The 144,179-nt window shown below is 47.7% G+C and overlaps 2 protein-coding genes and 1 long non-coding RNA gene across 8 annotated transcripts; 1 reads left to right on the top strand and 2 right to left on the bottom strand.

The window, feature by feature from the left end:
• Positions 1-24,652: 24,652 nt before the first annotated feature.
• Positions 24,653-75,166, bottom strand: KCNC4 (potassium voltage-gated channel subfamily C member 4). 5 transcript variants are annotated; one of them, XM_059717105.1, is made up of 5 exons: positions 74,231-75,166; positions 72,881-74,090; positions 59,881-60,811; positions 56,494-56,679; positions 24,653-25,618 (listed from the first exon to the last, which is right to left on the bottom strand). In XM_059717105.1, the coding sequence occupies exons 2-5, from the start codon at positions 73,529-73,531 to the stop codon at positions 25,557-25,559; spliced, it is 1,830 nt and encodes a 609-aa protein (XP_059573088.1). In that variant the 5' UTR covers positions 73,532-74,090; positions 74,231-75,166; the 3' UTR covers positions 24,653-25,556. The 5 variants fall into 5 exon arrangements, with proteins under 5 accessions (XP_059573088.1, XP_019348111.1, XP_019348108.1 ...); XM_019492566.2 differs by having other exon boundaries at positions 24,653-27,957; positions 72,881-75,166; XM_019492563.2 differs by having other exon boundaries at positions 72,881-75,166.
• Positions 75,167-85,180: 10,014 nt separating this feature from the next.
• Positions 85,181-135,398, bottom strand: SLC6A17 (solute carrier family 6 member 17). Of its 2 annotated transcripts, none has more exons than XM_019492557.2 (12): positions 135,220-135,398; positions 119,263-119,680; positions 111,439-111,596; positions 109,626-109,752; positions 108,692-108,873; positions 106,860-106,970; positions 104,931-105,172; positions 103,525-103,717; positions 100,609-100,801; positions 96,353-96,512; positions 95,099-95,261; positions 85,181-94,137 (listed from the first exon to the last, which is right to left on the bottom strand). In XM_019492557.2, exons 2-12 carry the CDS (start codon positions 119,546-119,548, stop codon positions 93,769-93,771), a joined length of 2,184 nt encoding a protein of 727 aa, XP_019348102.1. In that variant the 5' UTR covers positions 119,549-119,680; positions 135,220-135,398; the 3' UTR covers positions 85,181-93,768. The 2 variants fall into 2 exon arrangements, with proteins under 2 accessions (XP_019348102.1, XP_014460923.1); XM_014605437.3 differs by lacking the exon at positions 135,220-135,398 and adding an exon at positions 132,619-132,836.
• On the top strand, positions 130,166-132,630 carry LOC132244715 (uncharacterized). Its single transcript, XR_009456452.1, has 4 exons — positions 130,166-130,320; positions 130,440-130,564; positions 131,036-131,112; positions 131,709-132,630. It is a non-coding gene; the product is annotated as an uncharacterized LOC132244715 (long non-coding RNA).
• Positions 135,399-144,179: the final 8,781 nt, after the last annotated feature.

The following is a 144,179-nucleotide window of genomic DNA, read 5'->3' as shown; positions in this document are numbered from 1 at the left end:
CAGTGCTCCAAGCCACTGTACCATCCTGCTTTGCCTGCTTGTTACTGGGAATGTTGCCTCCTCTCCTAAATTAATGCCAGCCATAAATGTTAGTACTATATTGCTTGCTTTCCCTTTAAAATCTGCACAGAAGCTAGTCAATAAAGCCAGATTTAGCATCAGGTGTGCTACACTCAGTAGCTCCATCCTCTCACATGATACAGTGCTGCTTGTGGTTTTTATGGTTTGTGAGCCTTTGGCTAACATGTCAGTGTTCATCTCCCAGACAAGTTTGAACGTATTTGCAGAGCAAGATATTATTACACCCTGAATCAAACACTTCACTGCTCTAAATACAGAACTCAGCTGCAGCTTTGCACCACAGTTTTGCAGAACAACCCTGTCCCAGGGACAGTATAAAGGAGCTCTACTCCAACTTGGGGAGTGCAAGGGATCTGACCCAGCTGCAATGCACCAGTATTAATAATAATGCCAATGTGTGTTACAGCAGCACCTAACCCCACTCAAGGGCTTGAGTCTCGCTGCGCTAGACACCTGATAGACAAACATTTATTTTGGGTTGCAGGATGACCTGGAAATCCTAGTCATGGACCTATCATGCCAGGTGCTGTGCAAACATAACATAAAGTCTCTATTTCAGGAAACTTGCAATGTAGAGGGTAGAAATCCAGGCCCCTTTGGAGTCGGTGGGAATTTCTGCTGTTAAATCTACCGGCACGTCAGGATTTCATCCTGAAGGAAAAACAGATGAGAGACAGCCAGGCTTCAAAGGAGAGGGCAAGCAGATCAGTAAATGGGACACAGAAGTCTTTCAGGCTTCCAAGATATTTTGAACCAGAATTTACTCAAAAATTCAATGGGGCAAGACTTACTCTTTCTAATTCTCATCATAGGAGTATGGAGGGTAGTGTTTAAATACATGCATGCTCAGCAAAGCATTTCAGCATAACTGTACAGGCTCCGCTGAACTGGGACATACTGCCATTGTCTGATTTGCAAAGATGATGGGTGGGACATAGATTCTAGCAGAAGAGCTGTCGCTTTAGCAAGAGACATAAGCAATGAACAGAGATGATGATGAGAAACAGGTTTAGGAGGAGGATATAGTGAGAGGGAGACATGCAGACATATTGTAGCTGTAGTCTGGGTCCCTTTCGGGGGCTGTCCCACCTTTTATTATTGTCTCCCTAGAACAGCCTTGTAGTCTTCTGTAGTGGGTATGGAGGACTAGAATTTTATGAACTTTTTCAACGTCTTCATCAGCGACTTGGATGAGGGGGCGAAAAGCACCTTGTTCAAATTCATGGATGACACTAAAATGTGGGGAGAAGGGGGCATGCTGGAGGAGAGGGACAGGCTGCAACTGGATCTAGACAGGTTACAGGGGTGGGCAGACGAGAACAGGATGGGATTCAATACTGACAAGTGCAAGGTGCTGCACCTGGGGAGGAGGAACCAGCAGCACACCTACAGGCTGGGGAACTCCCTTCTCGTCAGTGCAGAGGCAGAAAAGGATCTTGGAGTCATTATTGATGCCAAAATGAGCATGGGCCACCAATGTGGGGACACAGTCAGGAAGGCTAACCACACCTTGTCATGTATGCACAGATGAATCAAGAGCAGGTCCAAGGAGGTGATCCTCCTCCTCTATGTGACACTGGTCAGGCTGCAGTTGGAGAACTGCATCCAGTTCTGGGAGCCGCACTTCAGGAGGGATGTGGACAGCATCGAGAGGGACCAGAGGAGGGCCACCCGCATGATCAGGGGGCAGCAGGGCAGGCCCTACAAGCGGAGGCTATGGGACCTGAACCTGTTCAGCCTCCACAAAAGAAGGCGGAGAGGGGATCTGGTGGCTGTCTACAAACTGGCCAAGGGAGACCAGCAGGCATTGGGGGAGTCCCTGTTCCCCTGAGCACTACCGGGAGTAACGTGGAATAGCAGCCACAAGTTGACCATGAGTAGATTCAGGCTAGACATCAGGAGGCGCTACTTCACAGTCAGGGCGGCTAGGATCTGGAACCAACTTCCAAGAGAAGTGGTGCTCGCTCCTACTCTGGGGTCTTCAAAAGGAGGCTAGATAGACACCTTGCCGGGGTTGTTTGACCCCAGCATCCTTTCCTGCCCATGGCAGGGAGTAGGACTTAATGATCTGCTCAGGTCCCTTCCGACCCTACCTACTACTATGATCACTCCACCCAGGAGGCCAAAAAGATATGGAGTCTGAATTAATCACCTACATGTGTTAGAATATAATAACATGTCTTATACAAGTAAAAAGAAAAGAAGTTGTTCCCCACCCTGCCCCTTGCTTTGTTCAGAGCAGAAACCCATGGGTCCAATCCGCAGCATCTGCAAACAAGAAACAAAACAGCAATTCCCCAAAGGAAAAACCTTGCTCCTCCGAGAATTTTAGTACGTTACTGAAATATTAGTGTCAATAGATTTCTGGAGTGCTGCAATTTGTTTTTGCTGCAGGCTCTTCTGCAAATGCCATTTTCTGTGAGCAGAAAGCAAAGATGAAGAATAGTTCACCACAGGAAGAAATAAAAGGCTAATGATGTAGAGCACTGTGAGCAACAAGCAATGATAAGAGGCATTTCATTTATATGTGGGTTGCGGGGGAGGGGGTTACAGACTTAAACCCAAAGAAAATGGACCTTTGCTCTATGCTAAGCATAATGAGGCTGGGGTGGGCTTTTGGCAGGTACAGGCACATTGCCAGGGAAGGATGGTCCAGTGGAAAGAGTTGTAGCCTTGGATGTGGGAGTTCCAGCTTTAATCCAAACACAGACATCCTATATGACTTTGGGCAAGTCATGAGTGCCTAGAACCTAAGAAGACACCTCGTTGCCATTTATTTCAAGGGCAATAGCCACCAAAGGCCCATACATGTGTCAAAATAACATCCATGGTGCTCTTAGAGAGGGATGCTCCAAGTATGCCCCATCCACCCACATGGACTAAACCCAGAACGCATAGGTGAAGCTATAAGGATGGTGCCCATGACCCCATGGCTGCTCTTGAGACATCTGTCACCAGCGTGCTTCTGAGTGACTGTGAGGGGGGAGATAATGGCTTGACGGACATACTTCTGAGTTTGGCATGTGTAGGTGGGCGAGCGGGGTGTGCCCATGAGCTGGCGTTTCTGGCAGTGCTGGGGAGTGAGACACAGCATACACATGCCTTCAAGAATCTGGGCCCCAGTTCCCTATTATCTCCCTGGTGGGGTGGGGGGCAAGGAAACATTACCCCCCACAGGGAGATAATAGGGAACTGGGGCCCATGAGGATGCATGCAATAGAAATGATGAGACCCTTTGACTCCCCAGTACATAAAAGCAATTCTCAGCTCTGCTACAGTTTGACCTTGGGGAGTCCTTTGGCCTCCATATTTCTTAGTTCCTTTATTGGTAAAGTGGGAATAATGAATCCAATTGCTTTTGTAAGGGGCTTTCAAAGCTGTGATTGAGAAGAGCCAAGATTTTTTTTTTGCCTGTGTTTTACCCTCCAAATGCACTGTGCAGTTTACAAACCTGTAATGTGATATTTGGGCCAAATCCTCAACTGGACTAAACTGACATGCCTCCAGTGAAGATACATTACTAACTACAGCTGAAAAACAGGTTTACATCTCAATGTTCTGCTTTCAAATATGGCACATAGTCTTGTAAAAACACAAAAAAGCTTCTATATGTGCTTGGGAGAGATTCTGACCTGGTGGACATTGGCTAACTGCATTGACAACTGTAATGATTTTCACCATCTCAGCATCTGAGATTAAGCTACTTGCCCCAGAGAGCTGAGTGGTAGGGCAGGCTGACACCTTAGAGACCAACTGATTCAGTGGACACATCAACACACGCACTTTAACGAGCAGTAGCTGTTCTACTGCTCATTAAAGTGGTGCATAAAAACTGTGTTAATATGCTAATGCACAATAAATAGGCACATTAAGCAACACCTAAAAAGCGTGCAGTTGCACTACTGCACATTAGTGCAGCCTAATGCACATTTTTTTAGTACCTTATATTGGAGGTACTAAATGTAATGTGCATTAGGAAAAACTCATTCGTGCACATACAAGTGAGCAAATGTTTGCAGGCAATAACTTACTTCATCAGATGCCAGTGAGGTGGTAACACAAAGGGCCAATGGCATGCACCCCAACTCTCTCCCTTCTCTGCAGGTCCTTCCGTCACTGCCTTGCCTTGTGCTTTCTCCTTTTTCTTTTCAGACTTTGCATCTCTCTTTTTTTCTTATATCCATTTACCCTTTAGGCCTGGCTCTACTGACAGATGTCCCTGTGCTCAGAGGAGCAAACCAATGCAGTGACTCGCAAGTAATGTTTCCCAGCTGCATACAGAAAGTCCAGTCAACAAACCTGTGACTTCTGGTTCATTTACCTTTTGAATTCCATCCCCTCCACTGGCAGCCCTGATCTCAACCCTCTGAGTTCAGCTGAAAGAGTCCAGTGGACCTGGGCTTTAGATCAGGCTTTTTATTTTGTTGTTATTTCAGCTTCACTTTGTCCACTGTTTGGATTCACATTCCTGTATTTGACATATTTTAACCCGTTCATCTTGTAAAGCCTTACCTGGTTTAGATGACCGGGTGGATGGTTAACTCTCCACTCTGAAAATGGACTGGAAGACTTGGCTGGGATAGGAGGGGATACAGCTGCTATCCTAAATACATCAACAAGGTGGCCACCAAGGAAAGGAAGAAATGGCTATTTAAGCTAAAGGACAATTTTGGCACAGGAACAAGTAGTGTGAGCTGGTGAGGAATAGGTGTAGACTGGAAGTTAGAAAAAGGTGCTTGACTACTACAATAGCCTGCCATTACAACAGTGAGAAATGAGCCAGCCCACACAGCTAACTGCTCTACCAGGGTAATTATCATCTAACAAAGGGGTATAGGATGGGGTTTCCATGATAGGAGGGGATGAGAACCAGAGACCCAGGAGATCCTGTTCAATCCTATGTTCCTAGCAGTACCACCTCTCTTCCCACACACCTATCAAAGCCATTATGTTTTCATAGCAGTAATTTGCCATGGTCAAACAGGCTTTTAGCCTGTATCCCCACTGAGTCATCTAAAGACATTTCCACCCCTTCCCCTTCACTTAGTGCTGTCACCACAATCCCAACAGAAACTGGTTCAGGGAAGAATTATCCTGCTACCCTACCAGGAAGGTTTTATGGTTAAAAGCATTAAATGGGAATACCAGAGAGCTGCATGCCACTTGTGCTTCTAACACAGACTCCCTTTGTGACGTTGGCCAAATTACATAGGCCTTTATCCTCTGAGGTATTTATATACCTGGAAGGATTTGGTGTCTTGCTTCTGTTCTTGCGCTGTAAGGTGGGAATGATGGTCCTTCCTTTTTCTTGTCTATGTAGGCCATGAACTCTTGGGGGCCTGGATCATCTCTCTAGGCTAGTGTTCATGTATAGCACCTGGCGCAAAAGGCATTGGATGGACTGATCCTATCCATAACACCCCTTTGTGGCCTGCCATGACATCAGTCACACTGCCTTGGTTTCCCCAGGGATCTATCGTTGCTCCAATATTACATAATTGCTCCAGTAGTCAGTGCAAATCATCCTTGAGGGGAGGTGATCTGCCAGAACCAAGCTGGGACTAACTACCCTTAGGGGCCAGCCAGCTATGAGGCTTCCCCGGTCTCACTTGATACCTTCAGGTGCTATATATCTGAAGCAATAACAAATCTGGGAAGGCTGGTGATTGCTCCAGCCTTGACCGCTGTCTCTCAGCATAGCAGGGCATTTTACAGAGTAGCCTGACAGGCTGACCACAGCCGTGCTTTATGAGCAAGATCTTCCAAGTGTTTCAGACAGTTTCCACTTAGAGCCTTCATGAGGGAGGCATTTGTGCCAAAGACATTGCAGTTGGTTTCAGAGTGTCCTAACCCAAGTCTGAGAGGCTGGTCAAGGGAGCTGACAAAATCATTAGGCGTTTATAAGCCTGACAGGCTAAAACTGCTTCTATGGTGCCAATTCTGCTCTTTAAATCACACATTGGCATTTATTTCCTTATCTTGGCAATGTCAATAAACCCACTGCAATCATTTCTTTCAGTGACAGGTTGCCCATTTTAGGGAGATATAATGCTGCATTTGGTTAACTGCTTCCTCCTGCAGGGTCAGATTCCTGTCTCACTTGTGCTGGAGTAAGTCAGGTGGAAGCAATGGGGTCAGATCTGGAGTGAGGGAGAGAAGAGCTGAACCCAGAACCCCCTTATTTGGCTTAAATCATGTTGTCATTGAATGGTTCCTGGATGCTGAATTTACTGGGAATAAATTATGTTCAGAGCAGTGTGAAGCTAAAAAACCCAACCAAGTCAACACATTTGAAACTCATCCGAATTGGTGTTTTGGGCTAGAGGGTGTGTGGGGATGGGGGGTGGAGGGGAGATAATTTTTCATCCTGGTACCCAAGAGATTTTCATAATCAATTACACTCATTCATGAGATTTTAATTTATCTCATAGCTGATTTGTACATGTTGGTAGACATCCCAGGTGATGCCTGTGGGTTGTGTGTGCTGCTCACCTCTTTGCACATGCTAACAGAGTGATGCTCTGATCACTTCCGTGCTCCTGTATGCTAAAGGAGCATGAGCCATATGTAACATGCATCAAAAACCTTTGTTTTCAGGCTGCCTTTATAAAGAGGTTCTAAGTTGATTTTCAATGGTCTATACCTGGAGCATGGTAAAATTTGTCCACCCCACTCTGATTCTTGGCACAAGCTTCCAAAGCAGAAATAAAATCACTTTTTGCCCAAAGAGAAATCTTCCACATAGGGATGCACAAGATGATACCTGGAACTGCAGCTTATTGAAGCAGTCCTCTGGTTCCCCAAAGCCAGGATAGACCTAATTAACCGCATCCAAAGTCAGCTGGATAAATTACAAGTGCATCCCACGTGTGTCCTTTTGGTAATGCCATTGGGTCTACATAGGTAGCATAGGTAGGTAGCAGTAATACAGTAAGCCCATCACCTAGGCATGATTCCCTCGAGATAGTTTCACATCAGAGAGAAATGTGTACAGAAATGTAGATGGGCACCTCCATTCCATGGTACTACCTGAACGTGAAGGAGCAAACCAGGCAGTCTTCTGCACTATATAACTGGCTTGTGTGGGACCCACAGCTTCCCTAAAGGGCCAATACTTTTTTTTATGTCAATAATTAACATTTATTCCAAAACAGATCCTCATTAGCTATCTTCTCTACTTTGAAATCCACTGGGATAACATGGACTTGCCAGTGGGCCATGGACCACATTTCAGGAATCATAATGCTAGGTTCATAATATGAGCTTTAGACAGTATGAACCTTTACTTTTTATGGATGGTTAAGCCTCTAGGCTATTGTTGGAGGAGCTAACTGATGTGATCACTTATATCAGGGACGGGCAATTATTTTGAGTGGAGGGCCGCTTACTGAGTTTTGGCAAGCCATCGAGGGCCGCATGACAGGCAGCCAGATAAATATTAATTTTCTAAACTTGGCATCTGGCCCATGGGCTGCATTTTGCCCACCCCTGACTTACATGCTGCCCCTGTTTAGCTGGTGATCAAAGGTAATGAGGAAGGATCCTTCCTTAAAAGTCAGTACTGAGTGGCATCTCACTTTGACATAAAAAATAAGTGGGATTTGGATTGTGAGCGGGGCATTAGAGCTCCACAGTATATTTTGCTCCAGTTTAGCTTAGAAAATCATACCAGCTATAAGGAATCTGAGAGTACAGGAGCCTAAGAGGATGGTTGCACTGTGATCTGGGGGCATGACTGCAGCTTGTAGGAACTTACTTGAGCCAGCTTTAAACTAGCTAGCTTGCATATTGCTAGCTGTGCAGCCATAGCAGCACAGTGTTCAGTCCTGGCTGGCTACCCAGATAGTTACCCAGGGTCCTAGGCAGGCTTTTCCTGCCTATGCTAACCCTGTGATGCCGAAAGATGTGCTACTGTTGGAGCCCAAGCTAGCTGTACCAATCATACCACTGCCTGCAAGGCAAAGATAGCCTACCTTACTTCACACCTTACTTATCACCTGTGAAGTTGGCCCTATGCACCCAGTACTCTCTAATTTAGCGGTTTCATATAATGATTCATTATGCATGACTTCAGTATGATAAGTGTATTTAGAAAAGCCCTCCTGTGTGGGCTTTCAGACTGCACTGGTACAGCTACGTGCAAGTTCCAAGCTGCAGTCATGTTCTGCATTGTACCGTAGCTCCCTTGGGAATTGCATTATAAACTGCCTGGCACAAGCAATGGGTTCTGCCATGGTTTAAAGAGACAGGCTGATGTAAATGAGGCTGTCACAACTGAAAGCAAGGAATTGTGTTTCATTAAAAGCAGTATGCTTTTTGCTTCTCAGTTCCTGTTATATTACTGCTGCATGGTTGAGCAGACATTGCATGACAAGGTAGGAAGGGGAACCTGACTGGAGAGGAAGCTGTGTGCATACTCATAGCTTAACATGGGATCTTGTTGGATCTCATAAGACAAACCCACAGTGTTATGCTTGCCTGAGAGAAATGCTAGTTTAGACAGTTATGTTACAGTTGTGCCACGTGGCCCAGTCTGGATTGAAACCTCATTGTGCTGGGTGCTGTACACAGAGCGAGAACTGAGTATAGTCCAGTTCAGAATAGGTCACTTGGCTTCTCAGCGTTTTATGTCAAACAAAGCTGTGCTAAACACTTCCCAATGCTCTTGTGGTCATTAAAAAGATTCCCAATTAACTCATTCAAATGGGACGACTCATCCCCTGCCAAACGGAGCTAGTGTTTTGGCTGCATTCTGCACTCTGCAGCACTCCTTGAAAGCTGCCACCTTATATTCCGGAGATGGCCACGTTTCAGCGATGGGCAAAATGATCTTTGTACAGCATGTCAGTGCTTCAGGGCTGTCTGGATGAAAGAGATTATATAAATGTCAGTCATTATCATTATTCATGGCAAGAACTAATTCTTTTTCTTTAAACATTCAGAGCAGATGCAGTCCCAGGGAAAAAAAGAGGTGCGATGAGCTGGAAAATATTGGAAATTGCAACATTTCATCAACAGTCCACTCAACAGTGGGCTTGTCACTACCAACTTCCTGCTTTAGTCACTTTCACCGAAGTCAATAGACCTGCACTGATTGGCCGTGAAAGAGAAAACGTATCTGTGAGCAAGGATTGGTCCTCATGCCGAATTTCTATCCAAAAGAGACTTCGCCATCCTTGCACGTATTAAGGAACTGGGAGGCTTATGCTATTCAATTCTTTTTACACTGTAGGATTTGGACAACCTGTGCTTTGATAGCACACCCTGTTCCAATAGCCCATGTACAATGGAAAAGCCTGAGGAGCAAGCTGCTGGGCCTGGGTGGTTGGGAGGGGACATGGAGAACGCCGAGAAAACCTACTGAATTAACTCCTCTAGTGCTAGGAGTGGCTTGCAAGTGCCAGAGACACCCAGCTTCCTTTGGATTCATCTGATATCTTTTATTAGACCAACTCAAATAGTTGGAAAAAATCTGTTTAGCAAGCTTTTGGGTTTAAATACCCTTCGTTGGGCTAAGGAATCATCTGCGGCTGGTGTGTGCTCTTCCTGGATGGAGTCCCATGTATGAATAGTCTATGTCTTTAAACCAGGGGTGGACAAAATGCAGCCCGGGGGCCAGATGTGACCCACCAGGCCATTCTATGCAGCCCACGGGGCCCCTAAAAAAATTTAAAAAATTAATATTTATCTGCCCTGGGCTGCCTGCCATGCGGCCCGTGATGGCTTGCTAAAACTCAGTAAGCGGCCCTGTGCTCAAAATAATTGCCCACCCCTGCCTTAGATCAACACAGCTACAACCTATACCCTAGCTTGCTTTGGGGATTTTGCATCAGATGTTGGCACCAGATTGTTCCTGTCTCAGACATTTTGCTTCCAGGCCTTCAAGCTCACCTTACTGAGGGCTGATTTGATTTTGTCTGCAACCAGTGACGAGGGGAGAAACATCAAAAGGGGAAAGAGGGAGAGGAAGTGATCGGGCCTCTCTAGGAAAGCACTCAGAATTTCACCGTATGCCTTTCAACAGCCTTTCCTCGGGGGTCCTCAGACTAATCGTCCTAATTTTTGTTTTTCCTCGTGCATCCCAGATGCAGGCTTTATTGACGACATGTGCCTTCTGGAGATGAACTCTGTGACATTCGCCAAGCTCCTTGCGTTTCTATTGGACCATCTTTCTACCTGTGCGGCTGCTTTCTGACAGGAAGTTCTGTTGCCCTGGAGCTGGGTCGCCATGGCAACGTGCATTTTTCAGACACTCAATGGAAAACGCTGGCTCGGAGAAGCTTGTGCTGGAATACTGATTCACCCCCAGCGTCTGTAACACTGACTGCATTTTAATACCTTTCAGCTACCCGGTAAGCTAAAAATACACGGCGCTCAATCTCCTCCCAAACTTGAGTAAGCATCTTAAAGCAACACTTTGCTGCTGGGGCTCAGAAATTCCATGAATCAGCTAAAATTAGGGCACTGGCAGAACTTTTGAGGTAATGCAAATCCTCATCGTGCAGTACAGAGGAGGGCTTTTTGTTAGGCATAGGAAGATGGGACAGGAGCCTGTGGTGCGGGGGATGGAGTGGGGTGCAAGAAGGTGAACTAGGGTCCTTTACAGGGATGGATGAACATGCACTGAAGAGTGTCTGCATCATTTTGGGAGGACACCATGCATTCAGACCACCTGTATTCATGTCCTGGCCCCATCACACTGTCCTTAGGACAGGGGTGGGCAAAATGCGGCCCATGGGCTGGATGCAGCCCACCGGACCATTCTACGTGGCCCGCAGAGCCCCTAAAAAACTTAGAAAATTAATATTTATCTGGCTGCCTGTCATGCAGCCCTCAGTGGCTTGCCAAAATTCAGTAAGCAGCCTTCTGCCCAAAATAATTGCCCGCCCCTGCCTTGGGAAGTCACTTGCCTCTCTAGGCCTCTGGTTCTCAATGTGTAAAATCAAGATAAAACTATTTCCCTCCGTTGCTGAGCTGCTGGGAAGATCAGATGCTAATTACTGCATATTAATCATGGGTGCTGCAGTGCTTGGGCAGACAAAGGGAGGAGGTAGGATCTTGTGTGGTAAGGCAGAGGTATCAAGCTGAAATTGGTTAGCAGGCTGTATTTCCTGCCAACATCCAGGGCGTGGGTTATCTGGTCCACAGAGCATCTCGCCACAGGCTGCCAAAGCCATTGGGTTGGCACAGTCAGCATGCAGTGGTTTAGCACCATGGCCACATCCAGCTGGTGGGCCCTGTTTGACACCCCTGCTCTAAGGGACATCCTGTGGTCATGATGGTCACACTGGTTCCTTGCTGCTAATGCAATGTGGCTATGCTGAGTACATTTCCTTCAGCAGGGCTGTTTTCACTCCTTACCCTTATGCACTCAGAGTCAGTGTATGGAAAACACCATCCCTTTGCTTCTCCTTGAAAGGAAATGTAAAAGGGGCCTCATGACATCTGGCAAAGAATTGCAGTCCCAAGCGACCAGCTGAACAAGTCTCCGCCCTATCTGGCAGGATCCATTCATAGTTCTTTGGAGCACTAGTCCGTGGTGCCAGTTCCCCAGACCCCCAGGTGGGAAGTAATCTGTAAGACAATTTTTACTTCTTTCTAGACCTTTTTATCTTCAAGAAACCCTCTATAAATGTTACCATTTAGCAGTTTGCTGGTTGAAAACCACCGAGCTGGAATCTAGCTGGTACCAGGTGAGCAGGATGGGGCAGAACTTCACCTCACCATGCCCTGCCTTTTCTATCGTCTGCCCCCTCCTCACCCCTGATTTGCACCCTATTGGGGAAGTACAGCCCCTGCTGCTACCCATTTCCACCTGTACACTTGTGAGCACAGCACAGTAGGATGCTGGAGTATGTGGTGGGAGGAGGACTGATTGCTTACCTCCTGGCACAGGGGCCAGATACCGTGGCATCCTTGGAAGGCTGTCGCAAATCGCTGTACTAGGACCATGCAGAATGAAAGTTCCTGAAGCCTAGAAGATCCTTCCATCACCACCGATGAGCTCTCACAGGTCTGACCCCACAATTTCCACTGACTGCAATTGCCATTGAAAGAACTAAGCACCTGAAAGAAGACCTCAGTGCTCAAGCTTTTACAGAGAAAGGTGTAGAGATTCCCTCCAGCTGGAAATGGTACATCTGAGCAGTTTGAGCAGGGCCAGACACGGGCAGGTGGCCACCTGGGGCCCGGACAGAAAGGGGGCCTGAAAACGGTAATAATAATTATTATTATTATTATCTCTGGGGAAGGGAGGGCTGATACTAAAAGTTCACCCGTGGCCACCAGGAGTCTAGGTACAGTGTCGAGTGTGAGCAGTTCCCATTCTTCCAGGGTTACCAACCACCTGCTGAGCTGCCTTGCCACATGCCACTGACTGGGTTAATGCCCAATGTGTCTGCTCCATTTCTGTGCCATCAGGATTACATCTATTTAGACGAAGACACTGGAAATGTAGGAGAGTTAGGGTCAGGGTGGCTCAGAGGCCTAGACATGGGAGATGGGGGTTTTAGCTCGTGCTCAGTATCTCAGACACAGTGCACTTCATGTGTGACCAAAATCATTCCCACCTGAAGGCTCCTTCCTATGAAAATGAATAATGCTTTGTCGTTCAGTTGAAGAGCTAGCAGTACTCAATGGGCATTAATTAAGCCTCACAGCTCCCCTGCTCTTCCTACAATGCATTACATTACCTTATCTAGTTTTGCAGTGCCAGAACTATAATAAACAGCAAGAGAGTGTTGTTTATAGGCCTGTTGATTATACAATTTATTATTTTTCAATTGTCTTGGTACTTAAACAGTCCTGGTTTCCAGGGTACCTGAATAACCCTCACTCTTTATTGAATTTTTCCCGGCATCCCCATGTTTTGTAAGCATCATTTTATAGATGGGCACCGAGGCACAGAGAAGGTAAGTGATGCAAACAAGACCACATGGAAAAACTGTGGCAGAGGAAGAATTGAACCCATGCCTCAAAATGCCCAGGACTGTGTGATTACCAGTGGGCTTTCCCTCCTCTGAAGGGGGAATGAAAATTGCAGGGGTTTTAAGGACCCACAGCTCCCAGTCTGTTTGACTGGAACCACAGGTCCTTTCCACAGTCGTGTCTCGTGTGTCTGATGATGGGCATCGGGGTGATTTAAGAGATTCACCCAGAATTACACACTTCTCAAATTTGTCATACAGGGGAATTCTCTTCCTCTGGGAAAGTCCAGCTAGTCCATATTTCTTTTCATCCCAGATTTGAACAAAGAGGCAAGATGTCCAAATTGCCTGCAAATTAAAGATTTTGAAAAATTGCTGGGGTGAGGGCATATTACATGAAAATTTGATTTTTTTCCCTGTGGAAAATACACACGTTCATAGAGAAAAAAAACTTAGTCAAAAGCCCAATTCCCCACTAAAGCTGTGTTAACAAAACATTTTCAACCAGCCCTGTTGAAGACGTCTAGAGCAGGAGGAAGTAAAGTGAGTGCTGAGATTACTATGACTTCCTTCTCTGCAAGGATAGGGTGAAACGTCCACTCCCACTCATAGGGAGTCCTGACCTGGTAAGGAAAGTTGGGTTCCTTCCCCCAGGTCTATGAGAGGAGCAGGTAGAGGAGCAGTCTTCCCTATGCCTCTGAAACAAATTCCCCCACATTTTTATTCTGGCCCTGTTCTCAGCTGGTTTGTCACCTTTAATTTCTACGAGTCTATGCAAAAGTAATGAGGAAAAGGGCCATTTTAAGCCATTTTCCTGTTTTTCTAACAGTTTCACCCTGGTGACAGGAAGATAAAAGCAAAATGTTCCATCAACTCTGTGTAACAAGGGAAGTCAAATAAAGCTGTGTGAGGCTTGGTCAGAAATCACTGTGAATTCCATTCCTTGATTGTAAAGCAAATCCACTCTGGGTTTGATTTATTTATTAGCTTGCATCACATTGAATTATAGGGAACTGGACATAATCAGCAATCCATCCTGTGCCAAAACTTCACTCCAGGCTCCATTAAAGTAAAAGCCTGAAGTGTCACAGAGCGGGAATAGATGTGCAGGGAACAGCCAGCCAGGAGACCTGGAGACCATGGCTGAGTTAAACTGCCAAGACGTCTAGAGGGACACCGTGGCTCTGCAGAGGGATTGCAAATGCCGACTGAAGGACGGCGTTAAGCACATTTGGGAGCAAAGCTGCAGCTAGCCGAGTTCTTCATGATTGAGAATAGTCCCTAGATAATCAGTCCTTGTTGACTTAAGCCATTGGTGTATTAACACCATAGGGAGCCTCTTGTGCAGAGAAGCAAAGTCACTGTACCAGGGTAATCTGCAGTGGGGCAAGGCTCAGTTTAAAGCAGCTAACCCAGCTTGCACTCAGAGTAGGCATTGGTAGACAGTCACGGATGGCTGTAATAGGGAGCAAAACTCCGGCCTCCACTAACTCGAAGCTAATGGCCAACTGCTTCAGATAGTCCAAGGCATGAAGAAGATGGAGTGCGGGAAGGAGAGTGGATTGGAGAGACAAACAGTGTCATTGTCTTAAAGAAAGAAAAGGAAAGGGCTTTCCCTTCTCTGCAAGGGATTCTGGGGAAGGAAGCCCTCTGTAAATCCCTGGACTGAAATAAAATGTTGATATTTTGAGTTTGCTAAATATCTGCTGGTGAAACCGTGCAGCCACACCCTGCCTGAGTCCCCAGACGGATGTTGCTATTCCCTAACCAGTTTCACCGAGCACTTTTGGGATGTTTGCTTCATATAAGTGGAGCTTGGTGCCAGCTGGTCACTTAGATCACATAGGATTTTTCCTCCTTTGCAATTATTGTATGTTTATGTCACATTTATTTGATGATAACCCGTGCTTATGATCTATTGATTATCTCATTATTTGTGATGCAGGATTGGAGTTACCGAATGGGAGCAGGACCCGATTGTGCTGGGCTCTCCCCGGCTGCTGTCAAAGATCTCGGGATGATACATGCCATCCATTTCATCCGGCCAATATTTGATTGGCTCCTAACCTTTCAGGAAGTCTGCACTGCCAGGCTAGTTCATTTGAACACTCTCCCTCTGCTTCAAATCCCTTAAATGAAGGATGCCTGCTTCAATCAGCCCTTTCAAAGGCAGGATTTGAACAGCAGCCTCGTTAAAATGTGTCTGACGGGCTGCAGGCAGCTCTCTGTACTCCAGGGTGGGCAAAGAACAGCTTGTAACAGGCCCTCACCACTTTCCTTTCATGTAACAATGAATGGAAAAATAACAAGCGGCTCATGCATCACATGCATTTGGAAGAAGGGTGGGTGGGTGATCAGTAGCCACACACCTCAGTCTCAGTGGGGAGAATCTGCAACTCTAGGGTCATATGCAGCAAAACTCCAGTGTAGGGGGTGAACCAACCACATGGTTTTAAGTGCTAGAGGTCCCACAGCCATCCCAGGTGATAGGAAAGTGGGCGCACCCTTTGAATACCTTTCATCAGCTTTGTGCTGCTGCTGCTGCTACCTTCAAGGGAGCCAGTGCAGAGACAGCTTTCAGTGATTCCCTTTGCACCCAACCTGGGCTGTATCTGCCCCTTGGGCAGAGAATTCTGTATATGTGGGCTTTCATAAATTTGCAATAGCCACTGCCTTCTCGATAAAATTACAGGACCTCATTAATTCACAAAGAAGAAGGTTGCCATCACCCCAATTATTATTAATTAGCTGTATTGCCAGGGTAGGCAAGGGCTTTAATTTTAGCTTGGCCCATAGTAGTAGGGGAAGTACAAAACATGAAACAAGGGAGACAGTTCCTCTCCCAACTAGCTCCAAGCACAGTCCATTGCTTTCATTTGACTGTACTAATCATTAAGATCTAGCCCGGCACATTTCAGGCAGGAAACTTAGCACACTTCATAGAGGTTCATAACATCTTTATTTTACAGGCAGGGAAACTGAGACACAGGTGAAGAGCGGTCCAAGGCCAGGGAGCAAACCACCTGCAGAGAATCCAGTGTTCCAGACTCACACTAATTTAACCACTAACCAACATTGCCATCTCCCTCTCTCCTATGGCACTGAATTCGCTTGAAACAATCATTCTGATCTGGCCAGGGAGGAGAACTCTAAAGCTCAGCTCAGGGAAGCGGACGTCCAGCTTGGATCTGGAACGCTTGGCAGGAGCCTTCCCCTAGAGCTTGCGCATGATTTGTTTTGTCATCGGACCTTTGCCTCGTCTGCTTTGTTTCACCCGTCTGTCTGGATTCAGCTTGCGTTGCAGTGCTGGGCAACACGCAGGCTGATGGTGGGCAGCACATTGCACATGAGTCTGTAGTGCAAAACTACAGCAAATTAGGCAGCAAAGGTCTCCCTACTCCGTTATCCCAGCACAAGAAGGGAAGGACATTCCTGCTTGGGTGCAGCTGTCCCCACAATAATGCAGTTCACTCTGGGCATCTCCTCACCCATAAGATAATGAGAAATCGGAGGCAGTTCAGAAACTGGTGCCCCTGTTGCAGTTTGCTGCTCTATTCCAACACTTAAAGCTACTTCCCTAGATTAAAACTAATGCAGGCAGCAGTCTAGCTCCACAGCACAAGATAATCCTTAGCAGCCCCCTATTTGGCAGCCTGATTTTTGACTTATTAAAATCCTCTCATTGCATCTTCCTGCTAAATCACCTCCCCCAGCCCAGGGCTGTTGTGACCAGGGTTTCCATTTGGGGGTTAATGCATTCTCTTGCTCTCTTCCCTTGCCTTTCACACACTGTCTGTTCCCTCCTCTCCCCTACTGTGCACCATTCAGGTTTCACTGTCATCCCGCCTGTATTGTCTCCCGCTTTCATTTGTCCTGCTTTCAGAATGAGATAAACCATTGCTGAGTGCTCCCCTGGAGGGGAGAGGAGGCGGCCCTCTCCTTTTTTATATATTTAAGGAAAGAGAATGGGGCCTAATAGGACTCAGAAACCTGTTCTGGACTCACCCTTCCCCCACCATCACCTGCGAGACATGCTTGAGCTGAGAAAATCTGTCCAACAGGAAAAGTCTTGCCAAAAGAGACTCGATTCCAAGGGCCTTGTTGTGAAGAACAGGAGCGGAGACTGGTGAACACACACACAGTGCCTTAAACAAACTGGAGAGTCATTAATAACCTTCCCCCTGCCAAGAAACTGGAGTTCAGGGTGCTCCTGTACAACGACGTTTTTCCGTCCCTGTGTTCCTCTGGATTGAAAGGGTTTAACTCCCCCCACTCAAAGAGTAGAAATTATGCTCTCTGGCAGGACCTGCGGGAGAAATCTGGGGCCTGATACATCCTGGTAGGGGGGCACCCCACCTTCCATTTTGGAAACAGGAAATAAAGAGTGATTTGATTTAGGGGGCAACTTTGAGCTCGGGGACCCAACTGCGCTCCTATTTCTTCTCTGGACCTTGGTCAAATGGAACATGTGAACACAAGAAGAAAAAACAAAGATCAAAATCAAAACCCAGACAAGTCACAATTCAGCTCTCGTGCTTAAAGCTGGCAGCCAGGACTCTGGGGCTCCAGTCCCAGGTTTGTCACTGCTCTACTGACTTACTGTGATAGCCACAGGAGGCTAGGTTTTCAAGTGCTCATCAGCCTTCACAACTGAGGCTGGATCCTCAAAGCAGCTCAGCGCCCAGTATCATTCATAATGACACTTCCAATCGTGTTCTCCTGGAAGACACGTCTCAGTGCGCAAGATGCCCATGGCAGGCCACCTTCTTTGGAAAAGATGGCGCTTAACCGCTCTATGCCTCAGTTTCCCTTTCTGCACAGTGAAGATAATGACCTGCCTCCAGGAGGCGCTGTGACAACCAACTAATTAATATCTGCAAAGTGCTCCGAGACCCATGGGTACATGGCTCAACAGAAGTGCCAAATAGTACTGATCATTAGCACTGAGCAGGGCAGGTAGCCAGTTGCATTCTTCCCAGAAGGGGACATTGCTGTGATTTACAAGCTGTTCCTACCCCATGTGTGTTATATTTATTTCTAATTTGATAAGAGTCCCCCCAGCCCTCCCCACAGACCCATCCCTCACCTGCCATCTAACCTTGCTACTTGGCTGGAACAACTATACCTCTGTACCCCCTTGATCAGATCAGATCAGAAAGGGTGAAGTCCCTCTAGGGAGAGTAACCTGGCTCTTGAGTGCTCCAAGGACTCCATAGCAACTCTGAGCAACTGCAACAGCAGCTCTATTATAGCAACTGTCTTTAAACAGCTACTTCAGGATTAATGTAACTCCTGGCTCAGCCCGTGGAAGGCATCTCAGCCTTGTGAGCAAACAGCAGCCTGCCCGGTGCAAGAGCAGAGGAGCTCCCTTGTAGCAACCAGCATCCCTCATCTCATCTCTTGATTTTAATTACCCACCTCCTTTGCCCTGCTGATGTCTCTTGTTCACACACCAGGTGCCATCACTGAGCCAACAGGCAAGTGGTGATGCACAGCGGGCTTGTGATATGACTTTGTCCTGCTCGTAACATGAAGGCAATAATAAACAGATCAGCCTAGGAAACAATGAGGTGCGGCTGCTAAAGGAGCAGGTAGGAAGCCTGGATTCCCTCCTCTAAGACCTGCAGGGGAAGGAGGGCAAGTCACATAGAGCCAATGTCATTCTTTGTTACAGCTGGGTGAACCGGGAGTGACTCCAGAGGCATCAGGAGAGTTAGCCCCTCCATTGGGAATGGCTGTGATTAAGAACAGAAGGAAGGTCTCTGGGCCTGTCCTTCACCTAGGGGAAGGCAATTATGACAGCTCCACCTCTTTCTGAGACTTACTCTGCCCTCCTTAAAACAAGGACAGTGGTTATGACACACTGCACTGCAGGGTCTTCCATACAAAGGCGCTATGAATGTTATGTCTTGCAAGGGGAGGCAGAGTTTCCTAGTGAGTAGGACATTAGCTGGGGCTCAGGAGACCTGGGTTCTGTTTTGGGAAAATAATAGGCCGGCAAAACAAACCAAGCTCTGACATGCATCCAATAATGCACCTCAAGCAAAACCAGGGACATCATCCTCCTGCTTTACTCAGCCTTAGTGAGGCCACAGCTGGAGTACTGCATCCAGTTTTGGGCCCCCACACTTCAGAAGGGATGTGGGTATAAGCTCGAGAGATTCCAGAGGAGAGCCACCCATATGATCAAAGGCCAAGAGAGCAAGCCTTACGAAGAGAGATTGAGGGACACGGGACTCTTCAGCCTGACAAAGAGAAGGCTCAGGGGGGACTTGGTGGTGGCCTATAAGTATATAAAGGGGGTGCACCAGGATCTGGGAGAACAGTTGTTCACCAGGGCTCCCCAAGGGATAACTAGGTCTAATGGCCACAAACTTCTAAAAGGCCGATTCAGACTCAACATAAGGAAAAATTTCTTTATAGTCCGAGTGTCCAAGGTCTGGAACAGATTGACCACAGAGGTGGTGCAAGCACCTACTATGGACTCTTTCAAAAGGCAGTTGGATGCCGTCTTGCTGGGATCATTTGATCCTTGCAGACTTCCTGCCTCTGGCAGGGGGGCTGGACTTGCTGATCTCACGAGGTCCCTTCTAGCCCCTAATGCCTAATGCCTATAAAATCTTCCATCCAGGAAGAGCACACACCAACTGCTGAAGCTTCCTTAGCCTGACAAAGGGTTTTTGAACCCGAAAGCTTGCTTAATAACTATTCTCCAACCATTTGGGTTGGTCTAATAAAAGACATCAAATTCACCCAAGGAACCTTGTCTGCCTATGTCCTTAGACCAACACGGCTACAACCTAAACCCTATGAAATCTATTTAACTCTTCCACAGAACTGCCATGTGACTTGGGAAAGTCATTTCATTGCTCTGTGTCTCAGTTTCCCTACCTGTAAAACAGGCATAATGAAACCACCCCATCCATTGTCATGCTACTTTTAAAGAGCTTGAAGCTCTGTGGAGGAAAGCGCCACATAACGAGTGGAAATTGCGGTCTTTTCCAGAGGGTGGCATTTGTGGTGAAGATATCTGTGACCTTTTAGCTGATCCTCTGGTATTTAGGCACCCAGCTTCTATCATTGCAGTGCAGTTTTGGTGCGTAATTCTCTTGGACTCCTTAGAAAGTCTCAGGCATGGTGGACACTTTCCTTCAAGGAAGCTCTGAGGCCTCCCAACCCTTACACCATCCCAGGCTTCTATTGAAACCCGGCCTTGTTCTGCTATGAGCTGCTGTAGATTATAATACACCAGAATGATATTCCCTTCACAGGTAAGAGGTGGACTTAGCCAACCAGTACATTTAGGTCTGTTTGCTTTCTCTTAAGGGCACAAAAATAATGTGCAAAGGCTCAGAAAAAAGCAAAGGACACTTCCAGCAGAGCTCACCTTCCTGCCATTGAAGCCCTTTCAGAGCCTGCTGGTTCCCACAGTGCTCTGTTTAGACCAAGTGCTTGCAGCCACAGGCACAACTGCCTGGCCAGTGCCATGCATCCGGCAGCAGTGGCACATGATGCATGTGCAGTGGCTGGGAGGTGTGCTGCTGCTGGGGGAAGATGTCACCTCCTTTTTTTTTCCAATTGACATGTATTAAGAATCTATTTAAACACTGCAGGAAAGCGGCAGGGGATGGGACCCAGGTTTTGTGAGTGGAGGGGAGGCAACCCCTAGCTTCATTCCCGTGCTCTGCCTCCAGGCACTGCCCAAGGCTCATGCCCATGATCATACTACCACAGGGAGCTCATCTGTTATGGAGGATAAATTTACAAGGGGCCTCTTAGAAAGGGTCCTGGTTCACAACAGTTGCCTGTTTCCATCTGTGGCATCTTCTGCTGTTTGACACAGACATCTTACCTAGAGTCTGCCCCTGCAGCTATTAAGGATACAGCTCCATGGGATCAACTGGTGAAAGCCCACAGCTGGCTCTGATTCCTGGAACCAAAAAAGGCCACCAGCTGCAGCGATCATTATTTTGGATTCTTTGGCAGGACCCTCAAAAGGCTTCAGGGCAATTGGAAGCTCTGGTGCCTCTGCTAGGAGGAGCTGAGCACTTTTAATGTCTGATGTGCTGCTTAACTCTCCTAGGATTGATGCATTATAGGCTGGGATTTTCCTACAGTCCTAGAAGAGTTCAGCACATCAAACATTAGAAGTGCTCAACTCCTTTAGGCATCTCGCCAGATCCCAGCCTTCTGCTCTTCACTGCAATGACAACCTCCCTAATAGGAACCAGAATGGAGAAACAAGAAAGGGGCCTTTCTCTTCAGTACATTTGCTGTCTGGAATGTGGAGACAGAAAGGGACAGAGAAAAGGGTGAGCGGGAGGGAGGGGAGAAAGTAAATGAGAAAGAAAACGCAAGGGAAATGGGATATCATATTTCCTTTCCCAGGCTGGCATCTGATAATAGCTGCTTTCTCTTTATACTTGCTTTTCCCTGTCCCCCTAATTCAATCTCTTTCTCTTGCTTTCTTTGCTTTCATCATCTGTACTGTGTCTCCGTCGCTCTGCTGCCTGCTTTCAGGATGTAGGATTTTTTGGGAGCAGACAAAGCCATTTGGGCTCCCTTAGAGGCTGTTACCTCTTCTCATCCTCTGCTTAGCAGTTCTGGATGAGTCTTACAGAATCATGGGACTACAGGACTGGAAGGGCTCTCAAGGGTCATTTCATCCAAGCCCCTGTATGAATGCAGGAATGCTTCATTTTGTACATTTTCCTCTATGCTGGTCGGGCTGCCTTTGAAAAACCCATTTCAATCATTTGCTGATCTCATGTTTCAGCAGCCATCTGCCCAAACCCATTTTCAGTCCTGGGGACTGTGTGTATATGGGCGTGTTGTGTATAGGGGCACATAAGCAAATTGTGTGCGAGCAGCTGGATGCAGACGTGTGTGCAGCGTCGTCGGGCATATTTATGTATGTGCAGGTGTCACAAGTGGGCAGGACACCCTGCAGAGTGCCATTTGGCAACCAGGATTTCCTGCTTTGGCCAAGACACTGCAAAAGATCTGTTTTCTCTGCACCAATCCCCAAATAGCCGGTCTCCTCCCACCTCCCCGAGCTGGCACGTCCGCCTACCGCTTTGAGAGCTCTATTTTGGGGCTGGCTGGAAATATAAGATGATGGGCACCTTGGAGAGGCGTGTTTACCAACAGAAAACTAAAGCTGGTTAATATTTCTCCAGTGCTTGATTTTTGGGGTGAAGACGCAACTTTTCCTCCAAAGTTTGAACTATGATGAAAAAACAGGACGACTGTTCCTGAGTTTCTCCTCATTTTCTCGCCGAAATTTTCACAAGACACTTCAGCGACAGGCTGAATAATGAACAGGTTTCAATGATACAGTAAAACGCACTGGCTGAGTGTGGCTGAGTAGCTGACACTGCTCCTTAAGGACAGGCAGAGTAGATAATGAACCTACTACTGCTGCCTGCCAGTGGAGATCTTCTGTGGCAGAAGGTTTCTTATCCTCTCTTATCACACGAATTAGTAGCCAAGACCCTTGAAGTCTCTGCTCCACTCATCTTACTTGTTGAGTCCTTCCTCATGCTTCACATGAGGTGCAGACACATTGCACATTTACACTGGAGTTGTTTACCCCATAATTCACTCCCCAGTAAATTTTAGACTCTATGGAAAGGGGCAGATCCATGGCCAGCTCTCATAAACCAGCTGCCTGTAGTAGATGCTATTTCAGAGCCTGGCCAGGAGGTTATTCAGAGGTTCAGCAGGTTATTCAGCCTGGCTATTTCAGAGCCTGGCCAGGAGGTGGGACTAGAGCTGATGTGCACTGAATGAGTGTGTCATAAACAGTAGAGGCCATACCATGCCATTAATTTTCACACATCGATTCTGTGTGGATGGCTGCACCCAGATGACTAGCAAAATGTATCTTATCTGTAAGGATCCTGGTGATTCCAGGGTTGAAGAAATTCAAGGAATTTGCTTCTGACCAAAAAATTCATGAGGCCCTTCAAGAATTACATCATAGGTGCCTCTGGAGTGAATTTGAGCTTGGTGGTGGACCCAGGACACATACATGGAGTGATCTTCTCTACTAGAGGTTTACTCCTGGTTTCCTCAGAAGTACCTTTGCCCTGGAAAATAGCATCTTTCTACAATAAACACTGTACGTTGTGTCCACACAATGCCTCCAGAGTACACTGAGAACGCACTGGAGCAAACTTGCCCCGTGTCCACACCCGCAGTCCTGCAGTGGCCTTGACTGCTCTGCAGCAAATGGATGTGACTTGATTATCCGCAACATCTCAACCAGGGTTTGCTTCCCTGGGCCCATCAGGGGTTTTGATCCCACTATCCCGTGGCTGCTTCAGGAGAGTGGGACTGCGGAGTCCTTGGACTCACCCTGCAGTGCAGTCAGTCACTCAGTGTCACAGTCATCCTGCGTCACCAAAGATCAGGTGCCCTGATTCATTTGAGCAGTGACTCTGATCAGCTTTCAGCCCCAGACAATGAAACCGCTCCACATTGATCCGAGAACGAAACTGCGGCAGTGCTGGAATCAGGCCGTGATGTTTAAATATCATTACGAACTTAGCAATACATTCAATATCATTACAAACCCAGCAGTGCAGCTTTCAGCCAACCCCGCTTGCAAATGGCTTTATTCCATCTGAGTGGGAAATAGATAGTTTCTCCCAATGCCTTGGAGAAAGGTTTTATCTTTAATTGATGCTTGGCCATCAGCCACAAAAAGCATTGATCATTCTGTATTTTATACTGCTTTCTTTTCAGTCTCATGGAAGGCCGTTCTCACAGGAAGATTCCCATGGGCTGAAACCCTCTCATTCTCTTTCTGGTCACTGTTGTATTTGCCCGTAAGTCATAAACCAGACTCTTTGTCCCCAATGTGTGTTTTCTCTGCCATGATTTCCACCAGATATTTCCTGTGAGCTTAACTGGAGACCCATCAAACACATGGCAACAGTGATCAGACAATGAGCAATGAACAAGTAGGGTTCCCTCACGCCTTGCAGTTGCATTGGCTTTCCTGCTGAACTCCACCTTTAAGCTGCAGAATTAGGCTGAAAGACTCCCTAAACTATCCTATAAAAGTAGTACAGGCCACATCTACGGCTGGTGCAAATCCACCGGGATCCTTTGCCTTCAGTGAATCTTCACCAGTTAACAACCACCTTTATGACTGCACAAAAGCCGATCGAAAGTGTCAGCCCACTCCACCCCAAACTAGCGCTGTCCTCTTCCTGCAGGCACAGCTCAGAGCATGAACAACCCCATGCCCCTGAAAAGATGTCTTTTAAAGGCCATGTTGCTAGCCGTTTCATGGCTGGTCAGTTGAGAAGAAGCATCCAGTGCTTACTGCACAATCCAGTTGCGATCACGTGGGGAAATTCCCGTCGAATGATATGTCCAAACTGTAAATGTTTCAGTGAAGCTTTTCCCAGCCTGTCTCACCAAAAGTGCTGAGGACCCCAAAGGCCCCACTCCTGAGACCCTGGCCTCAGAGTCCAGGGGACTTTAGCACAAAATTTAGATCCTACAGCAGGCTTAAGACCCAGGAAGGCCCTTATTTATATGGGCCCCTGACAGCCACTGTTTGGAGCAGTGGGCTTGGCAGGTAACCAGATACAAGGCACTGTGTTTTGCACAAAGGAGAAGCAGAGACAGGATCAGGTACAAGAGCTGCATTTCAGCTCTCAGGTCTCTTTATTAGGACTCTAGTACTGCTTGACAGGTAGACGCATGCGCACAGGACATAATGGGGTTGGTATTGCCTTGGTCACAGAGAAATGTAACAGCATTAAAAAGAAACTGGCCAGTCTAGGCCAGTGGGTCCACCCCATCTCTGCTATTGCACTCATCCATTAGCTATTCTAGTATTGCTTCTCCTTTCCGCACACCTCAGGAGCAGTTATCCAATGGCTTTAACCCTCCCAAAACAGTCCCATGAGCAGTCTCATCCAGAAGAGGAATCTGTACAGTGGAGAAGGGTGTAGCAAACATCATGGAGTTTAAAAAAAATAGTCCACAGCTACTGTTTGGCGGATGAACACAGTCGGAGCACTGATGGAGCCTGCAGGCGAGTGTCTTTGATGAGCATCTGGCGCCCAGCGGTGGTCATCTGCGATGGGATCCAGGCGCCGTCTAAGTTACTACAGCAGAATGACAGCAATCACGGCGGCCAACAGGGCAGTCAACAAGTTAAAAGGGGGAGGGGGGTTGTTACTGGAACAGTACAGCACAGGTGTCCATAATGGCATTGGCAATGTGAGGGATCATGGTACACATCAGACAGACTATTGTACAACACATGCACAACAAGTTGGGTTACAGCACGGAGAGTGACTCCCCCCTCCCACCCCTCTGCCCTGTGTACATTTACAACAGGAAATAGTCTGAGCAAATCCCAGCTTCCATGAGAGTCACGGGGGGTTCAAGAGTCCTGCAAAAACAAGGATTTTCAGTCTTTCACAGCGAAAGAGCCTTGCCAGTGGCTTCAGGACAGGCAAACATGCCCTGCTAAAGTTTCTTTGCTCTCTCTGTCTCTCTGCCTGTCGTCACAGGACCAAAGCCTTATGAGAAGGTGACAACCTCAGCTTGGGGATAATTAGAAGAGAGGACATCTTTGCAGCTCTCTGTGTTTAAAGGATACAGGAATTAAACACACCATTGCACAGCTTTTCCTTTCCGCATTTCCAACTCATGGTTATTATTGTTGAAATGAATAAAGAGAGCAAGAGAATGAGAGCCATGGGCTGGTGGATGCAGGCACTGAGAGGCTTCCAAGGGGAAAAGCAAGGACCATTTGCTCAACTTTCTAAAGGCAGGAGAACATTGAAACCACCCGGACAAAATATGCGGTAGTTTGAGTTTGGACGAGTCAGAGAAAGACGAGGGATAAAGGAAATGCTGACACCACCCTGACTGACTATTCCTGGGGTTGAATATGGGACTGTTGTCCCCAGGGCTCTGTAGAGTATCGCCACCCTTGTTGAGCACCATGGTAGGTCCAAGGAGTAAGCTACCAGTGAGCACTGATCTATTACCTTGGCTGAGACTCTAGTATGGAAATGGTTGAATACTGTGACCATGTGTTACAGTAAAAATACACTTGAGGAACCCTTCAGGATTGCATGAGGCAGAAAACCATCACCCTTTGCAGACCCACAGCATCCTCTCCTTGGCCAAGGAAGGCTGAGGCTGGGTAGGTTACCACACCAGCAAAGAGCCTGCAGGGACCATGCCTTGTAGCTGTGCATCCTCTGGAGCTCATTCCATGTTTGTACTGACACCTCTCTGCTTCAGCTGAGCTAGGCTCAGATCCCAGATGCCCATGCATTCACAGCAGTCTGAATGAAGCTTCTGGGGATGGTAAATACTAGCTGGCAATCCCTGGGGTCCATTACCCAGCAAGTTACATGCAGGGAAGCAACATGAGGCTTGAGGAGGGAACTGCTATTGATTGCAGTCAGGATATCCAACAAAGGCAGAAGATCCCCCAGGGAACAAAGGCTATTCAAGGACCGTGTATATATAATCCCAGCTAACACCCTGAACAAAATAACTAAGGATATTAGGTGACCATATAAGTCTTGTTCTTCCCAGCATGCGTGAGAAAGCACAGCCCAATCAGCACTAATGGTGCAGTACATTTTGGAATCACCCCAGTCACCTCATTGCTATAAATTAGTATTATTATTATTTGGCCAGATGGCCAAAGGATGTGGGGATGTGCTTACTTTTAAGCATAGGGTCAGGGGGATATTAGGCCAGTGCAAAGCATGTAACTGGCAGGGGCCTGAGTTGATCAGGGATCACCACCCCACCCCACCACCCACTGAATTAGCAGCTATGAAACTGCCTGATTTCATGTCTGCTGTTACTGTGATTATCTGGTAAAGAATAGGGAGGGGTCTGATATGAAATCTTTGCATAGGGCCTTCAAGAGGGAAACCCTGCCCTATAAAAGTGTAAGGGCCCTACTGAAGTCAAGGAGACCAAGCAGGTACTTGAGGTTGAGCACATACTTATGAACAGGAATTTGCAAAGGCAGATGGGATGCCCAGGAAAAATACTGGATCCACAGGCCATGCCCTCTGTTTCCCAGCCATCTAGAGAAGCATTTTCTTTATCACAGTGGTGGGATACAACATTGCAGACATTCACAGGATTCTCAGGAGTTGTTTGGGTTCAATAAAGAAGTCTCCGTACAAATTCTGAGTCTGGGTCTCAGGGTGGGGGGTGGGTTTGGGACATTTGGACGTGGCTTTTCATGTATGCAGTTCAAGGACATCATATTGTTGGCTCAAAATAGGTACTTTATAGGAACCGTGCTCCGAAGGAGACATGAATGAGATGTATGAATGTAAAGCAGGTTTAGAACTGCTGCCACGGAGCCACCCACTGACTTGGCTTTGGTGACAACTGCTTGAATGTGGCATTCCAGTGCGCTCAGATGAACAGGTATTCAGGACCTTTCCTGAGCTGCAGCTGTGTGCAATGTCACGCGCAGCCGCCGGGCATCCACCTTTCCCATACTAATCAGTGTCCATCTGATGACAATATTGCTTCCTCTGGGTTGCATGCTAGGAATGCGTGAGATGAAACACCCTTTGGTTATCACTGCCAGAAGAACAGCTGTAGTGGAAAACGGGGAGTGTAACCCCTGCTAACTCAGATCCCGCGCAGCAGAGCGGTCTCTGCTTGTGGAGAGGAGAAGGTAATGTTCAGCCAGTGGTGTCTCCATTTCCAATAGAGGCCTTTCAGAAAGGAAACATGTCCAATCCAGTCTAGCCTAGGACTCAGGACACCTGGGTTCAGCTCTCTGCTTCACCATAGACTCCCTGGGTGACCTTGGCAAGTCACTTTGACCTAGATCCTCAAAATTATTTAGGCAAAGGGAATCACTTGCCTAAAGCGGAGTTAGGTGCGTAATTTTTTGGAGTATGTTGGCCTTAATTCCTCTGTTTCCCATCTGGAAAAAAAATGGGGATAATACCAGCTTGGTGTTGGGAGATGCACGGATTGAATTTTATTAGTAGATGTAATTTTATTAGTAGATACTACAGTAATAGCAGTACCATAAATAGCTAGGTAGGGTCCCATGCAACTACCTGTCAAGGGGGGTATTCTTTAGATAGCAGCACTGTGAAGCTAATCCATCCACGGACATCCTAGGCTCGGTCTACTTGGTGCTGCACTACATTCACATCTACAGGCTTTCTGACTCATAATGCATTTGCATGCTCTGTTACTCAAAGGCATCTATGTGGTATTGAGTAGATTCCCCGCTCCATCCCCCCTCTTACAACTGAACAGCTTTGGAGAGGATGGAAACTGCAGCTGGCTTTCTTGGGCCTCTTGGTGAAGCCGGTTTCTTTTTTAAGTTTCAGGTTGACCAATATTTCTGACATAAAAAAGATCGTTTTCAGTCTCCAAGACTGCGGGGGTGGGAACAGCTTGCAGATTAGCAGGGGCAGGCTGCCATGCATTTGGCTCTGTTGCATGTCCCCCCTGGGCTCAGCACATGGAAAACGAGGTGCCCAGAGGCAGGACAGGATGCTCTAGACCCGGGGTGACTGCATCATACATGGGAAGGTCAGTGCTAAAGCAGAGCCTCATCTCTGAGCACGGAGAATGGTCCAAGTGTCTGCTGAGCTTTTCTCCACTGGCTGATGGAGGGATGAAGGGATCTCAGGGGACGGTTATGCTGAAAGGTACTAATGGCTGCTACCATGCGAGTCTTTAGTCTAAAGACTCACATTTACCCACTGACCTTGCTATAGTCAAGGGGTCTGAGACATAAGAGAGAGAGCAATTAAGATCCTTCACATGGCAGAGGATGCTACAGGCAATAGAAAGCTGCCCAAGGTGCTTCGCAGGGCAGAGCCAAGCTGTGTGAGTTGATGGGTTTCCCTGACTGCACATGCAGGCCCTTGGCTTTGTGCCTGTGTTAGGGTATGGAAAAACAACAACACTGCCATGAAATGAGAGAGAATGAGGTTTTTGGGCAGAACTGCTCACACAGAGTAGGGCTCTGTCTTCTTATCCCATGGCAAAGGGAAACTAGCTCAAGGTAGCTCGGCCCTAAAGGAAGCGGGGTTAAATTGCACAAGTACCTGGGAGCTGAGCCACATAGTCCAGTGACTAGAGTGCTGCCCTGGGACTGGAGATTTCAGATTTATGACTGCTCTGTGCCTCAGTTTTTCCATCTGGAAAATGGGAGTGATGATACCAACCTCCTTTATAAAAAGCTTTGAGATCTACCAATACAAAGAGCCAAACAAGGACAAGGTGGTGGTATTGTTATTGGAAAGCTGTCCTCTGTTGTGAGCGCTTAAATCTGATATGATATGATACAAAAAATTATTCCCTTGCTTATAGGTACTTGATGACTATGCTCCGAAATGTTATTACATGCCCTGCTGGGAAGCAACGGGCCAGCTCAAATGTACCACGGTCAAGAGTGAGTTCTACTGGCTTCTCTGTGAAGGGAGATAAATGTCCCTGGGGAAGATCAGCTCTCGTGCACTATATATCTCCAGTTTATCTTCCCCCCTCTTTTTGCTGTTCCTCAGGACAAGATTCACTTGAGATGGCAGTTGTGGGAAATTAAAGCACCTGGGAAGGAATAAGACATTCAGGACAGGAATGCCTGCTGTGTAACGTGTTCAATTAGGGCAGCACTGAAATGAAAGCAGGTTTGGGGGATGAGAAAAAGAGGAAAATCAGGAGGGTGACATTGCTCCTGAATCAGTCCTGGATAAGCCATCTGCAATGACCAGACCCATGCCCCTCTACATCTAAAAGCATGCAGTGCTATTACTTGAGCTAAATCACCAGCCCCATGCACTTACAGACAGGGTCACTCATAAATCGACTTCCGTGGTCTGGCTGCTGGAAAGGGGACAAAGACAAGTTTAGCTGGCACAGTATACCCTGCTCTTCCCCCAGAAGTCACCTCCACTCGGACAGGAAGCTGGATCTTCAGCTGTATCACTTGAGCTATGCCGTGTGCTGGAAGCAACGGTAGGCTCTTATGCTTTATATCAGGAATGTCAAACCTGTTGGGCCCCACAGGCTGCATCCAGCCCCCGGGGCTTCTCATGGGTTGGACAACTTGTGAACAGCGGTAGCATGAATCCCCTGTTTCAGCACAGCTCCATAATCCAGGAAGTTAACACTGCTGCCACTTGCTCCCCAACCTTTTCCCTTGCCCCATGGAAACTAAAAACCCCAATTTCAGTGGTGAATAAGGAGGGAGAGGAGGCAAACAGCATTCATTCCTTGGGTGCTGTAGCTATACTGAAACAGAGGGGGTCAACGTTGCTGCCACAGGAGCACTGGCAGCCACAGCAACAAGCCCTGAGGACTCAACCTGGCTCATGGAAGTGGACGGCTCAGTCTGTGAAAAGCCCTGTGGCCAAATAAGCCATGTGTGTGGGCCAGAGTTGCATGTGTTTCACACCTGTGTTTTATGCAGATTAGCTATTAGAAGGGGCAGAACACACTTAGCTAGCGAGTTACACATTGGTTATGGGTGACCACGAGCGAATAAAACATTGTGGTTATTCCTGTAGCTCCTTGCTGCAGTGCGACTAAGACAACTGCCCTCTTAGCCAATATACCAGGGCCTGTGGGGCACATTCATAACTAAAGCATGGGCTTTTACAGCAAAAAAAGAGGCAAGCACCTGCAACAGGGGAGTATAACTGCTCTTCTCCTTTGCAGAGGATGCGCAGAAGGGAATCCAAAGCGCCCACTCGCCACTGGGTTACACGATCTTGCGGTAAGGCGGTCTGCAGCCTGATTCTGGGTTATGTAAAAAAAAGCAAGCTCAAACTGCCTTCTTTACACTGCGCTCACTGGGCCTGTTCCCCCTGACACAACAGGGGTGTCATGTCCAGTGGAAGACACCAATCTACAATCTTTAGCAATTTTCTTTGGAGGCCGGCGACTGTCTTACTACAGGTGTCTGCAGTGCCTGGCACAGCTGGGCCCTGAGCAATCTGCTGCTGTAACAGAAGCACCCTGTTTGCAGTGCCCTGTCTGTAATACATCATAATAACAAGCCATGATATAGGGATGAGTTGTGCAAGCTTACCACCCACACGCCCTGCCAACACACCTCTATCCTGACCCGCCGTATGCCCTGCTATTCCAGTCCTGGACTCCCACAGACAGCGCTGCTGATGCTCCTCCCTCCTTGACCTGTAGCATCTCCTGCATTTTTAGCTCATTGCACCCACACAGCTATACCGCTGTTCTTCAGCCCAGATTTACAATTCCCACTGCCAGGCCTCACGGAGGACTGCCCACGCAATGCCCTGCTAAATCCAATCCCAGAGCTCTCTCGTGGTCAGCAAGAGAGAGGACTGCTTGGCTATGGGAGCTTTCTGGACAAACTTCATGAAAATCTAAGCATGCAGCTCTACCAACTAGAGTGGCAGGTTTAAAATTTCCTCCCAAACAGAAATTCCCACCTTTCAAAATGTGTTTTTATGCTACATATGGAGAAAACATTAACATCGTTTTTAAAAATCCCCATAAAACAGGTATTGAAAAAAATAATTTAAAAGTTTCATTTCATATTTCAGCCTTGAATTTTATGTCATGACTTTTTTTCCATTTTAGACTGCTTTAATTGAATTCCTGTTATGTTAGTAGTATCTTCACATTATGCACAACTTCTACTGATATATTACTGTATGGCTTATTAGTTGGACTATTCTATTATTTTATTCTAAAATCATTAAGGACAGGTACTACTTAGTACTGATTAAATGCTATCATCTTCTTTGTTAGAGCAAAGTGTCTCCTGGTTTGGCTGTTATGAAATAGTCTGACAAGGCTCAACTTGACAGAATTATGCACTGCTACTGCCATACTAGAAAATAATGTAATAATGAGCAAAATACTAGAGAAGTAACATGAAATGAAAGAAAATTTTAAATTTTAAAATAATGATTTCCCCAAATTACATTTTTTTTTCATTCAAGTTCTTTTCTGTGGGAAACTGAGTTGAGATCAGTATAATTTCATGAAAAAAAATCCGATTCCATCAAAACCTTTCTGATGGGCTCTCAACCAGACGTCCCAAAGACAAAGCCTAGTGCCTTAATAACCCACATTGCTCTAGCTCTTTGTCACTGAATTAATTTATGTTGACTGGCACTCCTGGTCACAGCAGAAACTTGAAGGCTGTGCCAGCATTGGGTTTCCCAACTGAAAGCCTCTCAGACAAGCAGCACAATAAAGACAGCTCTATTTAACAAGGCATGGGAGCAGGGAGTGGAGATTGGGTTCAAGCCCCAGTTTGGGCATTGCTGTACACTTTGCTTTCTGCACCGGTTGAGATCCCTTAAACTCTCTGTGCATCAGCTTCTCCTTTCTGCAAAATGAAATTCCCACCTGTGATAAGAAATCTGAGGGCTGCAGATGAAAAGTGATATGTATGCTGGAAAAAGCCCCACCGAATTCATCACTCCACAGATGGTAAGGCCAGAAGGGACCATGATGGCTATCTTGTTCGACAACCTGAAGAACACAGACCATAGCACTCAGTCAGTGATTCCTTCAGCCTGCCCATAATTTCTGGTGACCTTATTGTTTAGAAAGAGGCCCATTCTTGATTAAAGCGCTGCATGTGGATAGAAACAATAGGGCTTTCCAAGAGATCCTTTCTATAGGTTTTGTCACCAGCTTACAGACTATTACAGCAGAGGGAAAGCAGCTTAGAACACAGTTAAAGGATCAATAGAAAAAGATCTCCATCTTTAAGTGAGTGATCTTTAAAGACCTTTAACTTTACTGCCTGGTGGCTAGGTAACTGACTCTGAGAAAGGACCCAGAGAGTATTAATGGATGGAACTGAGTCAGCATGGGGACCAGTGGCATCCCTCAGGGTTCAGTATTTGGACCAGTGCTTTTCAACATGTTCATCAATGATTTGGATTTGGGTGTTAAAAGACTATGTTCATGGACGACACCAAATTACAGAGGAGTGCAGTCATGTTTGAGCACAGGCTGGGGATACAGGCTGACCTGGACAGGCTGGCAAGGTGGGTGGATCAAAACCTGATGATGTTTAACACACAGAAATGTAAAGTGCTCCATCTGGGGAGAAATAATCCACAACACACTTACAGGCTTAGCAGTGCTACACTTGCCAGCACCACAACTAAATGAGACCTGGGGGGGGATCATGATGGACCACAGAATGAACATGAGCCACCAATGTGATGCCATAGCTGGCAGAGTGAAGAAAACACTGGCTTGCATTTACAGATGCATCTCAAGCAAGACTAAGGATGTCATCCTCCTGCTCCACTCAGCCTTGGTGAGACCGCAGCTGGAGTAGTGCATCCAGTTCAGGGCGCTGCACTTCAGGAAGGACATGGAGAAGCTCGAGAGAGTCCAAAGGAGGGCCACACATGTGATTAGAGGTCTGGAGAGCAGGTCATACAAAGAGAGGCTGAAAGACTTGGGACTGTTCAGTCTGGAGAAGAGAAGACTCAGAGGGGACTTGGTGGCAGCACATCAGGGCTTGGGGGAGCATCTGTTCACCAAAGCACCCCAGGGGAAGACAAGAAACTATGGACACAAGCTGCTTGAAGATCACTTCAGATTGGACACAAGGAGAAACTTCTTTATGATTCGAGTGCCGAGGGTCTGGAAGAAACTCCCTCCAGAGGTGGTACAATCACCTACCCTGGAGATCTTTAAAAAACAACTTAACTCCCACCTTGCTGGGGCCATTTGACCCCAGCAGTCTTTCCTGCCTAAGTGCAGGGGTGCTGGACCTGATGAGGTCCCTTCCAGCCTCTAACATCCAAGAATCTATGACTCTTAATGCTGTAATAGGGCCACCTGTGGTCCTCACTAGAAGGAAGGGAACAAAGGGAAAGCCCCAACAGTGAAGGGCAGAAATGCTTCTTCCAGAGAAGGCTGAACCCAGAAACCAGATGCTACAGGACAGTCACACTGGATAAGAACCAAGCTGAGACCCAGGTGGTTGGAAGAAAGGCTGGAGAAGGACTGTAAAATGGGGCCTAAAGAAAGGCTGGTGCTGGGAGAGCCCAGCAGATACTGTGCAGAGATAATGGGCTGTGGAGGAAGACCTGAGAAGTTTGACAACAAACCCAAGGGATGTTATTAAGAAGCCACAGGCGGCTGCGTGGAAATGGATCCAGAGGCAGCATGGTCGAGAAAGGTGCAACACAAGGCTCACCTTCCTCCAATGCTCCTCTCACTAAACTACCATAAAGCTGAGTCAGCTGGGGAAGCTGGGAGACAAACACCTGGTTTGTGCATGGACCGTGAAGACTGCACCACACCTGAAAAAGGGAGCACTGGTGAACAGTCACAGATGCCCACTGGAGCCAAGGGGATCTAATAGTGACCTTAACATTAATGCTTCGTATGTGCTTTCATGAGTCAAGGCCTCCCTGGCCTGGAGCCATGCGTTGTGGTCAGCTATCTTAGCTCCCTCACAAGGCTGTAATTCTTGCAGTATCTGAATACTAACAGTCTTTAATATTTTTATCCTAGCAACACCCTCATGGTGTAGGGCAGTACTATTATTTCCATTTTACAGAGAGAGAAATGAGGCACAGCAAGGCTAAGGGTCAGATGGTGAAAGTTATCTGGGCCCTTTACTCAATACCAAAATCTGTGAGAGTTGGGAATCTAAATACCTTGAAGGGTCTGGACCTGAGTGACTTGCCCAAGACCACCTTGGAAATCTGTGCTGGAACATAAACTTGAACCCAGCTCCCCTTAGGCCTGTGTTAGCAAAACAGTGATAGTTTCTGACAAGTGGTCTGCAATTTGCATCATGTCCCCCTGTCTCTTCCTTTCAATTAAAAATGTGATTATATGAGTCCATAGTGATCTATAAGACCTTTGAGTGTGGACAGTGGTCTACTGGTCCAAAATATTTGGGACTTGCTCCCCTAAACAATTTATTCACCTGCAAAAGAGCTATGTCTACTTGTCTGGGTCTACCGCAGGGGTGGACAAAATGCGGCCCGTGGGCCAGATGCCATTCTATCCAGACTGCGGGGCCCCTAAAAAATTTAGAAAATTAATATTTATCTGCCCCGGGCTGCCTGTCATGCGGCCCTCGATGTCTTGCCAAAACTCAATAAGCGGCCCTCCACACAAAATAATTGCCCATCCTGGTCTAATGTGTTTCTAAGAAAAAACTGAAGGACATCACCAGAGCTTGTAAGGCACTTTGTGACCCTCATGAGTCCCCATGCTGGGCAGATGCAGCTGGGACTGCATATGGAGGGTGTTGCTCTGGAGAGGGTCTCTGACCAGTACCTTGGAAATAAAACTGATCTCAGAGCAAGCTGACACGGGAGTGAAGTTAATGATTTAAATGCCCAGCCAAAATGGGTGGGGAGGTCCTCTATCTAAACCTGGCTAAGAGGGACAGTAACTTGTGACACCAGGGGTATAAAGTGTCCAGACTTCTGAAAGGATGCTAGCATTTGTTCTGGGTAGCAATATTAATTCTTTTCTGAATAGCAAAAGGACCAACCTTGTATCAGGAAAGTTCTTCCTGGCAAAGCAAAAAGCTGCTGTTCGGAGTATCACATATCACCAGTGAACACAATCCACAGCCCTTTTGTGGATAAATACTTTCCATTGTTCTTCAGTGCAGCAAAGAACATACCAATCAGCTCTCTTAATGTATAGGGGCACTGCTAGGCTTTTAACTCCCACAGCTTCCTTTAACTCCAAAGCCATTTTTGCATCTAAGACCTGACGTCAAGATCCCCTAGGGATTTAGCTTTGAAAACAACTTCCACTGTCTCCAAGACATTTACAGAACTAAAAAGAAATTACAACAAAAAACTTTGCTTAAGACACCACAGGTGAGCAAAGACAAACAGCCTCTGGAGAACTGGAGACACAAAGCTATGGGGAGAAGTGGACACGCCAGAGGGCAGGGAACAGCTGCAGGCAGACCTGGATAGGCTGGACAAGTGGGCAAAAAACAACAGGATGCAGTTCAACAAGGAGAAATGCAAAGTGCTGCACCTAGGGACGAAAAATGTCCAGCACACCTACAGCCTAGGGAATGACCTGCTGGGTGGCACAGAGGTGGAAAGGGATCTTGGAGTCCTAGTGGACTCCAAGATGAACATGAGTCGGCAGTGTGACGAAGCCATCAGAAAAGCCAATGGCACTTTATCGTGCATCAGCAGATGCATGACGAATAGGTCCAGGGAGGTGATACTTCCCCTCTATCGGGCGTTGGTCAGACCGCAGTTGGAGTACTGCGTGCAATTCTGGGCGCCACACTTCAAGAAGGATGCGGATAACCTGGAGAGGGTACAGCGAAGGGCAACTCGTATGGTCAAGGGCCTGCAGACCAAGCCCTATGAGGAGAGACTAGAGAAACTGGACCTTTTCAGCCTCCGCAAGAGAAGGTTGAGAGGCGACCTTGTGGCTGCCTTTAAGTTCATCACGGGGGCACAGAAGGGAATTGGTGAGGATTTATTCACCAAGGCGCCCCCGGGGGTTACAAGAAACAATGGCCACAAGCTAGTAGAGAGCAGATTTAGACTGGACATTAGGAAGAACTTCTTCACAGTTCGAGTGGCCAAGGTCTGGAACGGGCTCCCAAGGGAGGTGGTGCTCTCCCCTACCCTGGGGGTCTTCAAAAGGAGGTAAGCCGAGTATCTAGCTGGGGTCATCTAGACCCAGCACTCTTTCCTGCTTATGCAGGGGGTCGGACTTGATGATCTATTGAGGTCCCTTCCGACCCTAACATCTATGAATCTATGAATCTATGAACTGTTGTCATCCTTTCCAGTGCGGCAATGACTTGGTTGGGACCTCACTGTGCGAGGCCCTGGCCACACTTGACACAGTCCCTGCCCCAGTCCAAATAGGCAAAGTAGAATTATTAACATTAATTATTTTGATTTGTTTGATTAATTGTTATTGATCGTTTTGCAGATGGGAAAGTGAGGCCAGTCTTCTACTTAAACTTAGCCTAACATTAGCAATTTGCTGCTCTAGCACAGTGATCCTAATATGCTGCTCTCATAGCACGGGACCCTCTATGTCATACCTCTTCTACTCTGTGAGGGCCAGATCCTCACCCAGGAAAGGCAGGGGTGAAGTTAAAAGAGTGTTTTGGCTTGTGTGAGTAGGAACAAATGATCTTTCCTGTGGCTGATATGCATTGAATGCTTTGGCGACTGCCTGCTGGAACTCAAGGGACTCTCCTATGGGGGCTGGACTAGGAAGGGGAATCCTTCCCCTGGAGAACTAAAGGAATCTCATGGCTTTCCAAGCTTCCAGCTCCCCCTAAGTGCCGGAGAAGAATCTCCCAGATCCTAGGACATAGGAAGGACACTTGCTCCAAGGCCAGTGATGTTGCAAGACGCGCTCGAGCAAGCCCAGAGCTTCTAGTCCGTGGCTGGATCCAGCCCTTGCAACAAGGAAGTAGACATCCTAGAACACATCACTGACAGTAACTCTCTAACCAGATGTCACACAATCTCAGTGAGAGTCTGAAAGTGCATGATGTTATAGGATACAGCTATTTCCTTGTGCCCTCCCCCATGCAGCTCAGCGGTGCGTCCCCCCCCCCCCCGACCTGAAAGACCTGACGTCACAGCACACGCTTCCAGTGACTAGAGGGGGTGCTAATCTCTCTTAGATGCAACTTCTGCTTTCTCTGAGAAGCACTTTCCTCATTTCGGCTACCAGGACACGTGCATAGTTTTGATTGGGCAGGCCCCACACACTTCCTGGTGTGGTTTAGGTATGTGTGGCAGATACCATGTTCCCAGTGGGGACTGAATGCTGGTGTTTGCCCCAGGCCCCAGCCCCTTGAGCTAAAGGAACAGCTCTCCCTGTCAGCAGCCTCCTACCCTCCTATGCAATCCATCCACTAAAGTGGGGTCATAAACCCCAGCCCACCATGTGGTCCCACAGTAGAGACTCACCACTTGCCACCAAAAGGGAGAAAAAGGAAATGCCTTCTCTTCCTTCCAAGAAGCCTTTTTCCCTTGCTCTGCTGAATATCATTACCCCGGTTTCCAGCCCTGAGAATCTAACTTTAATCTTTCAGACACTCTGCTTTGAAGGTTTTGCTGCCTAGATATGGGACATGACAACTCACGGACCCATTTTTCTCTTCCCTTTTATTTTACTTTAGCAACTCTGACAACTTCTAGCGCTGAAGGAATTAACATACCCAGAGCAACAATCAGCCTCCTCCTTTCTGCTGTCGCTAAATTGTGTACTTTGGGCAAACTCAGTTTTACATTCCCTTATATGTCCTGCACCAGTGCTGCTAATTTAGATCAGCCACGTTCCTTTGGGACACTGCTGACTTGAAGCGATCTACAAATTGTTTTGCACTTGGATTACAATGCCAAGGAACTTATAATGATAAGGAAGCTGAACTTTTTGGAAAATCTGGAGCTGATGGTGGATACTGAACACTTAAAAATCAGGTCCAAAACTCTAACTGCAAATCCTGGTTTAGCACGGTGTCCCTGTCAGCAATGTGGGAATGGGTCCATGCAATTAGGCATAAATCAAAAGCTCCAGGGCTTTGGAAAGGTTCAGCTCTGCATCTAAACTTCACATCTGACTTATTCCAAATCGAAGCACTGCATCTGTATGTCTATGGCCTCAATGATTGTGCTGGTGGTGGTGGCAGTGGCAGCTGCTGGGATTGCCATGCAGTAGCTGCTATCTTTTGTCTCCCTCCCAACTCAGCACCTGGGGGCTGGTGCCCAGATTGTCCCCTGCCTCCTTAACTACACAGAACAGCCTGCAAGCGAAAGGCTGTGTATTTGTAATCTGTGTTGTGAGGGTTAGACAATAAGCGCAGTGCATGAATTTCATTCTGCACCATGCGAGTTCCCATCAGATTGACACATTCTTCAGAGGCTCTAGATCAGGGCCTCTCAGAGTCTGTCACTGAGCTTATTTGATGGCAGTTCCCATTCATCTCACTCAGACTCTGATTTCCATACCCCTCTGACCCCTGTCATTCCTCCAGGCATAAAGTAAGACTTCAGTTTGAGGAGGGCAGGACTACTTGTTAAACTCCAAGCCAGGGCTCATGGCTGGCTGTGTTACTGCCAATGCAGTTAATGGATAAAGTTTACTTTGGCCCCCTCATGCAGGTAAAGCATGGATTAGACTTCAAAGAGGAGCTGTCTGAGAATGCAGGGGTCATTTTACAGACAGAGAGATAATTTTATGGGTTGGGCACAGGGCTGGGACTTGGCAAATGTGGCTTCTGTCCTCTCTTCTCCCATGCCTTGCCTGTAAGCCCACAGGCAGAGCACTTCAAATTCTCCTGCCTTAGTTCCTCACCAATAAACCAGGCTGCTTCTATTTTTTGCTCTGTTTAGATTAGCCCTTTAGAGAGGGGACTCACTCATGCTCTGTAACCTGCCTAAGCCAGCAAAAGTCTGATCTCCTTTAAGATCTTCAGGGGCTGTTGTAAAACCCAGGCCTGGGCTGCAATTAAAAACTATAAGACAAGCCAAGTAAAGGCTCATGATAGCAAAGCCAAGAAATGGCTAAGTGGCCCAGGGACTTTGAGACTGAAAGCTGCTGGAAACGGTGCTGGAACAAGGAGGGCTTGAGGCTCCTATCCCAAAAGGGACTCTTCGCAGGAGCTGGGAAGAACATCTCCTGAGACAGCAGAGGGATTTCAATCACTCCTAGCTGAGAAGTAGTGAACAAAGGAAAGCAGGTGCATGAGGAAATCTGGACCACAGCAGGTTCCTAAAGTGCAGCCCATGAGCTGAGCCCCTTTGATGAAGCCTGCCACCCAGGACAACCCTTTGGAATTGGCTCTCCAGGGCCAAAACATTGGTGGTCTCAGATTCTTGGCAGCTCCTCAAAATCTAAGACCAGAACTATGCATTTGTGTGGCCACTCTTAGCTTCAAGGGAGAGCAGTGCTTTGGGTGTATGGCAAAGGAAGAACTTCTTAGATGCAAGCAATATTTCACCTATTCATGAGCAATCTCCTAAGGCTCCCATTGCTGAGGCAGTCCCTACACACAGGATCATGTCATAACAGTGGTTCAATTTAGTATGGAAGTCTGGTTATTTTGAACGTCAGCTTCCTTGGGGATCAGAGTCAGATGGAAAAAATCCCTTGATCATGTCCGTACCAGTGATTTGCAGCCAGGGTGCCATGGCACACTGGGGTGCCTTCAAATCCTTGCAAAGGTGCGGTGGAGTGCCACACACAACATGAGCACAGTTAGATGTGCAAACATGATTCACAAGATAAACCCAGAGATTTCAAAGAAAAATCCACAGTGTTAAAAACATTCTGCCCTGCTGTGGTCTGTCTGAGTTTTGCAGCAGAAAAATTGCTCTAATATAGGTCTGTAGCCAAAAAAAACCAAGTGAAAGCTAAGAGCTGGTATGGTCCAAGAAGTGCCTTAAGTCTAACAATGTTGAAAACAACTGCTCTACATATTTTAAGTTACCTACAGTATTTGGACATCCTCATCTGAATTCATTGAATAGGCTGTGAGAATCCCAGCCCCTGGGATGGCTCTGAAAGCCTCAGTTCAGAGGGACTTTGCTCCGGAGTCACTCTTGCTTTCACAGGTTGTTATTACTCTTAAACTAGTTGGGTTTCATGTTATGGTTAGAAACTGGGCCCGGGTCTAACTTGGCAGCCTTCATTTTCTGTCTCTGACAAGGCATAAAGGGGTTCTAGGTCTAGCCTAGCGTGTTCGCTGAAGATCCGTGGTAGCTGTGTGTCCAGAGTAAACCGATCAGAAGTTGTACTTCTATTTAGTATTCTGGAAGTGCCTGTCTCTTCCTGCCTTAAGCTGCTGTTAACATTAAATTGTGCCTGTTAAACAGCTGCTGAGCTCTGCTGTCAACGAGGCTGCACATCAGCAGGAGACGAAAACAACCCTGTATAAATGGCTTGAGAAAAAGCGATCCATCCAAAAGGAGCCCACACGAACACTGCAAGCAGCTGACTGCCCCATAAGGGCATCAGGAGGTAGCATGATAAATCAGTATATTAAGGCTGGGTAGAGAACTTCTTCTTTGTTAGGACTGCATCCCCTGTGCTGGCTGACTGTCCAGTGCCTTAAAGGCACTGGCACTGATGGTGGGTTTTATTATTTTATTTTGGGTTGCGGCGGGGGGGGGGGGGGGTGGAGGGCGGTGTTGTCATTTAGATCTGTTACCGAGGCTTTTTACTGGCAGTGCTGGGGAAACCTAGCAAAGGCTGTTTCTGAGCAGAACAATTATTTTCTTGCTCAGCTGATCTCTAGGTCTTTCTATTTTCTCAGAAATAGAGCAGAGCTGCTACTAACAATACTCTGCCTGGCTCTTTTCTAAGGCTCTCCAAGTGCTTTATAGGCATTAAAGAGCCACAACATCCATGTGAGATACAGAAGTATCATGCTCCCTAGTTTACAGAGAGGAAAATGGATGCACCAAATGGTGAAGCAACTTGCCCACTGAAGGTGGTGATAACGATGGCATTTAATACCACTGGGAACAAAGAGGCATTTTTGCTTCCAGTGCCCCCTGAGCTGACACACCAGTAACCTGGAGATCTGGGGAGGATTTGGAGCACCTATTGTTGAAGACCACAAAGGTGCTTTGAGCTCTCTCTTTTGGATCAGTTATAGGGACGAATATATATGGAGTGGTGATGGAAGATGGCTTTACTGAAGGCATCAACTCATTCATTATCTTAACATGAAAGACCTTGCCAAGATAGTCCCTGCCCCAAAGAGTTTGCAATTTAAAGACAGACAGAGGTGAAAATGACTTGCATTAGGACAGGAGCAGACCAGTGGCTAAGCTGAATCTAGACCACAACTACATTGCACACCCCCTCCTCACTATTCCTGCACTCAACCTTGCTATCACTTGCCTTGTACTGTAGACTATACCCCTTTGCTGCCTCTCACATGGTGAGGATGAACCCCTAGCAGTGTGCAGGGGTTGTGCTCTGTGCTCAGCCTCCTGAAGGCTCAGATCAAGTGTAATATGTATGTCTGTGCATAGTGTTTTAGCATGGACTGAAGATGTGTATGGAGACTCTGCCTCATAGTACATGCATGGATAAAGTGTATGCTGTGTATAGTAACAGTTTGTGTGCTAATATGTGTAACGTATGCCTGATAATACATATGATGTGTATATACAGCTGTACGTCCAGTGGATGTCTGTGGGTTTGTATTTAGTGAAGATCAATACCCTGAATACATAATCTCTAGTAGTGCTGAACATTTCTAGCTCAGCCCCAGATGGGGGTGAACCTAACTTACTGTATGCATCAGAGTTTCAGTAACATTCACTTGGTATTGATCTCTACACGTGAAACTGGAGTAATTACTTTGGATACATAACCCACCTCTGCTAGAGTTTCCTCTTTGAATTTTGTAGGAATATTCTTATCCCAACTGACCTCCCTGGGATCCTTTTGGTTTCCAGGCTTCAGTTGCAGGGCAACTTGCACCCAATTAAGGATGAGTGGCCAATCTCTTGCTCCTCCCAGGCAGCTCAGATGACTGGCAATAAGCAAGGGAGGTCTTGTATTCCTAAAGCACAGGGTCATCTCCAGCTTGGGCTGGTAGTGTGCACAGAAATCCTGATCATCTGGGGCTGTACCCCGACTTGTGTTAAATGATGAGCCTGTGGGATCATTCCAGTCCAACCTACAGGTGTCCGGGTCACTCCTTCCCCTACACAAACGTCTCCTGGAAAAGGGGTGGGGGAAGGAAATGCAGCAGATTCCTATACCGTTCAATGCTTTCTTTCCACTAAGATTCCAGTATCTTACTCTCTAATGCTGGTTTCTGTTGTTTCAGAAGTAGGAGCATTGGCATATTAGTCATGCTTTATACCAAGTTGCATAATGCCAATTCTAAAAATTGCAGAGCACAGCTACATGTCAGGTCTAATACGCATTAGAGGAAACATGAGACGCTTTGCTGGTAAGAAGTGTCATGGTCCATGGAGGGTTTTCTGTGCCAGGCAGAGCAACAGGTTTTAGGGTTTGCTGGAATCGGTTTCCTGCCCTAACTGATTAGCGGCCTGGAAGGAAAAGAACAGAATCTGTCTGGACCTGGAGAGGCATCCAGCATAGGGTCAAGTCACTGCCCTTGAGCTCCTCAAACCCAAGGTCCTGCTTCGAGGAGAGATCCAGAGACCTCTCTCCCTGGCTGCTCCACACACTTGCCATGTGACCTTGAGCAAAACCTTTGATCCAAAGATTTTAAGGCAAGGCCAATGAACTGCAGCCACTGACCCTTGCAGTAACCCCACAACTGGTGGTTAGGTCAAAACAGCTGGTAGGAAGAGACATCTTATTCCACATGAAGATATCAGGTGATGGAAAATCCACCGCAGAACCCTGTTCTAAGTCATCCAACAGCTCTGCTGAGGCACCTTTTGTCCTCCTTGCCTCAATTTCCCTATCTGCAATGCCTGACCTGTTTGCTAGAAGGACTGAGAGGCTAAGATCATTAATGTCTGTGACAAGCTTGGCTCTCCAAGGATAACTAACAATAGAGAAGGGCAGGGGTATTATTACTGCTATGAGCTGTAGCTTTTTCTCTTTTCCCTCCACTAAATCAGTTGCACTTAACCTGTTTGTTCTGTGACTCACAAACCTGTTGAATTACCAGAATTGTTAGGTCAATGAATACACTTAATTATAGAAATTAGATGAGTGCACAGTTATAGAATCAATACATGACAAACATGTTTGATGTAAATGGCAGATGAGTCACTGGCATGGCACAGAGTTCATGGCACTGATAGCTGAAACCAATGAATAATGCAGGGCTTTTCTGCACCCCTCCCCCCCCTCGGATAATTTGGAAGCAGGAAAGGGTTAAAAAAAATTGTTCCTTGTCAGAAGTGTTTATTTGGCACTTCACAGCCCTGACATAAATCTGTCAGTGACCTGAAGCCTATAAGAAGGAGCTGAGCACTTCACAGAGCTGGCAGCACAAATCTCAGCTTTCTTTTCTTCTGCTTCTTTTCTTAATGATCTGCAGACAAGCTAGGGAGGGGGAAGGCTTGGAGCGGGGGGAGCCCAGACTTGTCTAGTCTCTGCCTTGTGCTAACTAGGGCTCCTTAAAAAAAAAAACAGCAAGTTTTCTTTCTCCTGAAATAAAAAGGGAGTGTTTTCTCTTTGCTCCTGTGATCTTGTTAAACTTGCTAGGGAAAATCAGGCCAGCCACTTAACACTTTGCTTTCACACACAGATCACAAAGCACTTTACTGAGGAAGGTCGCTAGCCCTGTTCCTTTTCTATGGATGGGGAAACGAGGCAAAAGGCAGAGCAATGAGCTGCCTGAGTGTACTACCCAGCTGCATAACACAGCTAAGAATAGAAACCCCCTCTCTTCACTTCCAGGCCAATCCCCCTTGGACTGAAATGTGTTAAAAAATACGGCAGCCCTTAAGAGCTGGATTGTGTCACTTTAACTGAAGCTGAGCATCCTCTTACCGCTCAAATAGTCCCCTTGGAGCAGTATCCCATGCTGTGATTTGCTAGTGATGCAGGCAATTGGATTGCCTCCTGCAACACACCCAGTGCTTTTCTTAAGACCAATAAAGGGACAAATTCTCACCCACAGCTGATCTGACCTCCCTCAGGCTGACTGGCCTCTTATTCCACCAGTATACTTCTGAAGTCGGTAGGTCTTATGTAAAGTGTGTGCAAGGGATCAGAATATGGCCCTGTTATGGCTGACCGGGAACAACTGTTAAGCAATAAGCAACTGCAAGCAGGTGTGCTCTTGGAGACGCAATGCCCTTGTGGTACGTGGCCCTGTGGCTGGCTGGAAAACAGCCATCTCACTTCAATTAAAACAGTTTTCTTTGGCGTTGGTGATGAATGAAAATGAAACCGATCCCAAATTTTCATGCAAAGTCACTCAAGAAATGAAGTACAAAGGAGGTAAAAATGATTTCTTTTAGCTTTTCTAACCCTGCTGCAGCTGCAGTCATTTGATGCCAGCAGTCTTTCCTGCCCAAGTGCAGGGGGGCTGGACTAGATCTGTAAGGTCCTTTCCAGCCCCTACCAACTATGAAACTATGAAAGCCAGCGGTCTCTTTCCCCACAACAGCTACTTGCTTGGTGCTCAAGGCATTCCCTGTAGATGCAAAAAACTCAAGTTCAGCTTCCTCCTCTACTTCATTCAGAGGAGGGCTTGGCCTGGGTTCTACTTATACCCAATCTGAGTGACCACACTTGGTGAGCTGGAGGCTATTCCGGGGTAAAGGTGCTCTCTTTCTCGCTTTGATCAGGAATCCCACCCTGGGCCTGTGAGATCTTCCTAGGGATAAATCCATCAACACTAAACCATCTCAGTTAAAAGTGCCAGTTTCCCTGGATTGGCATTTTCCAGTGGAAAATGTTTCATCAAGGAACTCACAAACCAGCAAGCAGAAAGGGGCTGCCTCTATGAAGACATACACTTCCACCTTACAACCAACAACCCTAAACCACCTTCATACTTGGGACTCTTCTGACCTCCTTCTTCCACAGTACTAGTCTCCTTCCCCTACACTTTCTAAGGACACTCTCTTCTTACCAAAACCTCCTGCCCGCTATGCTCCATATGTATTCCATTGGTCTGACTTTGCCCAAAACCCTGCAATGAACCGTAAGATCTTTTTTTTCACTTGGATGATGTCCCTGGTGTCAAAAAGGAGACATAGACAGAGAGATGAAGACTGGCTGAGTCAGACAGCTGCAATCACCAGAATAGGGGGGAATGGGAATTTATTCAACCATGCCCCCCATAAAGTCATGATAACCGAAAAAACCGAGAAGATTTTGAGTAAGATCCTGACCCAGAGATGTGTATATACACTAGGGCTGTGCGAAACGGCACCGTTCCATTTTGACTTGGGTTTTGAGGTTTTGACGGAACAGCGTTTTGTTTCGAATTTAATTTCAATTTGAAACAGCTGTTCCGTTTTGCTTCATTAGCTATAACAGGGACATTTTGCCCATTAGCTATAATGGGGAAGCTTAAAAAAGCCTCTCTCATCTGACAGGCAGATTGGGGCTGCAAGCCCCCAATCTGCCTGCCAGATGAGGGAGGGAAGTCGGTGCTGCCGCCTGGGACTGGGGAAGGGAACTGAACCCGATCGCTCAGTTCCCCTCCCCAGAGCTAGATCAGGCTGGGGATGGGAACTCAGCCCAGCTGGGCTGAGTTCCCATCCCTGTGCTAAGATCGGGCTGGGGAGGGGAACTGGGCGATCTGGCTCAGTTCCTCTCCCCAGCCTGAGTGCAGCACTTGGGAGGGGAACTTAGCCCAGGCTTAGTTCCCTTCCCCTGCGCTGTGATCGGCTTCCCACAGCCAGGCAGCAGGAGACAGAGAGAGCCAGGGCTGCACTCCGACTGCTGCTGGGAGCGCAGCCCTGGTTCTCCCGAGTCTCCACCACCTCGCTGCTGGCTGCTTTGAAACTCAAAACGTTTCGAAACTTTCAAAACTCTTCGACTAGTCTCGTTTTGTTTCAAGGCTGTTTCAAAGCTCTTCGTTTTGATTCAATGTTGCTGTTTCAAGCTCAAAAGGAGTCAAAACAGTGTTGAAACAAAACAGCCAGTGAAATTTTGCACAGCCCTAACATACACTGGGTGGCAGACAGGAGTGATCACTGCCCAGAGACCTTAATGTGGGCAGTAAAATAGATGGCCAACACTGGAAAAGGCATTCAAGGAGAGAAGATCAGATCCCACTTCTGACTGTTGGGGATGTTCTCCAATTTGACTCTCCTCTCCTGGGAATCACTGGTCAAATATTACTGCAATTGGGGGTGTCTCAGAGGATATGAAGAGATGGAGTGTGATTTGAGTAGAGAGAGATCAGGGTAGATCTTGCTATACCAGCTGTGTTGTTCAGATCCCTGGATTTCTCATGGACTTTGTAAGAAAACTGGATGGAGGTGAGGTGAGAGGCAACTACGCCTAGGAGAGTCAGGAGTCATGAAACTGAGACCTACAGAAACCTTCTAGCTGAGCATCATCAAGGTTTTACACCATCCTGAATATGGATGCCTGGAGATCACAGTCCACATCTACCTAGCAATATTTAGCTCTGAAAACAAGTCCATGTGCATGCATAACACTCCAGATAATAATGATAGTCACTTCAGGAAAGTCTTTTCGCTGCTGGAAAGAGAGCAGTGGAAGAGACTTCAAATAAAAAGCAAGCAAATTCTAAAGACAGCTTTGCTTCAACCATGTTCCCTAACCTTTTATCTGGATTTCTGCAGATGGGCCTTTCTACCACAGCGTGAACGTGAAAGCTCTTTTTGACGTCAAGCACTCACTAACAAAAAATGTAGAGTGGAATATATTCAGTTGTAAATATGAGTTGCTTTGGTTATACACACACACATCATCCAGTCGGGGCATGGACAAAATGCTATGTGATTCATGCAAGCAACCAACATTTTCCTGATTCTTTGGAGTCTGAATAATGAATTGTTTTACTCTTAGGGGGAATTATTTTTTGTCTTACAAATTACTCTGAATAATAAATGAAGCTGGGGATTTTTTGTGGACTGCAAACAAACAGGGAAAGAAGGAAGCCCCATTCAACAAACAGATGATTTGCAATGAATTATTCCCTTAGCTCTAGTTTTAAAGCTGCTCTACTAGAACTGGCCTCTAGTGATAATACCTGCATGCATCAGGTAGAAACAGTCAAAAATGCCAAATGTTTCTATGGGAAATTTATAAAATGTCATCAAACCCTGACAATACATTCCTTATGAATGTTTCTTTTTCTTTTTTTTTCCAGTGAAACACCAAAGTGTGATGTGGGGGAAAAAAATCAGGTTTTGACAACCAATTTTTTTGTATTGAAAACTGAAACATATTGATCAAGCTGAAACGTTTGTGTCAAAAAAATCTGTAGTTCTTTAGGGAAAAAGGTTACCGGGACAAGATTCATTTAAAGACACTTCCAGCTTCCACTAAAGCCTCATCTCTCCTAGGGAAAATTCAACACTGGTACAGCAACCACAGCAGTAGCAATATTGGAGGCTATAGCATGAGTCTGTCTACCCCGACATTAATGGTGAATTACAAGTCCAGGTTTGCTGTAGTAGAGACAATCCAAGATAAAGCAAGCTTCTCTGCTTAAAATAAATGCACTCTCATCCACGATAAGGCAAAAATGTCCCTTGCTAAAGTGCAGGGCTTTGAATCGCTCTGCATTCCCTTTCCAAAGACAATATGTCATTTTCAAGAGGACTGCACTGGGGTGATCCCTTGAAAATAGAAATGCTTTTGCTGTTTCCTGGAGAGCTTCCAGGAAAAAAAAAAGCATATGTGGGGGAAGGGGTCGGCTCTTTGACAGCAAAAAAACAAACTGATAGATGGTCAGTTTGATGGTGCCAAGTGCGCCATATGAAAGCACCACTGCCTCTGGCTGAGGGTTAATGGTGCATCTCTAGGTCCCATTTAGGCTCAAAGAAACTTATTCCCAGCTTACGTAAACCTGCTGTGACTTCAGTGGACTCCTGGTTTCCAGGGGAGGAGGTAAAAGCAGAATCAGGACTAGAGTAGAGAAAAGTGGCTTTTTTGTTGTTGAGTTTGCAATCTGAGTTTGCCAGGAGAGAGGTCCCTAAGGCAGGTTGAACTATTGCAGCAAGTCATTTATTCAACAGATATGGCCCTTTCTTCCATGACAAGTTGTCCGTGAACAGGTTGTGCATTTTATTGATTTAATCTTAAAATATTTGTGAAGGGGCCAACAATTTCAAAGATCATGGGCAATCAGCTTCAGAAACATCACACAGCGCTTCAAACAAAAGTTACCTAAAATTAGCAGCTCTTTTTTGAAAATAGGGGCTGTAGACTTCTATCATGATGATTCAACTAACAGTTTGTATGAACAGATTGTAACCTGTGGATGGCCTGCTACTTAGGACTCTATTTATTTCCAATGACTGATCACTTGGGTTACTGCGAAGAACCCCTTTCTCTTTGCAAATCATTCTAAAAAAAATATTATTATTTATAGATTGATTGCATCAAAAAGGAAATCTATCTGGCAATATTCACGATACTTATAAGACATTCATAATTTTAGGGCTGTGTGTGACTCTGAGATGATCACCTTTGGCCTTGTGCACATTGTAAGTTAGATAATTTCACCCAGTCTTTCCTGTCCCAGCAACTCGGGGTGCCTATACACATGCTCCAGGGTAGGGGTGTGTTTTAATTAAGGTGGCTCTCAGGAGCCACCTTAATTAAAATGCCACACCATCTCAAGTATTCAGGACCCCATGTTTCAAAACAGCTGCGGGGGCACTTTAACTACAGCCCCTTCGATGAGCTTTAGATAAAGTGCCCCCGCCACTATTTTGAAACACAGGACACTGAATAAATGCTGGAGCGTTGTAATTAGATTAATCGAGTCTGCTCTAATGCATCCTAATCAGAACATGGCAGAGCACGTGTATAGACAGACACCTTTGGTGTTTGTGAATAAAAGCCTATCAGGAGGCTTCATTTCCAAGGAGGTGCATGAAGACATCTCAACTCTTTTCACTCAACTCTAGAGAGCATCTTTGCTTTCTACTAAAGCCATTGAAGTCACCTGATCTCAAGCTACGGCTTGGACGTAACGTAGAAGTAAAGCTGCAAAAGCATTGGAGGATTCTTTTATACCGATTGCCATCGGTGTTGTTAGTTAGTAAGAGTGGTTTCCCAGCAACCCATATAGGTGCTAACTGAGGTCACCCTAATTGGTTTAAAAATGGGTTTGTTGCCAAGGAGCTGTGTGGAGGCATTTTATAAACAGAGAGACTGGGGGCAGCACGCACCTCAGTGGTCTCTTCCCATGGGAATTAGCATCATAGCAACACAGAAGATCCACCTGCAAGTACTTATTGCATCCTGGTGTCCATGTATTGAACCGTGATGATGGATGCGTCATCACACAGACATGCACTTGTATTGGGCAACACAAGGATGGAGGGTTGCATTAGCTCATGCACTCAAGATCCCATTGGCCAGTTACGTCCATACATGTATACTCATGCAAAAAATGCATATATAATCACTACACCCACATGGCAACCAATATTAACTCGTGCACGCAGATTGTACACATTTCAGGTAAACACGCAGAAATGTTTGCAGGCTTCTGATATGCTCCGTTAGCTCAAGCCTGCACGCTCGCCAACACGTGTAACGTTCTCATCCACATGAGCATCTGTATATACACACCAACACACCCACTCCTGCATTCCCCACACACACATTCACTTAGATGTACTAAGAGAAGAAAATTCTCTGCTGCTTGACTCACTGAGCTGAGGAAAAAAGGACAACAGAACTAAATTGGAGTCTCTTGTTAGCTATCAGGGCAGAGCTCCAAACTGACAGCTCAGTGCTAGCCTCAAGGACCCAAGGAGACATGGTCTGCAGGGTCCATGACATTGCCAGACCCCCACAACCGACTGCCGTGCATCTGGAGTTAATTTTACCCAGTACATAGTAGGGGTGTCAAAGGGTAGGGGGTTACATTCTACCCATAATCTAGTCACTGGAAAATTCCTGTGGATCCACTTGAAGAATTACAGTGTATCCTACCATACCGCCCTCAATTTGATATTTGTGAATTCAGCAGAGGAGCCTTAGTCAGACTTTCAGGAAAAAAGATAAACTTAATGATATTACAAACTAAAGGAGAGGGATATAATTGGGAGACAACTCTATTATATCACTGCTCAGAGCCCTTGCTTCTAACCAATTGCCCATAGCTAGTTCTCTCCAACTAACGTGGTTACTTAAGAAGCCTTACACCCAACGACCTGCCTGGAAGGACTTCTAGACTTCCCAAGAGGACAGTTCCTCCACAATTGCCGATTTGAATCAGCAATACACTCTCAGAGTACACGATAAGGTATGCGTGCATGCCAAAATTGATGTGCAATCACAAGCATTGATGTGCAGGCACATACTTTGGGGGGGAGAAGAGCAAGTCCCCAGTTGTGCGGATGAGATGGTTTCATCCACCTCATCTATATGGGCAAGGAAGGCAGGTCATGCCATGAGACAAGCAAAGAGACCCTCCTTTCTGTTAGGGTGGGCTCAGTACAGATGAGCTTTGCATTGTAGAAAGGAGATTGCTGTAGAGGCTGGGAAGCTGGTTGCAGGGGTTCATGGGAAGAAGAACTATGTTCTCCTAGTTGCCTGAAATAAACCATACCGTGCCTGAATCATTTCTCCCCGTATCTGGACCAAAACATGTCTAATGCCAGTATGTGCATTATACTTCCAAGCAGAACCCAATCTCCCCGATTTCCTCAGCTTGTAACAACACAAGTACCTGTCCCAGAAGCTGACAGATGGCTGTCAGTGAACTGGGCTGAGAACCAAAGCAATCTCAATCTGAAGCACTGCCAGCATGTCCAGTACCAGTACAGACAGCCTCAACAGGAGATTAATTCAGTCTGTTTTCCAAATAGCTGAGCTGCCATAGCTGATTGAGGGACTTTGCTCTGCACCTACGATCATCCAAAGTCAGAAGGTCTTAGTCATGATGGGACATACAAAGCATCCTGCTAGGCATATCTAGCCCTGTCTTTCTCTGCTCCCACCTGGAGGACCCACTTTAAATAACAATGCATGAAACAAAGGCTGCAGTGAATAGGAACAGTCACTAATCTCCAAGCTAAATGTATGTCATAAAGTATGATGAGAAACATCCATCTTGATCCCCTGAAGCTATGCCTTCACTGCAAGTGTAAGCCATGTTGTGACCTGGGTTTAGTTTTCCACTATCCCATCACCCACCAGCAATGCCTCTGACCTGGGTATGGAGGAGCTTTAAGCGAGTCTAGTTTATTGATCTTTGGATATGGGGCAGAGCCCCAGTTCTGCTTGAACTCATACTGAAACCTGCTTGCTTTGCAGTGAGGGTGCAAGACAAATCACCTAAGTGTGGACAGGCCTCCAATAACCTTCCCACAATTCCACTGCAAGGTCTCCCTTAATTGATCCTAAACTGTCTGAGCACAGGATATGCCCCAACACCCATTCACAAGTGCTGAAACAGGGAGGACACAAAAATGCAAGTAGGACCTTGCACTCCCCATGTGAGGCTGACCTAGATACTCAGACCCAAGCTTTACTTATTCAGGTTAACTGTGCAGTGAAGATATATTCTGAGATGTATCGGTTTGCTACCTTGCAGAATGAAGAAAGCAGGGTTTTTTTCCAAATGGGTGTGTAAAGAGGTGCTGTGCCTTCCTTTACCCAGCTGCAGGTACTCAGCAGCTAATAGTCTGCCTGGCTGGGAGACTGGGAGCTGGCTGGGGCTGATACTAGCTAATGAAAGAAGAGCCATAAAGAGGGTTTAAAAACTCCAGGAGGAGGGGGAAGCCCAGAATTAAAGCAATTCCTCCTATACTGCCTGAAGGAAGGTGATGGGTCTTGCCTTGGGTTGGTTTGTTATGGCTGTGAAGCCTGTTCAAGAGGAATAAAAACTGTTTGGAAAGTCTGAACACAAAACTGACTGGCCTAGCTAAGGATGCTGGATGAGGCACTTGCTCACAGGGTGTCTTCACCAGTTCCCAAGCCATCAGCTATCCTGCTCCAGCTGAACTGACCAGAAGGGTCAGATGTCTTGTTGGAGATTTGAAAAATGCAGGATTTGAGGTCTGCATATAGCACTACACTGTGATAAAGTCAGGTAGGACCAGACTAGGGCTGTACTTGACTGGGGGGATCTCCAGGAAACAGTGATTCAGAAGGGTGGGTGCTCTTTGCATGGATCTGGTTGTGAATCAGTGTCCCAACATGATGGATAGGAGAGGTGAAGCTAATGAGGTTCTGTTTTTTGATCAGCTGTTAAAAAGATGCCCTGACTGCCAAAGATGCCCTGACAACATGAAGTCATTGGCAATCTCATAGAGCTTTTCTCCAAAGGAGGGAGCCCAGCCCTCTGGGGCCCAGCTAATGTGGATAATAATTACACTCTTTCTAACTCCATCTCCCTATGGCTCCTGCTACATATTGTAAATACCTTCTATGTTTTGGAACAGGCTTGTAACATCACTTAGACTGTAAGCATGCCAGGTCCTACCCTGGGGGTGTCTGCATTTCAGTTTAGGGTCAAGCTTGAGTCATTCATGTGTGCATCTAAACTATAAAGTGTGCAAACAGGACCATCTACATGAATCAATAATCAAAATAAGCATTTTTCATAAAAATGGGGCTGGAAGGGACTTCAGGAGGTCATCTGGTCTAGCCCCCCTTTTCAAGACAGAATCATCACTAATTTGCACCATCGCAGACAAAGCATCTAACCTGTACTTAAAAACTTCTAATACCAGAGGCTCCATAACTGCTTGAGATAATCTGTTCTGGGGTTTAACCACTCTGAAAGGTAAAGTGGGCTTTGTAGTATCTAACCCAAATCTCCAAATCTGTTTTCTTGGAATTTAAGCCATTACTTCTCAGTCTGCCTCTTGGGGACTCAGGAAACAACTGATCAGCACCCTCTTGAGAATAAACCCCTTTGTATTTGAAGATTGTCATCAAATCCCTCTTCAGTCTGGTCTTCCCCAGACTGACTCATCCTAGTTTCTCCAATACATGCCAATTGTGGACATGGCTAAAACCAGCTTTTTAACTTCATGTCCTGTAAACTTAAACTTCTTCTTGCCTTCCCCAACTAGTCAGGAAGTCGAAGAGCTATAGTGCTTGGTGCAATTTGCTCATTGCATTCTCATCCTTCACACCCTGTAGGATCTCAGGTGTGCTCTAGCTCCAGACCCCATTATTTTGTCCTTGCTTATCCTGTTCTGCTCCTGACCTCAGGCCTGGACTATGAATACAGATATCTTATTGGATTAGAAATGTGACTCTGACAGCTGGGTTTTTCCCCTTTTGTCATAGCCTCAACCACTGATCTAGATCCCCTGCAATCTCAGGTACTTGGCTAGGCCCACACTCCACAAGAATGCCTATAGCCTTCTTACAATTGTATTATGCTTACAATTTGAGCAGCAAGAGCTTAACTGAAGGGCCTGGGTTTATATACTCAGCTCAGCTGGCTCTACAGCCAATCAGCTCAGTGCTTGCAGCTGGTGCAGCTCTGGGACCAGGTGGCCATGCTTAGAGGGAAGATGGTCTTCCAACAGCAACCTCGCATTGAAAAAAGGGTTTGTTTGACCAAAGTAAAAATTTGGCAAAAATTGTTTATTTTCATGCAAAAAAGCTGGAAACTTTTCTTTGCAGAAATATTTACTGCACTCGTCCCCCTCAAAGGCTTAATTAAATGAAGACTTTTCACTTGTTTCTCAAGATGAATTGTTGAAATTTTTAAGGCTTTGGATTTGCCAAACACATTCTTGGAAAACTGAAAATATTTTTAGTTTTGGGGGGTTTTTAACCAGAAAAATGTTTTAAAAAAATAGCTGGAAGTTTTTTAGTAAGTTTTTTCAGTTTTGAAAATTCCTTGCAAAACAAAAGTGACATTTTTCTACCAGTGCCAAAAACTATTAAAATATTCCAATCAAGTGTCTCTGAGTTTCTAATCACCTCCTCCCCTTATTGATGCCCAGAAGTACCACACATTATAAATCTGATCTCCCTTATCATCCGCCAGTGTCCTAACTGACCCGAGACCTGGCCCAAAGTGCAGTGAAACCAATGTAAAGGCTCATTGACTTCTGTGGTTTTTAATCTTCACATTAGGGAAGAACAATTGAAGGGTCTTTCATAGACCCTTTCCAATGCCAGTCTCTGCTAGACGTGCTGGAGGGATCTGGTTGCTACTACCACAATGATTGGCTGACAGCTTTGCCTAGTGTCTCTTATTAGCATGGGTTTAGCAGTAGGGATGATGGTAAAGTAAATTTAAAGCAAGTCAGGGGTCCCTGCACTGCAAGGGACTGGCCTCAGTATACTTGCACTGCATTTACCACTGGTTGGGCAGCGCTGTTCCCAAGCCCCCAGAGCTCAATCAGCCTCAGCGAGGGCAGATGATTCTTCCTTGTCCTAAGAGATCACAGATACAAGACTCTTGCTGCTGAGTTAGCCCTTCAGACTATAAGAGAAACGGGCACTTGGGAAGCAGCTCACAGCTCCCCACCCCTGGACACATCGCAGTGCTGGCTTGACCCCATCTTTACTGCTGTGAGAGATGCTCGTGTGACAGTCACTTCGTTAGCTGGCACCAAGGACTGAGCTGTGACCCTCTGGAGTTGAAAGCAGGAATCTTTTCTGCTTGAGCTAATGTGTCAGGACTCCTAGCTGAAAGCTATACCAAACTCATCTGCTCTCTGGACCTGGCACAGAGGTGGATGCACAATACACAATGGCCCTGACAAGTGGGATACATGAGAATAAGCAGAGCTGTTAGGCCTTGAAATTACATGTTACCAAGAAGGCAGGAGCAGTCCAGCTCTCGGCTACAGCATTTTACTGTGCAAGATGGAGAGGGGAGATTAAACTATGGTGCCTCAGTTTGAGATTTAAAGACTTAAGCTGTTGTTTAGAGCTTCTGAGCTCACAACCCAGTGAAAGAAAACACAGCCAGAAGAGAAGCCTGTTTATGTGGCTCATGAGATAGGAAAGAGAAACTTCCCCATTTGATTCATTTTCCCAGTTCTCAGTTAAGCTCTTTGCAGAATGTGGTTATAAAACAGCAACATACCACGTGCTAGTCTAATGGACCAGAGGAGAAAGGGCCCCAGGTAAAACCAATGGACGTACAATAGTCAGACTGGTTCAGCTAACTGGACCTAAAACTCACTTTATTAGCTCCTTAGCTGGTGCAGTATGGAAAGACATAATTAGGTTCAGCTGGAAAAGGCCTGGTGGATTTTGGTGGAAATTTAAAACCTAGGATGTGAAGTATGGGAAGACTAAAAGGGAATTCCAGTAAGTATAGAAAGCCAAGTATAGAAAGAGGTGGAACAGGGGAAAAGAAAAGTGCAGTGTTGGCAGAGGGATGGATAGAAGAAGTGAAAGAACAAAAGCCATACAGGACAATGAAAAGAAAGAGGTCTCCGACAGATGTAAGGCACATCTGGAGGCATTGGATAAACACAGTGCCAGGACAGCACACATCTGTAGAGCAAGATTAAAAGATGAGGCTTAGAAGGCCAAAAGCTCATGGCCACATGGCATCTTATGGACAGACTTTGGCATTCATTACTGAACAGCTGTACACATGTGATGGGTAGGTTGTTTCGCCTCAGCAGCACAGTGCGTGCATGATGTACCATAGCTACAGGCATGGGGCTTCAGGGACAGCACTGGCAGGAGAAGGGCAGGGAATGCACGGTCCGCAGGAAAGACGCATTTTTCTTTTCTTCAAAAGGGGCCACAATGAGGAGAACCAACGGGAAAGCAGCTGGAAATGGCCCCCCCATGGAAAATCAACCTCATGCATCTGTACTTGTTCCTCTGTCCTCCCCCTTCCCTGCCTGGGCTCTCTCTCCAGTTACCAAGTGCCCCTAGGCCTCACCCATACCTTTCCGGATGCCACCATCAGCTGCACAGGAGAAGTCCCCCGCAGTCAGCAAAAAGCATGTAGCCGCTTTCTTGTTCTTGTCTCTGGTGCTGGAGCGTCTCATGGGCTTTTTCTCCTCGTTGGATGGTGACAGGGGCTGCTCTTCATCTGACAGCACCACATTGGCATCGCCGTTCTGCTTGGAGTCTTCAGAGGCAGGGCCAAGGGGGAGAAAAATTAAGAAAAATATTAATTCTCCACGGAAACTGCTGCGATGGGGGCTCTTGCCACTGGCTATAAGAAAGCCTTGCAGATGGCTGCCCACTAGATACAGAAATGTTCCCCTGAACATTGCCCAAACTGGTATCCCCCAGCCCTGACCTGAGGGGACCAGGCTAAAGGGAGAGAGAGGAACTGAGCCATGTCTGCGGTCAATGGGATTGATGGCCTATTCCCCAGGCAATTCCATTCTCTGCTATCTCCAAACGGACTGGAGGGGTTTTGTTCAGGACTGATCAAAAGGTCAGTCCTTGATCAGCTCCAAGGGTTAATCTAAATTACAGTGGGGATCAAACTACCACCTGCAGAATTGGGAACGTCAGCCAGCTCCTTTGCATATGCCCCAGGCTGCACCCAGCAGACTTTTACTGAGGACTGGGTCTGAGTCTCACAAAGCTTCAGTCCAAAAGTAAATGTTTGCAAGCATGTAGAAATAAGGGAGTTAAAAGGAAACACGTGCAGCTCTGCCAAGGTTCTCAAATATCACTGTAGTGCATGTAAACACAGGCAAATAGAAGAGGCAGCAGGCAGGCACTACCACACACCCATCAGCAAACACAAGCAGGGCCAGATCCTGAGATGGCATCGCTCACTGAAGCTGAAAACCTGACTGGGATGACCGCTGAGAAGCTGTGTGAATTCAGGGCTGGTGCAAGACAGGTGCATCATAGATAGCTGCCATCAGACCAGTTTCCATCATGCTGTATGTCCAACCACGAACTGAATGGCATCAACACTTGGGCCAAAGGAAGTTCAGTCACTGTGGCCCATTCCGTCTTTGGCTTCTCTGCTGAAACTGCCAGCACAGAGGCCACCTAATTGCAATTAAATTTGCTGTTTAGCAATGCGGACACATACCCACTCAGACCTGGGCAGAGACCCAGCAGGCTCATGTCATCTAGGTCCCACCAGCCTGCTCTTGTGCTCATATACTGCCTCTTTCACCCACTGCTGAGCTAGACAGATTGGAAGCAGTGGCCTTGGTGAAAGGGGTCCCACTGCCAAGGCTCCAGTCTAAGCTGGAGGCTGAGCTCTTGATATGATCTGAATGCATTTCCTTTTGGCATTCAGAACTGGAGACTACCATCCCAGCCTGGACTCTCAGCTCCTGCAAATTGGCGATGCTCCTTCAGGGCCAATGTTGTTGCTTTTCTTGACACCAGCTGAGGATAGCTCCCCTCTTTTTGGCAGCTCTGTGAGAGCCACTATTGGGTGGGAAGGATGCTGTCTAGCAGGAACATTTGGTGGCTTTTTTTTCCTGGAGAAACAAAGGAATCTGAATTTCTTCTCTGCCACGAGCAGTGTTTCCCCATGGAGGGCCCAGAACACCTTTCTCTGCCAGTCAGCACCTGCAGCAAGAAACCCCAGAGACGCACAAAGCCTTGGGAAGCAGCTACACGTAGCTTCACTGCTGAAAAGCACCGGCACCGAGAGGCCGTACAGATCAGAAGCAAGCTGCAGCTCGTTCCCTTTGATGGCAGACTGTGCTCTGGAGACACCGCATGAGAAATTGCTTCTTCTGACTCTATAAAACATGCCACCAGGGCTGACCAGTGACCGTGGTGCCATGGTTCAGATTGCCCCTGGCTCCTCAACAGTGCAGCTTCCATGTGGCCCAATGAGGCTAGAGATCCCAGCAAGGATACCCAGCTGGCTTAGTAAAGTACAGACATGAGGTCAGTGGAACGAGCCCAAACTAGTCGTGTAAATGGAGCACAGTGGAACAATCAAGCTGGGATAAATTAGCTACCAGGAGACAGACTCAAGGCTTGGACTGGCCAGTTACTCAGGCACCTTGCAGGCCGTGCCAGCTGCAAAAATGCCAGCATACCATATGGTAGCAGTTCAAATACTGGAATACAACGTATGCTAGAAGCTGATCTTCTCAGGCTAGCTACTAGCAGCATGTGGGGCACACTCAAAGGGGACCTCAGGAGATGATCTAGTCCAACCCTCTACACTGGCCGAGACTCAACAGATGTTTGCTTAACACCTGGAGTGAAGGAGATTCCACAACCTCCCCATGGCTGTTCCACTGTTTTACTCCCCTACATTAGACAGGTTTTCCTAATACCAACATAAGCCTCTTGCTGCAGAATAAACTGATTTACTTGCGTCTTTCTTTCAGTAGTGATGGAGAAGACTTGACCAACATCCCCTTTAAACCAGGCTGTTGGGTTCTGGGAGGCTGTTTTCATGGTCTCCCATCCCCACCCAGTCTTCTTTTCTCTACAACCAGTAAAGTTACTCCTGATTTACAGCATAAGAAACAATAGGAGATCATGACCTGATGCAGTCATTCGTGATTTACACAAGTGCTCACGAGAAGGGACTCTGACCCAATGGAGTTACTCCTGACCTAGACCAGGTTGGGACAGGAATATGGCCTGACAGTTACTTCTCATTTACACATGGGGGAGTAAAAGGACCCCTCATCCCATTGTGGTTACTCCCGATTTACAGGTATGAGTGGGAGGAGCATCAGATCCAGGAGGATCCTACCTAATTCATGTGGAGGAGAGAGAGGGAGGGGAAGATGTCCCAATGACAGTGCTCCTGATTGCTACCAGGTGAATAACAGGGGAAGGTCAAGTAGACTTAGCCTTGATCTTTATCTCTGTCAGAGCAGAATTAGGCCCATGCAGCTCAGTCCCTACCTGCTTCTCATAATGCTGAAATCACCTGAGCCTCTGGCCACTTGGGCACAAATTGATCCAGCACAGAGCAATCAGGCTGCCTCTGGCCCTTCTTGCAACAGGATCTCACTGAAGTGGTAGCATGAGGGCCATATTCTGCTCTTACTTTTACTAGGCTGAATCTGCAGGAGCTCCCTTGGAACCGTGACCATCAAATATAGCATTGGGAGCAGAATCCATCCCAGAGCTATTGTAAGGCACTAGATGGTACTTTCTCCTAGCTTGGAAGTGTTTAAAAGGAGATTAGACAAGCACCTGGCTGGGGTCACTTGACCCCAGCGCTCTTTCCTGCCCCAGAGCAGGGGGTCGGACTCAGTGATCTAATTGGTCCCTTCCAACCCTAGAAATCTATGAAACCTGGATTGGATGTACGTACCTGTCACCTGTTCCCTCCCCCTTCAGGCTTTATGTATCTTGGGGGTTTGCATCTCACCTGCTCGTTTCCTCTCTGCCACCTCCTCTGTTGCCAGGGGGCAAGTGTCACTCTGTGTGCTGCTGCGGGGCGAGTTATCCTCAGACTTGCAGTAGGCGGGGGAATCCAGTGGGGCTGGACGGGGTATATGCTTTTTCTTCTTCTTTGGGAGCTTTTGCTTGGCCATAGCCAGTGAGTAATACATTCCAAAGTTATTAACGATGACGGGCACTGGCATGGCAATAGTGAGCACCCCAGCGAGCGCGCACAGTGCCCCCACCACCATGCCTGACCAGGTCTTGGGGTACATGTCACCATATCCCAGCGTTGTCATGGTGACGACTGCCCACCAGAACCCAATGGGGATGTTCTTAAAGTGCGTATCACCTCCTCTGGGGTCCGATGACTTGGCCCCAATCCTCTCGGCATAGTAGATCATGGTAGCGAAGATCAAGACACCTAGGGCCAGGAAGATGATGAGCAGCAGGAACTCGTTGGTACTAGCCCGGAGTGTGTGGCCTAGCACCCGAAGCCCCACAAAGTGTCGCGTCAACTTGAAGATCCTAAGGATCCGGACGAAACGGACCACCCTCAGGAAGCCCAGCACGTCCCTTGCAGCTTTGGAGGACAGGCCGCTGAGGCCTACCTCCAGATAGAAGGGCAAGATGGCCACAAAATCAATGATGTTGAGTAGGTTCTTGATGAAGACCAGCTTATCTGGGCAGCAAATAATGCGTACCAGGAACTCCAGGGTGAACCACAGGACACAGACTCCCTCAATGTAGGTCAAGATGGGCTCCGTCTCCACCTTGCGTGTCAGCAGGATTGTAGTGGTATTGCCAACCACCAGTGTTTCAGTCACGTTGACGTCTATGTTAAAGGCCTCATGTGTCTCCAGGCAGAAGGTCGTAATGGAAACCAGGATGAAGAAAAGTGAGGCAAAGGCAACTACCTGAAGGAGGAAATTAATTCAGTGGTTAGGAGGATGTCGCAAGTGGGATGGAGAGGACTTGGGTGTAATGATGGTAGGAACTTTGCAGTGGAAAACAAAGGTACGAGAGTATTATATGGGGGTGAGGGGGTCAAGAAAAGGCAATGCATGCACAGATTAAGAAATTAAGTACGCAAGGATAACTACCTATCCATGCATATAGTTTAAATTACACATTAAGTAAAGAGATTAATGTGAATTAAAAGAGCTTAGCGTTCTTTCTAATGCATGTATTGCAGATATCAAAATGGGGTCAAGAAAGGGAAATTGGATTCCCTTCCCACTCGTATAAATCTGAGGAAAGATGCCTGCTGTGTTCAGACCTGGGGGATCAGATGCAGCTCCACAATGTTCTTTCTGCCCCATATGCCCCACATTGAAGACCCCCACATCCCTTGGGGTCTTCAAGAGGAGGTTGGATATGCATCTAGCTGGGGTCATCTAGACCCAGCACTCTTTCCTGCCTATGCAGGGGGTTGGACTCGATGATCTATTGAGGACCCTTCCGACCCTAACATCTATGAATCTATGAATCTATGTTTTATAAACATGCACACACCTCATCTTCTCCAGCTACCCCGTCAAAGTAGAAGAGTGATGCTTTTTCTGCAAGAGGTCATTGGCAAAGAGAAGATTCCCAAGAAACATTTAGGGCAGCTTCTATTCCTCCTGGTGGGTGTATTAGTGATCTTAGGATCCTAAATATGATCCTCTTTCACCCAGCTCGAGTCCCTGAAATGCAGTTAATGCAACAGGTGCATGTGTCCTCTTCCTCCTCCTCGCTACTTTTTTGTGGTTCAGCATTAAGGGTAAGATGAGGGTTTATTATGAAAGCAAGCGGCTTAATGATTTTTCAGGTACTTGAACAGGGCAGGATAGAATCACACTTAGGTGCCTAAATCCATTTTGATCCTAATATGTGGAACATATTGTGGCCCTTAGAGAACTAACTCTACCTGTCAGTGGTGTCCTGCCTACTTGTCACGGTGCCTACTTTGATAAACGTTCTCAAAATAAAAATGACTGCTGTCTGTGGGGGCAGATAGCTTGGCTCTGAGCTACACAAGGTACTAAACCACGGTGGCAAAGCTCAAGACCTCCAAGGCCAAAAAGATATTACTACAGGGTCTGTCCCTGCAAACCAGACTGGGCACCTGTTGGGAGCTCTTAGTCCTTTTCCTGAGGAATAGGCTTCCGTATAGCACGGCCAGCATTCCCCGGCCCTGCTAGCAGCTGAACTGGCCATGGAGCCCATACTCTACTCCCAGCCCCAAAGATGAAGGGACCATTTAAGGTCAAAAGTAAGGCAGAGACACAGATGCCTGGGGGAAGCTTACAGTGAGATTGGATGTGATATAATCTTTGCAAGGAGGCCTAGTTCTCCCTAACTTTCCACCAGCTACTTCAAATATCAAGGAAGAACCTAGTCCCGCACCTAGGACCCTGCACTGGAAATACCCTGGGTTAGTTTGTGCCTCTGTTTTTCTCCTATGTGTTATTCATGTTAGTTCCAAGGAGAAATTAATATTCATGTTATCATTAATAGGTCAACCAGATAAATTGCAAAGGGTGATGGCATGGTGAGATAACTAGTCCTTACCCAAAGGCTGCCCAAGCACTTAGTGGTCATGCTGAGTTATAATTAGGAGAACCTTGGCTTGTCCTTTGCTAGGACAACGGGCAAGATCCTTAGCTGGTATCAACTGTGGCAGCTCCACTGAAGTCAGAGTCCATGGGCCCAGCCCTCCAGTAGATTCAGAAGGACTCAGCTCCCACCGTGGAGGCTGACATTTCTGAAGAGCTCAGCTACCACCAGCTCTCATTTCGACCCCCTCAAAAAAAAACCAAACAGACCTTATGAAGAGAGGCTGAGAGCCACAGGGCTCTTCAGCCTGGAAAAGCGCAGGCTCAGGGGTGATCTGGTGGCCACCTATAAGTTTATCAGGGGTGCTCACCAGGATCTAGGGGAATGTCTGTTCACCAGAGCACCCCAAGGGAGGACAAGGTCGAACAGTCACATACTCCTCCATGACCGTTTCAGGCTGGACATAAGGAAGAATTTCTTTACTGTCCAAGCCCCCAACATCTGGAATAGCCTGCCGCCGGAGGTGATTCAAGCACCTACTTTGAACACCTTCAAGAGACATTTGGATGTTTATTTTGTTGGGATCCTATGACCCCTGTTGACTTCCTGCCCCTGGAGCAGGGGGCTGGACTCAATGATCTTTCAAGATCCCTTTCCAGCCCTCATGTCTATGAAATGCATGCAACCACCCCTCCACTAAGAGCAAAGAGGACTGCTAGATCCAGTTTTACTGGAAATTCTGGTCATAGCCTCAAGGTGCTTGAACTGGAGCTGCTAATAACTGAAAGCCCACACAAGCCTTAGCCTCTTCTATCGGGCATTGGTTCAAATCCAGCCTCAGCACTGAAGCTCCAGTGGAACCAACTGACCCCAGGCCAATAGAGAATCAGGTACCTAAGATAACTGATGCTATCTAATAAAATCTAAATCTGAAGCTGTCTAATAAAAATACCTAGCACTTTTCATCAGTTGATCTCAAAGCATTTCATTATCATTAACCCCATTTAGAGATGGGAAAACTGAGACACAAGTGAAGAGGACTGAGACACACCTCTCCTGCACCACAGTCTGTGTGCCAGGGAGAAGGCCATGCATGTAACAAACTTCCTAGGAACATCTGTCCAAATCACACCTGGCAACCTCAGTGAAAAGAAGAGGTGCCGAGTAGTTCTAGACAAGGCGAGAGAGAGTTTCAAGCATGTAAATGAGCATGGCCTCACTAAATCTAAAATAGCTCTATTGAGCTTTGTATATTTTCACCCACTGAGGCCTCTCCACAGTCCCTGCCCTCTACCCAGCCCCAGAAAAGTTCAGTGGACTATGTGCCAGGAAGCTTACCCTACTCACACCGCAGCTGCTCTGGGGAGAGATGTTGGACTTTGGTTTCCAGGGCCATCGATACAGAATATTTACAAGCGCTACAATGCAGCATGGCTGCAGGGTGTATCAGATTGCAGCAGCTGCTGGAATTATGATGGAGTTTATGAAAATGGCTGTAGCAACAGTTCTGTGCAAGTGTCCATTATGAATTCAGGCTGGTATAACAGCATCAATTAAAAAAGCCTTGGTTTGCAATTCATGCAAATGCTACGTCTCTTGCCAGAGCTGATAGCGGTGCCATTCGCTTCTTCAGATTTAAAGGTTTCTGATATAGAGACATTCTTTTTTGCTTCCCCACAAGGTTTGTAATTCTAGCGGAAGGACTTGCTGAGATCTGTCAGACCCTATCTCGAAAGGGAGACCACGCTGGGGAGTCTCAGGTGGTAGCAATCAGATTATACTGAGGATCAGTCTAGCCTGACCTTATATCCAGGCGTGCACACAAAAGGTGCATGAAGAGACTGCCCCCTCTTAACATCTGCACCACCAGCTCTGAGCAAGATGATGAGGTGGAAATGGATGAGAATGGCAGAGGCAATGCATCAATTAGCAGAGCGGAGCTGATGCTGGGACTAGGGCATTAATTCACTAATTGTATATGCCCACAGCAGATACCTTCCCTTAGATGCTCCTGGTTTATGAGTCATGGCTTCAGCTATCCTTTGGATAACAAGCCCTGTTCAACATCAGGTCCATAGGAGGAACTTGGCTTTCATCTCTAATCCTTGCTCATTAGATACCAACATTTAACCCTTTAGTTGCTAGGTTCAAAGGCTTTGCACAGCACCCTAGCTAAGACGGCAGCTAAGACCTGCTTCACCTTGGATACAAGCAACTGAAAAGGGGCCCAATATAACATGGAAATCAAATGCTCTGTAGCAGAAATAATTTGTTTGGGTTTTTTTTTTTCTCTTAGTTACACACTCAGGCCTCATTCCTGCCAGGATGAGCTTGTGGAGAGTCCATTATGCAGAGAATCTGTTTCCAAGAGCGCCAGTAAGAGCCCCCAAACAGAAAAGCTGCTACCTGGAAAGCTTTCCTGTATCTTCTCCTGTCTCCTCTATAAAAAGCTCAGGCAAGCCTTTAGCTTTCCAGGATCTGATATTCTTAATATACCACAAGCAGGACTCTGTTCCCACTGGAGTTAATGGCAAAACTTCTGCTAATCACAGCAGAAACAGGATCAGACCCTGTGAGTATTCACTGCCTTCTGGTCAAGGGAACCGGTCCAGTTTTGTGGTTGGATCTTCTCTTGCTTTTCTGAACTATCTTTATTGCCTCAGACAGTAGCATTGCTAGACAGTCAAAAATTACAGGCCAGATCCTCAGCTGGAATGAATCAGCCTTGATTACAATGAAGCCGTCCTGAGTCACACCGGCAGAAGGGTTGGCCATAAACATCAAGCACTTAGTCCTGTGGATGGCTGCGAAAACCTGCAGCCAGACTCCAGGAACCCCATTCTGGGCTCATCAAGGCAAAGGCAGTGATTTCTTCTTGGCTGTCTTGTGTGGCACTGTGGATGCATCCCCACAAGCAGGAATATAGCTGTGCCACTGCTAGTTGGCACGTGGCAAGTTGCCCCAGGTGGGGCAGGCAAGACTGGGGCCAGCACCTAGGCTGTCCCTGAGCTCCTGGGGACTTTCTGGGGCTCCAGCAGCAGTGATCTAGGCATGCAGAGCCTGGCCAGCAGTTGGACTGTCCTCTGGCTAGCCAGGCTCCAGTGGTGGCAGCGTGCACCACCCCACTTTTTTCTGGTACAGGTGTTGTTTTTTTAATGCCGGGATCTTCTGGTGTCAAAACCCCCGCATTGCACTGCAAATTAGCAGTGTGGCAAATGCTTGCATGTGCAGCACATGCTGTTTGTGGTGCCACAGATAGGTCTGTAGCACCGCAAACTGCAGGTGCACACTCGTCTGGACGTGCCCTGTGTGGCCAGCGATCTGAACCATTGAAAGGGCAAGATCCTGTCCTACAGCACACTGAAGGAGAAGAGGATGGAAGGAATGTGCCAGCTAAAGACGGGTAGCTCTCATTCTGATCTTACTTCCCTTCAATGTAATTATATTGAGCTACACCCTCAGTTGTGAAAATTCACCTCGCGCTTCTGAAGTAAATGGCCAACTCACGTTGAGAGCCGACCCATAATTATTGACTTCGAAAGGAATGACTCCAGTAGTGTAGCAGTATAACTTAGATCAGAACCAGGCACAGAAGAGTCAAGGGTCAAAAAGAAAGAATGAGAGGAAAGGAAGGTTAAGAACGAAACAGAGAAGACCCCAATTTTGCACTCTTGCATCGGCATATATTTGGAATAACTGCTTACACAATGGCACTAGGCTGGCTTAAGGACCAGTGCAGCTGAGATCTGAATCAGCTGCAGCAGATAACCATCATCTAAAAATAGAAGGGTTAGATCCCCAGCTGATGGGAATCAACACAGGTCTATTGAAGTCAACCCAGCTGCTCCAATTTTACATCAGCTCATGCTCCCATCTTAAATCTTTACCTTGTAGCTGACCTTTGTGGAGCAGCAAGTCAAAGCATTTTTTAAAGGGCTCCTTTTTTTAGCCTGGTGTTTAAAAGGAATTAGGCTGAGCAAAGAGAGGTCACTCCATGGGAGAATCCAGACAGCAAAATATCACATCAGAAGGTCAAGGTTCAAGGCTGAAACTCTTAAAAGTGGCTCTTGGAATTCAGCATTCAGTTCCCATTGACTACCGTAGTACAGAGAAGCTCGTTGCCTGCAAACAGCCTGAAATAGTGGCTCCAGGCAACATGCTCTGCCTTGTTCCCATTGCTGGGATGTTCTGTCGGATGCCCAGCCATGGCAATTGCAGCGTCAACAGTTTTAGCTACTTTACTGCTGACTGAAGTGGGGGCAGCACATGGGAAGATGTGTCCAGTGTGCTGCGAGTCACTCATGATGGTGTCACAATTGCCTAGTACTTGGACTTGGGAGAGATTCCCACCAGTTATGATCTCCAGGAGGAGCCTGGTGGAGCCCAGAAGGACTTCAAAGCCTCCCCAGAGGGCCTGCCAGGGCACACGAGGTTGCATTTGGAACATCTGCATTTTGAAGAACAGCTTCCTGGCTTTGCAAAGCAGGTGGAGCTTATTTTGTGGGTGGAGGTTGGAAATGTTGTCCTGCCTTTTTACCTCTAACTTTGTCCCTACCTAGACTACAAAGCTAGAAACAGTGCCTGCTGTCCTCAAATTACACCCAGCTCAGGGTCAAGACCTCGGCATAAAATAGTTCCCCCAGGGAAACTGCAGAAGCCTCATTGGGGACTGGCTTCCAAATGCAGTAGGGAACAATTTTGCATCAATGCCGGGGGAGCTGGACTCCACGGATGAGCTCTTGGGTCTCTGATACTGCGGACACTGATGCTGTCAATACCCCACAGGGGAGAGAGGTTAAATACCTGGGGGAACCTTGTAAGCAGATGCTGATCCACATGCTATGCTCCAGGGGGGCACAGAGAATGAAATGCTCATAAAAATAACCCCAACCCACAAGCGCAGAGCAGAGCAACATTGCAGCCACCGTAACAAGCGGAGCAGCTCTGAACTATGATTCAGTTGGACGGCACAAGTCTCCTTCCTCCAGAAGGGGTTCTGCTAGGCCTCTCAAATCCCCAAGCTGGGGTAAAATTGCTGCATGCTGTTTGTGTACTCCAGCAATTTGGCCAGATTAATTTCCATCAGGCCTTCTCGCTGCTAGGCTAATGCAGAGATAATGCAGAGCATCTAACAGAAGGTTAAGTACCAAGGGGCTAGGCTGCTGTCTTATCTCCATCTCGAGGGAAGCAGCCTGCTCTCTCACTCTCTTTCTCTCACTAGCACTTTGTCTTTCCCTTGCTTTGTCTGTTAAAAATATTAGACCTAGGTAAAGAAAATGGAAGAATCTGGAGACAAGCGGTTTAGAGATTGGTGGAGTGGCATAAGCATGTGAGATCAAGTCATACTGCAATGACAGAAATAAGGCTCTCAGTCTCTCCTCCAGGGGCTTAGGTGTTTATAGACATGCTCCAGGAGTTGTGGGGTGGGGGAGTGCTTTAATAAAAGCACACAGAGCATCATGTGTATCAGTGTCCCTGCACTGAAAAATGTTGGGGGGGCACTTTAACTAAAGCTTGTCGATGAGCTTTAGTTAAAGCAGCCCCACTACCATTTTTCAGCTCAGGGACACTGATACACATGACACTGGAGTCTGCTGGTACGTGGGAATGATGGTACGTCAGAGCAGCCTCACTGCACGTCTATAGATGGGCAAGGACACTGTAAGGACTCTTTTCCAGATAAAAGTGTGAGGGGATATTGGTACACTATACGATCACAGCTATGTAGACACATGCAAAGGCTTAACTCCTGGGATGTTTTTTGTGATACCACTGCACAGCTAATTGCTCTCAGCTAGGCCATTCAATTGCTGATCCATGATAGCTGCTTCTGTCCATGCCAGGCCAGGCTGGGTTTGAATAGTGATTGAAATGGAGGGTAAGAAAGCTTGTAGCACCTGCTTGGAAACCCACCATGGGTCTGTTTGTTGTGGTGCCCTCTGGATCAAACCCTTAGAAACTCTTGCCAGTCCCCTGGCAATCCCTATGGAGAGTGCCTGTTGCTCCTAAACAAGTCTCTCTCTGAAAGGTCCTAGTAGAAAGAAGTTCATAGGATAATGGCTGGAGAAAGCTGTCTGGGTCTTCACATGCCAGCACTGACACTGCAGAACAGCTGTGACTTTGCTCAGAAGATCTCCTCTTCCCTCCTTATCACATCGTTGTGATCTGAAGGGACTTTACCTTCCACAGCTAGATGCAAAAAGGTCTCTAGTGTGAAACTTCCTTAGCCCGATGAAGGGTTTTCGAACCCGAAAGCTTGCTTAATAATTGTTTTCCAACTATTTAAGTTGGTCTAATAAAAGATATCAGATTCACCCAAAGAACCTTGTCTGTCTAGTGTGAATGGGCTTGAACGTCCTCTCATTTGCACTGATTTTACAGGATAGGAAGTGAAGTAACTTCTAACAGACACCAGGTGAGGGAAAGAACAAAGTAACCCAACAAGGAGATTTCTGGAGGGAGCGAAGAGAGAATCAGAAGCCTTTCTCTGTCTTCTCGTAACACTTAATATTTGCCTTACAGATTCCATAACAGTGACTTTATTTCAAATATCATCACATGCCTCTCTCCAGCCCTGGACCTGGGCAGTACACCTATACAACTATGGGAAAACGATGGGCTCTGACTGCTTCTTTGGAACCAGCCTGGAAAATTACCAAGCACTGTTTTATTTTGGCTCACTGAAAACATCCAGAAAGAAACAGCTGATGGAAAAGAAAGGATCTGTGCTTCCCAATGATCTAAACTGAGCTGACTTGAACACTGACATCAACAGAGGCAGCTGGTGGCAAGGCAGATATGAATTCCACTTATTGGTGTGTTTTAACACAAATCTGAAGGATCATTTTTTGCAGCTGATCCTAAATTACTGGTCACATCTATGAATGAAATCTGATCAACTTGACATGCAAAACACGGGCGAGAGGGGCTGAAATAAGGCAGCCAACACATGTTCCCAGCCGTACAGCAGCATAAGACAATGCAGCAACTGGCCTAGTAACCCAAGCTACAGTCTAACAAGTGGGAAACTGTGCCACGCAAAACAGAGACAGACAAAACGACGGCACCCTATGGCAATAGCTCTGTGCTTTGTAGCAACAGACTGACACAAGGAAGCAAGAGTACCACAGTCAGGCAGGGAGACAGGAGGCAGCAGCCGGCTCTCAAGACAAGAAAATCAGCTTGGATGGTGCGACTGGCAAAACTGGTGTAGGCAACAGGCCTGTAGCTAAGCAACAGACCCCTTTTAATCAGCTCCATTCTCCCCATCCCACCTCAACCTATTTAGTTTTGTTTTACTTTGGTCAGAACCACCTATTTCTGAGACGCGGAGTGTCAGGATGCGGCAGCTGCCGTCTGAGGGCCCTAGGTCAAGGGGGATCCCTTATTCAAGCTATACTTGCTAGTGCCCAAATTTTAGTCACTCATTCACTCCCTGGGCTCTCCCCCAGCACCAGAGTGTTGCAATACAAGGATATTCCCCAAGAAGGACGTTCATTTGTACTTTCACCAAGTGCATAAACACTCCTCTAGCCAGCAGTTTCTCAGGCTATAAACACAGGGCTGGATTCTTAATAGGTGTAAGACATCACAGCATCACTGACTTCATAACACTGATTTACACTGCCCCGAGATCAGCTTCCTCATTGGAGAAGGACCTGTACGAGCTAGAGATGTGACAGCATCGAAACCCTGAGTTCAAATGCCCCCAAGTTCCCGTGAAACTGCAGCTGCAGTGGTTTATACCGGGTGAGGATATAGCCTCTATCCCACCGATTGCCCCATGCCTGGGCCACCCCACATCAGCCTTCTCCCAACAGACTGTGGGGTCAAGAGAGCAGGTCACTGACCTAGGAATCTATAAGAAATGTCCATGTTGTGTCACCCAAAGTAAATGGCGTCACACCTCTGTACCTCAGTTTCCCCAGCTGTAAAAGTGTCATGTGTTATCCTAAATTTTTGCAAAACCCTTTGAAACCTCCTCCTGGAAAGTGTTGAGAGGCAAAGATCATTAGAGCTGTAGTGCGATACAGCTAAATGTTTCCGTGCCAATGCTAACTAAAGCCTTAATGTTATAGGAGAGAAGGAAGCATTTGCAAACCACTTGCTCAATTCCAACTGCTCTTTCACCTCTAAGCTGCAGCAGCTCCGCGTCTGCTCCTCTAGAGACAGACCTGGAGTTCCTGAACTGGGGGGAGTAATTCCAAGAGACAGCAAGCACAGTGCCAAAAAAACCCCAATTGGATTGTTTTCTGTTTCTGTCCTAATCTCTCCAAGATTTCTCAAGAGCAGAGATCCCTCAGAGATGAGAAAGTGGTTTGCTTACATCTTCAGAATCTGTTTCCTTGGAAAAGCTTTCACTCCCTAAATATCTATCCTGTGTATCTGTTGGGCTTCTCTTTAGTTGAAAGGAAACTTTCTAGGTGCAATCTCCTCCTCCTCCCACTCTCTGGGCTTGGGTGCGATTCCTGCCAAGAGCAGGATTGGCCTTGGAAGCTGTTTTAATGACCGTTCCCTTTTACACCTCAAAAACCTCAAAAGCCATTTTTTTAGATCCCCAGTGGTTCTTCCAATATTTTTGAGCTGGGTGTGAATGGCTGCATGAAGGGGAATGGATGAGTCTGCATGGGCAGAGATGGATACATGTGGTGGCATGTGCCTGTTTACAGGAATCAGTGAGTGGAGTTTTGTAGATAAAAATGGAATAAGACTATATATAAAAAGATGAGTATGCAAAGGTGTGTAGGTGTAAAGGTGTATGAATAGGATTGGGTCAGAACATATTGTGTCTACATCTGTGCTACTGGGGATGGCTTTGGATGGGTGGGAGTGTTTAATATGGACTCAAGAGGGGGTGTGTTGATATGTATGGATGGGAAGTGTACACTGTGACAATGTGCGTTAATCCATTTGCAAGGGGGGTGTATGTTATGTGTTAACCAATATGTAGGAACTGAAAAGTAAGTTATCTGGATATGTGCTAATGATTTCAGGTGTTAGAGTGTTAATGTATGCAGATAGACGTTGCATATATGTCTATTTTAATGCACATGGATGGGGGGGTGTTGTATATGCGTTGATGTACATACATTGGGCATGTGTTGTGAATATTGATATGTATGGACAGGTGTGTGTGTTGTGTGTGAATGTTTCTGACTGTGCACATATGTTGGAAGGATGAATGTGCACAGATAAAAGAGCGCATGTGTTGTCTCTGTGTTAATGTGCACAGATGAATTGCATAGGTTGTGTACATGTTTATTGTGTTCTCGTGACTCACCAGATGCTTAATTGTGCACGGCCGTGGACACGCACAGCTTAAAGGGAACCTTGCTGGTGAGGTGTGCGTGTTGGGTGCTTATCAATCTGTATGGATGGGTATGTGCAATGTGTGTTGGTGGGATGCTAATATGTGTATAAAAAAAGGGATATACTGGTGTGTATTCAAGTGCTTGGATGGGCATGTGCATTGCATGCGTGTGTTAATGGTACAGATGTAGACATGTGCACATTGTGTGTTAATATGTACAGATGAGGAAGTTTATGTTGCGGATGTTTGTGTATGGGTATATACTGTGTTTTTTAATATGTGCAGGTGGGAGTGGGTGTGTGTTTGTATGGGAATGATGTGTGTATATCTGTATATTCGTGTGCATGGAAGTGAGAGAGGCAGAGAGAGAGAGGTGGGGATGTGTGTGGTGGTTGTGCACGTCTTTGTCAGCGTGTGCTTGTGCATGTACATGAGCAGCACACACTCCAGTCCTGTACTCCCTGCTATAAGACTGTGACATTAAACATTGTCTTCGGTGTGTAGATACACAAAGAGCAGCAAGAGGAACTAAATAATCCAGCTGCCTCTGGAGCTTTTTGAAACTCTGCCAGGACTCTGGGCAGACAAGGACTGTCCCTGACATTGTCTGGGATGTGTGCTGGCTGGGGGGGAGAGAAAAAGGGGATGCTGGCAGGGCAAGAGGTCTTGAAAGCTCTGAGACTGAAGCCACCAATGCATACCCGTGCCCCACAGAAACCCACCCTGGGTACAGGAGGTGGGGTGGAGCAGAGGAAGTACGAGGGAGCAGGCTGGGGAGAGCGAAACAAAACTTATTCTTCTCAAGGGGGTAAGTGTGTGGAGGGTGCGAGGGACTCAAAACATCCTGATGGGGGAAATGAACAGGTAGAGTAAATTCTTCCCAAGCACAGGGGGGAAATGAAGGAGGGGAACTGATACAACCCAAGAGGGGAAATGAATGGGGAAGCAGTGCATCCCACAGAGAGGAGGTGCAAGGGGGTAGATCCAATGCATCCCATGGTGGGGAGCCAAAGAGGAACCAGTGGATCCATAGCAGAGTCAATGAATGGAGGGGGGGGACCAGTGCCTGCGCATGACCCTGCAGCTGCTCCAGTCCCTCCCCTTCCCCACCCAGGGGGGTCATTCGCAAACTCACCCTTGCCGCTCGGGATGAGTAGGGGTCTTCGAAGAGCGCCCACATCTTGGGCTGCCAACTGCGACAGCATCCTCCCCCTCCTGCAGCTCCAGCAGCCCCTGGTGGCCTGTCATCCATGCCCAGGCGCTGGAGGGTCATGTCCCTGCCCCCTTCCTCCTCAGGCTCCTCTCCCCCTGCTCCTCCCCCAGGCTCAGGGCTCTCAAAGATGTCCAGTGCCTCCTCAGCATCCCGGTGCTGGCGGTAGGTCATCCAGCAGCAGGGCTCTACGTCGGTCTCGTCGATGCCCCAGTAGGTCAGCTCCTCCTCAAAGAGGGGCCCGCAGATGTCAGCAGGACAGTGCAGCTTGCCCGTGCGGTAGTAGTTGAGCACGTAGGAGAAGATGCCAGGGTGGCGGTCAAAGAAGAACTCGTTGCTCTTGCCATCAAAGTCAAAGTTGCTCTGGGCATCGGGGTCAGCCAGCCATGCCAGACGGGTGCCGGGCAGGGTGCGCAGGGTGCTCTTGTAAGTCTCATGCCTGGTCCCCCCTACATTGATGGTGATTTTGTCCGACTCTTCCCCCTTGCCCATCTCCTCCTTCAGGCATGTTTTGGAGGGTGGTTTGTTCCCAGACTTACGCCCACGGTACGATGAAACACACACTGAGCTGATCATAGATTTAGGTGGACGGGAGATGCCCTCTAAACACCCTTCCTCTGGCAAGGAGCTGGGAGGGAAGAGAGGTGGGGGAGAGCCAGGGGGGAGCTCAGATTTCTCTCTCCCCAACCTCAGATGGCTCTGCCCGGTTCTTGCCTCATCGAGCCTTCTCGGCAAGAGGGGGCTGCTGGGCACAGGTGGTTGCTTCAGAGGGAGATGGCAAAGGAAGGCGATCAGATCTAAAGACCCAAGTCCCCTGCTCCAAATCCACCAAGCAGCAACAAGTAAATCCGCACTGGGAAGAGAGCAGAGCAGCGACGGAGGGTTGTGCCACTGCTACACAGCCGGGAAACTAATAGCAAAGGCACTTTGATCTCTTCATTAAGGGAACAAAAATCTGTGTGTATCTCATTGAGGGAAGATGATTCACAAAACAAAATCTTGGGAACAAAAACTAAATACTTTTTCTCCTGCTGCTGCTGCTGCTGAAGTATCTGCCTCCCCCCTTGGCTTGTGTCAGTGGCACACACACAAAAAAATCACAGACTCTTTCCAAAGTAGATTTGAGAGCTTCACCCTGGTTCAAAATAAATTTTAAAGTTTGAAAGAACCCGAAGGGAAATGATTCACATCTACACCACAAGACGAGCCCTCTTTACTTACACACACGCGCGCACACGCACACCACACCACCCCCCCACCCCCAGTTTTCGATACCTGGTCTTGTCTATATTTAGAGTGTTTGTTTCCTTGTGTTATATTTCCCTCCACGAAATAACAAGGACTAAACCGCTTTCATGCACTGGCTCCTGCCTGTAAGAGAGATCCTTGCTTATTCCGCTGATCTGAGAAGTAGAGTAGAAAGCGCATCACCAGTTGCTCCTGACCAAGGCAAAGGTGGCGTCCCCAGAATCAGGAGGGACTGGTTTTGGTTTCCTCTATGGCACCTTCATCTGCTTTCAGACACTCCATAGGATCCGCTTCCCATCCAAGACCACCAGACCCATGGGGACACTGGCTTTATTTTGAGAAAGTAACGCACAACTCAGAAAGGATGGATAGATTTTCCTCTCCAGGTGAGCTTCTGACCCAAGGTGGGCCCTTGGGAAACTGTAGGGTCTCTGCGCGGTGTCAGTTTTAGGTCGAGGAGATGTATGCACACTTGTCAGCAGACTTGCCCCCTCTCTCTGCCTCTCCTGTCTGATCCAGGGTTGGGTTTCAGCACCAAGCCGATCTCAGTAGCATGAATGGGTGGGATCTACAGGCTGGCTGTGTATCAGTCGCTGGCAGCTCACGATCACTTTTTGCATCGGCAGCACGGAGTGGGGGTACAAACAGAGCTAGGTGGCAGCTCAGGGGCTGGTGCAGCTCTCTCAAACCCCAAGTATCTTCTTGCATCACCCGGCAGGTGCTGGCTCCTGGCTTCGCAGGCTGGGGGCACAGAGATCTGTTGCTTCTTTGCTTCTCTCTTTCTCTCTCTCCACCTTCCCAGGCAGGGATCCAGCAAGGGAGGGGTTCTCAGAAGGCAAGTGTGCGTGTGTGTCTGTGCGCTCCGGGGATGGGGGGACAGCTCAGAGAAGCAGAGGGCTGCTCCAGGGGGAGGGCAGAGGCACATCCATATGTTGGGGCTGCTTGGGAAGCGCCTTTTGCCGTTTGTTGCTTTTACATTCGGCTCCTGGCTTTCCAGTGAGTGGTAGCTCAGCCCCTCTCTTTTCTCCTCGCTGAACTGATTAACCCTTCCAGTGCTGCATTGCAGCACAGCTTGCTTTGTGCCTCGATGTTTATATGTATTTGTCAATCCATCCGTTCCCTGTCAACCTAGCCATCCCCACCTCACCCTCCTCTCTCCAGCCCCATCTGCCTATCCCCATAAGCATCTGGCTAACATGGCATCATCCATGAGCTGCACCCTAATGCCATTTGAGGCTCTCTAAGCACCCATTCAAGAAACATTTGGATGCTTATCTTGCTGGGACCCTTTGACCCTAGCTGACTTCCTGCCCCTGGGGCAGGGGGCTGGACTTGATGATCTTCAAGGTCCCTTCCAGCCTTAACATCTATGAAATCTTTACTAGCAGCGCTTCAAGCCTTGGTCCAGAGAGATGTAGCAACAGAAGTCTCTCTGTTTCACTGCTGGTAAATGCAGCCGAGAGATCTGGAATGACCTGGCTGGGGATAGGGAGCCAGTTGCTTGCAGAGCCATGAATACAGCCTACACTATTGTACTTAGTCCTCGGCTCTACCCACAGCTCTGTCTCGCAGGCAGATTAAGAGCTAGTTACCATCTGGGCTAGATCCTCAAGTGGGATCCACATCACTCCATAAGGGTCTGGGATAATATAGTCAGCTATCTCAGAGGACATATCCTCTCCATCTGTTCTCCCTGATGCACTAGCCTGCCCTGGAGAGCTAGCGTGGAATGAGACTGTCCGAGTCTGTTCACTCCTGCACACCTCCTTCCCTTCCTGAGCACAGTATTTATGGGGTTTTATGGACCAGCCCCCCTTCCACAGCATCTGTCAAGGATCCATAATGTGCACAGAAAGTTCAAGGAGCTTTCCGATGGTGCCTGGGCTAAGCATCTGCTAGAACCCAAGGACAGGATAACCGATGGTCCCATAAAGCAGGGTCCATCTAGTAGTGAGCTCTCACCTCTGAAACTGCTCCTTCCTGGAAACAGCTGTGCTGCTTGATGTCACATGCCTTGGATGAGCCCTCAAGCAAGCTCCCATTGGGTGGTTTGTAGTGACTGCCCAGGTAGAAGACTTCAGACATTTTGGGAAAGAGAAGAGGGGACAAAAATCATTTCCAAGGCCAATGCCCTGTGTACTGGAGTTCAGTGTCAGCTGCCTGGTGCACCTAGGCTGGCCCATTCCACAGGACCTTGGGTGCTCAAGCCACATGCAGTGCCAACATTGTGGACTGAACAGGCCAGCGCAAGGAGGTCACTCCTTCCCCATCCAAAACTCAGGGGAGAGAGCCAACGGGAGCCTTTCCCTAAGCTCAGTGGGGTTGGGATCAGGCCTACTTCTGTCACAGTAGAAGTCCAGAGAAAGGCTCTCATGGCTCTTCTCTCTTGGACTGGAGGAGGGATGGGGAGGTAGGGGTAGGGCGAAGGACCAACTCAGGTGGTGGCTTCAGCTTCAGGGTTCCTTGCTTTAGTCCCTGCTGCCAATCCAGCCAGGGGTTTGTCATGCAGCTGAGAAGGAAAGCAATTAGGCTCCCTCCTGCTGCAGCCACTGCAGCTCCCTGGAGTCCATTCAGTGGCATCCACAGCGGTGACTTCAGCCCCAGGTACACATCTCCACAAGTGCTTAGAGCTGCAGACAGATGCTACTAGTTCTTTTGCCCTGGCCATTCTCTCCACCCCATCATTAACTGCTTCTTGCATGGGGTGAATGGGCTTCTGCAGTCTCTTTTTGCATATCCAAGGAGTGATGGGTGTAATTTGGCCCTTTGATGTGACAGAAATATGCTCCGTTACTTTTATGCTTGATCCACAGTTAAAGTACTAAACCCAGCACCCTTCCCCTACAGTAGCTTGGGCACTGGACTTTAGGGGTCAGATCCACAGTGGGTATAAATCAGCACCATTCTACCAAATGTAGGTAAGCCAGATGATCTAAATTGGAGATTTGGCCCTTGACTTCTTAGACCAGGGAAATTGTTATAAAAAAAAGGAAACTCTACTGCTTCTCTGCATGATAAATCTATCATAATAGACCAAATCCTGCCTTCCTTAATGTGAGTCTGGCCAGAATTAAGTAGCAATGAAGGCTGTGGGGATGTGACCCAATGCTCAGATTTTACATTTATATAGTGCCTTTCATCCCCAGAGACCTTTATGTACTGAGCAAAGCATATCCTTCTAGCATCACTACAGTGCAGCCACCTCTGGGGTGGAGAGTAAAGTGCCCAACTAGATAAACGACTCCCATGTGGAGAGAAAAGAAACTTTTAGCCGATGATACCAGTGCAAATCTGTACACTGTCCAAGAAGGCCATCAGACCCTTAATGTGTCAATGCAGAAAGATGGGACCCTGGTGCATAAGGCCTTCTCAGAGAGAGACCCATGTCTGCAGGGAGCTCAATTTATCTCCAGCAGGAGGCTGAAGAAAAGCATTTTATTCCTTTTTCAGTTGAGAAGAAGTAAAGCTGAGGTCTGGACCACTTGGCCATTAAAGGTTTCTTAGAGCAGAAGGCATATTCTCATCCCAGCATCCTTGCTAAGTGCCAAACAACACATTTACAGTCTTCAGACCTCCATCTCTTGGGCAAGTTCAGCAAGATGTATTAGTGCTCCTTCCTGAACAGAGGGAGACTGTTGCAGAGTGCTCCAAAATGGAAAGCCACTAGTTAGTACTTTTCCATGCACTCTTGCAAGTTCCTGCTCACAGCCTACAAGCAGCTATAGTCCATGAAGGCATGCTCTACCATTAGTTTTGTGCTGCATCTTCTATTCAGGTGATCTGTTGCAAACCAGACTTGATTCTGGGGGCAAAAGCATTGGGCTCAGCTCCCCGACGGTTGAGCCTGAGTGCCGCTTGTGATGGTCTCTGTACCAGGACTTCCATATACACTACGACTGAACAAGTTGCACCAAGCAACTGCCCGTGTTCCTGATCACAGACGTCTCCTTTAGGACTCTGACCCGCAGAGAAGCGCGGATGGTGATGTGGTTGTAACGCCTGGTCCCTAGGTTGTTGTTGTTGTGGTGACAGTGCCATCTTGTGGATCCTTCCAGGATTTTAGTAGTAATCTAGAGTCGTGAAAATGGACAGAGACTGGGGTTTTCCCAAGCCAGACACCGAATCTGGTTCCATCCATTGCATTGCTGATGCAATTGTTCGATAAAATTATCTCACAAAAAGCAGAGATCCTTCCTTGAGGGCACTGACCTTAAACTTGAGAAGTCTGGATATCCCAGATTTGGGAAACCCTTTTCCACTAGCCTCCTGCAAACCTTCAGCTAGTCACCTTCCCCTCTGTGCCTCAGTTTCCTTGCAGGTAAAGTGGGGGTCGTAATGCCAATCTCCTGTGTAAACCGCATGGAGATCTGCAGCCAAATTAAACTACTTGAGAGTTAGGGATTATTGCTGGTAGCAGCATCTAGTACATGCCAGGTCCTTTCCAGACAGACCAGTCAGTGCAGGAGCATTTTGAACTATGGAGAACATTTCCTCTTCAGCCTTCCCTTCATCGCTTGAATTGGGCTTTCTGTAGGGCTTATGGGTGCCCTCCTGGAACTGCTCTGTCACTTCTTTCGATTCACACATTCTGGCTGTGCATAAAAAGTTCACTTTCAAAGAACCATGAAAGTGTTGGCATAGGCTTTTGCCTCAAAGGATGCCCCCCGCCCGAGGATCGCTTGTGTGCCTGCTATTCGAGGAGCAAAAAGAAACACAGACCGCAGACAGAAAACCAAAACTCCCCTTCAGGGATGCTGATGATGACCTTTGCTTCCCATGAGATGGGAGATGGCTGCTGGGACTGCTCATGGCCAGATTTGGGATCAGGACAGAGTTTCCCTTCCAGGTTAGACTGGCAAGGGCTGGCTTGGATTTTTTTTCCCCCTCTTACCCCTTCCTCTGTAGCATGAGTTTGTTTCCTAGGTTCCTCTGAGCATATTTTACCCTTATACATCCCCTACTCTTGCAGTGGTCAGGCAACATCAGTGCCTGCACCTCCTATGCTGTCTACCTGCTAGGGGACTTGCTGGCTATGCTCTGTGACAGAGGCTAGAATGGACAATCTCACAAACTCTTTTAGCAAAAAAAGTTTTGGAGTTGTTTTTTTTTTTTGTTTCTTGGCAATGGGAGGCTTCTTTGACGCCTACATTCCTGCGAGAGCCTGCTCTGACAGGCTCTACTGTTGAACCTTGGGGGTTTGGCCTGGACTGACAAGGGTAATGCTCAGAGAATAAATGCTTTACTCTAAGCTAACAACCCCCCAAGCCCTAAATACCTAGCGTCACTGCCCCGAGGAGTGCAAAAAAAAATAAAGTCACAAGGCAGGCTGCAAAAAGCATGCGATTGACTTAAAAATATAAATTCCAGACTTCTTGTGGTTCCTTTTGGGACTTGAGGCTTTGTTTTTTTAATGAAAGCAGAGAATCATGCAATTCCCCAGAGCTGACTCTTTCTCTACCAACAGGCTAGATCCTCAGCTGCTGGATCAAATAGCACAGGTCTAATGAGGTCAGTGGAGAACTGTCAATCAACCCCAAGCAAGGTGCCATCATGACATCCAAACCCTTGGTGATGCTTAAACAGCACCATACCTAGACTCCTGGCAGCCCCGGGCAAACTTTTATTATTGGGTCCCCCTTCGCCAGAGATAATGATAATAATAATTGGACAATAGAGAAAATTTTTCAGGCCCCCTTTCTGACCAGGCCCTGGGTCACCACTTTTTTCCTGTACTGTGTCTCAAACCCTCAACTCTGACATCCACATTTTGCAAAGGGTTGAATGGAAAGTCCAGATCCAAACCCCACAGGGGCTCTAAAATCCAAGCATATGTCCAAAGTCAAGTGGCTCTTGTGACAGTAGTCACCGATCTGAATGGATACCAACTCCCGTCAGCCTTGGGTGCCCCAACCCATATCAGTTGGCTGGGGCAGAGTCCACCCATAACAGCACCCCTTTAAAATAGCCCAGTAAAGGAATGGAACAGGAGCATGGCTTTATTGTCTGCCTTACAGAGGTCCCACTTCAGTGAAACACTGTTGGGCAAACCCAGAGGAAGAGGCTATGAAGAATTTCCCACTTAACTAGACAGCGTGGAGCAAAAAGAAGAGCCACGCACAGGGAATAGACCCCAGATCTCCTCCATGCCAGGCATGGATGGAAGAAGGGGAAGAAAAGAGATGGGGAGGTGAAGGACATGAAGGGGTGATGGGAAGGAGATGAGTGAAGTGTGAACTGTGGAGGGGGAGCCTGGATGAGAGGTGTAGAGGCAGGGGTGATGGCAGAGGAGACAGGTATGCCTGGAAGAGTCACCAGAGCAAGGGCCCTTCTGCCCCAATTTGCTTGGGAGGTGCTGGGGACTGTGCTGTGAGGGTGTCACAGCATGGCATGGCTGGGAATGGTGGGCAGCCAGGCAGAGGGCTTGGGGTCAGCTGCAGAAGAAGGATTATACTAATTGTGTGGGGACACACCACTCTCCAGTGGGTTTGCAAGGGCCTGAAAGTCCTTCACTTTGAAGAGCTTCTGCTGGGGAAAGCCTTGCCCTGTCATCTGGATGACACCTTGAGTCACCAGCCAGGGGACACTCCAGTGCAGCAGCCTCCGCTACCTCATCTAAGAGGTAAACCTGCTGGTTAGTAGCAGCAGTAGGAGACTGTTATCCTGCACATAGACCAGCCAACTGGGAGGCACACAAGGTCCATAGCACTTTTCTTCTTTTCCTGGGGATCCCTAAGCCTTATAGCACACTCAGGTATTTGCTATTCACTCACCTACCAAAGTCCAAAGAGCAAAGATCCTGAAAGATGCCAAGTGCTGGCTGTCAGGGACAAAGGCATGGGCAGTCAGGGATCCAGAAGCTAACTGAAGGGACCCAGAAGATCCAGGGGCCAACATGGGCAATCAGGGATCCAGAAGTCAACAGAGATTGAGCCAGGAGTCAGGAACTAGCATCAGGAGCCAGAACCAAGTCAGGGTGAGCAGAATCAAAGCCAGAGAGCCAACAGGAGAAGCAGGAAAACACAACAAGGGCAGGAGCAAACATCTAAAACTGCCCAGACAAATGACTGCTGGCTGAGCCTAGCTTTTAAAGGCTGAAGTGGGTGCAGCCTGTTGCCTGTGCCCTCAGGGTATTGGCTGCCCTTGTTGCCTCATTAGGACCATCTGGGCCCTGGCATGGACCTGGGCTTGCTGCAGGTGGCACCTGTTTCCCTGAAGCCTCAGGGGATGGACTGCCCTGGTCCCCTGATTGGGACTGGCAGGGCCCAGGGCTCTGATCTGCCCTCATTACACTGGCTTCACCTGCACCTGTCCCTACAGGGAATGACAGATGGGCAGCCCTTTGTGGATCCAGAGTCACTGGTGGCACAGGGAAGGGTAAAGATCTGTGCAACGGGCTCCTCTGGGTAAGGAACTGGGTGTGCACAAGCTCTCAGGCCTCAAAGCCAGGACAGATCCATGACAGGAAGATGTGCAAAAAGTCCAATAGCAAGTGGCGTGTGCCAGATCTACGTGGATGGGGTGTTGGGTAAATACTTCAAGGTAATCTCCAGAGGCCCTGCAGTCCCCAGAATAGTAGTGAAAAAGCACAGCTTTATAGTTAAGCTGATGGACCAGGCCTAGATGACTTGTGGTCAGCCTCTGCCTATGCCACAGCCTTCTTGTGTGTCCTTGGGCAAGGCACTTCATCTCTCTAGCCCTTTTCCCCCAGCTGCTTAGTAGCAATAATAATCCCTTCTGCCTGGCTGGATTGGGAGCTCTGTGGGGAAAGAGCCGTCTCTCACCACGTCCCTGCCCATAGGGCTCCCTATCAAGCGTTGCTGTAATGCAGATAAGCCTCTGTGAAGCGTCCATGTCGGCAGAACCCGTGTAGGGTGCTGAGAGCTTTTAAGGCTTGCCATGACCAGAGTTCCTGTCCCCGCTCTGCTAATTTAATTTCTTCCCTTTATCAGTCCCCTTCAGATCCAGCCACCACTAATGCAACCTCTCCCAGCCCTTTCCACTACCCGCGCCTTTATCTCTTTGCTTAATTACAGCTCTCGAGGCTCTTGCTGCTGCTGGAAGGACTAAACCAAAAGGGAGAGAGAGCGATGTCATGGGCAAAGGCAGAGATGGCTGTGAAAGCCTCGTTCTCGGCCTGAGGGATTTTGATTTTACAGGCCTTGTGCTGAAATTATTGCTTTAAGCTAGATGGTAGCTCAGACAACATGCAATGCTGGAGACTGCCAACACCCCCAACCTTGGGTCAGAGGCTTACATTGGCCCTGCAATCCCCCTTACATTGGCCCTGAAATCAGTGGGCAATAGCACGGGTGGTGTCACTGGGTGTGATGACCCATTAAAAGGGACAGGCTTAATCAGAGAAGCGTAGGGATGGAAGAACCCTCCAGGGTCGTCTTGTCCAACCCTCTGCAGAAAGGGAGGACTTGCCGTTCCTAAACCACCCGGTTATGGCTAATTAGCTGCCTCCCAGGGGATAAGTATCAAGTGGGGACTAGGTTGACAATCACTAGGTCCTTAATAAAAGACCAACAAGCAGCTCAGTGTGGGAAGAGACCTGTAAGGGAGCAAATCAGTTCCTTCAAGAGGTACATGGTAGACACAACAAGAAGTCAATGGACTGACATCCTGCTCATAGTGTGATGTGACGCACTGGATAGCAAACTACCCCCTGGCTTACAGGTGAGGCCTTACCCCTTCCCCTCCAGTAGCCAGGCCAGGGACACCAGCACCGAGGGGGCTTTCACAGTGTGCTCCTACAGCCAGGCAGCAATGGTTACCACTTCATGAAGGAAGCCAGGGAAACAATTGTGCCTTGGATGGTGTCTCTGTGTCACCCTGCCTCCTGGGGTGGTAACAGTCAGTGCAGCTCATTACAGTTACAGAAGTATTGAACATTTGTACATCACTTTCCGCTGAGAACTTGTTCAAAGTGTTTGCACGGTTGGAGGGCAAGTGCTCCCCTAGTAGCTGCAAATGATTTAAACTAGTGTCACCTCCATCTGTCAGTGGTTCTCAACCTTTTCAGACTTAAGGCACCTTCTCATTAGATTCAAGGCACCCCTAGTTAGATTCGAGGCATGCCAGCTCTTAACTTTCATTTGTTTTTTGATTATGGAAAAATAATAGGAGTACTTCTCGTGTAGCAAAGGACTCAGAAAGACCACAGCAGTGCAGAATGTTTTTAATACCATAGGTTCCTGGTTGAAATCTTTGGGTTTAACTTGTGAATCCCAATTGTTACATACCTAATGGTGCTAATATTGTCAGGCAACCTGCAACACCCTTGGAAGGATCTCAGGGCATCCTATGATGCTTTGCTCCCCCAGATGAGAACCGGTGACAGCACACCTGTCCCAGCCTTCTGCAGGAGGTCAGGGATAGCCCTCAGGGGAAGCCCTGTAGCTGTAAGAGCCCTGTTGCTGCCTCTTGCTGGCCTCCAAGGTCACCTGCCTGGATTCAGAAGTTGGTAGAGGGCACAGGGAAGGGGGAGACGAAGTGGAAACTTCACCAACTTCCCAGCTGAATTTAGGATAGAGGATGCCAGTCCCTCACCTGCCACCTCCTGTGCGCAGATCCTAGTCCCCCCCCACCTCCCACCACATCAGCTGAGGTGCCAGGAGGTGTGCGTGCCCAGGAGTCTTCTTGCTGCCCCTTCAGCTCTTAATGCAACGAGATCTGTGTTGTGCCTGTCACCACTCACTCCCAGGCTCCTTGCGGCTCTGGCGTAACTCCAAATGCAGCAGTTATGGTCACACCCTCTGTCTGGATACACTGAGGCCCTCTGGGCTTTAATAACACAGGAGCGAGCTCAAGAGCTGCAGCTTTGTTTTCCTCTTTAGACGGATTATTGGATCGGCACGTTTCTCCAGCAACGGCGCTGCCAGGATGGAGACATGGGCGCAGGCTGGAGGGAACGGGCTCCCAGCTCCAGCATCAGGACCCCAACCGCACCCCCCCCCACATGGGGGGCAGGCGTGACAGCATCTTTCAGCAGCAAATATTGCACCCCGTGGGCTCTGACCACATCATAGGCAGCAACAGGAGCAAGGATTGTTCCTGTCCTTGTGTTGGAGACATTGTCCCCCCTTGGAGCAAGTGAGCAGGTCCTAGGTGAGCCCTGGCTCCGTCTGCCCCACATATCAGCGAGCAATGCTGGACACACAAGGGGAATGATGCTGTACCCCACATTCAAGATGCCATGTATGATTCTCCCTCTGAACACAGGGGCACAGAAGAGGAAGCTCCAAGGGGCACCCCCTATTGCTCCCCTTTGGGGAATGGCAGTAGACCCAGTGTCAGAGCCATGCCTAAGGCACAAAATATGTGATCTTTCACATAAGACCATGCTGTAGACCCAGGTCCCGATTAGCACAATCCTAGTGTGAAGTCAGGGTGGTCTCGTTCTTACCCCCTGCTCCGTCTTGGCACCCAAATAGTGCTTGGATACCGTGGCAACATATGCGGTATGAACACCTCCGAGAGAGGGGAACATATGGCAACAAAGACAGTAGAAGGGATGCAGCCAAAAGTACAAAGATGGGAACATGTGGTGACACTGAGGAGGATCCAGGGGACATATGGCGAGAGCTTGCTGGAGACAGGGAATGTGACAGACCCCGCAAGAGTATCAGGGCACATCAGCTACTTGATATTATTATTAAAAGCAGTTATGGTGCTGCAGCCGTGCCTGAAGGCACTAGCCCTATAGTGCTAGGTGCTGCACAAAAGTGCAGTAGAGAGAAAGGCAAGCCAGCTGGAAAGAAGAAAGATACCCAGATGGAAGGATATACCTAGATTTTGGCCGTACTCTGTTCAGCAGCTCCCTGTCCCATCCCTGCACCCCAGGTCCTCCCATCCGCCATGAATCTACATGTTTCTTGCGTGCTCTGCCCCTGGGTTTGGCTTCACCCCCACGTCTCCAGAAGCCTCGAGCAACTTGGACACAGGTCACAAGAAAGGAAACCAGGGAGACGGTGCTTGGTAAGAAGAAACTTTTAATTGGACTTTGTTACAGTTGTTACAGTAGTTCTTTCACACTGCCGAATTGTCCTGCCGGCACAGGTGCACGTCATAAATACACTGGCTATGTGATACAACAGACAAGCTACTACAAGTGCTGTGCTTTGACCTGTACAGGAGGGTTTCATCAGATATGTGCTTCCCCGATCATCACGTTCCCGCGGGGTTGCTCCCACCGCGGGTATTGGTTTTCTGCTCCCACTCACGTCATGAGCTCTGGCACAAGGGCCTTGCTCCTCAGGGTTTGCCCTCAGAGCCCTGGCACCCGAGGCAAAGATGGAGTCTGCTTCCTTCCCTAGTCCTGGTCCTTGTTTCTGCTCCTTTGGGGCCTGATCTCGAGTCCTCAGAAGTCAATGGGAGTCTTTATCTTGACTTTCCTAGATCCCCAAATGTGGCTCAGAGAAGGATGAGCATTGATCGCCATTCAAACCTCTGTGGGCATCACCCCGCAGTACCACAGCATCTCCTCTCCTTTAGGGAGGTGCTGCGCTTAGAAATGAGCCACAACAGCTCGTTGTCGTCAATGAAAAGACTCCCAAAGACGTCCCTCGTCTTCAGATCAGGCCTCTGCATCAGGTGCCCGGTGCAGTGACTGCTGGCTGCGCAACAGCACCCACGGCACATCGTTCCAGTGGCCTCTCCCCGAATCTCACCGAACAGAACAAGGAGCAGAGCAGGAAGTCTCCAACCATAGAAGCAGTTCAGACTGCCAGGGTGGGCAGATATCTCACCTCTGGCATGGGTGAGCTAGACAGCCCCAGCAGTCCTTCCCAAGGACTCTCCCAGGCTGTCTATCTCGCCATGTCTGCTGAGGGCATCTCTGCTGATGCTGACAATGCTCCCCCAGGCAGTATAAAATGCAGGGGGGTGCAGAGATAACATCCAAAGAGCAAACTCCACTGGACAGCATGATTCAGCACCAGGATAAATGACCCAAGCAAAACAGGAGCCTGCAGGGCCTGCGGGCTCAGCCAAGAGTCAAGCTGACTCACTAGATACCCGCCAGGTCCTTTCCTGCTAATGGACCAGAGGCTGACTCTACCTAGTAATACTGCACAAGGCCGTTAAGGGGCGATGTGGAGGCTGGCTCTTCCCATCCTCAGCCAGGGATGGCATCCAGGTTGCGCTGTCTCCAGAGGACTCCACACCACATATTAAGTCATTTACAGGCATTGACAAAAACAGTGTTTATCTATAGCATGTTACTAAAAGCATTGTCCAAGGGAATGTATTGCTGGAAGCCATTACCCACCGCACAGCGAGCCAACTGCATAATGAGATTACTATGGAACCGTGTCCTGCCAACAGTTTATGCAGTGAAACGAGGAGGAAAAGCAGAGCCTCTTTCCAATGCAAGTTGCCAAAAATCCCCGATCTGGATTGGCCTCCACTGAAACCCGAGACTTGGATTTGAGCTTCCCCTTCCTCCAGTCTGGGATGGCTTGGAGCAAATCTGTCCAACTCGCAGCCCACAGGCTGCAGGAGAGGGGTTCACTTGACGCTCAGGGGCTCCTGGTCCAGGTGCTGGTCCCCGCACTGCTCTGCTGCTGCTGGAGTCTCCAGGCTCCCCCTCCCTCCTCAAGCTTCTTCTCCCTGCCCCCGGGGCAGCATGGCCCAGGAAGCAGGCAAGACCTCAAGGGGCTTGGGGGGGGGCAATGGCAGGGAATCCCAGGGGACCTATAAAGTGTGCAGCCCTCCGCCACCCAGAAGTCAAACAGCCCTGGCTTAGATCAAGGTGGGCATGGAGCATTACCTCCATGCCCCATAAAAATGGGGAGGGGGTGGGGGGGAAAATAGATCTTTAGGTGGTATAGGCCAGCGTAGCTCAGTGCAGCCACACTGCTTCCCACCAGCTGCAGGTGTGATCCAGGGATCTGGATTCAGATCCTGAGCATATCTCAAGACAGTTAAACTCTCCCTATGAGCCCCTGCTGATAGTTCTGCTTCTATCTTATGCAGTAGAGACAGGTGCTTTTAGGCCAGAGACCTCCGATTCCACCCCTATAGATGAGCTGTGCAAAGCATCCTCTCCTGAGCAACAGCAAAACAATGGGGTGTCTGCATCTGTGGACCGGGACCTCATCTACTATGGCAGAACCAACCTGCTACAGCTGCCCCTTCCCCTGCACCCAAGTTGATCTAAGGGCTCACGTGTGATGAATACAACTGTCCAAGCCAGCTGCAGTGCACAAGGAGGAGGCCGAGTTAAGCTTGCAGTGATTGCTAGGCAAGGCCTTTCCCCATCACTGCCTCCTGGCTTGGGCTGCTGTTCCAGTTCCCTGAGCATGATATGACAACACTGGGGCAGGGACGTGTGCTGACCTTTTGTTTTTTCAGTCTTAAGACAGACTGCTGGCCCGGGATCTATGAAATGCACTCATTCATCTGGCTTTGCTCCCAGGGCTGGGCAGAGACTCCATGCAGCACCCAGGGGATGTGAGTGCAAGCAGGGACACTGCTGTGTGGCCCCAAACTGGGCTGGACTGGACAGGACTTGGAAAGTCAGTGCTTCCTTCTGGCTGTTGTGCTTGCTTAGTCTACATCCTGTGCTATAATAAACCAGCCTCACTGAAGCAGGCTGGTGAAGTAGCAGCTAAGGGCTCCCACAAAGAGATGGGGGAATCTTTTGAGAATAACCCATATTGGTCCTTGATCCTCAATAATGGCTCCATCCCACAGTGCTAATTGTAGAGGGTTTCAGCCTAGCTAACAGTGGTTAATGTGTCACATTGCTGTCTCTCCTACTGGTCTATTCAGCAGCTGCTTGTGATAAAATCAAGGACACCGAAGCTTCCCAACAATGCAAGTCAGGGTGGGAATGAACCAGGAGCCCCGAGGGTGGCAGGTACAGTGACATTGTTATTTTGTAATTACAAAGAAAGAAGGTGCGCAGTGACCATAGCATTGGCTCCTCCTCATGTCTATGAGAGCTCAGCAAAGTGACTGGCAGCATAAAACCCTGCAGTGGATTAGCGTTAACCCTCTCCCTGCCAGACAGAGGGAACAGCTATCAGACAAGTTTCATGAATTCTCCCCCAGCCACATTCATTGCTATAAAATCAAATGCATTGGTGGCCAACAGAAACTAAAGAGAGACCCTGAAGTGACTGAAGAACAGCAAAAGTCAATCCTAACAAAACACATACAAAACACACGTAGCATGTACTAACCCTAACGCACGCACGCACGTACACACAGACTGCAAACAGCACCTAACACTTAAATCCCACCCTGGAACCTAATACCTAGCAAATGCCACAAAGCAATACTGAACTTCCACAGATTAAATGAAGGCAGCGCCCCCCTTGTAGCCCCACTCCTGGGAGCAGCTTGGCAGGGGGACAGTCACCAATCACACACTAAAAAAAAAAAGTTAAATTATAAATATATCAAATATACAATGAAAATAGATCTGTACAGCACTGAGAATGAAAATAGTTCACGGGTCACTTTTGAATAGTTTGTCATTTAACAGAATTTACACCAACATTTACAGAGTAAATATACAATAGAAATAGAATCTATAGGTTATTATTCTATATATATAATATAGCTTTTCTTCACTTGTCTATCACCGTTGCCTCCAAACTACCAAGAGAAGGAGGGGGAAATGAAAAGACTCACTGCTGGCTCAAAAACATGGTTCAAGAGATTATGGGCTAGATCCCCAACTGGAATAAATGGGTATAACCCCCATCAAAGCATCTAGAATTATGTGATTTTACATCAACTGGGGATCTGTCCTAGCAGATATGCAGGTCCACACTGGGACATCTATGTTGGACTTCAAGCTTGTGCTTCTGTGATAATCCCTGGCCTACTTGGCCTGGATCCCCATGATGGGGTCCACACAGAGAAAGGCCCACTGGGGGAAGAGAGAGACAGATAGAATTAGAAATATCAGGAATTAGCAGGGCAGGTTATTTCCTGATTGACCATGAGGAGATGCCTCACATCCCTCCTTCCCCCTTGGAAATAGCTGGTGCTGGCCACTCTGGAAGAGGGGAGACTGGTCCAGATGGACACATGGTGTAATGGTGTGGAGCGACTCCTCTGCTCTTGTGTAGAGAGGGGAAGAAAAGCCCAAGCAGATGGAGGCAGAAGGAGAAGATGGGCAGGGAGATGGGGGGAGACTAGAGAAAAAGAAGAACAGATTTGACCCTGGCTGCACATGCCTCACTCTCCCCCCAGAAGCTGTCTGCACAGCTCCCAAGGTGGCTGGAGGCAGACAGGCCTCCACTGCACAACCAGCAACACCGCTGTGCTCTCTCCAACCCTCTCAGACAGTCCCTGGCTCTGCTTCCTTCCAGGACACTTCCCTTTGCCCAAAGTATTGGGATCAGAAAATTCATTTACAAATCAATCAAGGCCCAGGATCCATTCGGTTTCTTTTTGTGATGGGCCCAGTTCTACCCCTGCCTCTCCTTTGTGTCAATCAGGGATAACAGGGTAAGGCCATGGGATGTTCCCAGTATAAACAATAGCAGAATAGGGAACAGAGCCCAGCTGGTGCAAAGCACTGATGCTCCCATGAAACCACAAAGCAGTCTGCTCCACCTGGGGTCCAAATGCTGCCTTACTAGATAACACTTCATTGTATAAAGCACTTTTCAGCAGAAAGCCTCCAAGTGCCTTACAAAGGTGGGCTGGATCATTAGCTCACTTTTACAGATCAGAAAACTGAGGCACAGAAAAAGAGATGGGACTAGTCCAAGGTCACCAAGGAGAGCCAGGTAGCCACACTGCTCTTATCTAAGGCTGATACATTTTAGGACTGCTGGTGTCCAACAAGACGCTAAGGGACACAGGGACCAGGAGACTTCTACATCCACCCTGTAGTGGATCTATGCTCACCTTTAATAACACACAGCAAATAGGCAACCTGACTTGGTGACTTAATAAATCACGCTAGGAAAATGCAGTGAAAGGAGAGAGATCCCTCCTGCCCTCCCCGGGTCCCTTCCTGGGCTAAATCAGCACAGTGGTGGCCCTATCATATGATAGAAAGTATCAAGAACAATGGGAGAAGTAAAGTAATTGTAATCAGTGGCTCCCATTTGCCAGTGGTGAATTAGTATAGTGGGAACCCACTGGAGCCAGGGTGTGAACTACTGAAAAGGAAAGCATGGGCCCTGATTTCCTTTGACCACACTAGACCAGGGTAGTGATTATAGTAGAGTTGCTCCTCACGGACCTTCTTGGATGAGTGAGGGAAGAATCATCACCAGAGTGATGAAGATCAAACTTAGGCTATACCTGGCAAAACTGGGAAACTAGCACCACCTTGGCCATCTGCATATGCAAAGTGAACATGGCTCAGGTCCCTGGGGTCAGCTTCTCAGCTGGCGTCAACTGGAATAACTCAGTTGAAGTCAACAGAGAAACATGGTAGGGGACCAGGCTCACTGAATCCAGTGCAGAACTTGTCTATACCCATGCTGAGCAGGAGCGTCTCCCCTGGCATGTGTGAAGTGTAGCCAGGATCAAACCAGTCTCAGCTCAGAATTGGTCCACATGCCACACCAGGCAGCCTACATTCAGCTCTGCTGTAAACAGCTGCCCACTGCAGCCAACTGGCTAGACTTCCACTAAAAATGGGATTGAAGAGGCCATCGTGAATGGTGGGCACAGGTAAGAGTGGCAGAAGAGGGGCTATTGGGTTTGCCACCACTCATTCTTGCAGAAGTATTGCCTTCCAAATTGGGGCAAGGATATTAAAGCATGACATCACTGAATTTGACTCAGAAAAATTGTAAGAGTGCGACCCTTCCCTCTGGATGCTGCGACCTCACATGAAAGGCTCTCAGTGGCTGAGGCACGGAGGCCTGCTGTTCACAGACCAATGGTTGGGACCCAGATGCCACAGGTTCTCTTCCCAGTGCTTCACACTGCACCCTTTGCCAAGTCTGTGCCTCCTTTTGCCTATCTGTGAAATGGCTACTGAGGGTCTGAGTTAAAGTACTTGCAGAAATCTCAGTTAGCAGATGCAGCAGAAGGAGAAAAAAGGGGTTACTGTATTTCCTTATATACCACATGCCCCCAAATAAAGACACGCATCTTTTTTTTTCTTTTGGGGGGGGGGGGAGAGAGAGAATGAAGGGAAAAAATGCTAGAGTTATGGCCGCACAGATCAGATGAGGAACCTAATCTTCAGCTCACTCACCCTTCCTTTCCTACTCAGCTGGAAGATGAAACAGTAGCTGCTGCTAAAGACTGGTCTCAATGGGCAGATCTACAAATTTGAAAGGAGGTAAAAACAGTCTGTAGAGCTGTGAAATAGGACACAAGAGACCAGGAGCAGCTAGCAGACAGCAAAATTGCCAAAAGAAAAGTTAGCTTGATTAGTGGAAAATCAAGTCCATTGCAAAGAGGAGGCAGTCATTAGCACCTGTGGAGTAAAAAGCAGGGAACCATTAAGTCAACAGACTCCCTCGGCTGCCTCAATAGAAATGGCACTGCTGCTGCTGGGAAGTTGCTTTTAAACTTTGGGTGGACCAGGAATCAAAGCAAAGTGCTTCTATTTGGGGCAGAAAATCAGCTTCCCCACTCAAGACATGCACCCCAATTTTGGAAGGCTAATTTTTTGGGGGAAAGGTGCATGTGATATGCCAGTAAAATATGGTATGTAAAACTTTGCTGGCTGCATAAGGGAAGCTGCAGAGATGGAGACAGAAAGAGAAAAGGCTGCTCCTGGAAACCAATAGCACAAAAGGCCCAAGAGATTTTTTTTACCAGTCTTTAGCCTGCCTGTATTTAACCAAGAGAGATGGGACAGGGAAAAGGAGAGGCAGAAAGGGGATACAGTCTCTCAGCCTCTGCAAGGTCAAAATAAGATCAGTGGCCTGGGCCCCGGCATGAGAGTCTATGGCATTGGCTTTAAGTGCAAGAGCAAGGTCTCAGCAAATTGCTCAGATGGTAGCAATATGTGAGATGACAACTTCTTCCCCTGCCCCAGAGGGACATGAGAAGCAGGACCCGTCACACTCACAGCTCCTCCAGACACCCACAAATGGATGTGGTGTAGTGATGCTCCCTGCCTCTACCTGGACCAGGTCCTAACCTCTTAGATGGAGCTGGGAGTACCAGCATAACTCTCATACAGGTCCCAAAACCCATGGATGGTTATGACAGGACTGGGTCAAACAAGAGACCCGCTGGTCAGGCACAGAAGCCAAGCAGAGCTGTGAAGATCTAGTGCTAACTGAGAGGAGACTCAACAACATGTGATGCCAAGCTCCATCTTCCTGAAACAAGGCATGGCCCCCAGAACCAAATACACCCCTGGCATAAGGGCACTGATGTGTGTGTGAATATACCAGGGAGGAATTTGGATCCTTGGCTGAGGATACCTGGGCCTTGTAAATAGATGCTGGGTGCACATGGTCACCTTCAGCCCTCAGTTATATCCAGCTAACCCCAAGGACATGGGCAAATGATAATATCTAGTTCCTGAGAGCTAAACCAGGAGTCCAATAGCCCCAGTTTTGCTACCTGTCCCTGCAGAGCATCCAGCCAGTCTAGCAAGGGGAATCTATTCACCACTCTCCCAGTGCTCTCTTTCACACAGTGCATTGAAAATAGAAGTCATGGGGCTGGAACCTGCACACAGTTATATGCTGCATATCAGGAGCGACTCCAGTGTGAACCCTGCAATTTCAAAGGAGATCACTGTGGATCTACCCTGTGGTAACTCTGTTCAGATTCTGGCCTGCACACATGGCACATGCTCACGCACCTGAATCCATCTGAGGTCTTGTGCTGCTTTTGCCATTTGGAAGAGTAACACTGCATTGTAAATGGGCATGCTAACTTGAAGCCTCATCTCAAAGTTATTCATTGACACAATCCCATTGTATGTTGTACTGGCATCAGTAGCAACGCAGTGGATGGACACCCAAAGATTAGCCAGGCTCTGTCACTGGCTACAAAGCATTTTTGCCTACTTGGGATACACCTTAGTCCTGCATGGTAAGAAACATCCACGGATGCTAGGCTTTGGGCGTCTCCAGAGCTATTAAAGCACAAGAGACACAACAGCAACACAAACCTGGAGGGAACTGGCTCTTCATCGTGGTATGAACATTAATGGCTAGATGTGCTCACTGGAATAAGGCTGTCACGTCTCCTACCTAAAGGAAAATGAACGGAGGGGGAACAGATCCAGGCTAGAAGAGGAAACTTCTTTGGCTGTCACCTTATTGTGTGTCCCTTTTCCAACCATCAGGTGCTTGAAAATAAAGAGATTCTTGACTTGTTCCAGGAGGCATCTCTGTAGGAACATCCCTATAAAATTTATTGCAGTGTCTTGTTTCATTTTCTTTTCTATTCACAAGGGCAGCCGGGAAGGCATCCTGCTGTTTGACTGGAGGTTGCCAGGAGGGAAGTCCCGCTCCCTCCCACAATCCCTTTACGATGTCATCCCTGGAAATGGCTGCTTACTGGTTAAAATTCGAAGATGGGTTTCTTTTATCAGTGCCCTCGGGGTCAGGATCAGCTCCTGGGGACCTCCTCTCCAGGGCTCTGTTTGGGAGGGTGGTGGGCGGTCATTACAGTTCAGATTCAGGAGTGCTGGCCAAGTGGTACCCGCTTCCATAGCGTCCGTTTGGTGTGCTGTTCATCTCCATCGGGGAAGAGCTCCCTGGGCCCAGGTAGGACCGGTGTGTGGGCATTGGGGAGGGGGTCTCACTGGGCACTTTGCTCAAGATGAAGCGGGTCTCGTCGTTATCTTCCAAGTTGGAAATGTCCTTCATCATCCGGCCCTTTTTGTAGGTGACAGAAAGGGCATTCGAGCCATCCGACACCAGGTGGAACTGGCGGAGGATGAAGACCACTGGCAGTGGGAGAGTAGCCAGGATGATCAGAGAGATGAGGATGGCCATAGCCCATGTTGGGTAATAGAGGAACTTCTCTGAAGCCTGGAAGAGAAGGGGGCAGTGTCATATGAGGAGGGGGCATGAGCATCTACCTCCTGTATCTTGTACCCCTGAGAAGGAGCAAGACTTTTCTTCCAAAAGGGAGAGCAGGGAGATCTCACACCCTCCAGGTTAGCATTACCACAGGAAGAACTTAAGACATGAGATTCCAGCAATGAGAAACCTTCCAGCAAGCAGAGAGCTAGTTCCAAAACAAGAAATAAGTATTTAAAGAAGATACTTAAATCCTGTGGTCACGTGCTGACCGTAGCTACACCAGTGTACCTCTGGAGCAACTCCAGGGCAGGTCTAAATGATTGATGTCAGATATATACTACAAATTCACTGATGTAACCAAGGTCAGAATCCGGCCCCCGCACCTCCAGCTGTAGGACTGATCTGCAGGCTAGGACTGACACTTCTGGATACACTTGGATTGCATAGTGGGCCAGTGCAGTCTGAATGTGGATTTATGCAACCACACACAAGTTTGAGGATTTACCACAGTTTACCAGCTGTTTTTCTGATTTGCTATTTGAGTATTTAATTTTCATTTGTATTGCACTTACAGTGGCATCATTTACTATTGCAAAAATACATGGTCTAGAGGGGAATAGGATGGAAGGCAGTAGAACAGTCCACCTGTGGTAGTCTGCTTATTTGCTGCATTTGCCGAGGAAGATCTTCCCAGACCCTAGTTGCCTCTCACCTTCACCTCCCACCAACTGGTGAGCACACCAAGAGAAAAGTGATTCCAAGATGGAGCGAGATGGAGTCAACTGCCCATCACCAAAGAGGTTGAGAAAACTCAGCCTGGAATTAAACCTTGAAGTCCCTCACTCAGTTTTTACCTACTCCTTACTGAGGGAGACAAGTCATTGGGGAAGGTAAGTAAAAGCAAGAGTGGGTGGTCTGAAATAAAGGGGTCTCAAAAAGAGGTCAGAGGGGAGGTTCCTGTACTTACCTCTTCTTTGATCCAAGCACTGTATCCTGGAGGGTTGACTCCCAGCTGGATGATGCTGGCAGTCATGAGCACAGCCATGCAGATGGGAGAGATGTATTTCCAGGTGTAGTAGTAGAACCGGGATGGGCGGAAGCCCAGCATCTCTGTCAGCTCCTGCATGAATCTGCATAGGAAAGAAAGGGAACCCCAATGGGTGAAACACAAGAATCCTGCCCTTTTCCCCCCTGTGTCAGGTGGAAGGCTCCTAAATTAGTCACCTTAGGCCATCTACACATGCATTAAATGCACTTTAGTTAATGCACATTAAAATCTAGTACCTCCGGGCATTTGTACACATACTTGTGCCACAGCGCTGCAGTGCAGGCATTTGTATAAACAGCAAAATGAGGGTCAGCGCTGAGAAAATGATGGCAGCACACTTCTGAATGAAAACACATTGAAGGCGTTTTAGTTCACAAGCGCACTGCCACCATTTTCTGCATGCTGACGTACATTTTGCTGCTTATACAACTGCACACAGCACAGCACAGTACACGTCAGCTCGTGTGTGGAGCAGACTCGATTAATTGAGTCTACCCAAGCATACTGGATCTCCAGCACATCACAGCATGAAAACGTATGTGTATAAATGCCCTCCATTGTGAGGTATTAAGAAAATGCGCATTAGCCTGTCTTAATGCACGTTAATTAAAGAGCAGTTTTTAAGTAATGCTTAATGCACATTAGCTTATTTTAATGTGCATTAACTAAACAGCACAATTTCTTTAGTGACGCTTTAATGCATATTTAAAATAAGCTAATGTGCATTAAAGTGCACATGTAGACGTGGCCTCGGGGTGACCCTAAGAAAGGCCAGAGTTCAGCTTAGGTTCAGAGAGATAGGCCAATAGTTCTCTGCACTCTGAACCTCTGGAGGCTGTAGAGCTGGCTCTGGGATCTCATGCAGGGAAGTAACAACTAAGCAACTACTGGGTCTCATTTTGTTCCATACAGCCTGCAAGAACAACCATCTTAGGATGGTAACACTCCTGGCTCTAGACCCTCCTCACATCCTCAAGTGAAAGGAAACAAGAAGCATTGGAGACCAGCTTAACTGGACATTTCAGACTCTTCAGTCAGGTTTGAGTCCAGGTGAGCTGTTTTCCACAGAAGTGGGTAGTGTAGTGTTGCTTTCTGGGACTGAACCTGAACCCAGAGCTGGAGTAAGACAGTAAGAAAGGTCTGAGCCATTATGTTCCATGCCCATGTTCTTACTTTTTGGTGCCGTAAATCCAGGCCACAGCAATATTCTCCAGGATTACCACAACAGTGAGTGGGAGTGTGGCAGAGTAGTCATCAAACATGGTGACAAAGTAGTTCCCTGAGCGCTGCACGAAGATGAGGCCCACCAGGAAGGCAAAGATGCAACAGCCAACTGCAAAGAGCACAAGATCTCTATCAGCACTGCACCCAGAAAGGAGTGGCACACTCGGGGAGGGTTAACTTGGTGGAAAAAAGGGCCACCACTGAAGCTACCATTATAATAATAAATCAGAATAATAAGTTATTATACCAGCGAGCACAACTGAGCATTGATTAGCCTGGTAATGACTAGGTATAACAGACCACTGGCACTATGAACTTATGGGGATGCACCCGTCTCTGCTGTGGCCTGGTCCTCCCCTCTTCCGGCTCTCTGTCACTTTAGTCACCTAAGCCGGATCCTGCAAAGATGTACAGACATGTTTAGTATGAAGTGCTCCAAATAGTCCCCTTGAAAGCAATTGAAGGGGGCAGAAGAATGGTCTTGTGGAGTGGAGCTCAGTCTTCTGGCCCTGTGGCCCAGATGAGTGGCGGGGGCAGGTCCGCGGACTGAATCTTGTGAGCAGGGTTGATCTGCAGGCCAGATCCAGCATGTAGTCCCCATCCAGGGTCAGTTCAAGAGTGCAATCTGGTGTGCTAGCCTGACCTTGTGCATGCCTATGAGGTATTTTCCCCCTATAGAAATTTTTTCTAAGTCCTGGCCAGGCACCTGGTCACACCCCAGTGCATGCATCCCAGTGCATCCCTATGGCAGGTTGACTCATTGCCTGGAGAGCCCCAGACAGGCACCAGGTCAACCCAATGTATTTCTATGGTGGACTGGAGTGTCCTAGTTATTCCGGCCATTTACTCATGCTGCTTTGATTTTCTTCCCTTGTCATTCACTTCACTCCAATCCCAGGTATTTCCTTGGGGATTCCTCCAAGTTGAATGTTTCTCTTTGTCCCAGGGAAGTCAGGACCCAGTGCAGCTCATTCATTTCAATAGGAGGCTGGCACGTTGTCTTGAACACAAGCTTTTTCCAGGGGATGGCGGCAGGTATGAATGGCAATAGGTGCAGGTGGGAGACAGGCAGGGGGTGCTGCAGGTTCATGAGACTGGGCAGGCAAGCAGGCAGGGTGCAGGAGAAGGCAAGCAGGAGTGGGTACATGGGGGCACGGGGGAGAGCCTGGGTGTTATGGAGGATGAAGCTGGAGTGGGGGAAAGTTTGTGGGCTAATACCCATGAAGGAATCAGCTAGGATAAGAGACATACCATAGCCAGGTAAAATTAGGGGCATCATGTCAACCCAATACATTCCTATGGCAGGCTGACCTGTAGTCTGGGGAGCTGCAGTCAGGCATGAGATCAACCTAATGCATGCCTGTGGCAGGCTAACTTGTAATTCAGGAAGCTGCAGCCAGGTACCAAGTCAACTCAATGCATTTCTGTGTGTGGCTGACCTGTTCTCCAGGGAGTCCCAGCTGGGCACCAAGTCAACCCAGGTGGGACAATGGGGGAAGGAGAGAATGACTGAACTTTTCCAGTGTAAGGGTTACTTTATTCGTTATCCTCTCCCCTGCCTGCCCGCAACCCTCCCAGGGCCCAGAGATTCACTCTGAGTCTGCCACCGCTCCCCTGCTTCCAAATCTCCAGACTCACGTAGAGCCCTGTGGGCTAGATGACGTGGACCAGATTCATCTCACAAGCCAGATGTTGAGCACCACTGACCTTGTGGTTAGGGCACTGCTGTACCACGGGAGCTCTGGGCCTAATCTCTGCTCTGCTGCAGACTGCGAGGCATTTCAGTGCACAGCATGACTGTGCCGCACAGCAGTGCTGCTAGCCCCCACGACAGGGAGCTTATGCCTAGTCACTCACTGAAGGTCACAGAAGCAAATCTGTGACCACACAAGGAATTGTACCTGGGTCTCTCAAGTCCTAGGCTAGGCCCTAACTGCTGGGCCTTCCTGTCCACAATATAGTTCTACCACAATAATTAATAGTAAAGGAGATAATGAAGAGTCTGCATAGAGCAGCCTTGCTTATCTGACTAGGACATGGGATAAATCATTTATCCAAAGAACTAAGGGAGGGTTTCAGTGCAATTTTAAATAGCAAATGATCTCCATCTGGTACCAGGATATTCAGAGCGTGTTGAGGTCTGGATAAGAGGTTTTCAGACAATGTATTTAATTTATCAGTATTTGTATTACCATGTCTCTAGAGGCCCAGTCTTGCCTGCCATTGGATACTTCGAGGTAAGCAACCAGCTCCAGCCTCTGTTTGAGCCCAATTTGCATATTTGTTTTTACAGATGAACTTTACCACCCAGGAGAACTGTACTATCTTTTAATTCTCTTGTGCAACATGAACAACTCAATGAGAAAGAAGCAACATTCAACAACCTATATGCCATCGGACACCTGAAGTAAACCGCCTGCTCCAGCCTTTATTTGAGCCCAATTTGCATACTTGCAGAGCAGTTTGTTTTTGTTTTTTTTTACAAATTAACTTTCCTACCCAGGAGAACCATACCATTTTTTAGTTCTCCTGTGCAATATGAAGTTTAATTTCTACCTGGGAGAAATCTTTGAATTCTCCTTTTCCTGATGCAGGGCGTTTGAGCCTGAAACCTTACAAATAAAGACTTTTTTTGCAACTATCTAGTTGGTCTAATAAAAGATATTGCCTCTAGCCCAAGAGTTTTGTCTGCCCCTGCCCCCACCAAACACACACATTGTGCTAGGTGCTGTACATATGGTGCTTGTACATGCTATGGCGGTTTAGTTCTCCCTAAATTGAAACAGTGGGGTTTTTTTAAAACCTACTGTTTCAATTTAGGGAGAATTAAACCAGACTAAACCGCTGTCATGTATACACAAGGGTTAGGGGGCCCAATCCTTAGAGTTTACATGCTTCTCCTGCAGTTGGGGGGGAAGGAGGGGTGCATGGTGGTGGGCAAAGTGGTCCCTGAGCTGTGGGGGACCCCGGTGCTTCCCTCCGCAGAGGCAGCACCTGCCCACTGGTACCTGGCCCAGGTGGTTGCAGGGGGTGCCGCAGCTGTGGAGGGAGGCACCGGGCCCCTGTGCAGTTCAGGTAGGCAGGCAGGGTCCAAAAGGAAAAAGAAGATTAGGCTCCTTACCGCTTTTTTTTTTCCTTCAGTTGAGCCTGCCTGCACCAGCTGCTGCTGGGTCACACAGCCCCTGAGCCGCAGGAGAAGCAGGTAAGCTCCAGCACCTGGGACTGCCCAGGAATGGCTGGCTTGCCCTTGGGGCAGAGCAGCAAGAGGGTAGCTCGGTGTGCTGGCAGTGGGAGAAGGAGGCAGAGATGGTGCACGGGGCGCTGGAAGCCCACCAAGCCCAAGCTTCCCTAAGTATGTCGGCTTCCAGTGCCCTGTGCACCATTGCACTTTGTTAGGTAGCAAACTAAAACACCTCGTAGGGGTTTAATCTTGCTACATTACAAAGTCATTTAAAGTGGAATACACTGCTGATCGTACAAACAGCAACACTATTAAAGCTGTGCAAAAGGGCATTTAAGCTGCTATAAAGGCCAATTTTGTTGCATGTGTGAAGGCCCATACATAAGAAATGGTGCTCTCCCCAAAAGGTTTATTAGAAGGCTAGGTATAAGAGGGGAAACTAAGGCACAGAGAGGGAAGGTGACTTACCCAAGGTCATCTAGCAGGTTATTAACAGAGCCTGGAGTCTCCAGTCCAGTTTTCTGGCCATTGCATTTTCCTGCCTCATTTTGCTTCAGCAGCATCAAAGATGGCCAGCAGCATGTTACTAATTAAGAATTGTTCAGTACTAGGAAGAAGTACCACATACAAAAAACTCCTAAATCCAGGGACCACTAGCTTCCTTCTCTACAGTAAATTCATTCTCCATGTAACCCTGGGCCTATAGACCTTGTGCTCCATTCTCTCTAAGCCATCCCAAAATTTAGTCTCACCCAGGTGTCATGCAAGCTCCCTCAGGGAGTATGTTCAGATCCATCTTCCATAATCCTGTGGTCTTACTTCTCTTGCTGCTTTCTTCTAGTCCTCCTTATGGTATAGGTAGAAAGCTGAGGTATCCTCCTGCTAATGTTCAGTCCTGCAGGTGGAGACCCTGGGTACAACCTCTGGTCTGTCACCTCTAATATCTCTTCTCAAGTCACCCTGCCCACCCTGACATGGAGCCAGGGAAATGGAGACCCCAGAGAGCACAGGAGAAAAGACTCACCTGTAAAAGCTTCCTTCCGCACCTTGAAGGTGTCAATGATGGGGGTGCTGATGCCTGCCATGGTCCCAATCATGCTGCCCAGCCCCAGGTTGATCAGCATCAAGAAGAACATCACAGACCAGAAAGGAGATGCAGGGAAGTGAGTCATTGCTTCAGTGAAGGCAATAAAGGCCAAACCTGTTCCTTGCACTGACTGTACAGGGACAGAAAAAGGCAGAGTAATGTCAAACTAGGAGTAAAAACTACACCGGGAACATGTGCATAGTGCTTTAAAAGAGGCCTGTGCACGCACACCCGAGGCAAGTCAGGTCGTTTTGGTTTTTTTAATATTTCACGCATTGTGCCTGGTAGTTGTATGAGATGGTTGTTCCTCAGGTTCTCAGCACAGATTAAACAAACACTTGCCTAGGATGGCTCAGATAATGATGAGCTGCCCTGAGCAGGCAGTTGCATTAACTAATCGCTGGAGGTCCCTTTATGAGTCTATGAAAGTAACATGTGGCAGAGTGGTTAAGGTGGTTTTTGGCATCCCTAAAGGCCTGGATTCGAACCTTATTTCTAGTTATCCTCAGTAATCCTCACTCTGGACTTGTACAGAAAGCTCCCCCAGGAGGTGACCCAACAGTGAGCAGACTGGGGAACCAAAAGCAACTGGAGGAGATATCATGGCTCCCTCATGTGCCACTGGCTTCAGACATTAGCCTCGTGAGCCACCAAAGCTGCAGACAGAACTTGGGACTTGGATATACAAGCCTGTGCTCAACAACAGCGAATCCTGCTCCCCCGCTCCCAAACCTGTGCACATATTCCCTTCTTAAAACACCCATGCTCATGCCTTCCCAGGCATGTACACACAAAGACACTGGTTCGACACTAAATATGCTTGGAGATGCATGAATGAGTCTAGAAAGGATAGAGTTACCCTCAGTTACCCCGTTAACATTAATGAGGATGGAATTTGCCCTGCCGCCTTGTTCTGTGCTGCACACAGGAGAGCTCTGAATGCATGCTGCATGCAGTGCACACATGTCTGATGAGCGTATATGTCAAGGCAGCCACTGGAGCATTGCATATATTATGCTGGACTCCGCAGGCTCCAATAACTTCCTCTACAAAGAAGGGGGATCAGAATGCAGAGCCCCTGCAGGACCCCACAACAGCTTCTCCATCTGTCTCACCCAATCAATTCCCTGTCACTATAGGAGTCTGGCAGTGCTGACACCTTGATCCAGCCTATTGCCTGCCTGTAGCATACAACACTTCAGCTCTCTAAGGACTGAAATGCTATAACCAGTGCCTGGGCTCAGTATAAGAGGTAACTGGGTGGAATGGGTCTTGGTCTACAGGGGTCGGAGTCACTGACTTCGTGATCCCTTTGGCTTTCATCTCCATGAAATTAAGAAACGGGTCCTGCAGCATAACCTGTAGCTTCCCAGCCTGCACTGGCTGGGTGGAGGGGCAGCGCCATTAATTCGCTCTACAGCCAGAGACGAGCAGAGTTATCATTTAACAGGCTACATTATGCTAATGCCAATAGACACAAGTATGCACGCACATACATACCCACACATGTATGAACACCCTCCCTTGACACATAGGGACTGCACTGTTATGTACTTACCTGCCCAGGTGTTCTGTGTGCACACAAACAGACACGTGCATACACTACAAAGATGCCCGGTAGAGCAAGGAGCCTGTGTGATTTTATCATAGAATCACAGGGTTGGAAGGGACTTTAAGGGCCATCTAAACTGACCCCCCTGCAGGATTCACTATTCCTATGTTACCCAAGACAAATACCTATGCAGCTTCTTGAAAACCTCCAGTGAAGGAGATGCCAATCTTCCCTAGGCCACTTGTTCCATGGTCTTGCTGTTCCTGTTGAACTGTTCTCCCTCTTCTCTATAGCATATTTTCAAATATTGGAAAACTACAATCATGCCCCCCACCCTCGAAACCTTTTCTCCAAACTAAACACCCCAACGTTCTCTCAGTCTTCAGCTGGCATTCAATCCCTTTATCCTCTTCATTGCCCACTCCCAGATAAGCTCCAGTTTCCACAACCATCTTAAATTGCAGGCAGTACTCTTAACTGCAGCCCACCCAGGGCCAAGCCAAGTGGTACTATCACCTCCCTTATGTCACCTGCTGCCATACTTCCATTGATGCAACCCCAAATTGCATTTGCATTTTTGTGACTGCATCACAAGACTGAGTCATGTGGATTCTGTGATTCACCAAAACCCTCAGATCCCGCTCAGTGGTTCTACTACACAACCAGCATTTCCCATTCAGTACTGTTGTGGTACTGGCTTCTCTTTCCTACTTGTAGCACCTTCCACTTCTGCTTGCTGAATTGCATGCTGTTGCCTTTAGCCCAGCTCTCCAATCTATCAAGAAGATCCTTTTGAACTCCACTTCTATCCCCCGAAAGTGTGTGCAGCCACTCCCAGTTTCCTGTTATCTGCATATTGGACCAGGAAGCTCTCTAGTCTAGCATTCAAATTGTTAATAAAAGGTTTAAACATGACCTGGTGTAGAAGAGACCCCTGTATTACACCATTTGAATTTTCCTGCCATCACTCCATTTATAGCTACTCTTTTCTTCCACAGATACATGTTCTTCTACTCAGATGGCCAAGTAACACTGTTGCACTGGCTCACCAGACAGCCTGCCAACCTACAGATGCATTCACAGGCATTGTATATACAGTATGCAATGCTCCGATATACGGTGGGCCAACATGCCCAGACTTTCATGCACTGGCATACATGCTGCTCCTATATAAACAGCACTGGGTGGACAGCATGAGCAGACCTGCTAGAGTTACCCAAAGCATTGTGGCTTTAGCATCCCCAGCCTCTCAGAGGCACTTCTGGTTCTAAAATAAGTGACAGTTTTTTTGCATTGAGCACCTTGTTGAGCTCATCTTCCAGCAAGCAGGCATCCAAGCTCAGCTCCTTGAAGTGATTCTCCTTCACCGTCATGATCACCTTGTACATCTCGCTGTAGTCCTTGGCTGTGAGATGGGAGAAGTTCACATGGGGCGGGATGAGGTCATGGCTCAGGACCTTGGTGTTCAGGTAGCCCAGGATCTTCTCAGCATTCCTAAGGGAGCAAGGCCAGAGTCATGCATGAAACCCTTGAGCACCGCACCCTGCAATGAGAAGAGGAATGAGCACATGGTCCCATGCAGTGGGGCAGACATGGGATGTAATCACTAATCAGCCCATCATCTGGGCCTGGCATGACATTGTGTGTGGGTGGAGGGATGCAGGATGCAAATGGGAGCAAAGCAGGGTGTAAGCTGAAACAGAGATGATGCACAGTAACACCTAGAACGTAGGATGCAATTTCCCATCCCATGGGCCAGGCGAGGTGCTGTGTGCATTGGGCATGGGGTCTTCCCTCTCCTCCCACAGCTGAGGCAAGGGTCCACTTCTGCATGGCAGAGATAAGCTGCCTTAGCTACCAATTCCAGAGACTATTCCCCACCCCCCAACCTCCCGCCAACAGGGGCTGAAGCCCCACCTATCTCCTGAACTCTAACTGAGGCTGCAACAAGAGTTAGAACTGGCTTGTGCAGCAATCCCACAACTCTAGACCCTGGCATTGCCCCCAGCTTGCTCCCCTGGCTTATCATTTAGATGCATGTAGCTTCCTCACTTCCACAGACCTAAAAGCGCTACGCACATCTTAGCAATCACAAATAGACATCACACCACTCAGATGTGAAAAGCAGCTGCTTCTGGGGTAAAGCTCAGCAGCTCTTTAGCTTCCCATAGCTAAGTACCACTTTAGGACAGAAATGAAAAGGAAAACCTTCTACAGCTGAAACTGGAGGGAGTATTTACAATCGAGTTGGCCCGGCTGGGTTCCCCTAGGAGACTTGGACCGAGACCCTACCCTCTAGGTTCAGGTCAGAGACCAGAGGAAGGTAGGCACTCAGTTCCTATCAGGAGTCACTAGGAGTTGGGCTCCTAACTCCTTTAAAAATCTAGGCTTTAAGACTCAGGTCTGTGGTCCTGTGCCTTATCTGAACCACAATGACTTCAGCTGGGCACCAGTTGAGGAGAAATTTCCCATCCAGGAATGGATCAGACTCAACACAGATGGAGCCCTCTCACCCCTGCAGTGTCACCCTCGGGGGTTGAACTTGGAGATTCTGGGTCTTAAAACCAGGAGCTGCTATTGCATGTGTTAAAGTGATGCTGACAAGAGTCTGGGTAGGTGTCCCTGTCCTACTGAGAGGTTCAGGGCTAAGAGAAGGGTCCCGGGGAGAGAGAGAGAGAGAGAGAGAGAGAGGGGAGGATACACGTACTCCACCACACATTTCTCATTCATGATGTTAGCCTTGAACCCCAGGACAGCAAAGACCACCAGGGTGGCCAGCACGGAGGTGAAGAAGTTGATGAAGGAGACAAGCACAGCATCGAAGTGGCAGTTATTGTCCTGTTTGTTGTAGCTGGAGAACGCGATGACTCCTCCAAAGCCCAAGCCCAGGGCGAAGAAGACCTGTGTGGCTGCCTCTCGCCATACCTGGGGATCCAGCATCTTGTCAAGCTGGGAATGGAGATAAACCAGTGAGTCACCTGCTCTCCCCACTGACTCAGCCTAGCAGGCCCGTATCTAAAAACATCACGCCTGTCACTGTACCAAAGCAATGAGTCCCTTGCTAGAACAGATGGGCGGTGGTCCTACATGCTACCCAGAGCTTGGGACTCTTGCACATTGCACATGAACAGACAAGCTTGCTGTGAACTGGCAGAGGGAAGGATAGAGTTTCTTTCTTTGAAGACAGAATGAACTTTCACGCTGATCCTGCAGAGTCCCTCTTCAGGTCTCCCAGAGCTGAGGGTTATTGTATCTGTTTCACACATGGGGAAACTGAGGCATCAAGCAGCGAAGCAGCATCACAACCAAGCAAGTTAGGGGCAGTCCTGAGGATGAGAAGCCCCAAACCTGTGGTCCACCTGCCGCTTCCTTCATGGAGCCAAAGCACTTCCTGATGGTGAACAAGTATAATTAGCTCCTTTCAGAGCTGAGGGCAGCAATTCACCTAAAGTCATTCATAAGGAGTCACTTGCAGAGAGACACCCTGCCCACTAGGGTGGGCACACCTGCACCAAGCTCCTCATCTTCAACACATCCATCCCTCCAGTCTCCCTCCCCTCCGTTACATGGGCACCAGCTGGCACTGCACATCTACTCAAGTGAGTGCCAATCTTCCTTGGAGGACCACTGGCTGCTGAGTGCTCCCTTCAGGATCCTCGAATGCCTGTCTCCCTATGGTGCAAGTGCTTTAAAAGTACCCTCAGCATCACTACTGCTTTGAGGTGCCCATCAGCTTGTGCAACTCGCACCCCCTGGGCACCACGCTCTACTGCTCCTAAGAGCTGCCGTTCTAGGATGCAAGCCTCTGGGTGCCTTTCATTAAGAGATCATAATTCATATCTTGTAAGAGCTTCACAGGCTGAGCTGATTCATCGACATCTCAGTTTAATTAATGAATTAGCCAGTTCATTAACTGATACACAGTGCCAAAAGAGGGTTATCTGTCAGTCAGTTTCCAGCCTCCTGGCATCTTAGCATGAAGCCCATAGCTAGCTACCAACACCAGCAGAACCGACAAGTGCTGTAGGTCCTGGGCAGCAGTGCCATCCTGATCCAAGCAGTCAGCCCCCAAAGTATCCCATGCTTGAACCTGGCTGCATCCCCCCACCCCAGTGAAGGTACAGTCAGGTCCAACTGCATCAGGTGGGGGTGGCCTATGGGCTCCTGACGAGCTTCAGTGTGGGCCTAATTTCAATACCAGTCTTCAATAGGAGTGTATGTATGTGTAGGGGGTTATCTAAGCAAGGCTGCATATGGCTGCACTACTGCTGCTTTTTAGTATGAACTGTGTGTTCATGCACGCACATGTGCGCACATGCATGCATGCGTGCACTTACACCAGTTGGCGGGGAGGAGGGACACAACAATGACTGTCGGTGTGTAGGTGTGACTGGCAGCTGCTCTGCCTGTGTGTAGGCATGACTGCACATGTACATGTGTGCATCAGTGTGTGCCTGCCAGTGATTTTCTACAGCGGCAGCCAGCTTCCTCCTGCAAAATAAAAGCAGGAGGCTGAAAGGAAAGGGAAGGAGTCTGAAATCTGTTGAGATCAGATCCACCTCCTCCCCTGTTGGCAATCTGAGGGACACTGGGCAATGTCTATGTCTGATCAGGGCAATGGGGGATGGGAATTTACCTTTGGAGTGAACATATGCAGGATCCCATCTATGGCTCCCCTCAGCAGCAGTCCCCGCACCAGGAAGCAAACCAGCACCACATAAGGGAAGAGGGAGCTAAAGTACAGCACCTAGGGGAGAAAGGAACCAGTATAACCAGGCCTGTACACAACTCCAGTGCCCCACACTGGTGCTCAGACAGCCCCTACCCTCCACTCCACTCCCCTCTGCAGGGGCACTGCGTGAGAGAAAAAGAAGGGGAGCCAATGCTGCTATTTGCCCCTCTAAGCCTCCATTGAACATGACTCACCACTAGCAGGTGCTGTGCTGCTAGGGGCATGTCTCCATCCCTTGGTAGTCTCCATCACTAGCAGGGAGGACCAGAACCCTTCCACCACAGGAGATTTGAACTCAGCATTTTCAGCTATCACAGGAGCTATGGGAGAGCCTCCACTAGCATTTAGCAGTAGCAGGTGGTTATCTTCTACCTGGGCCAGATGCTGCATGTTGCTCACTACTGCCCTCCATTCTCTTCCTGTGCTACAGTACCACAGTACATGCCATGCAGCTCAGGCTGACTTCCTGGGTATCCAGGGTGCCTTTCTATTGCTCATATGCAGGGCCAGATTAATGCATGGGCAAACTAGGCACATGCCTAGGGCCCTAAGTGAAGAAGGGGCCCAGTTGTGCTTATTTTACATATTGTAATTATTGAGTGAAAAAAAAAGTAATATACATATTTCCTCTTCAGCTAGGGGCCCAAGAGTTTGTTTGCCTAGGGCCCACCAGAGAGTTAATCCAGCCCTGCTCACGTAAACGTGCATTAACGGAGCCCAGGGGGCATACTTAATCTGAGCACGGACTCGTCTCTGCTGCTGCTCTGCTTTCCAACCCCACTCTCTACAGATCACCTGCTGCCTCTCGGTAGTGCACGGGTGGCAGCCTGGGGCGTCACTGCTCTATGGCACCTGTGCATGTACCAAATGCTGCATGGCACAGTGACAGACCAAACAAGTTTCAACTTCCCAGGGGGCACTTTCCCCTTTGGAACTGGCTCCTGTATTTCACTCACCCGCTGTGTGCTGAAGGCCTATTATGCAAATGTTAATGGCATCTAAATGTTGTTCATATCCTTCTCTCCAAGCCTCTTAGCCATCTCTGGCTTGTGGCTGGCACTCACTAAGTCCCTTTGCTACCGCATGATGCTCTAGGATACTGCTACAGCTTCCTCAGACTGGCAGTTCCTCAGCAAAACCAAGGGCAACAAACTGAAAAGGTCAAATTTCCGTCTCTAGCCTAACAAGACTCAGCTGCCAACATCAGGCCTATCATTGTCCAGATGCTTGGCCCCACTTTCCAAGGTGCAGAGTATCCTCAGGGCCTCCAGGAGTCAGCAGGAGCTCTCCATGCTCAGTACCTGCAAATACTCGCGTGCCTCTGTTAGGGCACTCAGAGCCCGACTTCAACATGACTGCAGAAGACAGCCTCCTCTCACCCCTCGGGGATCAGCAGCAGGCACCGAGGCCAGCTGTGATGGTTATATCAATGATGAGGCATGCCCAGTAGTGATGGAGAAACCTCCTTCCTCCAGGCAGAACACAAAAGCCCAGGATGCCACATCCTCACTGCTCTCATTACCTGAGCCACGTAAATTAAAGCTAGCTCAGGGACTACACTTGTAACACTTCCATTTTCCTGTGTAGGCACGTCCCATGCTATTTTAGCTAGGCCTATCTTGGCCAGACACTCCCAACTATAATGGAAAGGTCTCCCGATCTCCTTGATGTTTGTAACCTCACCTCACCCAGTGGCAGGAGGAGTCTTCTTTTGTGGCATTTGTGCCAACACTTACCTTCCCTGAAGACTGGATTCCTTTAATCATGGCCAAGCACACGATACTCCAGGCTGTCAACAGGCACACAGTCATCTTCCAGTTAAGCCCCCCACTCTCCGAGATGGAGTTGGAAATGTCCAGGGCCTCCCGGTACCAGAAGTAAGTGGTAGCCGAGCTCTTTTCACATTCTGCCTCCACAACTGAAACAAATAAGAGTCACAGGAGCTTAGGTTGGGTTTTCTGGAGACTTACCCAGAATCTTATGGGGCAGTGCATCATTAATAGTTTCTAGGTTTCATGGTTTCTAGGGTCGGAAGGGACCTGAACAGATCATCAAGTCCGAGACCCGGGTCTGTCTAAGTTACAGCGCAAGATCCATGGACTGCAGAAAAGGCAAACGTCACTTCAGAGCTCAGGGAATTGGATCTTTAGCAGAGAATATGGAGGCGTTGTCAACTGAAAAGATGTTAAATAAATGGTGCAATTTACGCTTCCCATAAAATAGTCACAGATGTACCGAAGAAGTGTAGAGATGTTATTAAATGCTCTATTAGCTTAGCCAGAAACTTTATTGAGCTCTTAGGAACCAGTCAAACAAATGCTTTAAATATACTTCCCAGCTGTTGAATCCATATGCAATCCTGACAGCACAGATCCAGCACCCAGCGCTGCTTTAGCGCAATCAGGTGACACTGGCACCTGGAAACAAGGAGCCCCCGGAGAAAACCAAGTCCCAAGAGCAACTCACACAAGGGCACATCTCAGTGGATGGAAAACAGCCCTAACCCAGTGCATCCCCACTGCAGGACAGCTATCAGCTATGAAACCTACCCACAATCCTGGAAACACTTTCCCAGATGCGGTGCCACCTCCCGGCAGCTGCAACCATCTGCAAACCTAGATGCTGTTGTCCCAGTAATTGTCAACCTGGAGCAACAAAGGAATTACTTACTGGCCGTTGTGCCATTGTTAATGATGGGGCATTCATTCCAGGGCAGGGGATACTGAAAGGATTTAAAGAAGTAGAAGATGCTCCATCCAATGATCACGTTGTAGTAGAGACCAACAAAAAGACAGACCTGGGAAGGGAGAATAATATGATGTTTAAATCCCACATGATGCATCCACCAGACAGACTTTACACTGTGCAGGAAACCCTTGAGCTAAGAGAGCAGCTTGCATCACAGGTCATGGTAATCAGGGTCAGATCCACAGTTCCTTGACTGTGGAAGGCTTCCGTGGCTTTGTCCAGGCCCTTGTCCTGAATTTTTATGGAAAGCAAACGCGCAGCTTGAGTTGCCAGCTCTTCAGTCAGAGCAGACCCCAATGGTTGGAGCTGAAAACTAGAGAAATCTATACTAAGGAAAAGGCGCAAATAGTCAACCATAAAGGTAAGGAATCATGAAGGCAACTCATCATTTGCAATGTTTAAATAAGACCAGATGTTATTTTCTTGAGAGAGAAATTCTAGTTCATCAAGAATTAATGCAGGGAAGTCCTATAGCTTGTGTTCTGGAGGAGTCCAGACCAGATGCTCACTACTGTCCCTTCTGGCATAATAATCTATGAATTGCACTTTCCTTGGGAGCGTCTGCAGCTTGTGCTGCACAGACACGTTATGTGTGTGTTGTATCATTTACTTTTTTACACAACCACGTGGGCATAGCTGGGTTCCAAATTACTGTATTTGCTAAGTGTGTACATACATGCAAAGCCTGGCTACATGCACATTGGTGCTTCAGCACGGTTTGGGTGGTTCCTAATGTATGTGTGACCAGAGGGCTCACAACCCAGTTAAAGACTCATCCTTTTTTTTTTTCCTCTATGCTACAATATACTATCCAGCCTGAGAACAGAAGCCTCCCCACTTGACCCACGTAACTAAGAGGCACAGCATTACTTGGGGGGGAATTCCTAGAGTATTTTCTTAAATCTCTCATGTACTCAGAAAAGAAAGAAGCAATGAATTTCATCTAACTGGCTGGGTGACTGTGCTGCCGTCTCACCAACTGAGAGCAAAAGGAGAGTTTGTTAAGCGGTGGGTTCTTTCTGAGGAATTTGCTCAGCTGGTCGCTTATAATCACATTGCTGAATCACATGTAAAACCCACTGAGCAGCACGAGGCATGTGCATCCCATCCTGTTCCTGATACACAGAGGATGGGGAATCTGTTAGAGAAAGCCTGACCTTTTGGGTGGAATTTCAAAGGCTCAAACCTTTAACTTTGGGACGGAACTAGGCAAATAACAGCTTTTTTGAACCAGAGCATTTTTTTTTTTTTTATAAGTTCCAATTCCTTCCCCTTTAGAAATGTTAGCAAATAGAAACAAAGAGAGGATTTAAAAAAAAAAAAAAAAACCAAAAACAAACAAAACAAAACCAACAACAAAAAAATCAAAACCAACCATCATTTGATCACATCAGTATTCCTGCCCAGAGCAGGGGAGTGGACTCAATGATCTTTCAAGGTCCTTTCCAGCCCTTAACTTCTATGAGATTTCAATTAGTGAAATAAGGTTTCTTATTTCTTCAAGTGGATTTAGGGGGTTGCTTGGTTTGCTAAACATTGTAGAGATTTTGACATTTCTAAGGGAAAGGAAAACCATGTCCCCAACCATTTTTCACTTTCCATTTCAACTGAAGACTGGCCTGTTGTTTCTCCAGTTACTCTATAGCTAGGAAACAATCTTTGCAGCTGGCACAGCCCCTAGAAAAGACTTCCCCCTGCACGTGCCCAAGGGGAAACTCCTGCAAGCAAAACTCACTAGACAGCTGGCAAATCCAATGCCCCCCAGGCGTGGGCAGACGTAGTTCCACACTCCAATGCTGCCCCGGCGGATTCTCTGACCCACGGCCAGCTCCAGGAAGAAGAGAGGGAGCCCAATGATGATGAGCAGCACTAGGTACGGGACCAGATAGGCACCTGAGAGGAGAGAGAAGGTCAGTTAGAGAGGTGGGATCTCTGCCACTGCTCTGAAAAGGCAGAGGTCCTTCCTACTAGGGAGAAGAAACAAAACAGTCTGAGCCATGATGTCTCAGCAGCCGATTATTCATTATAACCCCAAACCACAGGAATCTCCCACACATGTGCAGAGGAAGCACAGGCTCGGAGAAACCACCATAGACACACACACCTATACAGGAACACAACACAGTACCTGTGTAAATGCATAAATTGCAGTCCAACATAACTACATTCATACAGAAAGGAGGAGGGGGAGATATGGCAACACACACAGATATCTATAGGTACTTGATAGGCACACATACACAGATGCCTGCATGATACACACACATTCACTTCATCAACCTCCTGGATACAAAAAAAATCATGGACTAAATATAGATATTGGATTTATGACACATTATAACCTGCCTGACAGCTGACTCCCCAGGTACCTCTCCACTATTTAACTGCTACATTCATCCCCCTTCGCCCTACCACCGAACCCATCTCTCACCCACTGACTCTTCAATTTTCAACTGACCCACTGACTCCTCAGTCATCATTGACTGCCTGTCTTGTATGCATACCAGCCCAGCCTCTGGCTTCTTTACTATTCCTTCCATCCAGGAAGAGCACAAGCCAACTGCAGAGGCAACCTCAGTCTGACAAAGGGTTTTTAAACCTGAAAGCTTGCTAAAAAAAAAAAATAATAATAATTCCCCAACTATCTAATAAAAGATATCAGATTCACCCAAAGAACCTGGCCATTGGCCAACATAGAACATGCACAGGTGTCTGTATAGATACATGTACATAATGATGCACATATAGATACACACATGCTCACTCTGAGTTTACTTTCTAGCTACAAGGATACACACACAACCACACTGTGCAGTGACTACACATACACATGGAAGATGCAAAAGCATAATGAAATGCTTTCAGGTGCATATCACATTTTCAGGTTCCTTCCTAGCTCCATGCTTGTACAAACACACACATCTGTGCACACAAATACTTATAGACAAACATACCTTAAAAAACACACAGGCTACAAGCAGACAACACATTTGTCCCAGGATAAACTGTTTTATCCTGAGACAAATTGCAATCATTCAGATGTCTGTTGTCCTGGGATAAATCCTAAAAAGATTTAGGAGATTAAAAAGTACTTACAATTTACCCCGGGACATCAGAAAGTGCATCCGATTGGTGGTCCCAGAATTGCATCACCAAATCAATGGCAGAAAAGCAGCCGTGCATTCAGCCACTCACTAAACCCCGACTGGAAAAGCAATTTGTGTATGTGCCAATCCTGGGATATTTGTTCTGGGATAAACCCAGGTAAAATTTCTCCAGGGTAAAAATGCAACATCTGTTCCCAGCCACAGGCAAATGCATTGTCTTGTAGCATCCAGATACACAAGACTGGCATGCACCTACCTGCATGGCATGGACTGACATAATAGCACACTAGTGCTATATCAACTTCTGCAGTAGTAGCCACTTCACTTTTGCAGCTGCCTTCAAAATTGTGCTTGACAGCCTGCCAGCTGTCTCACTAGAGTGAGCAGCTCCTACCAGGGCTAAATGGAAACTCTCCATGGAGGAAGGGCTTTAAATAGAAGCACCATTAATCTCGGTCTAATTGGGGAGACAGGAGAGAAATTAGTAGTTCAAGAAGCGTAACCAGATGACCACAAAAGGACAAAATGACGCATGTTGGAGCTACCTGCTGATAAATTACTCCAGGACTCAGTGAAGCTCAGAACAAAAGAAGCAGAATTAGTCACAACCTGTATTTTTACTGACTGGAAAGCTGCAGGCATTTACATAGAGATTTCAGATCCTGTTCCGGGCATCCACCAAGGACCTGCAATACCTGGCAAGTGGGATATGCTGGTTACAAATGAGCATACTGTGATCCAACCCAAACCAGCTCACATAGCTGGCAGAACTTCAGGGTTTTCCCCATGCATTTTTACCCTTGCACAGCTCAACTCCCCAGGCTGGGCTCAACACAGCCACCACCTCTGCCACAACAATACACAGGCAGTTGTTAAGTGTTAGTCTCACACGGATACCTATGCAACCTCCTGCCAGCTACGCGAGGCACGCATGTAAAGCACAGCAGCATAACCACAAACTAGTACCTTCCACTTGTCACCAGGCTTGTCCAGTCAACCACTGCAACATGTCCTCAGGTTAATTCTGCACCTAAAACAACTTTGCTGTCACGCCAGTGCAAAATCATTGATGATACCCATCACCCTGTGTCATGGCCTGCACAGAACAACTCTATTTGGCAAAACAACATCACTCAAGGCTAGGTACACTGTCACTTTGCTCCTTTGACAAGCTCCCTGACAACATTTTCAGATATTAGTGTGATCTACAGCACTGGAAGCTTTAGAAATTCAGACAAAGAGAGAGATAAAGCCATCACGCTCTCGCAGGAGAGCGAGCAAGAGAGAAAGCATAATCCAAGATGATAGATAGATAAATAGATACATAAAGTTACCTCTCATTAACAACAAACAGGTTCAGCACTTGTACCCAAGAGGGCAAATTCACCTCATCAATAATAATAAGGCTTTCTACTTGCACACTGCTTTTCATCTAAGGATCTCAAAGCACTTTATAGGATGGGTGACTTATCCTATCCAGATAGCATCTATCAAAGAGAACAGCTGGTTTGCATTATCAGTGCTAAGCACAGCTTAGTTCATCCATCATAACCTCCTTGGGCCAAGTCCTCAGCTGTTATAAATTGACATCACTCCACTGAAGTCACTAATTTATACCAGCTGATGATCTGGGCTATTGTTTCTAATGAAAACCTAAGCTTTACTCCTGCTACTACAATCTCCCCCTGCTTTACAGCTAAATCTCTCACTTAACGTCACCCTTTTAGCTGCTCAGAACCGTGCACGCTAGATGACCACATCCCAGCACACCAGACCTCACAGCTCCCTGTGTTGTAAAGCAGCCTGTTGTACCTGGGAGTATAAAAGTCCAAGCTGTCAGACCTATGCACATAAGCAGGGACAAAAAATGCACCTGCCTCCATGCCGAACTGGCATGTGATAGTGCCATGCCCATATTTTTAACCGTGGTGTGCAAAATCAGGAAGAAAAATTACATCATTGCGAGGGCTCTTGAGCACAGCGCGTTCTGAAGATCTGGCCCAGTCTCCCTCTGCTATCAGCACACAACTGTTCTCTCCAACATATGCAGAGTTTGTTGCCAGGAACAAACACAACTTGCCACCCCCACGCATTGCGGTGTTTCATCTAACACATATAAGCTCAGTGTGCTTAGAGGGAGCGCACAATTCAGTCTACTGCAGCCATTTCACTACATCACCCAACTGATGTCAGCCTGCACATTGGCCCCCAAAGGCCAGGTACTTAAACCTGTGCCTGCCTTTAAGCATATGGTAGTGATGATGGTTAATAATATGAATGTTGTTGTATTAATATACTTTGCAGTAGCAGCTAGAAGCCCCAGGCCTGGATCGGGCATTATATAAACAATAAAGACTGCCTGTCTAAATAACTTGATTAAATTACATGACTCAAAGTAGGAGGCAATATGATTCAGTGGGCAGAGCACTAGGGCTGGGACTGAGGACATTTCAGTTCAATCCCTGGCTGTGTCTCTGCCCTGGACCTGCTCTGTAAGGAGCTTCAAGATCTATTAATGAAAAAGTGACACATTAACAGCAGGCTTTTTTTTTTGGTTTTCTTTTTTTAAAGCCAGACACTTACTTAATTAAGCAACTGCCTGAATTGGGGCTCCATTTTCAAACAGCAAGCTCCTTCCAAACTGAAAGCACATGCATTAATTCCACACTAACACGTCAGTGCCTGGCACCCAACACATGTATCAGGACCTTGCATGTCTGCTGCAGCAACACAAATTAACACAGGCAGCAAGTTAGATTCTCCCATCCCCTGCATGGGCTGTGTGGGTCAAATGCCATCCCTGTGTGAAGAAAGAATTTGGATTGAAATTTGCCACCATCTAACACTCATCTCACACTGGTGGAAAGGAAACAAAAGGGGCCTACATGTAGTGCGAGTGGAGAGAGAGACATGAAGACATATCAAGCATTGCAACCCAGTTCCCCTGCAGCTTTCTGAGCTTTCGTGTTGTCCCCCTAGCACAGCCTTCCACACCTCTCTAATGGGCGTGGATGACCAGGACTCTATGACCCCTCCTCACCACATTTCAGGAGCACTTTTCAGCCTTTAATCTAATGTCTTTCTTCATTTGAAATGCTGAAAAATGCAGAAGGTGTTACTGAGTTTTGAAATGGTCCCAGCCTCCCTAGAATGGCTCAAAGCTCACCAGGAGGGTTTGCGCCTGTGAGTTTGGACTGTTGTCACAACTTCAAAATCCACAACTTTCTATGGCAAGTCATAGGAGAGTCCCCACAGCCTCCTCCAACTATGAAAAACCACTGGGAATGTTTGTGGTGTCTCACAAAGAAAGGATGGGGCACCTCTGAAGTTGTGGGCCCTGATCCTGTTCCACCTATTGATGCACCTAAATGTGATTCTGGTCCACCCTGAAAAGCATTTCATGCCAAAGGTAGGCAAGTCCTTCTTTGGCTTGCTGCTTTATTGGATAATCTTAAAGCTAAGGAGATAGCATGATAAAAAGTAGGCTCATTAATGCTTTTACAGCAGCAGTCAGCAACTTTTTCAAGCAGTGGGCTGGAACAACTCCACCCCATCAGAGGAAAGTTGACACTTCTGAGCTGACCCCTGCCCCATAACACTTGAGCTCTTCACAGTCTATAACATACTCATGGCACTGGCTGTGTAACAGGAAAGCATTACCATTATCTCCATTTCACAGATGGAAAACTAGGGCACAGAGCTATAAAATATTTAGTTGCCTAGAGACCATCTCCAAAGGTGCCTATATGTCTTTGGATTTCAGTGGGAGTTTAGGTCCCTAAATATCCCTGAGAAGCTCGGCAAAGTGACTTGCCCAAGATCACACAAGACACCTATGGCTTGAACTCACAGTTCCCTGGTCATAACCTCATACCCTAAGCTGGATGGTCAGCCTTCCTCTCCAGAAGGCAGCAAGAAGGCAAGAGTTGGAAGAAGTAAGGGAAACATTGCAGCGATTGATTGGACCATAGACAGTAAACATGGGAGAAAGGTGAAACAAGAGCAAAGCTGTCAGTGGGGACCCAATGATAGGGAGAATGGATAGGGGATTTGAATGGACACAAGGCCAGTTCTTCAACTGCGGTAAATGGAAAACCATTAACTGAACAGGCCTCCCACAAGCACAGATGAGGTGGGCCAAGGGAGAAACCAAAGGGCAGAGTTGTCAGGCAGCTTGTCGGAGAGCACATAGTAAGGAATAGCAATACATGGAAATAAAACCAGGAAACCTGATTGCTAGTCACTAGTCCACTCACTAAACCTCATGCCCTGATCCTGGTTCTGATCTGGTTTACCACAGTGTAAATGAGGACCACAGAAGCCATAAAGCCAGGTGGCCTAAGCAACATAGTCCTAATGGAATCAACTGATTTACACCAGTGGAGAATCTGGCCCAGTAATTGCATTCAACCTCCTCCTGGTAACTTTATAAATTCACTCAGTGCAACCAATCCATGCACACAATCATGTACATAATACAACCAATGCCCACACAGCTGCATATAGACAATGTACGATCGACCATACAGATGTGTTTATGTACGTGCAGAGCAGTACAACGACACGTGCATATCTGTGCATCTGCAATCCCTTTTAACCAAGGCATGCGTATTCAAATACATGCAATGCACTGCATGCCTGCGCTATGAGTTTATCCTCTCTTTGAACTGAACAGGGTCACGGTCAGTGTGCAGTCAGATCACAAGGGGAATCAGATGATGGGGAAGCGCAGGCATCCTGGAGCTGGCCAATGGTGTACTCCATCCTATTTGGGAAGGAAAGGCGAGGGAGGCATGAGCAGCCCTTAAGTGGCAAGTGCTGACTGTACAGGTTCATTCAGGAGAATGATTCATCGCTGAGATGAGGCTAGAGTCATGTTAATTATTGAGGACACTGCAACTCTGGATCTAGGCAGGTGCTGAATTATGCAACACTGTAATTAAGGTCAAGGAGGAGGAAAAGAGCCACTCCATGTGGGTGATCTGTGAGGGGGGACAACAAATAGGAGGCAGGCTCAGGGTCTGGCTGCTTGAACTTTACCCCAGGGAACTGAGTTCCCCGAGATGATGCGAGCATGAGCTACGGAGATAGATGCAGCTTCCAGTGGGAAGGGTAGTGCTGTGCCGCGAAGATGCTGAAGGCCAGATTTTCAAATCTGCTCAGCAACTGAGCTCTCATTAGGAGCCAGGGTTACTTGGCATAGCTGTGTACCAGGCCCCACAGGCTAACACAGCAGGCCTGACCCTGTGCTTTGAAGTCAGTGGGGACAATGTGTGGTTATCAGAAAGCAGAGCCTGGGCTAGCAGATGGTGGAGGAAACAGAAGGGGAAGCAAGGAAGGAGAAGAGTGTCCTTTCTGAATCCTGTATTGGTAAGTAAGCTCACTGTAGTAATTGCCAAGAGAAGCAGTAGATAACTGAGCGGGCACAGGCGGCTTAGTCTTATCACCAGTCGTGGCACTGAGGCACAGAGTGGTTAGCTGATTAGCCCAAGATTACATTACAAGGCCATAGGAGAGCCACCAGAAATTCAGGCTCCTGGGCACTTCTCCATTTCCTATACCACACTCACTACACCTGCTCCTGCTCCTACACATGCTGGGGAAAAATCAAGAGTCACTACACTAATGTAAATGGAGTCATGCTGGTGTGAAACCAGTTTGAGATGAGCATCAATTCTCCCATGGGCTCAAGAAGAAAACTCAGAAGTTCCTATCCTTGTACAAGTCACCAGTAAAATGCCAGTGTCTACTTCTATTGCGATATACGACATCACTGCAGTGATGTCATATTCAGTTTCCCGCAAAGAAAACCTGATGCAGCCCAGACACAATCCTGTGCTTGCAACTGTATAAAGATGAATGTTCTTTAATGAGGATTGGGCTGGATGGATGAATGAACAGACATGCAGACATACAAACAGGATGTCCATATCAATGGGTGGCTGGACCTTCAGCTATTGTTGTTTTCAGTGGAACTACCCATGTTGGTAGGGTGGCCACCATACAGGACAGCACAGTTGTCCTCTGTCCTCTATCAGTATGAAACTTGAATGCCTTTATGCCTTTTCTTGAAGAGAAAAATAGAGGACATGAAGGTTCTGGATTTCATATCGACCGAGGACAGAGTAGCAGAAAACCAGAATGTCCTCTCTGATGGCCACCCTATATGTTGGTCAAAGATGAGCCAGGTTCAAAGATCATGGGCAAATTCCCTTCCAGCAATACAGAGTGGCACAATTTCATCTCCTAAATACCTGACAGGCGTTTTTCCTACATTCCAAGAGCGCTAATAACACACATGGCTTACTTTTGCCCTTAGACATGTATGGACACCTCCTATAGATGTCAGCGGGAGCTGTATGTGGGCAACTAGGGTAGGATTTGACCCCAAATGTTCCCCCTTGGTTTGCATTGGTCAAAGCCTTCCCATGCCAACTCCCAGAGTCTCTTACCTCCTCCATTTTTTTGACACAGATATGGAAACCGCCAGACGTTCCCCAGCCCCACTGAGTAGCCAATCTGTGCAAGGATGTATTGCAGCTTGCTGTTCCACGCTGGCCGGTTCTCAGAGTCCAGGTCCTCCTCAGCATCCTTCTGCTTGTCCCAGGTCTCTCCAGCCACATTTAAGACACTGCGCTTGTAGTCCACAGGCTCCTCATGGGCCAACAGGTCAGCCACAGACTCAGTGACATGCTCATTACTGTGTTCCCGCTGCGTCACTTTGCTATTCTTAGGCATTGGGAACTCTCTGGCTTGGCGCCAAGCGTCCGGATGGGATGAGAAGGGACAGATGTGGAGTGGGGATGTCCTCGAGAGCGCCAAGTGCCGGCTGTGGAAATCAGCCCCTCAGTTCCTGTTTGTCAATGAGACCTGCAACACAGGAACACCAGAGGCAATTAAAGCATAAAACCTGCTCCATTTGGCTCAGCTGTGAAGGGAGGCTCAGGCTGTACATGCACATTGCAACTGGGTTAGACTGAGCTGCTGGAGGCCTCAGTTCTGATGGGGCCTTCATGCTGTCCAGATGGTGTCTGGCATTTCACTGCATTGAGGACCTTTCCTTGGTCCAGATGGGAGAGATGGTGGCTGCAGACATCCCAACGGGGAGTTTTTTCCCCTGGTACAGGAAGCTTAATTTGCAGCTTCTAGCACACCATTGCTAGTGGGGCCTTGCCCTGATCCAGATGGGAGGACAGGGTGGGTCACAGCTGGAGAGGACCCTCACCTACCGCAGGTGGGATGGAGATGATATCACCCAACCCTGCCTGCAAGTTGTCTCCCATGCCCCCTGCTTCATCTGATTCAATGGCTTTTGGTCTGCAGGCAGGAGGAGCACCAGCTGCTTCCTGCAAAGCCTGGCTGGCCTCTCCAAGAACAGCATGATTGTTGCCCACTTCCAACTCTCCCCTCCTTGTGGCTAACACCAGGCCCATCCTGTTGGGTCAGAGTTGAGGACTTGCTCTGCAACAACTGAAAATACAGTTTGAGCCAAGAACAGGCTTTGCTTGTGTTTATACGACAGCAACAAATACCAGGTTATCTCCCACCACTGACGTTATCAGAGCAACTGAATGGCCAGGGAGCACATAGCTAAATCTTTCAGGACAGTTTTACAACAGATGACGTCTGCAGAATATTGGCACTGTGTGCAAAGCCATTGATCGTACCTACCTCCCTGCGTCCCAGGGTTGTTGCTACTTAGCATAGGGCCAGATCCATTCTTTGGTGAAAACCACTCGAGTCCCACAGACTTGGATGAACCTACACCCTTTTTAAACCAGCTAGGGATCCAGCCCATATTGTTTAAAAGATTTACGGTGTCTGTTTTGTCTGAAAGTGGTCTCTAATTAGAACCATGATGGGGAAGCATTTTCACCAGTGTATTTTGAGGGAAGCAATTACTCTACAGTGTAATTATGCTATTAACAGGAACTCTGCCTTTTCAGCTAAAGTGCATTCATTCATCAGCCCTTGTGCTATGCATTATGGAGAGAGGCTACACAGGTGATCCATGCACAGTGGAAAAACTCTGAATCAGATTCCTTACTACTTGTTGTTGCTATTGCATGGCAGCATCTAACAGCCTATCCAAGGTCAGGTCCCATTCTGTTAGGGTTTCTAGGTGACCATGGGGACAGACTGTTTCTAGCCAAAGCCCTTCTAGCCTAAACAAACAAGATGGATAAAGGGGACATAGAGGCACAGAGAGATGAAGTGACTTGCCCAAGTTGTCACAGTAAGTCAGTGGCTAATCCCAAGACTATAGACCCCACCAGCGGCCTAACCACTATCATACCCCACATGCAACACCCTACTGACGTACTAACGCTGGGCCAGATTCTCAGCTGCTATAGGTGAACGTAACTGCACCGAAGTCAACAGAGATAACTGGATGTACACTAGCTCACTGAAATAGAAACCCAGGACTTGCTCTTGTCGAAGCCAGTGGCAAAACTCCCATTGAAGTCACCAGCCTTGGAGCTTCTCTGGAAGTATCCCCAGTGAAAAAAACTATGACTGCTTGTTTAGTCATAATGAGCAAGTGCAGCAGCATTTGATCATGAATAGCTCTCCAGGTTCATCTCCTGCGATCATGTTTTATGTAGCGTGCGTTTTCAGTGTGGATCGATGCAAGATATAGCACGTTGTGGGCTAGATTCTCAGCTTGAAAAATTAATCTCAGCTCATTTGATTTCACCCCAGTCAACACAAATTTGCAGGTGTGTTTCTGTAGACTGGCCTAGGGGCAGGTGTAAATGTGCATAAGTATGTGATATATATCACATACACATACTTATGCACATTTATATATACATAGGGGTGTGGTGGGTGAGTAGCTGCATGTGTGTTAATGTAGGTAGACAGGGTTACAACCAACCCTGGCAGGGGGTGAATCTGTGCAAGCGTATAAGAATGAGTGCATTTTTGTGTAGGGGTGTGTTTGTATACAGGTCTGTGCACACAGGTGGGGTTGTGTGCATGTTGCTGAAGAAAAACTGCCTCAGCCAAGGTCTCTCCTCCCTGTGTTCATAACTCCATGAAGAGGCTCTCACACAGGACTTGGCAACTGGACTCAGAACTGAGGTCATGGGAATGAAACTGTCAACACTATGATTCAGTGGCCTATCCTTAAATGCTTTCGGTCATTGAGGAAGCTTGCTCTACTGACCCCGATCTCCCAGAATTTCTGGATGAGCAGGTCCATGGCTATGCCAGGTCTCAGAGACTCCTCGGGCCAAGATCAGGCAGTGCTGGTCTGCGCGCACTCCTGTCTATTCATGGACTCTGGCCTCCTATGCTGCCTGCAGTTTGCAGCCCAGCCATAAATTAGCTAAAGATCTGGCAAGCTCTTCCACCAGCTTGAAGTAAAGGTGCTGGATGGGTACCACCCTCAGTGATGGTGTGCAGTTTGCAAAACCACTCACTCCTAGGGGGGAAGAATAATGCAACTCAAGTCCCAGCACTAGAAAACATCTGACATCCCCTCCTCTCCTCTCCATCCAGGCAGTGCAGCAAGCCAACTGCCAGACAGATACAGTCATGCATGGCAGTGCACGGACCAGATTCCTACAGCTCTTAGAAATGAAGTAGCCCTGGGCCTAATATATAGATGGGAGATCGCCGTTGAATCCCAGGCACTGTAGATATAAGCCAAGGTGTGTTCAGACACTCGGGGTGACATTCTGTTCCCTTGCCAATTAGCTAAGTGTGCAGCGTTGGTCACCTACATGGCATTTTGGTGGTCTAAAATGCCACTTGTATACAGGAAGCTAAGTCACAGCCCTTTGCATTTAATAATCATTGAACAGAGGGCAGTGCTTCCACCTTGCTGGGAACAAGGGTCCAGGCTAGAAGCCAAGGTCCCATTGCTGCCAGGCCAGCAGCCACCTCACTGAGCCTCACAACCTCTGACTTTCTCCCTTCCTCCTAGCCCTTGACATGCCTCCCACATTCCTCCCTCTTATGGCTGGGCAAGAGAGTCAACTTGAAAAGCAGCCCCTGTGGCAGCAGTGGATAATGCCTAACCTGGGGTGTGGTGGTTGAAATACTATGCTGGGAAGTCAAAGAGATGCAGGTTTAAATGTCCCCTGGGTGAAGGGAGCCTGAAACCATAGATTCTCTGGCTTCCTGGGCAAGTACTCTAGCCACTCAGCTGTAGTGAGGGGCAAAGAATAGAGAGTCTCACCCTCCATTGCTGTCACTGCTTCATCATCGGTGTGTCCAGGAGTGCAACCAGGACAAGAACTCTAACCTGGCTCTGGTCCTAACTTGACAATTAGACAACCAAATGCCATGTAAAGAACTAAAACTGGACCCTCATATCCAGGCAGGGAAAAGAATACCACCTCTGAACTACCAAAATTGGGGGGAGCAGCAATATTTTGTTAAGCTCTCTCTCTGCCGTTGGACTGATGGACCGGGCTAGCCGAAAGCAAGGCTACCAATGGGGGGAAATAGAGACAAACTGATCATGCATCCATCAGAGTGGAGGACCCCCAGGTGTGCACCGTGCCTTGTCTGGGGTCTGCTCCCTTGCAGCCACTCCAGTGCCCAGGCAGATTGCTGTACAGTGAGATAATGTTTCTCCATCCTTGCTGGGTTGCTCATTCTCCCCAATTCTCTGTGGCCTTCCCCTTTATTCTCTGAGAAGTCCATATGTTCCACTCCCTTTCTCCTCCCCTCTTTGATGCGTTGTCAGAGTCCTGTCAGTATAACCAGAGCAGGTACTTCACAGGGCAGGCATGCTTCTAAACCCCTGCCTTGGCTCAAATAATGAGCTAAAGTGTCCATCCTGGAGTGTAAACTGCTTTTCCTGAGAAAAAATGCACTGTATAATGTGCTGGTCCCTTTAAAAAAGGACCCTAAAGAAAGGTCTGTGGCTCACGAAATATCAGTCACCAGGGACTCATAGCAACCTCTGTAGTACTGACTCTGCAGAAAGATTCAATCAGAGCAATCAGCAATGCATTAGGCACAATTTACAATTCATTACTCAACAACTGGAGGAAATCAGGCAGGAGGATGGGGGCCTGCTGCATTTGCCTAAGTTTATTCTGGGCTGTGAGAATCAAGATGACAAATGACAGCTATGAAGAGCCAAGTGTGTAGGCCACCAGACTGGAGAGGGCAAGTTGTAACCGTGGCTCTGCTATGGACTCCCTGCATGACCTTAGTCAAGTCACAGCCTCGGTTTGCCCTGTGCTGTAAACTCTTCACAGCTGGGTCTCTTACTATGTCTATGTACAGTGCATAGCGCAAAAGGGTCTGATCTCAGTTCTGGCCTTTCTGTGTTTCTGTAATATGAAGCATCAATAGCCATAAAGATGGGGTTGCTGCCTTGTGCAAGTACAGGATGGCAAATAAAAGGCAAAGCAGTGGGGACTGCTCTCCTGTGCAGAGCCCCTTGCTGGAGTGTCTTGCAAATCTCTGCAATCTCCAGGTCTTTGTATTATGATAGCAATTGTTCCAATTCACTTGCCATCATCTCATCTCAATGGTGATTTCTCCCTCTTTAGGAATTCAAGGCAGGAGTTCCTCAGAACCTCCCACCCCATGCTCTTCCCAACTGCTTCACTGATGCACAAACCAGACATCCCAGAATTGTACAGAGTTCCTCAGGCTTATCCCTTCCATGCTGGTGCTGTCTGGCTGTGCTCAACAGCTAGCACTCTCTCACGCTGCTGCGTTTGGGAGAATAATATAAAGAGCTCTATCAGGTCACATGCAGATGTAAAACAAATGCTTCCATCAATTTTAGGTACCAGGGAGCAACAGCAGTAAACAAAGAATAGCAAATTCATTCTTAGGACAGCCCTGCTGACTTGAAAAGGAAGATACCTGGGACATCTGACCTGGAGTTTTCAGATTTCTCTAGGGATGCCTTCCAAGAGCTGCTACTGAAGGGAGCTCAGTTTAGATGCCAAAGTTGGACTCCTTGGTGGGTGCCAGTGAGAAAAGGTGGGCTCTCAAAGCTCACAAACTTATGCTTAAAATCTAAGCACCGGCCTTGGCAAGGTGAAACCTGCTCCATCCTTTGCTATTGCTGCAACCTCAAATCCAGCTGAAAGGGCTTCCCAGGAGGACATCCACAGCGTGAGAAAATCTCTCCCCTGAGGTAGGGGCCACCAAAGAGGCTCTTAGGTTACCCGCACCTTGACACAGAGGATGTAGCTAGCAGAAAGGGAGTATGGCAGGACTGCCCCTATGCTCGGATGATACCAGAATAGTCCCCCTTCAGGCTGTCAGAAGCTAATGGAAGTTAGAATAACCTTTAGGTTGCTCTATCATACATGGGGAGTTGGCTTGGCAGTCCAAAGCCTCAAGACTGAATGAGATAGGATCCTTCTAGCTGGGTTTTTTAAACTGTTGCAGGTGCAGGCAGGCAGGACTCCAGGGGTAAGCTTGAGGCCTGTCATCTCCAACAAAGCCTTGAGCAGAATGTGTGTCAGTCCCTTTCCAAGGACTTTACCTCTTCTGTGCAATGGTCAGGGATCTCCCCACACTACTGCTTGCTACAGTTCTTATCTCCTTTTTAGATTTCTTTCCCAGCTACTATCACATATGGACATCCAGTTGGAGCACACCAATGATCCAGCAAGCCCATTATCCTACCCTTGTTCTAGGGGCCCCATCAGTTTAGCACCTTACCTGCAGTACCGTGGCTTCAAAGCAAGGTAACTATGAGTACAAATAAATTATCTTGTGTTTTGAGCAGGGAGATCTATTCTTGATGGAGCCACAGATATAATATACTTAAGGCCCAATCCAACACCCATTGAAGTCAATGGAAAGGCACCCAGTGCTTTCACTGGGCTTTGGATTAAGCCCTTGGCCATTCCTTAAATGCTGTAGATAGAAAAAGATAATGTTTCTACCCAACCTTGTGACAATCATGCCTGAGATTTTGTGACACTTGTAGTAAAGGACGCTGTTGCTACTGGTAACTCTTTTCCTGTAGTAACTGCCATCAAGTTGTGAGACATTTGCATGAATGGGGCATTGTTATATAATTAAAATGTATTGTATCAGTCAGAGAAGAATAGTTAGGCTGCTCCATTGCATCACTTTAGGAAAATTCTGATCCAGAAAAGCCAAAGGATCTGACACTGTAGCCTAGCAACAGATGTAGGATACAGCTTAAAATAGCTTCTTCTTTTTTTTTTTTTTTTTTTTTTTAAATACAAGCAGGAACTGAGCTGGTGAACTGTGATCTTAAAGGGTGAAAAAATAATGAGGTGAGGAAGTAAGAGAATCAAAGACTCTCTCCCTACCAAGTACCTAATTCCCCACCACATTGTTCTTTAGTCCCTTTAGGCAGCTGGCTGACATTTGCTGAGTCCTGCAACTCCAACTAAGCTGTAGTCTTCTATTTAGACATTGTTGTGGGCCCAATATCGCTCAGTCATATTCAGGCTGAATTTACCCTCCTCAGTGGAAACCTGCCTGCATGAAGAGTGTAGGAACAATGTCATGACATCATACAAAGTCATGACATAGTCCTAAATAAAAGGGGTGCATCTATGTGTTCATTAATGTGCATTAACTTAGTGTCTCCATTGTGAGGTACTAGAAAAGGGCATATTCGTCTATCTTAATCCACATTAGCAAAAGCAAATGGGTTTTTCTGACACTTTAATGCACATTAAAATAGGCTAATTCACATTAAAGTGCACATGTAAATGCACCCAGGAGGAGTAAATCCTTGGGACCTGATCCTCCTAGGACTAAAATCAGCATAAACTGGGAATAACCCCTTGGGGCCCAATGCTTGTATCACTCAAATTGCTGAGAATTTAGGATGACTGCAGTGGGCCCAATTCTCTTAGTTGAATTGGTGTTAATTAGATGCAACTGCACTGAAATTCATCAAGTTACAAAAGTAAGAGGAAAACCAGGCCCTGGCAGCAGCAAGTGCTAATAGAGCAGGGCCTGGGTGCTGTCCTTGGTGCTTAATCCTGCTCAAGGCTTCACTGTCATGTGAGCTGTGGGGAAAGTCTGGAAGGTGAAGTCCTTTTACACTTACTCTTTTGAGTAGAAAGAACCACCCTGGTCCATGTGTATATGCGCATTACACACACTTGGTTCAGTCACCCTCCTCTTTGGCATGGATTCCCTCCTCTGTTAAAGTCTTGTTGTATTCTCGCCCCATATTAGACAATAAACCATACGGGTAGAACTGTTTTCTGATTTTAAAAAACAGATTTGTGCAAACCAGGGGCCCAGTCCTGAATTAATTCAACCCAGAGTAACTGCATTGAGGCCAAAAGAGTTACCAGGACTACAATCACTTATTTTATACTGCTGCAAACTCATTGACTTGAACGGCACAATGAAGAAGAGAACCTGACCCACATCAACCCGAGATCTGAATCAAGGCATCCCACCAGCTCCCAGCATGCTGCCTCATCTCACAAAGTGCCTGCTCCTAAGACCACTGGAGTCAACTAGATATTTTCCATGGACATTACTGAGGCTTTGGATAAGACCCAAAGCCTGGGATTTCCCTGCCCAGAAAGAACATTTCAATTCCAGCAGGGGAGGGCAGTTCTACCATTTCTGATTGAGAGGGAATGCAATAAAAAATTCATATCACAAAATAAATAAAAAAAGCAAAGATGAGTCTGATCAGCTGACAAGAGCTGATGAGAGCTTTTCTCCGCTGATTTGATGGACAAGGCCCTTGTTGGCAGATGGGAATTCAGTCTGTTTATAGCCCCATGACCTCAATTTTCTTAAATTTTCTTTCAATTTTATCTCCTTTTAGAAGAAAGATTAAATTCTTTTCTGAGCTCTGAACCAGCAGTAACGTTACTCGAGTTATTCAGTGGGTAGCTGCCTAGTGCCTATTTACTGTAAGAGTTCTCAGGTAAAGCATGCGCTGATTTTTCTATCCTGTAGCCAGGGAAATGAGCCTATGCCTGGACAAGAGGATGCAGAAATCCCCATGGCCAGGCTAAGAAAACTCACCAATGAAAGGTGTTTCCAGTGCCACGGACAGAATCCATATAGGACTCAGAGAGCATCTCGTCTCTGGGTACACATGCTGTAAGATTAAGGATTGCTGGTCAGTGGAGTTACAAAAGGAAGAATATGGGTCTCTGTGTCACTTGGCCCCAAATTTGCCATTTCCTAGCTTTGCCCTTTCGGTCCATTTTACCCCTGGATGGAGTTTCCTTTGTTAATTATTGCTTGGTATCATTAGACATCTTCCTCTGTCAAACAGCACTTATCCCACAGTTGTCTACCTTCAGGATCACAATTTGACTCTCTGACATCATACATGATGTTTTTTCCCCCACCAACCAACCCAGGTTAGTGTGTAAATAATGGAGCAATGCCCTCAGCCCTGTGAAGTGGGGGAAAGGAAACCTTAAAAGGCAGAAAGGGAGCTCAGGAGCCTAACTCCCATTGAAAATTAACAGGAATTTCTCACGTAGCTCCTGTTCCCGCCTATCAAGCCTTTCCCCAGAACTGTTAATAAAATATAATTATGCAAAAATTCTCTGCAATGTTATATGCATGTTCCTATAGAAGTGTAGGAATTACCCTGGGGAATCAGACCTGGACTCCATCTAACCTAGGTCCCCATCTCCAGCAATTGCCAATACCAGGTGCTTCCAAGAAAGGTGCGTGGAATCCATCAGGAGGCAGGTAGGGGACCAAGGGAAAGTATGGTCTGAATTTAGCCTGCAAGCAAAGAAATTCAGGAGGAAAAAAAAGTGCAATTATAATTGAAGAAGTCATTAAGGAAACACATCTTCACACCCACTGAGCCATTACTCCCTGCTGGGTTCATTGTAGGACAGTAATTTTCAGTTAAGACCCCTTCTTTATCGAGCACCCCCACCAAGAATCACCACTCATTTAGCAACATGGGAGAGGTGGCTCAGCAACTCCTCTGACAGCTGTCTGGGACCCCAAAATTAGCTATATCTGGTGGTGGGAAGCAACAAATCATACTTCCTATTGCTTGTCACTCTGCTAACCCTGCAGAGCCAACACAGGAGAGTGAGTGAGAGTCTGTTCTGGCTCATGTATCATTAATAGCCTTGTTAACTGCTTTCTTATTGCAGAAACTGTATTGGTAGTGATGACACAGGCACTGGAAAGAAACCCAGCTTGAATGTCAGTCCATTAGACAAGCTGCCCCAATTCTTCAGATAATATAATGATTACAGGATGCATTGGCTATGTGCTGGCCTCTGGGCAAGGGTCGACCCCACTCATCAGTAAGTTTGCTGTGGAGTTAACTCAAGCTCCCCAAAGCTTGGGCAGGGGCAATTCACTACATACTCTTTGAAGCAGCATTACAGGCCTGGAACTGTTCTCGAGGAAGTGTGTTGAGGTTGCAGGCCCATTTAACAAGCCCCATTAGGCTGCTCAGTTATGAATTGTTAAGTAAAGGAAGGAGCCATTGTGCTGTGTATCGTTGGGCTCCTCTGGTTTCTCCGGACAGTGGCCAGAAAGCTATAACAAGCTGAAATATATATCAGCTGAGCCTTCCACTAATGGCAGCAGGCTCTGTGAATGCCAGGTCCTGATGGGCTGTTTTGACTAATGCCATGGCCCCTGTACCTGTAAGGCAACGTGGAATTGGAGCAGTCTCCCTGGCCTCTGCATGGGGCAGTTATCAGGGACAAATGAAAACCACAGGCTGGAAAGCTTCTGTTGAAACCTTGTAAAATACACTGGTATTCTGCAAAAGCTTCCCTAAACCAGATCTGCTTCCAAGCATACATAAAGCCGATTCCTTGTTAACTCAGGATCTCAGAGCATGTTCCAAAGGAACGTATCACTGCCCCCCCACCTCCATTTCATACATGGGGAAACTGAGGCACAGAACAGGGAGATGTCCTCAAAGCCTTACTGCTTATTTGTGCCATACCTGGGTAATACAGCTAAACTAAATGAACCCCCAACTATGACCTTTGTACCAGAATCACCCCTGCCACCCCAATCCTCATTCAAGCATACCCTGGTGAAAGCCTCCTTCTTCCCAGCTTCCAGATACAGCCATGACTCCAGAAGCCATGGATGTGACCCAGAAAAGAAGAGCAGCCCTTGTCCTGGCCTTGACAGGAGATGATTACAATTAACTAGGCACCAAAACACTTCAACACACTCAACCTGACCAAGTATATTCCTAGGCAGAGGGTTCTTACAGCTGGTATCTGGTTGAAAGGCTTGTTTCTATCATTAGAATAAGCACAGGATGTTTTTGAGCAGTGCTGTACAGCATAGGGACTCCTGCGTGATATCAACCTGGCACATGCAAATCAGAGTGGAAGAAGCTCAATAACCTAAATGCCCTAAGCTCTATCCAAGGCCTCAGCTGGCCCCCATTACCTTCGTATTTGAGCACCTCACAATCATTACCATATCTGCCCTACCAGCTCCTGTGAGGCATTGACTAGTTACAAGAAGAGAACTGATGCAAGCAGAGGCAACATGATTCACCCAAGGAGTCTCTGGCAGCACAGAAAGATAAAATCTGAACGGTTGCAGCCCAGGTGAATGCCCTCCTCTCTTCACACCTTGCCATGGCTCATGTGCACAGCTCTGTGCAACCCTGGCTGGCTTCATCCTCTTGAGAGTGAGGCTAGCAAGTCCTAGTGCCCCTGTTTTACAGACAGAGGAAAACAAAGCACAAAGATTTCTGGAGACCAGGGCTGGTGCCAGAGCAGGAACCACATGCAGCAGCAAGGGGAATTATCCTCAGTACAAAATGGCTGAGATTTCAGGAGCGAGCTGCAGGTATGCAATTCACTGCTCTCACCCCCTTCCCAGCACTCTTTATCCTTTATTCACTCGGGTCAGAATCAGGCAAAACTCCCCTCGGTTACAATGGGCACTTGCCTGCAGGAGAAAGTGATCCCACTGGAAGGACGAAAGGGGGGAAGGAGCTTTAGTGACTTTGCAAGGTGTCTTGTTCCCCCCCCCCCCCCCACTCCCACTCCTGCCACCCCATCTGTGGAAGGATAGCACAGGCCTTCCCCATAACACCCTGCAATCTGCATAGGTTCGAGGCATGCAGGTGGAGCAAGGCACCTCTACTGAAAGCCCCATGCCCCTTGCTTTGTCTTTATGCTCCAAAGCCCCTCTCTGCCCTGTTGCTTCATTTTGCATCTTATAGGTCTTATACAAGAATGCCACCAGCGATAATCTGAAGGAAGAAAAGACATTTTCCAAAGTAGGAAAATGTCAAGGCTTGATTTTTTTTTTTAGATTCCACTTGGCCCCTCTGCACTTTGACATGATCTCTTTAAGTCTATCATCATCTCTGCTGTGATGTGTGCGAGCAGGTGAGTGTTCCCAGACTCCTGTCCCTGCTGCTAAAAATATCACCTCCAAGGCAGGCTGATCAAAGCAACGTTCTTGTACAAAGGCATTCAGGCCTGATCCTTGGGTGCTTTGCCCTTGAGCACAGCTGGTGCAGGATCAGGCTCATGGTGCTGATTTCATGGGCTTATCAAGGTTTAAAGAGGAAACCATGTATACAAGAGGCTGTTTTAATGACCTTGGTTTGTGCTGGGGATGTTTGGGGCCAAGCCACCTGTACAGGTGCTTGCCTTTTAGCACCTGCCAAATATACTGCTGTACTTCAGGCACTCGGGCCCAGAACCATCAAGGTCTTGTAGGCACCTAAATCCTTATGGTTCCAGTGGAAGTCAGGCATTTAGAGGAGTTAAGCACCAAATACCGTTGTATATCTGGCTCTCAGATACTGTTGAGGTGAGGGGCAATATAGCTTTTTGCATCACACTTAAATGGTAGGTACAAGCACGAGTGCTTCCCCACACCAACTATATTGGAACAGTGCTGATTTATTCCTGGAAGATTTTGATGTGCTAAACAGAAGGCTTATTTATTATTTCCTTTTTTTCTTTCTCTCTCACAGCAATACCGCTGACTGCCTCTTCCTAGGATTTAAAGCACCTTTTATGCATTACTGGTATTGGGCTGAATGTCAAAGTCCCTCTCCTTCACCCCCTACCAACATTTTCACTAGGCTAGTATCTTGTTAATGGTCCCATTTTCCATAGGAAACACTGAGATGACTGGTCGAAAGGTCACACAGTGAACCCGTGGCAGGATAGGGGAGGGAAGCCGGGAGTGCCAAGTCTAGTGTCTCCATGCACTAAACTACGCATCTCTGTATTCACCTGTTGCTGCCCCCTTCCCAGGGCTCCTTATGTGTTTTTTGTAACCCAGTAGCACATAAAGGCACCAAAGATCTGGGCCCTGCTGTGCCAGGTGCTGTACAGCTGCCTAGTAAGACAGTGTCCCCTGAAAAGCTTACAAGCAAACTAGAGGAAACAAAGGACTACATTTCCCACTCACAGAAGGGAAACTGAGATGCGGAGAGAATAAGACTTGCTCAAGGTCATATAAGCAGACCATTGTAGGGCAGAGACCTGGATCCCACTTCCAGAAATACCACCCCATGGCCTTCATTTCCAGCTCACCTTCCCTTTCAAAGAGAAAACTCTAGTTGCCAGGGCTTGGACCTCAGTGCCCTGGGTTCAGCTCCCAGCTCAGCCAGAGTCTCTTTGCTTGACTTTGAACAAATCACTTAATCTGCCCCATGCTGCAGTTCCCTGTCTGCCATCTGGAAATAACACTTCCTGCACTCAGATATAGGAGGCACTCCGATATTACAGTACCCAGATAGCAAATCCCTAGAAGCACAGACCTTTTGATCGGGTCAGGTGAGTGGGGGGGTGGGCCCTGTGCTTGCAAGCACAGAAAAACAGCACATCCAAATTTCTCCACCCACCCGCTATGTGACCCTCAGAGGAGAATCTTACCATAGCTGTGACAGGCTTTCATTTCTGATGCTTCTTTTCCACCCTTCCTCTGTGACATCCCCCATCTCAGCTCCTTTGCAGGGGGACTAACAGTAAGCCAAGATGCATCCATTTTAAAACTGCTTGCTGAGAACTGCTGCTCTCAAGGATGCCAAGTTCCCAATTTGATCTCCTTTCTTCCTAGTTGGCCCCAGCTGGAAAGGTTTTGCCATCTGGCCTCATTAGGGGTTTTTTTCCCCTTCAAATGGCCTATACTAATTAGCTCCATTTCACGAACACAATAACAACAAGGAGTGACACATGGGCTTCTAGCATGATTCAATCTAAACAGATCAAGAAGCACACTGCCTCCAACCCCAGGGTGCGTGAGCTGGTTAATTTGCACTGACTCACGAGGAAAACCATGTCTCAGGCAGGACAGTGCAGCACCTGGAGAGACTGGTTTAGCTATCTAACAGTCAGGAGCTCATCACCAACTTTGCTGAAATTGCAGGCTCCTATCGCAAGAAAGGAACAAATGATTTTTTGGAGACAGACCAGCCGGGTGTGCCAAGCAGGTTAGTCCATGGGCTCCTTCATAAGGGATTTAGGCACTCAGGGCCGCATTCTTTCCTGCACAATAATTTACAACAGTGTGAAATGGGAGTAAAAAGCTATCATTCTGGCTGGGTGTCAGCTTACATTGACGAGGTACTGATGCACTGAGATAACAGTCAACTCAGTATCTGACTCTATTTCAACAAAGAAATCCCATCTGCTCTGTATGAACATTGCTAATAATCCTGTGGCACTTTAAATATAGGTTTGGTCATCAGGAGCATACCTGCAGTTCCTGCTCCAGCCTGGAAGTGGCTGCATCTCATGGATGTTCTTTAACCACACAATTGTTTGCAAGTTGCTAGCTGGTGAACTAATATTACTAGCTATTCATCAGGCATCCATTTAATAAAACCTTTAAGAGCCCAGAAAGGGCAATCATACCAATGGGTCATTAAAAAAAAGCCTGTCTGAATGGTTACAGACCCACACCGTTGGAGGATGGGGAATTCTGGCACTTTATTAGCTGGGAAGCACATGAACATATTTATTCAGTCAATTTACCCTCCTTTTATATTGCATTTGAGATCAAGAAGGCAGACAGCAGCTGCATCAATGTGACACTATAGTCAAAGCCAGTGAAAACCAATGATCACATGGTTTCTTGAGCACTCACAAGATATGCCTCCAGCTGCAACTAAATCCAGGTCAGTGACCAAACTCAAAAGCAACAGAACTTTAATCTCCCCAGCCAGCTCCCGCAGCACCCAGGGTGCTAGCCACGTCCTAAGGCACCCCCCGTGCCTCTCAAACCATAGCTTTCCCCCTTCCCATCACCTTCGCTGACAGCAACACAAGGAGTCTCTTCACATGGAAACAGTAAAGGCCTGATTCTGATGTAACTCAGGCAGGTAAATTCAGATCATCTCCACTCATACCAAGGCATTAGTCTGGATCTGACAGAATTTACTCCTAATGGAACAGATACTGACATCACACCGGTTTGGATTAATGTCATCGCACCAAAGAAAATTTTCCACTCCTCGTAGTATAAATAGCACTGAAGAGACTCCAGATTTAGAAAAGGGCAAATTAAATCCGCCTCAATCCCACGGACTTCAGGGGAGTTGTACCTGATTTCCCCTGAAGTACGTGAGAGCAAACCTAGGCCCGTAAGTACGCTCTCCATTCAATCAACGATATAATAGTTAAACCAGAGTCTAGTTTTCCTGACCTCTTCGCAGCCTCTCTGATGTTTCAGAAGAAACCCCAGCCTCACATCAGAACAGTGAAGTCAATTGTGGGGCTTTTTGGTTTTGCTTTTTTCCCCCTAATAAAGCCAGCTGCAGTTACATTGCTCATCGCAGGTCTCAGATGGGCCTGCTGCAAAATCTGGAAGCGAGCAACCAGAGCTACTTCATCTTTTAAACCTCCTAAAAAGGAGTAGGGGCAGATTTTTCAGCTGATGGAAACGGTCCTGGCTCCCCTGGGAGCTGTGCTGCTCTATAGCAGCTGAGGATCTGCCCAGAGCCAGGGCGGTGGAGGCACATCTATCTTTAGGGGTATCCGGCGATTTACAGAATAGCACAAATATTGGTGGGGGGAGGCATCTGCACATCAGACCCTGAACCCGCTTTCAGCCCACAAAGACCCCTGGCTCCACATTCGCAGCCTGGGAGAAACAACAGCCCACCGCCACCAGAAACCTGGGGCTGGGAATGAAATATTCATCCCAGCCGCCTGCTTGCTGCCTCCTTCCCCAATGATACGGTCAAGGTCAAGCGGCTGCAAGGCTTTCGGGGTGGCTCGGGGCGGTGGGTCTCACCTGCTGCTGTTGCCCGCTCCCCTGGGCGGTCTCACCCAGCCCGTCCTCTCTCTGCTCGGGAGATCCTTCAAGCCATGCCCGGTGCTTTTTAGGGTGCCCCTCCTTCCCCCGTTTCCCCAAGGGGATGCGGTCCCATAGCCTAGCAACAGAGGCGGGAGGGAGGACGATTTGGGGGGCAACAAAGCAGAGCTGGGAGAAAAGCCTGGGCAAAGGGAGGGGATGGGGGGGAGCAGCCTTACCTCGGCTCCGCGGCGCGGCCAGCCCGGCGCGTCCCGGGGAAGTGGCGGCGGGATGGACATGCGGCGCTAGCTCCGCACGGGCAGGGCTCAGCCCCCGGCCGCAGGGCTGCTCCCCGCAGGGATGGATGGATGGATGCTCAGGGACGCATGGACCACATGCCCCGGGGCCCGCGATGCGAGAGCAGCCGGAGCTGGGAGCGGCTGACGCAGGCTTGAGTCACCGGGCGATGCGCGTCAATGCGAAGCGCGGGGCAGGATCCCGGCGCGGCGCGGGGCTCGGCAATGGACCGCGAGGGCCAAGCGGCTCGTCCCCGGGGGCAGCCCCAGCTCCAGCCCCTCCCTCTTGGGCAGGGGCAGGTGGCAGGGAGAGGTATTTTTGCTTGGCACATCGGGCACCCCAAGCCGACCCCCGCTGTGGACCAGCAAGGGAGATGCAGCACCCCGGGGCGATGCTTTCGAGGGGCCGCCGGACATGAGCGCTGTTAGGCAGACGAAGGGGACAAAAGGCAGAGATTTGGACTGGGGAAGCGGTGTGATGGGGGGCACCCGGGCATCCGCAGTGTTAAAAGCATTCATTAAGTTATAGAGAAGTCAGGATGGAAGGGGCCTCTAGATCTTGAGGCAGGATCATCCCTATCCAAACCGTCCCATACCAGCCATCCTCTGAACCAGCGGTTCCCAGTCTGTGGTGTGGGTACCACCACTGGTATGTGGTATGTGTTAACCAGGGCCGACCCGTCCTATCCTGCAGAACCTGTGCCCGCAGTGGGCCCTGCAACCAAAAGGCCGTGCCCTGCTTGCCCCTTGCTTTCACCATGTTTAAAGGGCTCGACGCGGGCAGGGAGCCCCTTCCCGGCTGAGTTGGGGAGAAGTTCCCTGCTCTGCTCCCGCCTTGGCCCCAAGGAGGGAACCCAGGTGTCACCAGCACATGCTGCCCCCACCCCGCACCCCCCACAGCGCAGCCCACATGCGCACAGCCCAGCCCCGATGGATCAGGGGGCCCCAAAACCATATCTTGCAGGGGGCCCGGAAATTGTGAGCCAGCCCTGAATTTATTATCATTATTTTATACAACAAAAATTTGCTGGTGATACTTCAGCTGGTATCATTTTAAATTGGTGGTGTTCAATCTGTCCGAGTTTGGGAACCGCTGATCTAAACTCTACGCAAGTTTGTCACAACACAGACCTCCCGCCCAAACTTGCCACAGGGAAAGTGGGGGAAGCGCAGCAGCCACTGTCCTGCTTCTATAAAATATTGTCATTGTATGCTTGAGATCTGGGATAAAGGGCCACATCCGCCCCTAGAGAGGAAGGTGAAACCCCCACACCAGTCTGTACTAATCTGACCATGGGGTAAATATTCCTTCCTGACCCCAAATCTGGCATTCAGTCTGATCCTGAGCAGAGGGACAAGACCATCTAGCCAGGAACCTCCAGCTTCTGACCTGTTGTGGCCTTTCAGAGCTCTTTGAAACCAAAAACACGTCCTTATTGTTTTTTTCTGTAGTCAAAAAATGAGTAAAAGCTAAAAACTGGCATTTTCTGAGGGGCGCTTCAAGTCTAAAAAAGATTGAGTATCACTGTTATAGACTCTAATAAAGACTACAGGCAGGGTGTTTCCCTCCCCTGTGAAAGTAAACCACAGGTTAAATGCACTGCCTAGAAATGCTCCACCAGACCGATTCTCTCCTAACTGTACTGTATCAAGTGAAAATGTTAACATTTTCTTAATACCTTTTAAGCCTACAGGGGTTCATGCCCTAAAGCCTAAGAGCCTGTTGTCCCTATCCCACCCTAATAATCATCCTCATGATACAATATTTCTCCAGTACCTTTCATTCCAAGATGACCAAGTACATTATCACTCTTCTGGGCAGTAGCAGTTTATTTCCTTCCCAAATGGGGAAAGCGAGGCACTAAAAATGGAGAACAAGCTGAGACGACCTCTGGGGCTGAACTCCACTCTCAGTAATGCTTTGAGGTTTCTTTACAGAGTCAGTCAGGGCATGACCAAAAGTCAGTTTACATCAATGGGCTTTGAATGCAGCCCTGGCTCTGGATTTCTACGGGGATCACAGACAGCACATCTGCTTACTCCCCGACCTGTAGTTTAATCGCAGGCACCCGTTACCTTTGCTACAGATGTCAAAGCCCATCATAGCATTATCCATATAATGGTCTATTGGAAGATTTTGATCCCGCTGTGAGCGACAGCAAGATATAACAAGACCTCACAATGTTTGTTTAAAAAAAAAAGTTAGTACTGAGAATACTACTTCTTTGCTTCTTTACTAATACTTGATTTCTTTGCTGTGAGCACTTCAGTGCCAGCAAAACTTGGACTGGCTTCACACATCAAATTGATTTGCCACCCTGCTATTTATGCAGCTCCCATTCAGTTCTTGCTATTTCTATTACAGCAGTGCCTAGAGACTTTATAGAGAGGGCCCCACTGGGGCAGGCACTACACAGACACCTAGTAGACAGATGCCCTTCCCCAAAGAGCTCAGTTATATGGCCAAACAAGACAAAAGAAGTGTTCTGGGCTTTGACTTATAGGTAGGAGACTGAGACCCAGAAAGAGCAAGGTTGGGATTTTCTAAGGGGCTCAGCACTGCCCTGACTCCACACTTTAAGAAAGCTTAGCTTAAGGGACCTGCCCAGGGACACACCCAGAGGATCTGTGCCAGAGCTGGAAACTGAACCCAGCCTCCTATATCCAAGTCTTTTTGGCTAGTCCCAAGGTTAACCTGCTCCCAAGGTTTCAATTGCAAGGTTAAAAGGTAGTGCAAAGTCTGAAAGGTGCTGGTATTGGGAATATAATTAAGCACAGTCCTCATCTACCTGGGCAAGTTGGAGCCCCTAGACAGAGGCAGAAGGAAAAAGGTGTGAATCAGACAGAAAGGGGCAGACCATTTTCTGAACGCGCAGATCATTTCTTGTTGTAATTGTTATCCTCCTCCTCCCTGTTCTCTTATAAATCTCTCCCTTGTTCTCCAGGGCTCTTTATTTCATTGCTCTCCTACATTTTCAGCCTTTGGATATTTTCCAATTTCCAGATTGTTAGGCACAAGATTATTGATTCTCTTCAGTACTTCAGCATTTTTAGTCTCTTCCACCAGCATCCACGTATTCACATGGAAGATTAACTCCTGCTTTATTCTCCCTCCCCTCCCTCTTACCCTAACATAAATCAGGAACGACCCACTTCCCATTCCCACCTCGTGCAAGTCAAGAGTAAACGAAAGCTTGCAATGAAATAATTTTATTTTGCAAAAATCTTGTTGGTCTAATAAAAGATATCACTACTACAACTCCTGATTGCCCTTTCCTCTAGATCAATAAGGCTACAACCTGGATACTCAACTCAATCTGGCATTCATTCAATGAGAGTGCCAGGACAAGTCGGCCCACCGCGCATGGCTGATGATGGCATGACCATCACTGCCGCTCTTGAGGCAAAACAATCTTTGGTTTTGCAGTTTCTCCTCCGATCCTGTTGGTCCTGAGCCTCTTCCAGGACTGGGATAGACCAAGGAGTTAATTCCACTGAAGGCAAAGGAGTCATGCTGATGTCAATCGGATAGGAAAGTACCCAGCAGGTCTTATCAGATGTAGCATAAGACACTGCTTCACATAAAAAGCACATCACACTCATACTCTGCATTCTGGCTCCTGCTTACCTCCCAGGTGGGAAAGAGACTGCCAGGCTTTGTTTTGGCCCCAAAGCACAACGTGATTTGGATGCAGACCACCTGAGTGATCATCTCCCCCTCTACGTGATAACTTTTGTGATCAGAGGGGGCTTGTGAACTCTTGAAACTTCGTGGCCTCATCCAAAGCCCCCTGAAGAGAAGGGAGAGACTCCCACTGGTTTCAACCAACTTTGGATCAGACCAACAAAAGGAAGGAGGGCAGGAAGAAGAAAGGGGCTTTGCTAAGCTCTCTAAACAGCTTTGCCCTTCCCCCTGACCTCTTCAAATCATATCTGTTTTGTGGGTGTTGCTTGTAGCCGTGTTGGTGTAAGGACATAGGAGATAAGGTTCTTTGGGTAGATGTGATATCTTTTATTAGGCCAATTTTTTTCTAACTAAATAGTTGGTCTCATAAAAGTTACCACATTTACCCAAAAAACCTTGTCAACCATATCTAGACATTCCTTCAGGAGACGTGACAAGTTGGGGACTATATCTACACAAACTTAAATGTGTTATACATACACAAGTAGCGGTTATTGTGGTCACCTTTCTTGTGGATCACAGCCTCCAATTTATAGCAGGGAAATAAAAATAAGCATAAACTATGAATCAATTAAGCTGGAAGTGGTAACTTTCTAACCATCAGAGGAGTGAGGTTCTGGAACAACCTCCCAATTGAAATGACGGGGACAGAAAACCACACAAATCTGGAACTTGATGAGTTCATGAACACAATGATATGAAATGGCTCTATGCAAGAGCAGAGAATGGATGGCCCTATCCTGCGCTCATGTGTTCCTAGTAGGACATCCAGTGGTCAGACTATATCTAGGAAGATAAAGCAAGGCCAAAGGGCCATCAACACTGAACAGCTTTAACTTGGTGGGAAAATGGAGTTGCTACCAACAGCATCATTGACTTTTATCAACTCTCTGCCCAACAGCCAACACATGGTTTCAAGCACGGAAGAGATGCAAGCAGATGTTAGAGGCCATTTTTAAACAAGTCATGACCTCCAAGCAAAGGGATGGGGGAGGTCTCCTGTCTTTGGCTACTGATGAACAAGTGGAAACGTTCCTCAAGGTCACCAACTCAAATGCAAGAACCCTCAAGAGTGGGGAGCAAACTGTGTTCAGGCATTAGTTGCCTTGCCAAATTACTAACTCTCCTATGCTGCCTCTGAGTAAAGCATGTGCTGTTAAGAAGTCCTCTGGCAAAAGTCTTCATTCCTTATTTCAACTATAGCATGGTCCCCAGGAGGTTAAACCAGAGCACCCATGACTAGGTGGGACACTAGGAGAATGAGCAACATGACTGGGGAGGTCTTGGCACTTCCCTTTGTGGCTCAGGGCAGTTAAACGAAGGAGTCTGTGGCCAGGCTGGGTGTCAGAAAGATGTGTGATCCAGGCAATGTGCCTTAGAGGCCAACCATCTGAAGTAGTGACTAAACTCTAGCCAGACATGTCTTGGATGCATGGGGAGATTTCAAGGATGGGTCCAACTAACAGATCTGTGACTGTCTATTGGGGGTGGGGGGTGAGCTGCGCCTGCGGCACCATGCTCATAGCCAGATGTAGCTCACCACATGAACATGCGCCATTATTCAGTGAGGGTCTGATCTCACACATACTGAAGCCAAAAGAAAGAGTCCCACTTGGCTTTGATTCAAGCCCACAGTGCTTTCTATGGGCTGAACTAGCTTTTCATAGCATTGAGCACAGAACGGAGCCAAATATTGCTAGGTCAGGACTAGATCAGGCACTAATTAGAAGCGAGACAATAACACTTCAGGCTAAATTTATTCCTGAAGTAATTCCACTGGAAGCCAATGGCGTTTTGACAGAAGTGGAGCTGGCCCTGTTATATCTCTGGGTCTTCTGTCCAGGAAGGCTGGAGTGCAATCAGAGTTTGCAATCTGAAACAGAAGCACATGGGAGGGAGCCTGGGATGCATTACAACTCATCGAGGAATTTCTCTATCTGGATAATTAAATCAGGGACCAAGTCAGCAAGTTTTGGACAACTTCCATGGCAGGAGCTCACTGCTCAAGTTCAGCAGCCCTGTGCAAAGTCCCATCAGACACACTGAGGTGACTGTGGCAAGAACCGTTTCATTTGTGCCCCTGTTCAGAGTGACCTTGACCGGCTTTCTACAGCGTAGGTGAAGCTTGGGGTGGAGGGCCTGCTCTTAAAAATGAGGAATAAGTCACATTCTGAGATGCCCAGATGATGTCCCATGCAAATACTACCAAGCCTAGGTCTGTTTGCTTCCAAGATGAGGCAAGAACAGGTGTGGTCAGTCTACTATAGCCATATGTGCCGTCATACCTGGAGACCAGTGCCCATGCTGTAGTTTCACAGGGGGCTTTGACAGGACAACATACCTCCCCAGTGTGTCTCCATCTTCTCCCAGGTGGGTAGCAAAGAAGGGCACTTTTTAACAACAGGCAAATTCCTGAGGGGTTGATTCCCTCCACTGACACCCTCCATTGGCCTCAAAACACAGAAGCCACCCTAGGAGGGGCTGCCTACAAGATATGTGGAACCAATGCATCACCCAGAGGCCCTGTGCCCTTCTGTCCCCGTGCCAGTCGAATGCCCTTCCGGCAGGGTCCCCACTGCTGCACCATCCCCACCTTCTACACTCCAGCTAGACCAACTGTTCCAGCTTCCTGCTCCATCAGGTGAAAAGTTTCCAGGCAGATCTGGTCCTGACCCTCCTGATCCTCATACCACACCATCGCAGAAGCAACAGAATAAGTGTCAGGCTAGATCACTTGCTAGTCAGGTGCAGCAACATGATATGGTCACCGAGTAAGGGTATAAGGACTTCCCATCTTTCTTCTGCCCTTGCTGCCAAGATCAGGTGTGTAGGGGGTTGAAATACCCTCACCTCCTGTACTTGAGGATGTCTTTCACTTTAGATGGTCCCTTGCATGAAGTCTGGGCAAGTTAGGGTCTTCTTAGACCAGGGTCTGGGTTTATATAGCTGATGTCCCTTTGATCTGGGACAGTCCAGGCTTACAGAGCAAACTACAAAGGACTGAACGGGGCATATGCTTATACCCTCTCAGTGTATAAACCCTCAGCCACATAGAAAAGACCCATTCTATGACCACAGAAAATAAATGTAGTATTTTTAGCTTTACATTTCTATAAGCCTCTTTCATCAGTGTATTTCAAAGCAGTTTGCACTTCTCCTTTATGTTCATAGCAGCCTTTTATACAACTGAGTATATCCCTATTACAGCCTGGTAAACTGAGGAACAGAGAAGTTAGGCCAGTCTAAAGCTAAACAGCCTTGGAGATATATAACCCACTGAGCTAATCTCTGGGACACCTTCCCTCCCAGTGTTAGACACAGCACTCACTTCTAGCCCCCTGTTCTAACCCCCACACCAATGCCTGCAAACAGCAGCATGCTCAAAAACAAGGAAACCATCTGCGGTGATGACGATGAAAGCAGCAACAGAAGCAGAAGATACAAAACCATGCAAAAAATATTGGAGATAGGCTACAATTCTCTTTTCCAGAATAGCTGTAAGGAGTTTGGCTTTGATTGGTCCAGGTGGGATCACTTAAGATGCAGACTGAGATGGGGAGCATTAGACAGAGCCTCAGCCTTTTCCAATATCAGCTTGATCAGTCAATGCACAATTTCAAGAAACCTCAGGATTAATTGAGAAGATGAGAGCTTGTGCATGCGTAATGCTTCCCCTTAAAAGACTGATACCCTGGAGGCACAGCAAAGGTTTAATGCATTGCTCAAATATAGACACATTTCCATAAATGCACAAACAGCAGCCTATAAATAACTCCCCGAACTTACAGCTACTCTCATGTGACCCTGATCCCCGCATCTTCTGCTGCCATCTGTCACCATGGTGACAGCATCACATGGCCACCAGGCATTCATTCATGGCAATTCTGAGCTGCCACAGAGCAGGAGATATGTGGAAAACAATGAATGATTTTAAATGTTAACATTTCAGTTCTTTGAAGGGATGGTTTAGCAGGAAACATGTGATGGGAGGGTTACTGATTCTGCTCAGAAAGGATGATGGAGAAACAGCATATCCACATTAGCTTGTGCCATACCAATAACCGAGACAGACAAAATTGTGTACGAGAAGGGACAGAGGGATACAAAAACAAAGACAGATTGATGGTTATGCATGCATGTGTGTAAAGAAAGATGCATAGAGGTGTATGGGGGCAGAAACACCAACAGACAAACAACCCTTCAAGATTTGGCCCTGAGTATGTTCAGTACTGAACTGACAGCCTAAAATTCGGGTGTGACGTTCGGGTATCCCTCCAGCAGGGACAGAACAAGCTTCCCCAACCACTCTCCCTATGCTCTGGTCTTGACACGGACCCTATCTCCACACTGAAAGGACATTCAGGTTATTCAACATGTGGCTACAAGCAGGTGCCTTTCCCAACCATGCCCTGGACAGTATACAACCAAACTCAACCCCTTCCTAAGATTTAGCATTATTAAACACAGGCCATGCTGAAGCTGAACCTTCTTCTAAGACACAGCAGCTCCTTCAGCCCATCCAGAACCTCCACCTGTGGAAAAACCCACCTCCCTTTTGCCTAGATGGGGCATTGACAGATTTCTTAACCCTGTCCTAGGAAGATCAACCTCCGTTAGTGAGGCATGAGGGTTTGGGACAAACCCTGCAACGAGGCTGCCCCTCTAGCACTCAGATTTTTGGCCTAAAAGCAGGAAGGGGGGGGTCCCGTGGGACGGGTGTGAGAATACCCAAGCGAGTACATCAGCAGAGTCAGTGCGCAAAGCCATCTGAACACTCAGAGCTGTCAGCCTGACCTACATTAACATGATCATAATCTAAGGGAATAAGGCCCTTCCGTTCTAAATATGGATCCGCTGGGAAAGCCACCATTCTGTCACCCTTTGTTTCAGAGCCTACAATATTCTGTTCAACCGATACTGAGGAAAACAGAGCGTTTTGGGAAGGGCAGGGATCCTCCCGATTCAGTCCATAACAATGCCTTCCTCTCATTTAGGATTTTGATCCATGGTTTCACTCCTTACAGAGGAAGTCAACAGCTTTCCCTGTTGAAATGGGGTTTCTCTCAAGGGGAAGAATGATTCACCCAAAGTCAATGGCACAGCTGAGAATATAACCCAGGTTCTCCATCCCACCCCGGTACCCATTCTACTGGGCTGTACTGCTGGCCACAAGCAGATGAGGGGAAAGCTAGCTATTAAATGATCAGAAAATAGTATA

Source organism: Alligator mississippiensis, chromosome 14 (genome assembly GCF_030867095.1).
Source record: "Alligator mississippiensis isolate rAllMis1 chromosome 14, rAllMis1, whole genome shotgun sequence".
Classification (NCBI taxonomy): Eukaryota; Metazoa; Chordata; order Crocodylia; family Alligatoridae; genus Alligator; species Alligator mississippiensis.
Note: the sequence above shows the minus strand (reverse complement) of the source record. Positions and strands in the feature narration are given on the sequence as shown.

Bases quoted from the DNA above. Each gene is read 5' to 3' on its own strand.
- SLC6A17 (XM_019492557.2), bottom strand. From the start codon at position 119,548: ATGCCTAAGAATAGCAAAGTGACGCAGCGGGAACACAGTAATGAGCAT. The intron at 103,718-104,930 runs GTACGTGTATCC...TTGCTCCCTTAG, and splicing joins AATGAGAAATGTGTGGTGGA to GAATGCTGAGAAGATCCTGG. The intron at 100,802-103,524 runs GTGCTCAATGCA...GTCCCTGTACAG, and splicing joins TGGAAGATGAGCTCAACAAG to TCAGTGCAAGGAACAGGTTT.
- KCNC4 (XM_019492563.2), bottom strand. From the start codon at position 73,531: ATGATCAGCTCAGTGTGTGTTTCATCGTACCGTGGGCGTAAGTCTGGG. The intron at 60,812-72,880 runs GTGAGTTTGCGA...TTCCTCCTTCAG, and splicing joins ACTCATCCCGAGCGGCAAGG to GTAGTTGCCTTTGCCTCACT. The intron at 25,619-56,493 runs GTATGGGTGAGG...CTTTAAACACAG, and splicing joins TGATGGTGGCATCCGGAAAG to AGAGCTGCAAAGATGTCCTC.